The 142,042-nt window shown below is 36.3% G+C and overlaps 15 protein-coding genes and 1 long non-coding RNA gene across 26 annotated transcripts; 7 read left to right on the top strand and 9 right to left on the bottom strand.

Annotated features, from left to right (window-relative positions):
- Nucleotides 1-3,723: 3,723 nt before the first annotated feature.
- On the top strand, nt 3,724-5,715 carry LOC130732485 (putative expansin-B2). The gene is made up of 4 exons (XM_057584522.1): nt 3,724-4,002; nt 4,195-4,307; nt 4,423-4,613; nt 5,069-5,715. The coding sequence occupies exons 1-4, from the start codon at nt 3,807-3,809 to the stop codon at nt 5,400-5,402; spliced, it is 834 nt and encodes a 277-aa protein (XP_057440505.1). The 5' UTR covers nt 3,724-3,806; the 3' UTR covers nt 5,403-5,715.
- Nucleotides 5,716-8,141: 2,426 nt separating this feature from the next.
- LOC130729534 (uncharacterized) lies at nt 8,142-9,735 on the top strand. The gene is made up of 2 exons (XR_009016034.1): nt 8,142-8,553; nt 8,984-9,735. It is a non-coding gene; the product is annotated as an uncharacterized LOC130729534 (long non-coding RNA).
- A 1,216-nt stretch (nt 9,736-10,951) lies between these two features.
- Nucleotides 10,952-12,816, top strand: LOC130720415 (F-box protein CPR1-like). Its single transcript, XM_057571060.1, has 3 exons — nt 10,952-11,546; nt 12,139-12,195; nt 12,299-12,816. The coding sequence occupies exons 1-3, from the start codon at nt 10,952-10,954 to the stop codon at nt 12,814-12,816; spliced, it is 1,170 nt and encodes a 389-aa protein (XP_057427043.1).
- A 244-nt stretch (nt 12,817-13,060) lies between these two features.
- LOC130729532 (uncharacterized) lies at nt 13,061-22,895 on the bottom strand. Of its 2 annotated transcripts, XM_057581314.1 has the most exons (10): nt 22,510-22,895; nt 22,317-22,432; nt 22,171-22,224; nt 20,792-20,816; nt 20,438-20,560; nt 19,658-19,824; nt 18,001-18,070; nt 17,243-17,341; nt 13,529-13,639; nt 13,061-13,443 (listed from the first exon to the last, which is right to left on the bottom strand). In XM_057581314.1, the coding sequence occupies exons 1-9, from the start codon at nt 22,711-22,713 to the stop codon at nt 13,553-13,555; spliced, it is 945 nt and encodes a 314-aa protein (XP_057437297.1). In that variant the 5' UTR covers nt 22,714-22,895; the 3' UTR covers nt 13,061-13,443; nt 13,529-13,552. The 2 variants fall into 2 exon arrangements, with proteins under 2 accessions (XP_057437297.1, XP_057437298.1); XM_057581315.1 differs by lacking the exons at nt 13,061-13,443; nt 13,529-13,639 and adding an exon at nt 14,211-14,795 and having other exon boundaries at nt 22,510-22,851.
- A 21,413-nt stretch (nt 22,896-44,308) lies between these two features.
- Nucleotides 44,309-46,767, bottom strand: LOC130729531 (BURP domain protein RD22-like). Its single transcript, XM_057581313.1, has 3 exons — nt 46,612-46,767; nt 46,351-46,456; nt 44,309-45,465 (listed from the first exon to the last, which is right to left on the bottom strand). Exons 1-3 carry the CDS (start codon nt 46,648-46,650, stop codon nt 44,519-44,521), a joined length of 1,092 nt encoding a protein of 363 aa, XP_057437296.1. The 5' UTR covers nt 46,651-46,767; the 3' UTR covers nt 44,309-44,518.
- Nucleotides 46,768-54,157: 7,390 nt separating this feature from the next.
- LOC130729530 (UDP-glycosyltransferase 90A1-like) lies at nt 54,158-57,406 on the bottom strand. Its single transcript, XM_057581312.1, has 2 exons — nt 56,477-57,406; nt 54,158-54,985 (listed from the first exon to the last, which is right to left on the bottom strand). Exons 1-2 carry the CDS (start codon nt 57,270-57,272, stop codon nt 54,348-54,350), a joined length of 1,434 nt encoding a protein of 477 aa, XP_057437295.1. The 5' UTR covers nt 57,273-57,406; the 3' UTR covers nt 54,158-54,347.
- Nucleotides 57,407-62,953: 5,547 nt separating this feature from the next.
- On the bottom strand, nt 62,954-67,732 carry LOC130729529 (cyclic nucleotide-gated ion channel 18). Its single transcript, XM_057581311.1, has 6 exons — nt 67,052-67,732; nt 66,597-66,806; nt 65,831-66,144; nt 64,843-64,954; nt 64,468-64,704; nt 62,954-63,856 (listed from the first exon to the last, which is right to left on the bottom strand). Exons 1-6 carry the CDS (start codon nt 67,508-67,510, stop codon nt 63,101-63,103), a joined length of 2,088 nt encoding a protein of 695 aa, XP_057437294.1. The 5' UTR covers nt 67,511-67,732; the 3' UTR covers nt 62,954-63,100.
- Nucleotides 67,733-69,093: 1,361 nt separating this feature from the next.
- LOC130729528 (potassium transporter 8-like) lies at nt 69,094-76,677 on the top strand. The gene is made up of 9 exons (XM_057581310.1): nt 69,094-69,536; nt 69,613-69,891; nt 70,048-70,261; nt 70,359-70,412; nt 72,861-73,121; nt 73,368-73,420; nt 73,771-73,894; nt 74,169-74,423; nt 75,122-76,677. The coding sequence occupies exons 1-9, from the start codon at nt 69,498-69,500 to the stop codon at nt 76,177-76,179; spliced, it is 2,337 nt and encodes a 778-aa protein (XP_057437293.1). The 5' UTR covers nt 69,094-69,497; the 3' UTR covers nt 76,180-76,677.
- A 1,089-nt stretch (nt 76,678-77,766) lies between these two features.
- Nucleotides 77,767-84,579, bottom strand: LOC130729525 (RING-H2 finger protein ATL46-like). 7 transcript variants are annotated; one of them, XR_009016032.1, is made up of 3 exons: nt 82,850-84,579; nt 80,867-80,984; nt 77,767-78,201 (listed from the first exon to the last, which is right to left on the bottom strand). XR_009016032.1 is itself a non-coding variant. In XM_057581307.1 (2 exons), the coding sequence occupies exon 1, from the start codon at nt 83,957-83,959 to the stop codon at nt 82,853-82,855; it is 1,107 nt and encodes a 368-aa protein (XP_057437290.1). In that variant the 5' UTR covers nt 83,960-84,579; the 3' UTR covers nt 77,767-78,201; nt 82,850-82,852. The 7 variants fall into 7 exon arrangements, 4 of the variants coding, with proteins under 4 accessions (XP_057437290.1, XP_057437289.1, XP_057437287.1 ...); XR_009016031.1 differs by having other exon boundaries at nt 77,767-78,121; XR_009016033.1 differs by having other exon boundaries at nt 77,767-78,121; nt 80,867-80,977.
- Nucleotides 78,378-79,524, top strand: LOC130729527 (uncharacterized). The gene has a single exon (XM_057581309.1). It carries the CDS (start codon nt 78,761-78,763, stop codon nt 79,214-79,216), a length of 456 nt encoding a protein of 151 aa, XP_057437292.1. The 5' UTR covers nt 78,378-78,760; the 3' UTR covers nt 79,217-79,524.
- Nucleotides 84,580-85,587: 1,008 nt separating the features above from the next.
- LOC130729524 (probable inactive receptor kinase At2g26730) lies at nt 85,588-88,703 on the bottom strand. The gene is made up of 2 exons (XM_057581303.1): nt 87,126-88,703; nt 85,588-86,478 (listed from the first exon to the last, which is right to left on the bottom strand). The coding sequence occupies exons 1-2, from the start codon at nt 88,522-88,524 to the stop codon at nt 85,940-85,942; spliced, it is 1,938 nt and encodes a 645-aa protein (XP_057437286.1). The 5' UTR covers nt 88,525-88,703; the 3' UTR covers nt 85,588-85,939.
- A 2,086-nt stretch (nt 88,704-90,789) lies between these two features.
- Nucleotides 90,790-102,250, top strand: LOC130729523 (DNA repair protein UVH3). 4 transcript variants are annotated; one of them, XM_057581299.1, is made up of 19 exons: nt 90,790-91,008; nt 91,105-91,355; nt 91,868-92,025; nt 92,096-92,194; nt 92,345-92,459; nt 92,712-92,890; nt 92,970-93,093; nt 93,335-93,412; nt 93,486-93,539; nt 93,931-94,115; nt 94,215-95,916; nt 96,856-97,050; nt 97,141-97,226; nt 97,437-97,710; nt 97,816-97,952; nt 98,116-98,172; nt 98,593-98,677; nt 100,290-100,892; nt 101,243-102,250. In XM_057581299.1, exons 1-19 carry the CDS (start codon nt 90,921-90,923, stop codon nt 101,942-101,944), a joined length of 5,172 nt encoding a protein of 1,723 aa, XP_057437282.1. In that variant the 5' UTR covers nt 90,790-90,920; the 3' UTR covers nt 101,945-102,250. The 4 variants fall into 4 exon arrangements, with proteins under 4 accessions (XP_057437282.1, XP_057437285.1, XP_057437283.1 ...); XM_057581300.1 differs by having other exon boundaries at nt 90,873-91,004; XM_057581302.1 differs by lacking the exon at nt 98,116-98,172 and having other exon boundaries at nt 90,791-91,008.
- A 6,602-nt stretch (nt 102,251-108,852) lies between these two features.
- On the top strand, nt 108,853-114,106 carry LOC130729521 (WAT1-related protein At4g15540-like). The gene is made up of 7 exons (XM_057581297.1): nt 108,853-109,095; nt 109,194-109,259; nt 109,357-109,470; nt 111,817-112,060; nt 113,170-113,328; nt 113,411-113,562; nt 113,697-114,106. Exons 1-7 carry the CDS (start codon nt 108,902-108,904, stop codon nt 113,866-113,868), a joined length of 1,101 nt encoding a protein of 366 aa, XP_057437280.1. The 5' UTR covers nt 108,853-108,901; the 3' UTR covers nt 113,869-114,106.
- A 1,957-nt stretch (nt 114,107-116,063) lies between these two features.
- LOC130729522 (methyl jasmonate esterase 1-like) lies at nt 116,064-117,578 on the bottom strand. The gene is made up of 3 exons (XM_057581298.1): nt 117,051-117,578; nt 116,661-116,792; nt 116,064-116,448 (listed from the first exon to the last, which is right to left on the bottom strand). Exons 1-3 carry the CDS (start codon nt 117,474-117,476, stop codon nt 116,158-116,160), a joined length of 849 nt encoding a protein of 282 aa, XP_057437281.1. The 5' UTR covers nt 117,477-117,578; the 3' UTR covers nt 116,064-116,157.
- A 12,908-nt stretch (nt 117,579-130,486) lies between these two features.
- On the bottom strand, nt 130,487-133,470 carry LOC130720351 (methyl jasmonate esterase 1-like). Its single transcript, XM_057570980.1, has 2 exons — nt 133,358-133,470; nt 130,487-130,826 (listed from the first exon to the last, which is right to left on the bottom strand). Exons 1-2 carry the CDS (start codon nt 133,468-133,470, stop codon nt 130,487-130,489), a joined length of 453 nt encoding a protein of 150 aa, XP_057426963.1.
- On the bottom strand, nt 133,315-134,732 carry LOC130732483 (F-box/kelch-repeat protein At3g23880-like). The gene is made up of 2 exons (XM_057584521.1): nt 134,639-134,732; nt 133,315-134,358 (listed from the first exon to the last, which is right to left on the bottom strand). Exon 2 carries the CDS (start codon nt 134,343-134,345, stop codon nt 133,590-133,592), a length of 756 nt encoding a protein of 251 aa, XP_057440504.1. The 5' UTR covers nt 134,346-134,358; nt 134,639-134,732; the 3' UTR covers nt 133,315-133,589.
- Nucleotides 134,733-142,042: the final 7,310 nt, after the last annotated feature.

Raw genomic sequence — 142,042 nt, 5'->3', positions numbered from 1 at the left:
TCATGTTAAATAGTATTATCAGGGTTCAATCTCTTTTTACTAGTAAAGTATTCAAATTAATCTTTTACAGAAAATCTGAATTATTGAAATTTTTTTCTTCATAATTTCATTTGTAAGATAAGATATATTATTGTATAAATTAATTTTTTCTTGAATTTTTTTAATCTTTCTCACATCTCTAAATAGAATTTAATTTAGATACATTGTCAATGTAAAACTCAGTTACACTTAACACTAAAACTCTAGCTATGGTTTTCGATTAAATGTTTAATTTCAATTAAGATGGGTAAATTAAATTTTAATTCCTTAAAAGATACATCATTTGCTGATTTCAACCTAATTGTAAGGGATGAACAAGGTTAGATCATGGCTTCAACGTGCTCCCCATATGACCTTATGTTGGATCCTATGCTAGTTGAGATCGAGCCTATGCGCGCTTGAGATGAGTATTCAAACTGTTATCATCATTTGGGGTAAGGTTGTCTACCGGACGGTTTCGGTCGCTTTCGGGCCGAAATCTCGGTTTCAGTTGGTGAAAATCACCAAATCTTCAAAACCGCCAACGTCTGTTCACTGGCGACGGGTGGTTCGGGTTCGGTCTTATCGTACAACGGTTTAGTCGGTCAGTTTAAGCAGCAACAAAAATTGCAGAGGAAAAGGAGGAGAGAAGGAAAAAGATGCAATTTTTCCACTAAAATTCCATATTGCAATACAAAAAATGTACAATAACTCAAATCAGAACTAGATCCAAGAGGAAAAATGAGAAATTTATACATCTAACAAAACTCAAAAAAATAGGGTTTTCAAATCTGGAGAAGTGGTGGTGGCTTTGCATGGAGAGATCGAGTAGATCCAAGTCGCGGTGGAGCTCATCACTAGCGTTCGATGCTTCATCATCACTAACTTCTCTTGTGCATGCGACGACGCTGTGGAGGTGCAGATGATGAAGTCGATCATGGAAGAAAAGTCAATCTTCTTCGGCAATGGGGCTTGGTTCTGTGACCGGTGGGACTTGGAGGCTGTGCGGCGATGAAGATGAAGGAGAAGAGAGAAGAACAGTTGCGGCTAGTGTAAGATGTTGAGAAGAAGGAGGTTGTGGTGCTGCTAGGGTTAGGTTAAGATGTTAAGTGGGTGGCGACTGAAGGTATTAGGTTAAGATGTTGAAGAGAAAGTGAGAAGGAAAGAAGGTGAAGGTTCTGGAGAAGGGGAGAACGACTGAAGGTATTATAGGGTTAAGGAGTATTTATATGGCATTGGTTTTTTTTTTCTGAACGGTGGCTTTGGGTTAGGCTTGTCTTAGGTCTCTAGGTTTTTTTATTAGAGTGGGTTCGGTCGGCTCAGAGGTCAAATCGAACTCGACCAAACAAAACCACCAGAGACCGATTTTTTCAACCTGCGAACCGAACCGGCCCACCCGAGAGGCCTTTTTTTGGCAGCGGGCCGGACGGGTTCGATCAGCCAAAAAAAGGCTGGACAACCCTAATTTGGGGTATAAACTTTGTTGGTTTTCAAAACAAAATCTTTTGTTGCTGAATGTGTGAAAATTGATCATTGGGGACATCAAATCCCTCAGGTTTTTAGTCGAGATTCTACCTCCAACAGTTTGGTTCATGTGAAGCGAAATGCTAACGTGGTGGCAAACTAATGTCAAAATTAGCTTTATGTAATCCTGCCATATGTGGGTTGAGGAGGATCATCTGAGTTACAAACGATCTGGTATCACTTTTTTTTTTTTGGTATTTCGAAACTGGTATCACTTTCTAATAATGAAATATTACTTAATGATAAAAAATCTAGTTTAATTTCTGCTTTCAATCATTTAATATATAATAGTTAGTTATAAAGGTGAGAGCCAAAAAGGGTGAGAGCCAAAAAGTAGTGTATTTCTTTTTGAATCCAAAATTGTGTATTTTGTTTTTTGAAACTCAAAATTGTGTATTTACTACTTAATAGAAATTGTTTTTAAATAATTAATAGAAGAAATAATGCATTTAGAAGTAATTAATATGAGGTTTTACTAAATAATAACAATTGCCGCCCAAACTGAGCATGCGAATGAAAATCAATTTTGTTGACGTAATACACACTTCATTCCCTACAGTTGCGTTCTAACTTCCGCTAGCCAATGAGTTCAGCTCTCTCTACCGATCGAACACAAAGTCGTAGTAGCGTTCTATTTTTAGTTTTATATGTACATGCTGGGGACTAATATCTCTAGCACATGTTCAGTGTCAACTAGAAAATAAGAATGTAAGTTTCAAAAAAACTAAACAAAACTTGAAAATAAGAATATAGTACAGTGGTGGTTGTTTTGACTCTTTAACCATTAATCCAAAGGACAACATATATACTTAGCATATATTTTGATTAATAAGTAATATGTTTATTCTTGTTGATTATTACTCGTGTAACGTGTACATCATTCATATGTTATATGTTTAATTAATAAATAAAAAATATTTCCCCAAAAGTTTACATTACGAAATAATACAGGAAAATTAATTTATATTCTGATTGGTTTTATTTGTCATTATTTGGAGTGTACGTACGTATTATATTAGAGTACATGTTTACAAGCCGAGAGCTACTTCTTTTGATTTTATCTGCATTATATACCAATCAGAGTACTATCATTTTAAATCCTTTAATAATTTTTTTGTCTTGATAAAATGAATCAGGTGCTTGTTATTAAAAGGCAATCTAGCATAAGATATTGCTTTCATATCAGATGAAAACGTGAACGAAATGTCTCCCATCTCAAACATCTCATTTGTCTTGTTCTTTATAATGAGACTCAAAATTCTCTCTCATGGTTTATGACACTTTCTAATTTCTATAGTACCGTCTTGAATATTTTTACTTAAATTATGATTCAGTTGAGGAATCTGGGTGGCTGTTAGGGTGTAATAGCACCCTAGGTCTTGCATGGTGCAAGACCAAAAAATACCTGCTGTACCAAGTAAATTTGACCGGTTATATTAAAAAATAAGAATTAAATGATTTAGTTAATACCATTTTTACCCTGATGGCTTGACCCAATTGAATAATCTGCCACCATTTAATATACTCTACTGACCCAATATCACCATCTCCACCGAACACACACAGCCAACATTTCCATTGAAATGAGTTGAACCAGATCTTTCTCCTCACCATTCCTCCTTGTTTCCTTTTGCCATTTGAAAGATTGTGGCTAGTTGAAATTGTTATAAGATTGTAAGATAATAAGGTGGGTACAATCTTAGGCAGAAAAATCAAACCCGTATTCAACACGTCCATGAAACCTGAAGAGTGGCGGTGGAAGAAGTACTTCCGTGACAGTGACCTAATCCACCATCGACACCGAATCCACCATCACAAGGGAACAACAACCCCAGTCTATCAAAATCAGGGATTGCACGGTGCCAAGCAATCTCAGGCAGAAAATTCAAACTCGTATTCAACACGTCCATGAAACATGATCCATGATACCCGACCCAGAAAGCAGAATAGGAAGGGGCTTTCCTGTCATATACACACTTAATTTAAAAAAAAAATATTTTTTTCCTTTAACAAGCAGATCCGGTAACCAATTTTAGTCATAGCCAGATGGCATATTCTAATTGAGCCATCCCTCTCTTGCACCGGTGCAAGACCCACACCATATTGCACCTTATCCTCAACCAGGAATCTGTGCACTTCTCTCATGAGTTCACTCTATAAATACCCCCACTAGCCATATCACATATTCTTCACACCAAATACATATCACAACTAACTATCAACTACCTAGGGTACTAAGAAAATCCTTGTAGTTTTCTGATAATATGGCTCTTACACTTCAAAGTGCATTCTCCCACCTACTCATCCTTCTAGGTGTACTCTCAATATTCCTAGTGACCCCTACCGCTTGTTTTAATCCCAAAAAGCTTGTTAATGTTTCATACTCCTCATATTCTGGTTCAGATTGGTCTCCTGCATTGGCCACTTGGTATGGACCTTCCAATGGTGACGGAAGTGAAGGTAATAGAAAAAAAATTCAATACATTTCACACCTCACTTTCGAGGTGGAAGTGAATTCGGGTTGTGATTGAAATTTCTTTCCAAAAAAATAAAAATAGTCACATGAAATGAAGTTAATCCTTTGTACTAATTAATGCTGAAATAATAATTGACATAGTTTTCAATGATCATATGTGCTACTTATATATGTAGGTGGTGCTTGCGGATATGCTGAGGCTGTTGGGCAAGCTCCATTCTCATCATTGGTATCAGCCGGAAGCCCTCTTATATATGACAAGGGCGAAGGTTGCGGTTCTTGTTATGAGGTGCAAAAGATTAACACACATAGCAAATTTTTCAAGAATAGTATTTACACAAATGCAAGGAATTCAAAAATGAATATATACAGTATTTAATTAATATTTTTTTTGCACTTTTCAGGTGAAGTGCACAGATTATTCTGCTTGTTCAGGCAACCCTGTGAGAGTAGTGATCACTGATGAGTGTGCTGGGTGTGGCTCAGATGCTGATTATCATTTTGATTTGAGTGGAATGGCTTTTGGTTCCATGGCAGTTTCAGGTCAAGATGAGGAGCTACGAAATGCTGGAAAAATAAACATTCAACATAGAAGGTAGTTAATTCAACTTTAGGTGTTAAGTAGATCAGTAATTAAATATTCGTAGTGGGACAAAATTCTAAAAACCTTTTACTATTTTCCAATAAATATTTCAACTTACTTGACTTTTAATTTTGGCCTTTTAGTTATCATGTTTTTGTCACTAATTATACATTTTTTCACTAAATTCTATGTTGCACAGTGGACCATGTTAGAAACAAGTTTACATGAATTATGTTTTTACAGCTAACATTCAGTATATATATTACTCTTTAATTTATGCAGTGGAGTATTAATAAAGTGCTCATTATTATGTTCTAAAAGTAATTTGCAGAGAAAACCCTTTAATTTATGAACTATATTTTCTTTGATCCACAATATACAAAGCATTTGTTTTTACATATTTTACACTTTTTTGTTTTCAATTAATTTTGGTACTAACAATTAGCTAGAGATGTTTTTTTTTTCAGAGTTGAATGCAACTATCCTGGTAGGTCCATAGCTTTTCACGTGGACTCAGGTTCCAATCAACAATATTTTGCTATCTTGATTGAGTATGAGGATGGGGATGGTGATCTTGCTAGTGTTGAACTCAAGGAAGCTTTAGACTCAGATTCATGGGATTCCATGCAACAATCATGGGGTGCAGTTTGGAAGTTTGATAAAGGCTCACCACTGGAAGCACCATTCTCTATCAAGCTAACCACACTTGAGTCCGGCAAGACTATCGTGGCAAACAATGTGATCCCAGCAAATTGGACGCCTGGTCAAACATACAGATCAATAGTGAACTTTGCAGTCTAGAAACCGTTTTGGATGCGGATTTATTGGAGTTTATCAGAACTTATCTATTAAAAAAGTCTGGATAAACTCTAAAAGTTCTCTTTAATCCGTATTCTAAACGAGCTCTAATGAAGACATGTATTAAAATGTATCATTAGCTTTTAGCTATGCTACATAATATATTATCTATAGCGATCGAAGATGATAGCCATATGTACTTTCGTCCTATTAGTGGACTTTGGATTAATGTCTTCTTCAATGTATTAATTATTATGAAGAAAGTAATGCTTGTTATGTGTTAATTATTTTTTTGAAAGCAGAATATATATATATGGGATCACTTAATACTTGACAACCATCCAATAAACATGTATTAAGTGTTTTTTTTAAAGAATTTTTAAATTTTGCTCAAATTTATCATAATTTTTTGTTCTCTTGTAACAAAAAAAATCTATCATAAATTCTATTATGACCCCACCACCCCTTTCTTCCTACCCCTCCACTCCACCACCCTTTCCTCTCAATCTCCTCCCCCTCCTTGACAACCATCGCCGCCGCCACCGGGTCTTTGATCCATGTTCTAATCAAAAGCCCCATAAATGCTCACTATTTGTCCCTGGAAGCCAAGAACTCAACCAACATGAATGTAATCATGCGACTTTCCTTTCTCCCTCCAACAACAACAATAGCTTCAATTTAATCATCAAAGATCTCATCTGAGCCACTATCGCTTCGACATAGTGATGGTTGTACATGTTGTCTTGCATTTTGTCAAAACAACCGATTGTCGAAGCAGATGCCATGACATTTGATTCTGCGAAGCTAGAGCATCAGTCCTCAACTTGAGTTTCTGTTGTGGGCCCTCTGAAGATTATTTAAAGATATGTTTTCGTGTTACTTGAGGAACAAGTAGCTATTCCAGAAGGGTTTTACTTATGGGTTGTTATTTGTTGAAACAATCTTTGTTAAAAGATTGGTTTCTATCTTTACTTGTGCAATAAGTAAAAAAATCTATCATGATTGCGTTTTGAATTGCAGTTGCTGCAATCTGTTACTTCAGCCCATGCTAACCCTAGAGCCCATGCTATCGCTGCTGAAGTCTATAAAAGGATGAATACCTAAAATATTAAGACCACCGAAGCTATTGAGAGAGATCAAGTGTTTTAGGATTTGTGATTGTGCTTTGTCCTTTGTTAGTTGTGAATCATCTTTGCTCACTTAGTCTATAAAGCAAAGAAGGGTTCTGTGTGTTTGATTGCGTTCAAACTCTGATTGTTCATTGTGTTTACCAATCACTGTTGCAGTGATTGAGAGAAAGTGAGAGGGGCTCTCATACTTAGGTTGAGATTCTAAGTAGAATTACACTGGGTAGATTAGGAAGTGAACTATGAACTGTTGTGTTCATGAGTGTCTGTAATTCCTGAATCTTGAGATAATGGATTTCCTTTCTTTGGGTGCAAACCCTCCAGACGTAGGTGAAAGTTTTTCACTGAACTGGGTTAACAATTACTGTGTTTTGTTGTTTCTGTTTTTAAGTTCTGTTTTACTGTTAAGCGATTGTCGAACCTATTGTCCCAGCATCGTGCAGAACAATCGTACTACAGGGAACTTGAATTACAAGTGATGTAAACCAGGGAAGGGTCGCATGACCACCGACTCCCTGTTTCTAGACACGAGGCACCTCGCACTGTCACGACACTCCGGCGACAAATCTCATCGACAAATCCCCAACAAATCTCATCAACAACATGTGACTTCACTCTCTCCCTCCAACAACAACAACAGTTTCGATTTAATCATCAAAGATCTCATTTGTGTCGCTATCGCTTCGACATAGTGATGTGAACCGAGGAAGGCCATCTCTGCCAAAGACATCGGTTATCAAGTACCAAATATAGATACAATGTAGGGAGCGATGGGTCGGTGGAAAAATTAGTTCTTGAACGACAATAAGAGTGGTGAGAAAATGAAAACCCTAAGATAAAAATTGTGATTTAACAAGGAATGGGTGCAGGGAGTGAAAACCTTAATTGATGAATGGAATAGGAAGTAAAGAGCTCCGTTTAGGGTATTTCGCATGAGAAGTGGTGAAAGCATCGATGATATGCATTTGGAGATTGAGGAATCTCTGTAAAACAAAAATGAGAGTCAGCGTGCTTCAATCCAATATATGGCAGTGCGACGGTGGCGAGAGAGATTCAAGATTCAGTGATGAAAGACGGAGGGAAAACCCCAACAAACAAAATTAGGGAGGGTTGGTGATAGGTGGTTGTGGTGGGAAGGTGAGGAGGTTGAGGGAAGATGGAGGCGGTGACCATGAATGAATTTCCAACAAGTAAGGGCCATACCCAAATTTTGTAACAGAATGAAAAAGGTAAAGTTTTCCGATTTTGATACTATGAAACATCCTAACCTTAATGGAGTGTTTGTTTGTGATGTTGTTGAAGACTTTTCCATGATTTCTAGCAAGGACCCCTTTGAGTTAATTGAGGTTAATTTTGAACTCAATCAAGTTTTTATCAACCTTGTGAGTCAACACCGATATGGGGGTGCATCTGAGGAGAATTTCCATGCCCACATAGTCCGTCTCACTTAAATCAATAGCACTGTAAGAAAGAAGGGTATGTCAAGTGATGCACTAAGGCTTAAACTTTTTCCATACTCCTTGAGGGATGAAGCTAAAAATTGGTTTTATTCTCAACCTAAAGAGAGTGCGAGATTTTGAAGGATTTTGTGCAGAGATTCAGTGAAAGGTTTATACCTTGGCTTGCAAGAGCTTGAGAAAAGGTGAGTCATGTTCCTCCTAGCTTTCAGGGATGAAAAATCTATCAAAGACTATAACTTTGAACTTCTTGGGAGACAACTCATGTTCAAGTTTGTTAATTTTATTTTAGTTACTTTCTTTTAGTTTATTTTGTTTTTATTTTTAAAAAAATAGCGAAAAAAATTGTGTGCAAGCTATTGTTGCCAACGCACAATAGGCACACACACACACACTAAATTTCAACCTCACTCTCATCTCTTCTACCTTCAACACCCACCACCCATATACCCCTCCCCTCACTCAATTTCCTTCAATTTTTCATCAATTCCACCATCACCCATCACTCCATTCACCATTTTTGGGTCTTTCCACTCCTCCATTCATCACCCATTCAAAATCTCTTCCAAGGTAAGTGGTTTTTTGTGTTCTTCTCTCTATTTCTTCTTCACTTCATCTCTTCTATTGCATGCTAGAATAGTTTATTTGAGTGGAATTAGGTGATTATAATGGGTTGTTGTCCATTTATTATGGGAGGGAAAGTGATTGAGTTGTTGATTTGGGTAGGAATTGTTGAGTTTTAAGTGTTGAAAAACCTTGCCCACCAAGTATTCGTTGAAATGTCTCAATGGAAAAAGCTTAAAGTTTGTTGTGTTGTCTTTGATATATGGTTATGTTATCAACTTAAAAACTTGTTTATTATCAAAAGGACATGGTGTGGCTTGGTTTCATTGAAAAATTGAAGAGTAGGTGAAGTTGTGGAGTTGTAGCGAACAAGTGTGATGTTCTGGTAAACTAACAATTTGAGTTTGTGGTTGTACTTAATTTGTCATTTTTGAAGATACCACCAAAAGGTTCAGGTTCGAGTCTAGGCACTAAGAAAAGGCAGCAACCAATTTTCAAGAACCCCTCAAAGAGGCCTACTGAAGAGGAGGAGGAAAAATAAGTTATACCTAAACCCCACCAAAAGGTTCAGGTTTGAGTTTGCTTCAACATCAAATTATAAATACTACTAGCAAATTGTTGCAAACGCTCAGATGATCAAGGAAAGGCCGATGACATTAGCATCCGATGAGGACCCTTGAGAAATTGGGGAGGCCATAGCCAAGAAAAGGTGGAGTGAAATGCTTTGCAAACAAACTGCTTTAGGATGTGCCAACCTTATTGTTGAGTTTTATGCCAACGCTCAGTATGACTTCTCCTATCGTACTCCCTCAGTGCCTACTTACAAGTCTTGTAGGGGAGTAGAGATTGACTATAGTCCTGATGCTATCAAGAGGTTCCTGAAATTTTCATCACTGCAGTTGATGCAAGGATCTTTGGAGAAAACAAGCCAACATTCCATACCCTTTTGAATCAGTATCTCCAAATGAAGAGATTCTTGATACTCTTGTTGTCACGGGAGCCATTTGGGGACCAACTATACTTGGGGGACTACCTTGTTGTTGTTGTTGTTGTTGTTGTTGTTGTTGATAAACTAGGTTGAGAGCTTTGTTAGAAACGTCATACTTCATTTGGTTTGCACTTTAATTTTATGCAATCCTCTTTAGCTTTGTTAGACTAGTATATGTTGTGGATATTGTTTTATTTCCACACCCGATCTCTTAAATAAGAAAAAAAAGAAGTAAATACAAAAAATAATTCACTTTCCAATTAAATTCAAAGTTTTACAAAATAATGAAAAATGTACAACATTGAAAATCAAAATGTCTTGATTAGTATTTTTAATTTTGGCTAATTTCATTTTCTGTTGTGTGAAATAATATTTGGTGGATTACTCATTATGTAAGTGATGAATGGAAGATGGGCCAAAAGCCCAAAGAAAAGAGAAGCTGAAACAAAAAATAAATAAAAATAATAAAAAGAAAATCATAAAAAGATTAGGGTTTGGGAGGCCTTATAAGTAGCCAAGCAACGATGATAGAGGTAGTGGAAATCAATGAGGAGCCAACCCTAATTCACAAAAGCTCAATTCTCTCTCCCTCTACACCTGAAACCTTCTTCTCCCATCAACACAAAACCTAGCCGCCAACCTCTTCTTTTCTCAGCCTAAATATCGCCACTGTCACCTTCCCTTTGCCGATCTGAAGCCTTCAACCACCAAATCTAAGCTTCATTTCCATCATTCTCCCAACTTTCATTCAGCCACAACAAAAAACTGAAAACCCACGAAGGTGATGCGATGACTGGTGCTCAAAGCCTCGGTGACGTGGCGGTGATTCAAGGCTCTAATGGTTGTGTCCAGGATGGTGAGGATGTCCATTTGCAGAACTGAGACAATCCCAAAATCAGATTTCAATTGTACTTTCATTACCACGGTTCTTTCTCTTTTCCTTCATTTTGTTGTGCTTTGATCTTCAATGCATCTTTCTTTTTCTCACATGTAAATGTCTCTTGCTACTGATGTGCTGTTAAATGTTCATATTGTCTTGTGATTATGGTCTTGGATATATGTAATATGCTATTTAAAACTTCACATGGTAAAGGTTGTGTGGTATATGTGATTTAAGTTCATCTTTGTTTTTTATTGTTTCTAGGACCTCTTTTTTAGTGGTGTTTCATTGTATCTTATTTCGTGTGCTTGTACGAGCACATTTAAAGAAGGAAAATAATGAAGAATCTTGAACACGTTATTTTTTATTGGTTTTGCTTTCATTATTGATATCTTCATTGATTGTAATTATTTAATTGAAATTTGGTACAAATTAATTTAATTTTCTATGAATGTTATTTGGATGAAATTTTTAACAAAAAATACAAAAACACACGTCGATTGTTTGTAGGTTAATTTGGTTTTCTTCCCCCAGCCATGAAAAACCCTCGTGATGATGCAATTTTCCCTTTGGATCTCTTGATGGAAATCTTGTCATGGCTACCCGTGAAGACCCTCATACGATTCGCATGCATTTCCAAGTCATTGAAATCATTGATCTTCAATGATCCATCATTTGCGAAATTGCACCTTAATAGATCCCCAAAAAATACACACATTCTCCTCAACATAGAAGACGAACCCTACGAATTTGAAAATGAGGACAGTTGGGTTGTTCCATGCTCTGTGGATTGCTTGATGGAGGATCCTTCGTCCATGATTGATGTTGAAGAGTGCTACTTTTTGAAGGGAAATCATTTGGTAATTGGCTCCTGTAATGGGTTGGTTTGTTTGGGAAACTTTTATGATGTTGGCCCAATTGAAGAATTTTGGGTTCAACTTTGGAATCCGTCCACACACTTGATGTCTAAGAAGTCACCAACCTTTCATCTGAGCATGCGAACTTCAATGGATGCTCCGCGGGGTAAAGTGAATTTGGGGTTCGGCTATGATAGTTCACATGATACTTACAAGGTGAGTAAATATTTAAAGTGCTACCCTTTTGAAGATAATTATTTGAGAATTCATAATAGTATATGATAGCTTAATTTGAAATTAACTTGTTTCTAGAGATATGTGATTAAGTACAACCAATAATTTAAATTGTTGTGGCTAAATCGAGATCCTTCATATTCTGAAAAATTGATGATATATATGACCATATCTACAGTAATTACACTGATGATGGCCTTTAAATGATCAAGATCTTATGCTCCAAAATAATTTCCATGGTTGAATTTCATCGATGAGACAAAAAATTAGACATCATTTGAAAACTTAAGATTTAGCTAGAAAACCTCCACATTGCAGACAACAATTTAAAACTAGCATACACTTTTGATTAACTTACTCAAGCATATTGTTTACTATCCCTAACATCAAGAAGAATCTTACAAATTAAGTTTGTCTTTATTATGAAAATAATTATTTTTTGGGTCAAGTTAGTCACTACTTTAAATTACCTTAAAGGCTAATTAGATCATGAAAAATGGAAATAAACTTAAGGCCCAAATTAGTCAATTTAATTTGACTAATGTAACAAAATAAAAGACAGCATAATTTTCATAATACATCTCAAAAGTATTATCTTGTTGGTTTAATTTTATTTTTTTACTTTTTGCTAGGTGGTGGTGGTGCATTGGGATTGTACAGAGCAGAAAATTATGACAAGGGTGTATTGTGTGAATAATATTTGCTGCAAAAATATTTTGAGTGGCCCTTGTTCCCCTCTTATGTTATACCAAATTGATGGAAAATTTGTGGGTGGTTGTGTTAACTGGTTAGCTGTTAAAAATATGAAGGGTCCCGAATATCAATGGGACAATGTTACTCTCGAGCAGCTGATTATTGCTTCCTTTGACATGATTGAGGAGGTGTATACATATCGGCCACTTCCCGAGGGTGTTACTGAGGTGCCTCATTTTGAGCCAAGACTCGGGGTTCTTGAAAATCACATGTGTCTTTTTCATGACCATAATAGAACTCATTTAGTTGTGTGGAAAATGAGAGAGTATGGAGTTCGAGAGTCTTGGACTCGATGGGTGAAAATCAGTTATGAGAATCTTCGATGTGAAGGTTTTTTGTATAGGCCCTCGACAATGGTCTTATCTGAAGATGGTGACATCCTTTTGCTCGCAAAAAATGGGGATTTGGAGTTTATCACGTATGACATCAGAGATAATAATATAGAGTATATTTCAAATCCCAACAAAGAATTTTGGTTGTATGCTTTTGGTTATGTTCAGAGTCTGGTTTCTCCTTGTCAAGACAAAGAAGATGGACAAAAACGAGGGAGAAAATAAGCTTTTGGATGCCAATTCCAAAATACCATAGATTTTCAATCAATATTTGATTCGTACCTTATTTGATATTATGAAGTCTCTTAAATTTTGTGGATCTTTTAAGTATCTTGCATGTTGCAATGGTAGTGGATGTTATATTTGTGCTCAAATAGATGCTGCCAGAATACTTAGAAGTTCTAATATTTCAATTCGTAGTTTTAATTTTTTTTGCATGGAATGAAATAGATAATGTAGCAGCTAGGGTAGAACTGAATGATAAATTATTGCTAATAAGCTACCTTTGATTAGTCAAAAAGTTGTTGTAACTAGTATCTTGAATGCATATAATTTTAATTGCATGGATTCGTCCTTGATCCAGCGCCACATTCAGGTGTGACCTGCGACCTGTGCTTTAGCCCGTCACACCTATCTCCTAGGCCTTGTTAGCTTCATTGTGAGAAGAAATTTATACAAACTCGTCTGAAGACTAGTAGGTGAGAAGTCCGACCCAAGCCTCCATCTAAGAAGACATACCGGTGGCCTTCCTAGCCTCTTCGAACATATTTTTAAGGCATCCTAGTCCTACAAATCATTGTGCAAAGTGTTCGAGACATATCTATGATGTTGGAGAGCCCAAGTAATATTTTTCTGCAAAAGAAATTGCTCAAATCAGCTATTCACGACATGCGATATTAGCTATTATGCAAGTATAATTAATGTATGCATAATTTACCTGAAACTCATCCCACCACTTCTATTATTGTTCTTTGGGGGAAGCAGAGTATGCATGGATGGGATCAGTAAAATGTGACCGGAGGACAACTTTGATTGCATCAGTTGTTGGCTTTGAAAGAGCGAGGTGTAATCAGTGTTAACAATTTGTATATACAATCAATCTGGAATTTATAGGTTTTAAAGTTTAATAATATACGAATTTAACTAATTCGACTGATATCTCACTAATTTGACAATTCAATATACCAATACCCTTAGACAGTAAATAAGTTATCCAAATTGTATAACAATCACCCCGTTCAAACAAGGATCCGAACCAATCCATTCATTCGAAAAAATACCAGAAACAAGAACTCAAAGCCAGAATATGGAGTTACTTTAAAGTATTGCACACTCTGGAAGAGCAATTTTGAAGTCTTCATTCTATTGAAAACTACAGTATATTTAAGAATCTATGTCCCTCATACAATTTTTACCAAGAAGAATGAAACATCAATCATCATATAAGTGCATCGGTTAATTGCCAGCTATGCTAACTTCATCTTGAAAATTACACAAAAAATATACTCCTAGGTGGAAAGTTTTCACATCTTAACATAAATCGCATAAAATGAACAGCTACAAGGCGCAACTTCTAGTGAATTGACGTGATTCTAAAGTTGAAAAGGACAAAGCAAAGATACTAATAACGTAGTACTTTCTATTTGAGTAACTTCATTAAGTACATCTGAATAGTAGTTGCTTTACACCTTGTACAAATAAAATAACAAATTTACATTACATTTTCATAGCTCCTCACAAACTACTGTCTAAATGACCTTATTTCTAGTAAAATGGGGCTATCCAATGGGTGTTTGTTGTAGTGATTCAAAGTGGCTATTTAAACTCCTAGGTCGAAAGTTCAATCCTTAAAAGTTGCATTTATAGAGAGACCTTTGACTTTCACAACACCTGAGTCGGAATTGCGATAACAATTTTGTACACTAAAAAAAAATTAAAATGGGACTCAACTTATAAGTTTTTATTTACATAAAATATCTACCTTGTGCATATAATAGAAATCTGTTAAATGTTTCCATAAGTTTTCCTCTTCATTCCCTCTTACATTGGGAGGAATGATACAAAGTAGAAGAGTCATGAACAGGTCTTCAGATGCTAAAGTTCCAATCAAAATGGATGATTAACTTTCAAATGGCAGCAGGGATGAGATCCTCTTCAACATCAGTACCCTCATCTTCCAATACCATCCAATGTAAAATAGGGCCCTGAACATCATATTTGTTTAGATACAAAGGCTGACTAATTGCAACGAGCAGGAAATGTAAATGAATATATGATATTCTATATAAACTAAAGGGTAAGCATGTGATAACTAGCAAATAAAGTGATATCGCTTTATTTTCTTTTGTATTATTACTGTTTTTGTTCACGTCACGCTAGGTTTGGTAGCTAAGGATTGAGCCAACAATATTCAGCTCCAAATACTTGGCTGCCATAGGTCTCCCTCCATTGTGATCCCGCAAGTCCTGAGATGTATCCTAATCTCATAATCCACTAGCTCTGTTTAGGTATTTAACGTGGAATTATGAAACCTCGGCGACATAGCTTGTGGATCAGGATGCAAAAACCAGCTTGATGTCCAACCTTCCGGCTTCAGCCTCATCAGGAAGTGTGTCATCCTGTAAGAAATTGATGTCGGAGAACATCCAATTGTCTCCTTGTTCAAGTACCATTATTTTCCTTATCCTCAAAGCTAGGTCTTTGGACCACTTCCTTTATGAATGCGTTGTGCTGCCTTACATTGGACAATTTTATTAACAAATAACTTGTGTGTTCTAAGATTGAGGACCATGCTTAATGGTGCAATATTGACTTTTTAACTTTTGACAATTACTTGTTCAACAATGCATCTTCAGTCTGATAGGTTCCAGGTTCCACTAGTTTGATTAGTTACTAGTTTGGAGTCACTTTTGACTTGAACCATTTCATCTACCATCTCCTTCGCAAATTTTAGACTCGTTATGAGGGCCTCATACTCAGTTTGATTGTTACTCGTGTAGAATTCAAACCTCTAGTGTTGCTCAACCATGATCCTGTTGTGCCTCCAATATTCTATACATTCCTTTTGTGTTGGAGGATAAATCTACATACAAAACTCATATGTCTTCTGCGCCTTCATAGTGGGGAGTGAGCTCGTAAGAAGTCAGCTAAGAATTGAGATTGTATAGCACCCTTGGTTTACACTGATCTCACACTCGCGTAGCTTGATGTTCCATGCTATCATGCATCCAGTCAAGTCAAGTCAGCCTTCTACAAAACTCTCAACTGGTCAGTCTTATCGGTCATTCGATGGCTAAGGATGCATGGCAGGCACCTCTAAGCTTCTGTGACAAGGGCTATGGCCAACTTCTCAATAACAAACCTCCTATCCATGCAATTTTTAATCACAGAGTTTACAATTTTACCTGACGTGGGCCGAGCATTGGAGAAGAAGCTAAGAATGTCTTCAGCTCCTGGAATGCTTCTTCAAATTTGTCACGTCATTTGAAGTTTGTCGGTTTCTTCAATACATGTTGAAAGGTAAATCTCTATTTGTCCACTTCGATAAGCGAAAATGTTAGTATTTGCACTAACATCGACCCTGGCGAGATTTCTCGCAAAGGAACTGCACAATGTGGCATCTGAACTTCCTGTAATCAACAGGTGACTGTTGTATCGCTTCAGATGAATGTTTATATCAATGTTGCCACTATAAAAGGTGATCTTAAGTGTTTTATGGTTAGGTAATTGCATTGCCATGATGTCATCAGTGAACGAACATAAGTTGTCTGCATTTATGAGAGGCCCGACACTCTCGCTTTTCCTTTTTACATCGTTCGTCCAAACCTCCATGCCTTTTGCCTTAGGGGTTCTGTGTGACGCCTTTTGTCCTCTAGCTATAATCCCTAATCCCTCTGAAGTACTTCTATCCTGTACCTCTCTTTGTTCTTCTCTTGCAGGCATTCCATGTTAGACATGAGTTCTCACACATTGCAGGTTCCTCCATTCTCGTTTCACAAATGGTCATCTTCCGCCCTAACCACATGCAACTCATTTCTAAAGCCACATGCTATTAGTGCCACTGCTGATTTGAACCATGCAGTTCTTCGTGCTCGGCCAGGGAAAGTTTTTCTTGGTCCCATGATAAGCATCAAAATGTTCACGTCACATTAGACCTGATAGCTAAGGACTGCGCTAAGGAAACAATCTAGTGTTGAGTTTTCCTTGATCTCTTCTCCCCTAATGTTCCTCTCTATATACTCTAAAACAGCCCTTGAGCTTGGCATGGTCCTTGTACGCTTGGGGCATGGAGAGAAGTCTTGACTCAAGTTCGTTTGTGACAAGAAATGGTTAACGTGGGCAGTTACTCTTTATGACAATTGAAACAAAAATGGGTAGCACTATGCTTTAATATGGGTGAACCGGGTTGACAACCTAGGGATAGATCTGCTCCTACGAGAGCACTGTGATTCACGGATATTGGCATTTGAGGTCCATAATGTGGAAACCTAATAGATGTTTCAGGCCTTGAACAAACATTTATCATCATTACTACGATTCTTGCATTTCGTCACAATAAAAGAGTGGCAACACATTTATCAAATGCTCATAAAAAGTAACTTAGTAATCTATCTAAAACTTATAGTCTGCAAATCAACAAATTAGTCTGTACCTTTCCTTGTCGTAGGACTTTCGGAGGCATTTTTCTCATGTCAACCACTGTGGAAGGTTCGGCCACTCTTACACCACCATCGACAACAAAATCAAGACCCTGAACAACCAGAATGCTGTTAAGTGCTTTACTTTTTTTTGAGAGCAAAAGAGAGATTATTCATTAATAATAAAGAGAGGGAAACAACCCAACAAGAGGAAATACAAAAAGACCACCAAGCCAACCAAAAAAGACTAAAAAACCAGCCAAAAAAGAAAAGAGACACCTTCCTAACACCTAGAAGGAAAATTCTCCTTAATTACTTCAGCCAACCCTCGAATGGCCTCTTCATCACTACCAGAAAAGTGCTTTACTTATGTACAGGCCTCTAAAAAAGTGTTGCACTCTTCTTTTTCCTTTTACAAGTTTGATATTCTACTCTCAGGGTCAAAGCTTGAAAGAGTAATGCTATAAAACCTAATAGCAGCAAAAATAGTAAATAGATTAAAATCTTATAAATTTTATCGTATATTTAGGTTGGTAGAGCCAAGGATACCACAATATTACTGAAGCATGTATTCAATTCTTAATCTGTAAATGCAAAATTAGATTCCCTTGAGAAAGTATAATTATAGAAAAATATTTCATGAACATGATAGGGCCCATTTCTAACAAACGTTTAAAATTCCAATAATATTTCCCATTTTCTTTGGGGTATTATTTTAATAGTAATTCATACTGAAAAAATAAAATAAAACACATAACCATCAGATTGATACCTCTGGTCCATATGTATCGGCTATTATAACTGGATCAATCATCCACTCATCTTCCTTCAGGAACTTGATGCTAAAAACAAGATAAACAATTCTAGAGTAATTAGGTCCAAGAATCAACTATTATGAAAAAGAGGGGATCTATTTCCTAATGAGTAATGACATTAAGCTATGACCATCCCCTCAGAAGAAATTGTTTAGACAAGAATAAATCCACTTACTAACACTCTGTGGTTACATGCGGTTGCCTAGGCACTGAGGAGGGCTGGAAAACAGCCGCACAACCTCAGATGCCCTGAGGTGAAACATGATGCGGCTGCATCAGGGTGAAGTGACTGATACTGCCGCATTATGCATTTTCAGTAACTAGTTTAGGTGCTCCGTAGCCAATGACTGTCTAATCTAAAGGGGTATTTATATTTCAGTCTACTAATAACACCACCCGAACTTAATATACCCAGCAATTCAAGAAGAAAACAGATAGAATCAGAAATTCACGGTAAATTCCACTAAAAAACAATGGAGCTCCTTGCAGCTGTCTACAAAGGGAACCGGGGGGGGGGGACACCCCAAAAGATACACGACGAAAAATACCATAAAAATAGGTCATGACCCAAAACATAGTGCAGCCCCTTTTCCCAGCCTTCTTCCTCAAATTCTGCAACAAAACACGGTGCCAACCCCTTTCCCTGGCTTTCCTCTCTCAGCGTCCTCTCCCGCTCCCCCCTCCTCAAAAGAATAAGAGAATCCTTCCTCTCACACCGTAACAGGCCTTTTCTACTGTTTAGCCCATGTTTCTATTTACTTCCTCTCTTGCATAAAAAGATCAATGGTCCACTAAAAATTCTGAGTACTACCAGGACTTACCTGCTCTCTGAGACTTACAGTCCAGAAGCTGATTCAAAGCTCTTATCACTGCATCCTCTTTACTCGGGACTGTAGCTACTAAACCTTTATCTCCCTTTATCCTATTGACACTATGCGTCTTGCATGCATTGGTTGGATGTGCATATTATTATGTTTCTAGCACTGTCAATTTTGATTTTTCTATGTTTTAATGCAATCGTAATACTTATGACTCTGCATTAGATCCCTATATTGGTCTAATCTGACATTACATTAATAATTTGTTATTTTTTAATATCCACATCATTTCAATGATGCTACCACATCTTGCCATATCTAAGTGGCGTGTACTACTAGGACTTACCTGCTCTCTGTGACTTACAGTCCAGAAGCTGATTAGAAGCTCTTATCACAGCATCCTCTTTATTTGGGACTGTAGCTACACCTTTATCTCCCTTTATTCTCAGATATTTGACACTATGCGTCTTACATACATTGGTTGGATGTGCATATTATTATGTTTCTAGCACTGTCAATTTTGAATTTTCTATGTTTTAATGCAATGGTAATACTTATGAGTTATGACTCTGCATTAGATCCCTATTTTAGTCCAATCTGACATTACATTAAATAATTTGTTATTTTTTAATATCCACATCATTTCAATGATGCTACCACATCTTGCCATATCTAAGTGGTGGTTTTGGAAGTGGTCGCCTCAACCCACTTTTTGCCGTATGACAACTCAGGTTACTAGAAAACAACCTCTCTTTGCAAAAGGCAGAGAAGAAAAAGGATAAATAATTAAACAAACCTTGTACATATTAATGGTGCATCCATCTGGTTTAGTATCGTTTGACAAATGGCATCATCAGGCATACGGACACCAACATTTTTTCTTGATGCAAATCTGGCAGCAGTAGTCCCAAACCTTATGCACTGCTTAGGTAATTCTTTGCTAGCAATTAGGATGAAAGTGTACTGCGACTCAAGCATAACAACCGTTAAACAATTGTCTACAACTATATAGCATAGCCAATAAATTTGTTAGAGAACAAATCCAAACAATAGGATGTCACCCACATAGAAACATGATATCACAAAATGTACTAAAAAAAAGAGATAAGAACGCAATTAAACATGAAAATCAACTAAAGTGTAAGAATGAATACGTTAATTCTAGGAAGTGACCAGCATAGTCTTCAATTCACATTCAGCAATCAAAGATAAATGAACTGACAGAGACATCCTTAACCCAAAAACTACAATGTAAAGCTCCATATTCCTTTGAAATTGTAAAACATACCCAGAGTCTTTCTTACTAAAACTATTAAATTTTCGGCAAACATGTCTGAAGAATTGTGTTTAATTTTTTTGTTCTCCTTTACGAAAATATAAACAAACAAATCCATCTTATCAAGGTCATTCAACTTGGCAGAAACCACAGGGAAATAACCTACATGATTATCTCAACAATAGTGGTGATTAAGACTCCGTAGGAAATAGCATGTAACACCTATTAACTTTCCCTTCCATAGACTATTAAATTTTTCACAAATACATTAACTGATTTATGTTTAGAAATATTACTTACAGGACCAGGTAAGCATTGCTTAACAGCTCTGAATAAATTTGCATGACCTTGACCATCACCGAGTGGAAATCCAGTTGTGTATTTGTCAATGTCTCGAAATGAGTGACATAAGATGCTAAGAGGCTGAAAGTCAAGAGTTATCATATTCATCCATGATTAGAAGTAATGTTATCAGATAAAATCATACATTTGAGAAAAAACTTCAAGCTTTGTCAAACCCAATCTAACCTAAAAGTGTGTAAAGTAATTACACATGGGTGACAATGGTATGCAACATAATGTGAAAAGTGTAGCCATGTAGCAGGAAAATTGGGGGCACATGAACAACTGACCAAGACAAGCTGTGCTCCTCACCTTTGAACCTTGTATATTCTTGATTCTGCAATGCAACACTTTAACTTCATTCATGGGGACAGAATAAGGAGACATTTAGGCTATGTTTGGGAGGGAATTTTGAGGGGGAGGGAAGGTGAAGAAGATTGTTTGGGAGTTCTGTCAAATCAGGGTAACGGTTTAGAGAGCTTTCAAAACCTCCAATACCCTCCTCCAGCCCAATTATGGTTTAAAGCAAAATAAACCAAATGACATATTTATCCTTCCAGAATTTAAAAAGATTACATTTCATTACCATCCATCCAGCAAACCAAAACCAAGCTGATTGAACCAAACACTAGATCAAACCGAACCCCAGATGTTCAATCTGAGGTATCAACTACATTGGCGTGTGAACAGTTTAGTGGTGTTGTTTCTTCTCTCTTTCAATATCTCTCAATTTGGTTGCAATAAACAATAAAGACCCATTCAGTCTTTCTCTCAATCTCTCAAACTTTCACTGTATACAAGCTTTCTCTGTAGCAGGTCACTGCTGTGTACTTGTCTACGCCTGGGGAGAAATTTGACACTCCTCCAGAAGCTGCTGTTAACGCTTTTCTGAATGCTGCTCCTTACAATTTAATTCTGAAAGTGACATTGAAGACAAGCCCTCTAGTCTCATTCTTAGTGTTTTAGGAATGGTTCATCATAAATTTCTAAAATTCCTTTGTTTCTTGCTAATTTGTATCCTCTGTGTGCACGTGTGTGGATATTAGAATTTGTTGATATGCCAAACTGCTGGATGTGGATATGTACGATATATGGGTTTTGAGGTTTGATTAATGAGAAAAATGAGCAACAAAATAAACCAAATTTGGCTTTGTTGTCGGAATTTTTTTTGCTTGAATTAGTATGTGCTTCTTGATAATATACTTTGATTCGTTGCTCATTGATCCTTGTTGAACATCTTTTAATCAGAGTTTGATAAGAACAGATTCGAGGGATTCAGATTTGTAGAATATAAAAATTGAGCCAGCAGCTAAGGTTTGATTTGATCTAAGGTTTTGTTTGACTTAGCGTTTGGTTCAATCAGTTAGGATTTGCTTTGGTGAATAATTATGAAATCTAACTTTTTAACTTCTGTAGGGCTAGATATGTTATTTGGTTTATTTTCCTTCAAAACACCGCGGTTTAGATGAACTTAAAACCAGGCTTGTTAATAGTGCGCTATAGCGTAGCACCCTGGGGATTCACCGCTACTCCACGACTCACCGCTATTTGCCGCGCTCGAAATAGCATTTTTTGAGCTTGCCGCTACGCTGGGCAGGGTTTTGTAGGTCTTAAAAAACTCCCCAAAACATTCTCCTAATTATGAAAAACTCGAAAGCAAAACACACTTAAGATAGCAAAAAGCTAGTTACCTACGAAGACGCTCAATGGCGGAGTGGCTTCTAAGGTCACATACTATTGCATATCTACATAGACAAAGAAAACAAACACAATCAATTTATTTACATGTAGATAGTGAATGTGAACGGATCATATCATATCATATCATAGCACTTACATTGTATCAGTAGGGATAACTCCAACAGCACCTTCTTTCAAGAGATTGATAACCGGTTCCAATTTCCAAGAATCTGAGCCAGATGAATCAGCTTCAATGTACAGCAAACCATTACCCTGACCAATTATCAGCAATCAAACCCCATAACCAAACACGGTATTGAATTGAACAGCCAAGCGAAGAGAAGAGAAACCTTGTTGAAGCGAGAACCAGCGGTGTATTTGAGACGCTTGGGGCTTCGCTTGGCAGCCATGGATACTGTTAGGGACTTGTGAGTTCGGAGTGTGCTAAACGACACATGGTTACTTTGAAACGACACACTAGAGCCGCTTAGGAATGAGAGAGGGTCAGGACGCGGACGCCATAGCTTATCTCCAGAAACGCAAACCGTTTGCATTTTTGTCAAACCGGTATGTGTAACGCGGTACACGAAAATATGTGATGAATTTAGAGATATACAATTGGAAGATCTCCGGTGAAATGTTCTATTCCTGAGGTAATAACTAAGAACTAAGAACCTAGTTATTAATTGAGGGAGAGTTGATATAGAGTTCTTAATTCTTATAAATAAGAACTACTTAGTTTTTATTTAGTTGTTATTTTTAAGAACTAAGAACTTCACTTCAACCATCTCCAATGCTTAAAAAACCAGTTCTTTTTTGGGTAAATAGTCACTTTGTTTCTTAAAAGTGTTAACCGACTTCACATTCATCCTTGAATGAATTTTATTCACCTCGCGGTCCCTCGAAGTGGCTAACGCTAGTCAATTTAGTCCCTGGCGTTAAAAAATCTGACGGACATTAACGGAGGAGCTGACATGGCACGTTTTTTTGTCACTTAGAGCAACTCCAACGCAGGTTGCTTAACCTGGTTGGAGAAAATAAGGAACGTTGCTTATTTTTTACTTCCATTGGAGCTTGATGACCTGTCGTTGCTAGTTGCCAAAAGCTAAGCAACGTTGCTTAAATAAGCAACGCTCCTTAACTTGCTGCTAGTTAAAAAAAACATTTTCTCTCTCAACCAGCAACCGAATTCTCGTTAAAAGAAGAGGGAAGCAAAAATTATTGAAGAGGCAGAAGCAACAAACACAGAAAACCCAGAAGAGGTCCCAAACAGAATTAAAAATTTCAGAAATTTATTCCAGAATAGAAGGGAGATGAGCACAAATTTAATAAATTTAAAATACAAATGGTTGAAAGTCTCAAACAGAAACAAACAAATGAAAAAAAATTACAGAAATTTTTTATCTGGGTGAAGGAAGACATGGAGGCACTGCACAGAGGCCATTGAAGCTGTGCATGTCACCGATTTGGCCATTGAAGCAGTGCATGACACTGATTTGGACCACTATACCTCTGATTTTGCTACCTCTGGGTTGGGAATCTCCGATCCATGTTCTGATCTGTTCTCCGAACCACAGATCTGGGTGAAACGAAGGTGAAGGCAAGGCATGTGAGTCTGAGAATCGGAAAGGGGCGTGAGTATCAGAAACCCTCTGATCTGAGTGAAGAAGAACGCGGTTTGGGGCGTGAGTCTGAGGAAGGGAGAACCTTCGATTGAGACTGAGAGAGAGAAAGGGAAGAACGTGAGTATGAGAAAGCCTCTGATCTGAGTTAAGAGGGCGAAGGAATGTTGAGGTTGAATGAAGACAGTGAATGGAGTTGAGAGGAACAGAGGAGCGTGTGAATGAGTAGTGATGATGGAGTGAAACGGCTGAGTGATTTGTGGATATTTAGGTTTTAGTTTTAATTGGGGATAAAAGAATGGACATTAACGATAATGGATTTTTTTGTGAAGGGCTGAATGGATCAATGGATTTTGGCCCAAATTAAGAAAAAAAATCAAATAAATCAGTTGATTTGTTATACTTTTATATTTGAAATATATAGTTTTTTTTTTAAACAAATTGAAATATATAGTTAGTTTGTTATTTTGTTTTTGAAACCGTTGTTATATTTGAAAAAAGAAATTGAATTTGTTATGCTGTAAAATTTGATCATAGTTTAGAAATATGTTAATTCAAAAATTAGATAATATAATTTAAATACAATATTGTTATAAATGTTTAAATTTAAATCATGTTTGGTGGAACAAAAAAATATAGATATATGAGGTATAGTAGGACCCAACTAAAAGTAAAATAAACAACCTTGCATTGGAGCAAAATTTGCATGGGTTGCTTATGAGTTGCTTAAATCCTATGTGGCAGTTGGACCCCACCAGAATGGAGTTTAAGCAACCCAAGTAGCAACTTTGCATTGGAGATGCTCTTAGACAATCTTTTAACTGTCAATTTAGTCCTTATGTTGAAAAGTCAATATTATCTATCTAATTTTCTTTCACTTTGGTCCCTTTCTTCTTTCTTCCATCATCTTCATCCCCCTTCTTCCATCATCTTCACCAAAAACTCTTCCCCTTCTTCATCAACTCATTCATCAACTAGATCAACAAAAAAATAAAAATCATCATGCTTCAAACCTAGAAAATCACTACCCAGAACATTATACAGAAAAATAAGAAGCAAATGGCCATGGAGCCTCTCCTTGATTCCATGGCCGCTTCCATCGGATTCCGCATCCACCAAATTCAATTTTTTATTTATTTAATTCACCCCTTTTTTATTTTTATAGCCATGTGTATTACATGAGTGGAGATGCATGGAAGGAAGGTGGCATCGATGCCACTTAGGGGTGTTCATAACCGAACCAATCCAAACAAAACCGACAAACCGATCCAAAAAAACCGAAATCCAATCAAACCGAAAACCGAACGGACTGAAAATTGAAAAAACCGAAATTATTTATTGGATCGGATCGGATTTCGGATTTGATTTCCAAAACCGAACCAATCCAATCCAAACCGAACATTCACAAATATGTATACTTTTAGTTATACATATATCATTCCATTTACACTTACATAGTACATATTTATTGTATATATATTGATTATATCACACATGCATCAAAGTTTACTATATACATGCATCAAAGTAAACAATTATAATCATAATTTTAAAATATGTTGACTATGTTATAATTTATGAATGTTATATTAATGTTATAAATTATGGATCATTGTATTTATCATATATTATATATTTTTAAAATTTATACAACACAATTTCAAAGTATAAAAAAGTGAAACAAAAACCGAACAATCCAATCCAATCCAAACCGCTATAGATTGGATCGGATTGGTTCGGATTTGAATTTAGTAAAAAATCCATTGGATGGCAAAATCATAAAACCGATGAGATCGGATCGGATGATTTTTCTCCTCAAAACCGATCCAATCCAATCCGCGAACACCCCATTGCCACTGGTGAGTGCTGAATTTCATTAATTATTTTCTGGGTTTTCAGCTTTTACATTTTTTGGATTGAAGAATTAATGAAATGTATGAGCTTTATTGCTATTTGTGTTGGTTGGTTGATAATTGATTATGGTTGGTTGAAATGTATGAGCTTTAGGGGAAGGGAGAGATGTCTTCGTCCTCAACAAACATAAAATGGAGTCACGAGAGTGAAAGAAAATAAGAGAAGTGGAAATTGGGGTTGAAGATGCCTTGAATTTCTGGGTTTGAGTATCACAATGAGGAGTGAAGATGGGTGAGGGTGAGAGAAGATGCCTTTAATTGAGTATATCGACTAAACATAAAGGGGTTGTTTATTTTCTGATTTCGATTAATTTTTGGAAAACTAACAAATACCCCTGGTCTTTTTATGTTTCTGTATAATGTTATGGGTTTTGATTTTCTAGATGGTTTTTATTTTTCAGTTGATCTAGTTGATGAAGAAAGGGAAGAGTTTTTGGTGAAGATGATGGAAGAAGGGGGATGAAGATGATGGAAAAAGGGATGAAGATGATGGAAGAAAGAAGAAAGGGACCAAAGTGAAAGAAAATTAGATAGATAATATTGACTTTTCAACAGAAGGACTAAATTGACAGCTAAAAGATTGCTTAAGTGGCAAAATAACGTGCCATGTCAGCTACTCTGTTAACGTCCGTCAGTTTTTTTAACGTCAGGGACTAAATTGACTGGCGTTAGCCACTTCTAGGGACCGCGAGGTGAATAAAATTGATTCAATGACGAATGTGAAGTCGGTTGACACTTTTGAGGACCAAAGTGACTATTTACCCTATATTACCCGTTCTTTTTTATTAACTTAAGAACTTTGATGATGCTCTTAGGGGTGGCAATACAAATTTGGCCTACCCGCCTTGCCAACATTTTTAAGCGAGTTGGGTTGGAGATAATTAATCCATTAGCCCGTATACCCCACACTGTTTTAATCTCTGAATTGGCGGGTTGATTGCGGGGTGGGTTGAGTTGTTCTGTCGGATTACTTAATTTTTTATAATAAAAAACCTACATTGGTTGGGTGCAAAGTTATTATTGAGTTAAGAAACTCATTCAACAATTAAGTAAACATTGCATGAATTTGTTTTCATATCATTAAAATGCATATAGTTTTTTATGTTATATTACTCTTACAATTTTCACCTGGGTGTGGTCAAGGTCAAAGATCTCTCAAGAGTGTGTCTCCTAAGATTCGAACTCGAGACCTAGGATTCAAACGCCACATTTTACAATTGTGATTGAAACTCATTGCGTAAATAATATATACTTTTAAATATAGGGAATATGTTGGATGAAATGTAAGGCTCGTTTGATTGCCAGAATTTGATAAGAGCATGATAGGATAAATGATTTGATAATGACAAGATATGATAAGAGCAAGATAGACTCTTATCCTATCATGCGTTTGAGGTGGACAAGATATTGATAGGATATAATAGAAACAATGAAAAATGTATCGAATTTTCCTTTGAAATAAAAAATTCATAATATTCATAAACTGATATCCTATCCTGTCAGGATAATTTTTATCATAACTCCCCCCTCAGAATAACTTTTACACATGATATACAAAATAAGATAAGGGACAGGATAAATTTATCATATCCAGCTGACGCAACAAACAACATATTACAGCAGGATATGATTACTGTTGTCCTATCTGTCTATTTATCCTGTCACCAAACGAGCCCATAACAATATTGCAATAAACAGTTAACAAATTTTAAGAACTTATGCATCGCATGACTAAGCTAGAAAATAATAAAATCTAAAGGAGATAAAAAACTAAATAAAAAGAAATACAGATCCTTTTTAACACATAGAAACTTAAAAGACGCAAAAAGTTCTCTAGAATGACAAAAAAACTCTACATGAGATTTAAAAAAAGAAAAAGAAAATAAGTAATAGACTCAAGAAAATACAAAAATACTCCAGGTCATAAAAAACCATTCTAGAGGATTATCAATTTTTTAAAATGTTGGATAAAGTTTGATTCGTATAATTTTAAGATGTTAGTCTCATGGATTCAGAATCAATAGGGTTGACCATATAGATCATATGTCAGGGTAAATGACTTATGCTAACCAATTTAATTTATTTTTCTTTCATGAATGGATGAACTAAATGGCTGTGGAAAGTTCATGAATATATGATTTCTTTTGACATTTGTACTGTTTGTCATTTATCAAGTGTAGGGGACTTTTTTGCTCATTTGAGAAACTGACACATGAAATTCAGCACTCTCTCTCATTCTCATTCTCTCTTAGCACAATCCTCTACCTCTAGGTACTATACCTCTCTTCAATGTTCATTCCAAGAACACTCTAGCTCATAATATAATTAAAATATATGTATGAAAAAGCTCATGCAAAGAAAATAAAATACAACCAATGTTTATTATTGCATCATATAATTAAAGATGATTATTATATTAAGAGTAGGGCTTCCTCAAACTCAATTGTCGGTTGGAGGAAGAAGTACAAAGTTTTCAGGCATTGTAGTTTTATATGGACTAGGGCAGGGGCAGCACATATTTATCACAGTGCATTTACAACAAGGAAGTGGTGCATATTTTATCGTCTCATTTGTATTATCCATCCCTTGTACGTTTCCTTTGATGTTTGCATTAGTGCTCACAATAGCAAAAAGCAATACTATCAACTTCAACACAATAGTCATAGAAGCCATTGTTTCCCAACTTGTTTGGCGGATAAAATCAATAAGGCTCACTTCTGATGTATAAAAATAATCTATACCTATTTATATGCACAAGGAGAGTTTTTTATTTTTGTTAATTCATGCATATTGGGAAGGCAACTAATGAGTTTATTAAAATGAGATTTTTAAATATAATATAAATTTCTATTATATGTTAAGCATCAAATTATAACAAAAGAAAATCATATAATAATAATTTAAAATATATTATCATATAATATACTATAATACGTTATCCTATTAAAATTTAACACTAATATATATATATATATATATATATATATCTCAATAAAGTTGACTTAAAGTTTCCATTAAGAAAAATATTAATTAGTTTTTAATGCTTTTTATATTATTGAATTTTAGTATTAATAATAATTTAAAAATATATTATCATATAATATACTATGAAACTTTATCCTATTATAATTTAACACTAATATCTCAATAAAATTGACTAGACATTTACATTAATAAAAAATTAATTAGATTTTAATAATTCTTACATTATTAAAATTTAACTTTTATATTAATAGTATTTGAATTTTAATTATTGATCACAACTTGAGGAAAGATTTAAAAAACTAATATTAATGATAATAATTAAAATTTACTTCACCTTTAGATTTATAATAACAATATGAATTATTTATTAACATTATTTCATAATAATTAATAAAATTTATTTTTTTATATATAAAACTAAATATTAGTATTATTTAATATTTAATTATTAAAATCAAGTTGTTTTTTTATAAATCACAACTTAAGTACTTTTTATGTATAAAGATTATATTAAGTATTTAATTTTATTATATTTATAAGTAAAACTTTTTTGGTGCTTGCTGTGGTACCTTACTTTAGGTCAAGGTATGATACCCCAAATAACTTAGCATAGTAATAACGACCCATGTATCACATGAGTCAACGATTGTATTTTTTCAATAATGTGCCTTAAGATTAATGGCGTCGATTAGATAGGTGTTAAGTCACTCCCTTAATCGAAACAATGTCACTCAAACTCAATGCTAGGGTCGAGATTCACTGCAAGATCGTGGTGAACGTTAACAAAGGTCGTTGGGGGAGTGTTGAGTTGCCTAGTGAACGAGAGTACTATTAAACTAGAATTATAACATTGAGAATTATAATTTTAATTACTATATGTCATTAATTTACTAAACCACCTAGTGTGGGTACCACAACAAAAAAAAAGGTGCGGGTACCACAATATTCACCAACTTTCTTTACCTTTAAATTAATAAAAATATTAATTAATTAATAAAAAGTTCCTTCCACTTTTTTTCTTTTCTTTTTGATAATTAATTTAATTTACCTTTCCGTAATAGCTTTATTGCTTTTCTTTTCATTTACACTTTCTTGATAGTTTTCCTTTACTTTTCACTCATCTTTTATTTTCATTTCTTTATTTCGACGTTGTTAACCCACTCAGCAGAGAACCTTTTTGAAACTAAGGTCTTTCTTCATCAGAACCTTGATCACTAAAAGTTATCACCGGATAACTTGCACGCTTTTAATTTCGAACAACCTTTTCGAAACAAGAGTTTGGGTTGACCAGAACTCCAATTCACCAAGTTCTCATTAACTAATTTGGTCGTTTTCACTCCCTGTGCATTAGAAACCTAATACAAAAATTAAAGTCTTAGGTTCGCCAAAGCCTAAACTTCACGAGTTATCACTAGATAGCTATGTGTTTTTTTTTTTTGAAAAGAGCTATGTGGTTTTTTAATTTTTTTTGGCAAACATCACTACTCCGAACTGCATTTCAAAATCCATCTGTATAGGAAAACCAAAAAGCCACCGAACAAAAAGATACTATACCTCCAGGACCTGATTCAAGACCCAAATTGCTCTTTGGACCAATTTATTGGTGCAGGAAATACATGGTACTCCCTCCGTTCCTTTTTAAATTTCGTTTTGGAGTAGTATAATACTCTCAAACCAAGATAGTTGATAGTTTGAGTTGTTTTTTCCATTCTACCCACTTACATCCCAGTCATAAAGTCATAAAGCTCTCCAATCAAGATAATGGATTGTTAGTTTTTTTTCACTCTCTCATATCATTGAAGTAATGGGAATGAGAGTTATTGAGAAAAGAGAATTTTATGGAAAATGTGAAGTGGGGTTATTGAAAAAGTAAGGGTATAATTGACAAATTGTAACCTTAAAACATCAAAATGACAGTTAAATAAGAATAAAAACATTCTTCTAAAATGACACTTAAAAAGGAACAGAGGGAGTACTATTTTCTCGTGTAATCACCTAATTGGCTAACGTAAAATTAACACTATGTGAGTTAGTGCACATATAGCCAGGGACGTATCCATGTGTAGTGTTATGAGGGCACTTGCCCTCACTTAAATTTTGAAAAAACATTAGAAAAAAAAATTGAGTAGTAAAACTATGAGGTTTTTTATGACCCCTTTGATAAAGACGTCATCACTTATGTCTCACATTGCTAAATGCCCTCACTTATGTCCCACATTGCTAAATGCCCTAACTTGAGTAATAAAAGTATCTGATTTTTTATGGCTCCTTTGGTAAAAAATGTTCTCACTTGTGTCCCTTTAGGTAAAAAGATTCATCACTTCTAATAGTATATGTTAATTTTTTGTTGTTGCGAATTTGTATGAATATTTTGCTCTCACTACATCAATTTTCTGGATCCGTCACTGCATATAGCAAAGTAAAATGACAACTAGGCTAAGCAAAATTAATTCGTTGAGTAAGGAAAGAATTAATCTAATGAAATTGTGTATAGTACTATGGTTGAATTTATTCGGTTAAGGGTTAGCCACTTCACCGACATTGAGCATAAGAGGAATTTAACAAAATAAGGTGAACGTCCATTAGTATGGAAAAAAGGAAATCAATGTGGTTTTCCAAAAATGGAATTACTAAAGAATAACCTTGAGTATATAAAAGACATGTCTTTCATGAATGTCCCGGATTTGAGTGTGATTGAAAATTGTATACGATGGATGTTGAGGTAATTGATGTCGATCCCAAGAATGGTTGACTAGATGGGTCAAGCCATGTGAGTTTAGGCACGATGATATGGGACAAGGATTTATCTCTCATTTGTTGACGAGGGGTTTTTTATAAAGCCACCTTGAAGCTATTGTTTGAGTAATTTGGATGTGATTGTTTTCTATGAAATGCTAATCACATGATTATATGCATGTGCGTTGTGATTGAGTGACTAAGATGAATTGCTTAATTTAGATTATAATTTTGATGTGTTTTAATATATGAATATTATTTGTCGAACTTTGATGTCGTCCTATAAAGAGGGTTGAGTAGTAGAGTGATGGGTTTCATACGGTGAAACACCGACACTCAACTAGCTTTAAGCTTTCTCTTGGGATTGCCCAAAGTAATACAAAATATATTGAACCACAAGGGTAGTTGATTATTAATTTGTTCTTAAAGTGTAACGTTCATAATGAAAATCAAAGAAATAAAAGTTTGAAGTTTGGTAGTGATTGGATCAAAAAAGACAAAATCATGAACAAAGATAGTGTAAAACTTATGGGAAAAACAGTACTTTCGGTCAAGTTTCACCTAGTCCAATTAAAATTCTCAAAACCGAATTCCTATATGAACTTCATAAATTATCCTATGGTGATGTAACATTTACCTTCACTTGTTAATACCTTAATCAAGCAAAACATTACATCTCAGTTGCTAAGCCTAGTACCTTAGTACCTAGTCAATCCAATTGAAAAAATATAGCTTTTGAAATTAGGCCAACACAACTAATTCATATCCTTATACCTAGAGTAAATTAATCCACCCAATTTCAGTTCCCTAATCTTACAAAACTACTGTTTGTTCAAGAAAATCATAACACTTGCATGCATTCAAGATAAATTACAAGTAGAAAAAATATTCATACAATAAAGACTTAATTCATATAGAAAAATTGGAATCAAAGCATAACAAAAACTTGGATCCACAATTCCCAAAGTATTAAAAAGAAATTAGCCGAGCATGACCATGTAAACAACTAAGATAGCAAGGAACTAACCATAGAGTGCTCCAAACTAAGGTAGAAAGTCTTACAATTCTCCAATTAAGTATTAAAGAAAAAAGAGAGTCATATTTATAGCTAAAACTCAGCGCAACGACGGTGGATATTGGGCGCAGTAGCGCAAGAGGGCATATTGCCAGCGCTGCAGCGGTGGAGAGGCTGGCGCTACAACACACTAGAGGGCAGATTGCCAGCGTTGCAGTGGCGGCCGGGGACTAAGCGCAGTAGCATTGAATTCACGAGAACCAGCTCCAGGCTTCAGGTTTGCAGCGCTGCAACGGTGGGGATGGAAACGCAACAACGGTGGTGCTCAAGGGGTCAGTGTTGCAGCATGGAGATCATGAGCGCTACAGCGGTGGAGGTATGCTGATCTTTTTCCTTCAAGCTCCTCATAACCTTCATTCATTTAGTTCCATCCTTTCATCAAAACTCTTCATTACCCTTTATCACCTACTTTAAATCTCTTGAAACCACTAGAAAAATCATCATTAACCATAAGAACCCATCAAATACTCATCAATAGCATGAGTAACCACAAAATCATTCATACTTAGCATTAATGTTTTTCATCATCATAAGAACTTAAAACTGACCAAGACATTAACCACTAAGATAGAAAATAATAAGATCTAAAGGAATTAAAATAAAACTAAATATAAAGAAAGACAAAATCCTATTTAACACTTAGAAACATAAAAGATGCAAAAAGTGCTCTAGAATGACTAAAAACTCTACATGAGGGTTATAAAAAAAATCAGTAAAAGACTTAAAAAAAAACCACAATACCCCAGGTCATAAAAAAACATTCAATTGGATAACTAATTTTTTTAAAAGGTTGGATAAGTTTGCCTCGTAGAATTTTAAAATGTGTCTCATGGATTTAGAATCAATAGGGGTGACCATAATTGATCATCTATTAGAGTAAATGCCTTATACTATCCAGTTAATTGATTTCGTATTCATGAATGGATGGACTGAATAGGTGAGAAAGGTTCGTGAACAAATGATTTCTTTTGGCATTCGTACTATTTGTCATTCTCTAACTCATAATACGATTAATATATATATATATATATATATATATATATATATGAAAAAGCTCATTGCAAAGGAAAATATAATACAACCAATGTTTTTACTGAATCATGTAATTGAAGATGATTATTACATTAATGTTCCTCAAACTCAATCGTAGGTTAGAGCAATAGGTACAAAGTTTTCAGACATCATAATTTTATATGGGGCTGGGGCAAGGGCAGCAAATATCTCTGGGAGTGCATTTGCAACAAGGAAGTGGACCTCCTGATGTTTGAATTCCTATCACTTGTGCATGTCCTATCCTCTGTGCATTATCCATCCCTTGTACGTTTCCATTGATGTCTGAATTATCAATCTTTATTGCTTTTTCTATCTCTTGTGCACTTCCCACGCGACTTATAGTGCTCACAATAGCAAAAACCAATACTATCAACTTCAATACAATCTTCATAGAAGCCATTATTTCCCAACTTGTTTTGTAGATAAAACCAATAAGGCTAACTCTTGATAGATAAAAATTATCTATAACCTATTTATATGCATAAGGAGAGTTTATCACAAATGAGATTTTAAAAAATAATTTAAATTTCTATTATATATTAAGCATCATATTATAACCAAAAAAATTAGTACTAATAATGATTTAAAAATATATTATCATATAATATAATATAATACTTTATCTTATTAAAGGTTATACACTAATATATATATCTATATATGCCAATAAAGTTAACTTGACATTTACATTAATAAAAATATTAATTACTTTTAATAGTTTTTATATTATTTGAATTTAACATTTACATTAATATGATTTAAATTTTCATTATAAATTACAACTTTGGGAAATATTTAAAAATAAAAATATCAATGATAATAATTAAAAATATTAATTGATTAATAAAAAATAATATAGTTTTCATAATAATAATTTATGTTTCATATTATTTATGATTCCTCATTTTTAAATTGAATACTAAATACATTTTGAATAGTTATATTCACAATGACTTAAAATTTTTATGAAATAATAACTATAAAAATAAATTTTACTTTACCTAAACATTAATAAAAATCTTAATTAGTTATTAATACTCGTTTATCTTATTCATAATATTCATTTCTATTGTAAAAAAGTTTGACTTTTGCATTAACAAAATATTAATTAGTTGTTTAAAAAAAACAATATTGATTAGTTGCTATTGTCACAATATTAAGGCTTAATAGAGATTTTGACCCCTCACTTATCATGATTTGACAATGCTGGTCCCTCAAGGAATTTATTAGCCTACAAGGTATCTCACGTTTACTAACTGTTGCGGTTTTAGTTTTTCGTCAACTTTCATCCAATATTTAACGGTTTTTAATTAAAATAAATCTTGAAGAACAATTTTATGGTTTCTAGTTTTTCTTTAATTGATTTTTTTATCAAAAATTGTTAAATATTAGATGAAAGTTGACGGAAAACCAAAAGTGCAACAATTAGTAAACGTGAGGGACGTTGCAGGCTAATAAATTCATGAGGGACCAGAATTGTCAAATCGTAATAAGTGGGGACCAAAAGTGCTACTAAGCATAATATTAATTACTAATTGTAAAAATTGTAATTTTTCATATTGGAAATTAATTTTAATATTTCTTAAATTTTAAGTATTTTTAAATTTAATAAATATTAAAGATGATAATAATACTGATAATAATAGCAATAAAAAGTATAATTGACTTAATATTTATATTAATAAATATATTAATTACTTATTAATAATATTTCATATTAATTATTAAATATTATTTCATAATAATTGCTCATTACTTATTATATTAATAAAATTTAATACTATTTATTAATTTTTATTAATATAATGAGTAATGAGTAGTTATATGTATTATAATTATAATACTATTTTAATTATAATTATTAATCACAAGTTGATGTCTTTCCATATGTAATAAAAAAAAATCAAAAGTTGATGAAATTTTTAAAGAAAATAATTTAAAACTAATTATTCTTTTTTAAATGCAAAATATTAAATTTTGGTATGTATATAAGTAATATCGACTTGGCAGTTACACGAATAATAATATTAATTAGCTAGAAGAGGAATTAAGAAAGATTTGACCAGCTTGCCTTTAGCAGTCTTTGCGTTGTCAATTCTGTTGTGGTGGTTTTTTGGGGTTTTATCGGTATTTTTGTGTTTTTGGTTTAAGTTTTAGTATATGTTTCTCTCTTCTTATTTGTTTTTTTCTTTGGTTTTTGTGGTGTTTCCTATGCCTTCCATTTTGAGGGGGTTGTATTCATCTTTTGATGATTAATATATCTCATAGGTTCTCTAAAGAAATATATAATTCATGATATTAATTAATTTTTTAAATAGGACTTTTATTAGAATGAAAATAAATAATATGTGAGAACAAACTCTCTCATATTGCAACAAGGTTAAAATGCAAGGGGGATAATGTGACCCCTTCCATCAAACCTTTTTCTATAGAATAAAAATTTGTAGCAGCACTACAAAAAACTTGGCAAATTGTGGCGGTTTTAAATGCAATTTATGACGTTTAAACCGCCACTATTGACTGTAACAACGGTTTTGAGTTACGACGTAATATCGTTCGCCATTCATCACATAGTGGTGGTTTCCTGTAACCCGCCGGTGCGTCCGCCATAAATGAATGCAAATAATACGACGGTTTAAACCGCTGCAATGTAGTTTTTATAAAAGGAAGTTCCATGCTAAGTCAAAGATATCATAACCTGTTCATCATAAGAACTCACAAGAGAAACATACAAAATTGATAAAACGGAAGTTTCAACGACAAAGATTATTGAAGAGAGTTGAGTATCAAGTAAAATACCACTTCGCCTAGCCTTCTGTTGCTGATCCATTCAATGTCTACATGACAAACATTAGGCAAGGCATACACTCCAGCATCCTACACATACACGGTTAATATCATATTTCTCATTTTTATTTTATGTTTGATTTAATAAACGATTTAGCAGCAATGAGAAATTAAAAACTGATGCAATTGCATAGCAATTGAATAGAATTTAAGGATTTCGAGCAGAGAAAACACCGAAATTAGGGATTCCATAAAGAGAAATCAAAGAAATTGGGGATTCCAAACCAAAAAGTCATATAAAATAAGGATATCACATGAAGAAATCAGAGATATTAGGGTTTTCGAACCAAGAAACCAGAGATGGTCGATGTGAAATCAAACAAAGGAAAACAGAGAAATGAGACGTACAAAGTAATCAGGGAAATCAATGAGAAACCAAATCGAAGGAAACAGAGAAAAAGAGGACGACGAGCTAAGGCTATTGCGGAACCTATATTACCTTCACCTTGTCGTCCTCGCCTCGATGGTGATCCAGTGTGAGATCCACGAGCTCAATGCGAACGGCGGCAGTACAAACATGAACAAAGAGAGAAGAATCACGAGAAGAAGGGGAGAGATTGAAAACCATAGTCAAAGTTTTGGGAAAAGAGAGGACGAAGGTGAAGTTTATGGAATAAACCCTTGCTACAAAGTAGAGAACTGGAGAGAGGAGTGTGGGGAGAGATCACGAAATTGAGATTTGGAAGAATAAGTTTTGGAAGAGATAAAATGCGTGAAAATGTTCGAGATCGCGAGTATAATCAGATCTTGCGCGTTAATAAAAATGATTTCCATAAATTGTGGCGGTTGAAACCCCATTTTAGAACTAGAAACCGTCACAATCGTTTTATTATTACGGCGGTCAACAGAACCGCCCTATTGTACATTAAAAATGACGGTGTTACGAAGCGCCACAATCTTCCCATTTTTTGTAGTGCAGAGCCATTTACAAAGACTGCCAATGTAGTTGAGGAGATACAAATCTGCATCCAGAAAGCTCCAAACTCTATTTCCTTCAACAATTCCAATAAAAAGCCTCGTTCCACATTACCGTTAATTTGAAAGTAACAATAAAACAATATATAAATATTAAGGCTTACGATAATTAAAATAAGTTCCAAGGCTTACTAAAATAAGTTCCAAAGCTTACGATAATTAATTTATTATAAAGAGTTCCTTCCACTTTTTTTCTTTTCTTTTTGATAATTAACTAAGTTTACCTTTCTGTAATAGATTTATTGCTTCTCTTTTCATTTACGCTTTCTTGTTAGTTTTCTTTTACTTTTCACGCATTTTTTATTTTCATTTATTTATTTTTATGTTGTTAACCCACTCAGCGGAGAACCTCTTCGAAACAAGAGTCTGGGTTCACCAGAACTCAAATTCACCAAGTTCTCACTAACTAATTTGCTCATTTTCACTCCCTGTGCGTTAGAAACCTAATACAAAAATCAAAGTCTTAGGTTTGCCGAAGCCTAAACTTCACGAGTTATCACTAGATAGCTATGTGGTTTTGTAAATTGTTTTTGGCAAACATCACTACTCCGAACCGCATTTCAAAATCCATCCGCATAGGAAAATCAAAAAGCCACCAAACAAAAAGATACTATACCTCCAGGACCTGATTCAAGCCCCAAATTGCTCTTTGATCAATTTATTTGTGCAGGAAATACATGGTACTATTTTGTCGCATAAACACCTAGTTGGCTAACGTAAAAATGACACTATGTGTGAGTTAGTGCACATATAGCAAAGTAAAAATGACAACTAGGCTAAGCAAAATTAATTCGTTGAGTAGGGAAGGAATTAATCTAATGAGATTGTGTATAGTACTATGGTTGAATTTATTCGGTTAAGGGTTAGCCACTTCACCTATATTGAGCATGAGAGGCATTTTTCGGAATAAGGTGAACGTCCCTTAGTATGGAAAGAAGAAAATGAATGTGGTTTTCCAAAAATGGAATTACTAAAGAATAACCTTGAGTAAATAAATGACATTTCTTTCATGAACGTCCCTGATATGAGTGTGATTGAAAATTGTATATGATGGATGTTGAGGTTATTGATGTCGATCCCAAGAATGTTTGACTAGATGGGTCAAGCCATGTGATTTTAGGCACGATGATATGGGAGAAGTTATCTCCCATTTGTTGACGAGGGGTTTATTATAAAACCACTTTGAAGCTATTGTTTGAGTAATTTGGATGTGATTGTTTTCTATGAAATGCTAATCACATGATTATATGTGCGTTGTAATTGAGTGACTAAGATAAATTGTTTCGGTTATAATTTTGATGTGTTTGAATATATGAATATTATTTGTCGAACTTTGATGTCGTCCTATAAAGAGGATTGAGTAGTAGAGTGATGAGTTTCATACGGTGAACTAGCTTTAAGCTTTCTCTTGAGATTGCCCAAAGTAATACAAAGTAATATATCAAATCACAAGGATAATTGATTATTGATTTGTTCTTAAAGTTTAATGTTCATAATGAAAACAAAAGAAATAAGATTTTGAAGTTTGGTAGTGATTGGATCAAAAAGACAATATCATGAACAAAGATAGTGTAAAATTTATGGGAAAAACAGTACTTTGGGTCAAGTTTCACCTATTCCAATTAAAATTCTCAAAACCGAATTCATATATGAACTTTAGAAATTATTCTATGGTGATGCAGCATTTACCTTCACTTGTTAATACCTTAATCAAACAAAACATTCAATCTCAGTTGCTAAGCCTAATACCTTAGTACCTAGTCAACTCAATTGAAAAATCCGCTAATCATAGGGTCCACCCAGAAGGCGATTCGATTCCTAAATTTTGCTATGGGAAGCTAAGGCGATCCCACTCAAAGCTGCTACGACTATGGAGAGCCGGGATCTGTGAAAAGTGAGCTAGATGGAGATATATTATGCATCGGAACAAGCTTGACAAGTAGGCAAACTTCATGGAGGCCAACGGGAAGCCTTCAGGTCCACCAGTGAGGACACTTGATTGAAGTTCTTGTTAGGGCGAAATTAGGCGTAGGAGCGTTGTTAATGCTCTTTGGTCGAGGATTATAAGGCCCAAGATTCCATTCGGTTATCAAATTTAGGGTTAGTAACTACCCACTCTAAAACGGAAAGGGTTACTTTGTAAAAGGGATTGATTATCATTTACACAAAGTGGCTAGCTTATTACAAGACTCTACTTCCACTAGGGTTTTAGATCAATTATTATATCTCACTACGCGTGAACAATTAGTAGTTCTCATTTCTCACAATGAGCACTAGTTTTCACGCTTATAAAAGAAAAAAGCACCAGCTTTCGCTTGATATACTCTCGTCATAACAACTCCCATAGAGGATCAACTCTACCACACTCATTCTTAACTAAGTAATCCGCTACAGAATATACTTCCCTTTAAATATGGAAAGCATCAACACAATTCACCTTTGCCATTATGTGAATCAAATTCAAATCCCATACAGTTTGTCCACATTCATGATATTTAAATATTATAAGGAAAATTTTAATTGAATTAGAGAAAGTGAATTTTAATTTAAATCACAAAATCAATTATTTTCGAAAAAATGAAATAGTAGGAAAATCAAATCATTGATTTAAGTAAACTTTGATTAAATTATTTTATTTGACTTTGATTTTTCCATAAATATATGATACGGGGTGGTAAAAGTTGGACCAGTCACGCCAAAGAAAGTTTGCTTAAAACCATTTGAACCTATTTGGTTCGCTTATTTTCTAATTTCATTTTCATATTCAATCTAAATAGAGAATAGATCTGGAAAGTTGTTGGTTTAAGCTTTTTTAAAGCAAAATTGTTGGTTTAAGTTGTAGAAAATATTTTTGATAAATTTTTTTAATGTTGAAAATAATAAAATACTATTTTAATGGTTTTTTTAGAATGGAAAATTCATAATATATTTTGAAAAAAAAAATGAAAACTTGTTAAGATCAACATATATCCTTATGCTATTTTTATTTATATTTATACTATTTTTGCACATACAAATATATTTTGAAATAATCTCTATATATTATATCAATCAATATATTTAAAAATACTTTTTTAAAGTATATCTACAATATTTGTATTTTAAATAGATATATTTCAAAGCTTATAATTTATATAATTAAATAATTTCAATTTCAATAATAATAGAATAGCTAGGTTAAAAAATTGGATAAGAGTTAAAAATAAATATTGCATATTCAATTAATAATAAATGAATATGCTTATTTTTAGCTTTCGAAAAAATAAATAAATGAATATGCTTGTCCTTACTAAGTTCTAGCAAATATTGCCTATAGGGTTTAGTCAATGAAGGAGAAATGATACGAAAATAACAATAGTCCGGTGGATTGGTAATTTTTAAATATGTTTGATTCAAAACATTTTAGGATGTTGGTCTAATGGATTTACTGATTTAGAATCAATAGCAGTGACCATAATTAACCATCTATTAGGGTAATGACTTATCGAATCCAACTTAATTGAATTTTTATTTATGAATTGATGGGCTAAATGGACATGGATGGACCATGAACAAATGATTTCTTTAAAACATCTATGCAATATTGATTTTCTCTATTTCATATGATTATATAAAATATATATGAAAATGTTCATAACAAAGGAAAATAAACTACAACTAAGAGTAGTGCTTCCTCAAAATCAAATTTATTATTAAAGTCAATTATTGCATTACGAGTCAAGCTTCCTCAAACTCAAATTTATTATTATAAGTTTGAAGAAGAGGTACAAACTTTCAGACATTGTAGTTTTATATGGGCCTTGGGCAGGGGCAGCATGTAAATGTCTCGCTGCATTTGCAACAAGGACCTGAAGGTGGAATTCCTGTTGCTCCATCAACTATCCCTTGTGCATTGTCAACCTGTGTGTTCCCTATTGCTTTTTCGATCCCTTGTGCAGCTTCGACATGATTTTTAGTGCTCACAATAGCAAAGAGCAATACCACCAGCTTCAATACAATCTTCATAGAAGCCATTATTTCCTGACTTGCTTTGCAGATAAAACCAAGAGTACTTTAGATGTGAAAAAAATCTTTACCTATTTATATGCACAAGGAGAGATTTTATATTTGTTAGGAAATTGATATAGGGAAGGTTAGTGATGAGTTTATCAAAATTGATATTTTAAATATATCCTTTTTTACTTTTTTATTATATATTAAACATCATATTTGAAATAGGAAAATGAATATAGTAAGAATTTTAGTATTAATAATAATTTTAAAATATATTATCATATAATATAGTATAATGTTATATTGTATTAAATATAATATTAACATATATATCTATAAATATCAGTAAAGTTGACTTGACATTTATATTAATAACAATATTAATTTGCTATTAATAATTTGTATATTATTCATCATACTAATTATTAATTGTAATTTTTTTTTAATATTTCAAGTTTATAATTAAATATTCATATTATTAGTCGTCACAGATTGAGGAAATATTTGAAATAATAATTATAATCATAATGATAATAAGTAAAATTTACTTGACTTTTACATTAACAATAAAAATATGAATTAGTTATATTTTTTTTGACAGCAAAAAGTAATTTTATTAAATCAGTTAATCAATAGTCTTTTATACAAATTACTAAATATAAACTTTGTTCAGTAGAGGCTTTAATTGTTTCTTTGGTTAATATTTGTAGCTTTCGGGGTGGTTGTTCTCTGGCTTTACCAGTTTTTTATTCTTTTGAGGAGAGTTGTGTATCTTGGCTAATTCCACATATTCAATTAAATATGTTAAGTATCAAATTTTGGTTGTAGCTTGAAATTTAAACTAATAAAAATATTAACTAGTATTTAAAGATGTTCAATTTATCATTTTAACTTAAATATTAAATATATTATAAATATAAATTATTAATAAGATTTTCCAAAAAAACTTATAATAAAAAAGCTAAAAAGAACCTACTTAATAACAATAGTAGTTAGTTTTTTTTTCAAAAATGAAATATATAGATAATATAGAAAGAAACGATAGTAGTTAGTTATTGATAATCCTTTTCATTGTTAATTATATTAATTACTATATGTAAAAAATTATTTTTACATTAATAGTAATATTATTTATTTAATATCAATAAACATTATTTTACTCATCATATTAATTAATAATTGTAGAAAATTTCAAACTCTCATATACAAAATTAAATATTACTAATATTATTTAAATTTACTTATTGTTCTTCTCAGAATCAAGATTACTGCTCTTGTGGTGCTCAGCGATATGATAATGCTCTATCATGGCTCACCTGAAAAGTGTGGCAGTGTAGGCCTCAATCGTAGGAGTACTCGTAGAAGAAACTTAGACGCTCAAGTCAGTAAATGAGCAAAGAGAGAATTCATGAGTCTTAGAAGAACTCAGGAAATGCCAAGAAGGAACAACACGTGATGTAAATAAACAACAAGACATGTAGTTAAAGGCTTGGTGTTTGTGTTTGGAGTCTCTACAAATGTAAGGGAGGTTCTTAAGTGGAGCTTATGGGCGCATGGTTGGCTCAGTGCTATCATAATTCAAGTGTTTCATCTTAGCCCTTTACGATGTCGCTCGAACACTTCGCCAGATACACGGGAGTGTCCGTTTCTGAACCAGGTCGTGCAGATTGCCCATGTTGTGTCTGCTTAAGAAGCAAACCCTCTTAGGTCGACTGCATTTCCGTTGGGCCTTATGGCTTAAGAGTCGACTGGAACAGAAACCCCCTTAGATGTGTAACATGTCAAGCTGCTGATCCTTGCTGAGTTCCCTTCGTAATGTTTGAGACCTTGAGCTCTTGCTTGGTCATTATATGGATAACATTTAGCACAATTGTTTTTGTATTGTCGCGCTTCTCATTAGTTAGTTGAGCATGATTCATAAGTCCCGACCCGGAAGTGATTCTGCAGTTCAAACGTCGCCAGCTTCAGTTCGCCTGCATTGTAGTGGAGACAATGAATGTGTAGTGATTATGGTTCCTCTCATTTTCTTGGTTCCAATTCTATTCATCTTTCTAGGCAATATTTTGTGAAGGCTTCATATGGTCTACCTCGATTGCCGGTTAACGTTAGGATAAAATTGACAATGAAGATTTACACCGGAGACGGTCAAAGTTCACTCGCTATTTCCAACAAGTGTGAGACTCATGGGCCTAGAATTAATGATGGTAATGCCAAAGAAGAAGAAAAAACATTAAGAATTCACCTTTCTCTAAAATTTCTAATTTTTTAAATTTGGAATCACACAGGTGAATAACACGTTACAGTTCACAGCATACAAATGCCATCGAGCAAGAAATATCAAGCACTCACAATTTTCGTTAAGAGCCAGAAACCCTTATCAAAGCCACACCATTGAAAATCAAAATGAGGGAGCTGATTTTGAATACCTTCAGGGGAAGGCCATAAGCAAGTTTGATCTCGACGGTTGTGGCAGTGTGGGCAACACAAAACACGACATAGTGATTGAGGATGCCATTGATTATAGCAGGGAAGAAGAGGAGGAGGCTGCTGTGATGAGTGAGGGCCGCTGGCGCGACACAGAAGAAGGGATTTGAATAAGTGGCGCCTCCATATTTTGCGACGGAGATGGATCCCACCAGAAGATGCGATCACATTTTCACTCAATCAATCAAAGGACTTTCTTCTCTAAAATTGCAGTGGTTTCAGTGAAAGAGGAACAAAATAGGTATATAGTCCTTTTTAAAAAAAAATCACTTGTCAGCTAGTACAGTTGTCTTCTCAAATTGAAATCCCACGCCCAGCACCCACACGTGGTCATTATATCTCGTTAGAGTCTCACATTGGTCAGTGGTTAGAGATGTGGTCAATAAAGTGCTTATAAATGGTAGTGGAAAACTCAAAAAGTTTAATCTTAGACATCTCATTCAACTGGAAACTAATAGTTATCAAATTAGAGGGACAAAGAGAAGTCTCGTTATAGCTAGTATATAGTATCATGTTTGGTACATATATATAATGCATAAACATACAGTACTGTAGTAGCTTGCTCGAACCATGTGGCTACATATATAAATGCAAGTATTTTAAGACTAGCTTTATAAGGCAGGTTCTAGTGTTATTGAAGGACAGGGAATATGGGTGAAACTAAACTCAGGTGTTCTTATTTAGGAACCCAGACAACATGATCCTGAGGGAGGAAGTGGCAGACAGAGACAGTTCCAGGCTTTACTTTGAGGACTTGGAAGGCTAGATGCTTAGGATTCCATTTCGATGTGTCAGTGTGGCACACAGCTACTGCTTTCACTCTGCTTCCATCAACACCCTCCAACGGCACAAAGTAAGCTTTAACAGCATTTGTTTTGTGACAGAAAAACACAGCATAAGGATAATTCTCTTTGTGGCACACAACAGCTTTATCCTCTGTCAATTTCTTAACTCCTGGCGCTATGGTATATTGTTGTAGCTCCTTTTCTTTGTTCACATCAGTTGAAACAGCCTCAACATTTTTCCCGAGCTTGGAAGTGGTGAAATCAACCATGGACTCAAGTGAAGTCACGCAGCGCTTTTCTTCTCCTACTACACCAGGCTCTTCGCACTCGGCGATGGTGTTCTTCACAATTTCCGCCTCCTCTGACCCCGGCTTCAAGGAAAACTTGTTCAGCACGTCATCCACCTTGTTCGACGAAAAGGGGATCGAATCAGCAACTTGGCGAGGCAAGAAGAATGTGGCTGCAGCATCATTTGAGGTCTTGGTGAATTGCAAGTTCAATTTTGTTCCCTGATGCAAGTCCTTTTCTAAGAAGAACAATGCTACGTTTGGATTTTCATGTAACTGGGTCTCACTGGCGGCGTAATTGTAATCAAAGGGAGAATGCCCCACGTTAACATGCACTGGCTTTCTTTTTCCTTTTCCTTTTCCGGCATGGACGTTTACTCCTCCTTTTCCAACGTTCACTGAAGTGCCTCCTGGTTTTCCTTTACCTGCATTTACATGTACTCCTCCTTTTCCTACGTTAACTGCAGTGCCTCCGGGCTTTGTTTTCCCTGCATCAACATTTACACCTCCCTTTCCAACAGCTACAGAGGTGCTTTTGTCTTCTGTCCAATCTGCCAATTCAGATAATTATTGTCAGTTCAACGTGTTGTTGAAAAGATGGGGATGAACAACACGAACAGATAGAGCAGTAATAAGAAGATTGTAGACTGAGTCATGAACTAAATTCAATAAGAAAAGATTGTGGTTTCTAACCAGTAACACCTCTTTTCTAATAACTTCAAATAAGTTATATGTTAAGTATTAGTATTTCTTTTATCAAAATCAATTGTGAAACCAAAATGATTTTACTCAGGAATTGATTTTACCTTTAAAAAGTCAATTCAACTATTGAAAATTTCATGCACTTAGCCCAATACAAGCTCTCTAGGCATTCCTACTCTCACTCTATAATATAATACAGAACAACACATTCTCAACTCATTGTCCCATTTTTTGAATAATGTTCAAAAACTCTTATATATAAGAAGACAACACCTCTTGAGCTAACAATTGAGTAGAGTTAGCCTCACAAATTCTAATAGTATTAAATAGAACTTATCCTACATCCGTTTAGTCGTGACAACCTATATATATGACCAACTGCAAATATTAATTCATGCATATTCCACACTCCAAAAGTTCAATCTTGGGCGTGAGGGGTGCCTTGAGAAGTATCATGTTAACTAGAGATATGACAAAGATAGCTCTTAACATATTAAAAGACAATTCCTATACCTCTTGTGCTAGCTTGATTCTTGGATAGAGTTACGTCTCCCAAAGTCAAAATAAAATTTCAAGTTTCCATGTCATTTTTGTTCCTATCTCTTTTTTATTTTTCTATCACATCATATCATACTTGATAATATCTCTCTCTATATGATATGAAGTGTGAAAGCAACATTTTCGTATATGAAATTCGGCTTAAGCCAGTACAACTATGTATGTAATGTACTCACCAGAGTGCAGAAGATCCGTAATGGCTTTTGGCATTGGAGTAGTAGGAAGCTTGGACTTCCAGTAAAGTTCAGGAGTTAAGGAAGCTTGGGTAGCAACCAGTGCAAGCTGTAGTTTAAATACAGAAACCTTCATTAGCATAACTCTCAAAGACATTACTCAATACTTTCCAAATAAGTAAGAGAAGATCATATATGTTAAAGAAAGGTGAAAAAAATAAATAATAGGCACATGCTTCAATATAGTTTAGAATTAAAGCTCACATTGAGTAACATAAAGATGGATAGCATAGGAAACTCCATATTGGAAACCAAAGCTCCAAGAAAATAGCTTAATGAAACTAGAGGGACTGAATAAGAGGAACTAACTGAGATAGAATGAAGATCCCAAAGTGTCCTTACACAGCATTTTATAGACCCCAGAATAGACTTAAATTAAAAGAACATCAGGTAATTAATGGTTTCTAGAAAAAGGTCGGTTTCTTGCTTTAATTATATAGCAACTGACCACTAAATCTGATTTACATTATTTATAACTTCAACTGCCACTGGCTCACCGATTTTAATTGCCATCAATGTCTTTGAAATTTTGGCAGAATTTTTTTCATACATTTTTATAAAATAAATAAATAAATTATAGACACGTATTACACTAACATGTACGTACAGACACGTAGATATGGAGATGGTACACTCACTTGTGAAAGCATGGAAACTCAAACAGTCAAACTTGTGAAAGCATGGCTTTAATAAGTTGCGATACATCAAATAACAAACAACCACTCAAATTTATTAGGGACATAATAACAGTTGCAACTCATTGTCACCGTAAGTGATGAATTGAATGTTTTTTTAACTTACGCATATAATCAGTGTTATTAAACTCGACTCGATCATCGATTCGGCGATGGTACTAGATTAATAGATCACTGGGTTAGTCGAATCAGTGAGTCATTAATTAAACCGATTAACTCAGTATATATTAATGTTTTTCAATAAAATCATAATAGAAGTTAATAACTTAATATTGAATAACAAATTCAAATTCTAAAATAAAAACAATTAATGGTGGCACAAGTGGGGGATGTGCATTTTCTTAAGGGATTTTGCCTAGGCTTCTAGCTCGGGTTCGATCCCCTCTGAGGTAAAACATAATACATTTGTGGTCACGGACATCACAACTGTAATCCGAGCCAGATTAGTCACGTGAGACCCCTTACCCCCGTGGAGACTGGTGGCCAAAGGACAAAAAAATTAATAAGTTCTTAAAAACTAGCCTTCATATTATGTAAAAAAAAACTAGCCTTAATATTATATTGTTGGGTGTTACTGATGTATATTCATATAAAATATTATTAGTTTATTATAATTATTGTGTTTTTTTTTGTCGAAATTATAATTATTGTGTTAAATAATTGAAATATGTAGAAGTTGTGACAATTATATTTGAGGTCCAGAGTACGTTTTCTTTATGGCCCAATGTTTTCATACAAAAAAAATGTGCGCATAGGAAGCCTGTTGGGCCCATGAACTCCAAAACAAGCTTAAATAAATAAAAAATGAGCATCAGTAAACTTCTCACTAAAAGTTTAAAAAGTAAAATCCCTAGTTTTCTAAAAGATCTACAGCACAACGTACACATTGAGGTAAAAAACACAGCCGTTTTAAGCAACAGAGACACATGAAGTAGCTGCACATCGTATAGAGATGTGCCATTGTCGCCGCTTTGCCCCTCCCCCCCTCCCTCTTTCTCGCTCTCTATCTCTTTACAAGGCCTCATGGAATGGTGGATCTTCCCCCTCTCTCTGCAACGACATATATCTTCTGTCTTCTGTTGTGGTATGTCGTCGCCAGTTCAACCAAGGGTCGATCGAACATAGGTTTTTAGTATAAGCTGGCCGAGTCTGACGGTTCTCACCGGTTCGTTTGCCCGGTCGATTTGAATATCGACTCGAACCATTAAGGTATCTAGGTTATGGTCGAACCGGTTCAACCGGCCGGTCCGAGCTGAGTTTAATAACGTTGCATATAATATTCAAAGATGATAACCCTTAAGTAAAAGTAAAGCTTCTGTAACGCCCCGATTATCAGGCGTTACGGTAACAACCTGATAAAATAAATATGCAATGTTTTCCAAAAGGATTTATAAAGCGAGTAATTTTTTTTGGCTTAATACATCAGAAGACCCTTGAAATTATAAAGGGAATCAGTTCCAGGGCCTGTAAAATTTTCGCATCAAATTGGGTCCCTAAGAATTTTTTTTTAATTCAATTAAGACCAAATCTCAATTTTGTCCTAGTCATCAGTGACACCTGGCTTTTATAATTTTTTTTTAATTAAAAAATATTAAAAAAATAATTTTTAATTCCAAGTCAACAAAATCATCAGAAAAAAAATTTAAAAAACTTAATAAAAACCTAATCTAATAATCCTAAACTAAACAACCTAATAATCTAATAAACCTAATTTAAAAATCTAATCTTCAACACCATCATCTTCATCCTTCTCATCTTCAACACCCAACACCTTCATCTTCTAAACCCAGCAACATCCACCCCACCTGCAACCTCATCATCCACCTCTCTTTTTCCACAAAACTCTTTCTCTTTCGCTGAAACCGCTACCACCTCTCCGATCTGAAGACTTGAAGCGAAGGTGAGGATTCGATTTCCCCTTTCTCCCAGAAACCGCTACCACCTCTGAGATCTGAAGCTTCACGTTATGGTGATGGAGATTACATGAAGGTGATGAAGATCTGAAGCTTCGCAAATGTTCTCTCTGTTTCTCCACTGCAATTTCGTTTCTGGTTCTGGAATTCTCATCCCAACGTCACTTGAATTGTGGAATCTGAAATTTTCAGTTTCGTTTTGTTGAAAAATTCTTCAGAGAATCAGAGATAGAAATTGCAAGAGAGATAATAGGGTTTTTGTGTAGAAGAGAGAAAGGGGCATTTCCATTTCAATGTGATTTTAGCTGCATACTCTTGGTTGGGGTGGTGGTTGGGTTGAAGCTGCAGGTTGGTGTCGGGTTAGGGTTGAAGGTGGTGTCGGGTTGAGTTTCTTGGTGGGGTGGGGGTTGGGTTTTTTTTTGTTAATTTATGATTTGGAATAAAAAATTTAAGTTTTCAAAATTTTCAATTAAAAAAAATTAGAAATGCCACGTGGAAAAGCTGAGTAGGCTAAAGTTCGAGCCACATCATCTGTTGGACCACTTTGTCCTTAATTGAATTAAAAAAAAATTTTTAGGGCCCCAATTTGATGTGAAAATTTTTCAGGCCCTGGAATTGATTCCCTTTACAATTTCAGGGGCCTTCTGATGTATTAAGCCTTTTTTTTTCTTTTGAAATGTTTTCAAAACATGTAATGCCTACACCCAACAGTAAATAAAATCTACATCAAGCCTTGAACAAGGCAAGTTCCCGAATGTATGAACGAAAGAACACAACTACAAATCTAACGAATGAAATCAGATCCAACAAGGAATCTGTTATGCCACGACACCCTAATCCGACCTACTCCCTACGATCTCCACACCGGGGAACCGCAAGAAAGCAATGCATCGGAACCTACCCGAATCTCAAATGCAAATTCCTAAAAATTATTAGGCAAGCTTAAACCAATAATGGTAAGCTCTCTAACCCAAGGCTCTAACCTTAAACCCGACACTACTCTTCATGTCTTCCACTAATCTTCAAGTCTTCAGCTCCAACTCGTACAAAGGTCAAGTTTCATCGACAGTCCTCCATCGCCTAATAGCGTTAAGCGCCCAAACAACAAATAACAAACAGAAAGGGTTAACTCCATGCAATTACCACGTATAAAAAGGGAAAAGCATGCTATCAAAGTTTAAGTGTGTAACATGGCACATAAGTTAGCAACTTAATTCAAGATAGATAACGACATATATCCAACAACCTAAATTTAATTCAGATATCAACAACATAGATTTAAATCAGATATCAGCAAAATCAACAACATAAAATCAAACCAGATATCAACAACCTCAACAATATAAATCAAATCAGATATAAACAATCCTCAACAATACAACATCAATTCAGATATCAACAACCTTAACAATATAAATCAAATAAAATCAAATCCAATATATAAGTGCCCTGTAGTACAACTTTGTGCTACTACCAAGACAGGTCAAATAAAAAAACGTCTCGCAAGACGGGACAGTCACGTGGAACGAAAACCACTGATCTGTCACTTAATATGCCACTCAGGCCCCACAGTACGCCACGAAGGCCACACAGTACAACCCAACAACGCATATGCACAAATATCAACAAGCATACGTCAATTAAATTCCATATCTGCACAACCACATCAATCTCTATTGAGCGATGAATCAATAATTCAGTGCTCTAAAACATAACCCTGTCATATCCACTAGAAAGAAATAATGACAGAAACCAGTAAACGACCGAAGCCTCTCAGAAAACAGAGACACACGTCTCAATAAGTTCACTCGGCCGAAGCCTCCAGAAAACATTTTTCCAGTTCAACATAATAATCATAATCATCTGCCAATCAATATAAACATCTTCATCTCAAACGCATGCAGTGCAATAAAAACATGCAAGACTCAAAGACGCGCTAAAACCGAGTTACCCTTACCTTCGTGAGTAGAAGTTGTGCATGGAAGTTGTGAACCTAGAACAAGGAAACACAATCATCAACACAAACCTCACTTGAAGCAACACGATCTAATAATACTAATCGAAATCGTAAAGAACGCTTTTAAAACTTCAGAGTTCCTATATAGGCACGAATTGACAACAGAGACTTCGTTCGCTAAAACGAGCATAACTCGAGCTACAGAACTCGGAATGACACGAAACCGGAGCCAAAATTTCGACAACGGAAAAAGCTACGCAATGGCTCAGGTCATAGAGACCCAAAAATTATTTTTGGACACGATACCCTAACAAATAGGTTTCGGCCACTCTCAAAAATAGGGTTTCTGAACTTTTTCTTCGATCTAAATCAATTCCTAGGTATTCTTAGGCGATATCTAGGCCAGGGAAACTCTCAGAAAAATTATCGGGTCGAAAACTGTCGCAGGGGTATTTTGGTCAATATTTTTAGCTCGGAAACTCAAAATCAGAATTTCGAAAAACAAATTAGATGGGGTCGACACCAACGACGATTATGACGACTAATACTACTATCGCTAAACTCAGTCGAGAGTTTTTGACTCAAAACCTTTGTCAGAAATGAGTATTTTTAGCAGAATTGAAGTTCGGCGGCGATTCGACGAGATTCGGCGAAATGTAATCCGCTAAACATGCTCAGGGGCACGCAGGGAATAAGTTTAGACAGAGAAATCAAGTTATTTGGACAGTTTTACAAAAAGCTCAAAACTTTGAGCATAGAAAAACATAGAGAAAAGCGACATAATTTACGATCAGAGGTAAGGAAAAACATCAGTACCTCGAGGTATACGCGTAGCAACGAACGGCACGACGATCGGGCAAGAAATGGAATTTTCCTCTCCTCCTCTCCTTCTCCCTCAAAGCCACGGCCAAAATGGGTGCAGAGGATGAAGAAATTGCAATTTAACTATTTATAGATTGGTGAAATCGCAGCAAAACGAATATTTTCCGATTCCGATTTTTCCTGTGCAATCCTCCATGAATTCTAAGCGGGTTTCCGATGTCAAATTTCCAGGACTTGAATCAAGGTTTTGGAATAAATGGAACGATCCAAAAAGCGGTATGAAATAATTCAACCCGAAAAACTACTTTTTGCAACGAATGTCGGATGCAGAAACTTCCTTCTGAAGAAAGATTGGAAACATCGAAAGAAATGAGTGTACGCGTGTGGAATCTTCATTTGAAGCTCCGAATAGAAAAAGTCTTCATCTACAGTTCGTTTTAAGGTTCTTGAGTTACCAGGAACTCGGTTTCGGCAAACTTCCGAGAATCGAAATCGATCGTTCGTACAGTCCAGGGTTTCTTGTCGAAACACTCGTCATGGAAAGGAATAAGAGAAGTTCTTATATTCCTCTGAATATTTTTGAATTCTGCTTTCATAGTGCTTTAAGAGCAGATTAGCCTTTAACTAACGTTTTCACCCTAAGGCGAAAGTGAATAAAACTCGTGCTATAAACTATAGCGACTATAGTACCATTCTTAGTCATTTCCTGAATTTTCTTCTTCATAATACTAATCTAAACATCAAACACAAGTCAAGTTCCCCTTACGCTTACACAGAATCCTATGCGTGAGTTGAAAATTAATTATTTATTTAATTCTAAAATCTTGGGTCTTACAGCTTCTATTTCTTCCGATGCAGAGAAAAAAAAATAGTAAAGCTGCTTAATGGACAGTAACTCATGGCCTTCATTTTTTTCCAGTAGGCAAATTAAACGCGAGAAGTAAACTAAGCAGCGTCTGACGCATAAGTAAACGAAGGCGACTGCCTCCAAACCCGGCGACCCGAATCTTCTCAAGATGCCATCCTAGCTAGTAAGACAGTTTGTTGCATTATTTCTTTCTCGCGGGATATGGACGAAAGAGACAGTCCACTCCTTTCGAAGCCATTGTCGGACCTCCATGATTTCATCTCGGGCCCAAAAGGAATCCACCGCCACCGGAGCCTGCAATACTCAAATTACAATCTGATATGCAGTTAAGCGCCGAACGCCAAGGTTTCATGCAAGCATGATGGGGCCCAACGCTACAGCGGCAAACTGCAGTGGTTTTAACAACGGTTTATGAAACCTCTGCAAGCAGATTTCTTTTTAGGTGATTGCTCTACATTTTGCGACGGTTAATGAGATTTTTCATTTTATTTTATTTATCTTTCCTTATGCGGCGGATGAACCACCCTTAAGGTCGCCTTTTTTTTTTTCTTTTTTTCTTTCTATTATTGCTCTTGCAGTGGCTTCCCAACTACTCCAAGTTACCTTTTTTTTTCATTAAGCGTAAGACCATCTACAATGGTGTTGAAAGGGGTGTGTTTAATGTTGAAATGTGTGTGTAATGGTGTTTAAAATAAGTGTTGAAAGTTGAAAGGGGTAGAGAGGAGTTGAAAAAATTAAACACAGTTGAAACCTGCAGTGGGACACGTGGCGTTGTTTGATTGGTCCGGGCGATTTTCGTGTATCCTAATCTTTCCAACTCAATTATTTTATTCAAAAAAAAAATTAAAAAAAAATTCATGATTTTTTTTCGCTATAAATAGAGACTTGGTTCGTTTGATTTGGACACAGAAAAAAAACCAAGTTTTTCATCATCTTATTCATCTTATTATCTTTATATTATCTCCTTTGCTTTAAAATGGATCCCAACAATTAAATTAAATCGATAATAGTTTATTTAATTTAATTTTTATTGAAAATTTTAATTTTATGAAATCATCAAAAGAAAAATATAAAATTAAATCAAAATATGAAATAAAAAAAGTGGTGGGGTAGGGGGTAGGGTGTTGAATGAAAAACCATTGCAGTGAGTAAAAGTTGAATGGAGTGTTGAACTGGGTTTGAGATGGTGATGTTGAGGGTGTTGAATATTGAAATCATTGGAGATGGTCTAAGGATAAATAGAAAAAACAAAAAGAGAAACTTATAGGATCTAGCAAGTAGCACTTAATCTAAGTTACTAAAAGTTACAATTGCCCAATTCTATTGAATACGAAAAATGACTACTAAAAGTGCCAAGAAACACACCTCCTTTAATCATTTAATTTCAATGCATTGTTGCATTTACGTTTAGATCAATGGTCACTGGAACATTGTTTGTTCAAATTATTATCAGATAATTTATGTTCATTGATCTTTAACTTGGAATTCATTTAAGTTGTTGCAATTGAAAATAGGAGTAGCACTACCATATAAAAATATCAATTTCCTCGTAGAACACAAAAAAACAAAAAAAAGGTTGTTTAAAGCGTGTAATGGACTATGATTTGTAAACAACTAAACTTAAAAATCTTACTAGGATTTTTATCTAAGTCTTAAATTGCACACGTAAATAATTAGTGTAAGAATTATTCTTCTAATGTTTCTTTCTTCTGGCACATCTCATTAAGGAGTGCATTGAGAGTGGACCACGATGAACCACCCTCTTGCATAGCCTTTTTAGCTAGGTCTGCCATTTCGTTCACATTCTTCCTAGCTTCTTTCCCTTTCTCTTCATCCATAAGTTCTTTCACCGTCTTCCTCAAAGCTTCCCATTTCACAAAACCTCTGACTGAACCATTTTGGGTCTCAACCCTAAACCCAACCTTAATCTCCTCATTTATCATTCTTGTGTTCACATGTTGATCTGCCATAAGTGGCCATGCCAAAATAGGAACCCCAGCGCAGATGCTCTCTAACACTGAGTTCCACCCACAGTGGCTCAGGAATCCTTTCACACTCTCATGCATCAATATCTCTCTCTGGTCCACCCACTCTCTCACTATCATTCCTCTCCCTTTCAGCCTTTCTTCATACCCACTTGATATACTTCCATCATCCTTTCTTATCACCCACAAGAAACTCACCTCTGATTCCTCCAATCCGATTGCTATCTCTTTCAATTGCTCTTTTGATATCTCAGCCTGTGACCCAAATGCAACATATAGAACGGAGCACTTCTCTTCCAACTTTTGGTCCAGCCACCGAACCCATTTAGTTTTCATACCTGCAAAACAACTTTTTCATTACTATTTTATAATGAGGTGAATTTTAATTATTTTATAATAAGAGTATATTTTTATTTTTTATTGAAAAATATAAATAGTGAAAATTACATATTTGTTCTTTAAATTGCATGTAACGACTATGAGTACAAGCTTAGATTACTCGTATTCTAGTCATCATCATCCCAAGGGAAGAGAGGAAGAATGCATTTTGTTGCACAAAAGTGCGTAATGGGTCATTTCACCTTTTATCATCAATCTTAGCATGAATGTGAAGCATGGGGGAAAAATAAATAATAATGTTTAGTTTACGAACAAATTTTATTGAGAGAGAAATGAGTGATATATATGATTTGTGATGTGATATGAAATGTAGAGAAATAAGAAGAAAAATATGTAGAAATGAAATGAAAAAAAAAAATGTGTTGTATCATTACTCGAGCACACACGCACATATTCTTTACTTTCCAATTTCTTCCCTATTCAATTTGTTAAATACAATATATTTTAATATATGCAGAACAATTTTTTTAAGTATTTTTTTCTCACTTTTTATTCAATCAATGAGGGGAGATAGTTCCATTCTCCATGTTTCTATTTTACCATACCAAATACTTATATATAAAATTTCTCACTTCTTTTAAAACTCTTCTAAACCAAACACACAGTGCATTTTAGTCAAACTGGACATGGCTGCATAACTTTTCACCATCGGTATTCTTGCTCCTTTTCTTCTCAGTGCTTTGTAACATCAGCAAATTTTTTACTTTAATTTTTTCCAAAAGTACCGATTACATATGTCCCAATAATTAATGATTAAAATTTAAAATAATCTCCGACCAACATTCTTTCTCCATAATCTCTCCATAGATAAAATAAAAATCAAAGTTTGATTTATTAGATCATTATGTGTTAAGAGTAACAAAGTAGACATAATATAGAATTTGATGATAATTCGTGTATCACTATTTTCTATTAGATGCTCAAACATGTCATTTGTGACATAAGCGTTGCTATATATTATATATTATTATATTACGAAAAGTAAAGTAAACAAAATTCATAATTATTGTATAGTATCTATCACTATTTCAAAAGATTCAGAATCAGTTGCCTACTTTTCAGGATTGATAACCAACCAATCATAATGTGTGTTAGAAATCATTCTTACCTTTGATTCTGTACTACTAATTAGTATTTATAACATTGTGACATTTTCTAACCGCCTTAAATTGGTAATAGTTTATTAATAAATTCTGTAAATTATGACGATAAAAAACTGCCACAAATTATAAAAGCATCTTTAATGCAAGAGTTATTTCTGAGTTAAAAATTAAGAACTCATGATTATTTAGTAGTACAAGCTCACATAAATAGTGTTAAGAATTAAGAACTAAGAACCTAACATTGGAGATCCTCTAAAGATGTCCAGACGTGTGTAAGTGTCTTTTATTAAAGGTGAGTCTTTATGTTAATTTTCTTTGATTACATACCTGGTTCAACAGAACTCTTGGTGGTCGGTTCAGCCAAAAAAAAAGGGCCAACGCACCAGGACTTAGGAGAACCCTCCACCTCCATGTTCATGTAATCAATGAAGGTAGGTTCAAGCTCGTAGAAGCTGTTCACCAACACTCCATAGCTGCTAGCCATCGTCGAAAACACTTTCACGTTGAAATCGTGCTGTAAACTCGAGGGATCGATGTTTTTGAACGAGGCTTCAAAATCATCTTTACAAAGTTTGATCCACGGGAACCGAGTTAACGCAACTAACTCACCGTCGGGTTGGGAACCGTTGAAAATCCCGCCACGCATCGCTTCTCCGGTGACGCAGCTGCTGTAGCAGCTCATGCCGAAGAAGTAAAGCCTCGGGATGCTGAATCTGGTGGCTGAGTGTAGTGTCCACCACAGGAACGCGTCGGTGACCATGAAGGTTACATGTGGGAGGGTTTCTAGGGCTTGTTCGTAGTGTGGCTGCATGGCCACGGTGGCGGCGGCGAAGTCGTAGAAGAGGGACATGGATGGGAGCTTATCGGTGCTCTCGGTTCCGGCGGGGATGTGCGGGGAGATGTTGTCCGGGAAGGGGAGGGTGATGATGGAGGTGGCGGTGTCATTGAGGGACTTGGATACGAAAGGGTGGTTGGCGGGGGTGGTGAAGATGGTGACGGTGACGCCGCGGCGGAGGAGGAGGTGGGCGAAGTGGAGAAGAGGGATAGTGTGGCCTTTGGCCATGAATGGGAAGAGAACAACGTGTGGTGGAGAAGAGCCATGAGTAGTACCATTATTTCTCATCTTTGAGTTGAGTGGATGTGGCAGCTTGTATGTTTGGTACTTAATTAGAAGGATTTTATGGAGGGCATGTGATGACTAGCCTCAAGTCATCGACAGCGAGCGTCTTCCATAAAGTTGTCCGGCTTCTACCGTTCTTTTAACACACAAGACGACACACGTTTATTTTTACAGTAATGATATATACACACCTCACTTTCTCTTCCATCTCATTTCTACTCATTTTTCTTTCTATCTCTCTCTGCATTTCCTGTCACATCACAAATCATATCACTCATTTCTTTCTTTTTTCTTCATCTTTACATGAGGTGGAGGTGGAGGTGGAAATGAATGGTTAAGAAAACATAATTATTATTTTTATATTCCAAATTTGTAGCAAAAGTACCTTAAAAGAGAAGAAAAATGTAAGATATCATTAACTTTAGCTGGGCACTAGGGTGCACTAGTTATATTCTGGTCCACCCATGAACCAGAGGGTAATTTTGTCTTTCTCCCTTTTCTTTACACTTTTCCTCTACTCTCTGCATAAGCAACCTCTTCTTTTCTCTCTCTGTTTGGAACTGGAATCCCCTTGGACGAGCTTTAGCCTTTTCTGTTCCGACGAGCTTCATCCACCAGCTCCATGGACGAAGGAGCAGAGAAGAACGACGAGAGAAACCGAGGAAAACAGAGGAGAAAGCAACGAGAAACAGAGACTGAACCACGACGACGACATCAAGTTCTCTCGTATTTTCCGGCGAGATGGCTGAGCCAATGGTGAAACAAGCGTCACGACTAGACTCCCCTTTCAAAACCCCTAAATCAATTTGATGATCGGCTGCCGCCGCCACGATCGTCTTCTCTGGCGAGTTCAAACCTGGTGGTGATGATTTGAGACCAGATTCTTTGGAAATGGGGAAGAATGAGGAGCAGCAACAGTATGTGCGAGAACAAGGGCAACAAACAGAAGAAAACACTCAGATGGTTTCGCTCGATCTGCTCCGTTGGGAAAACGAGAAAGAGAACGATGCTGTGGGTTCTCCGTTGACGGATTTGGGTGCTGGCCTCAGTGTCGATTGTGGCCACAGTGGTTTCTTTGTTGATTCGCGCCACTGTTTTGGTCGCGATGGCTTCAACGGTGGATGCATGAGGCTGTGGGTTCTCCGTTGGGAAAACGAGAAAGAGAACGAGGCTGTGGGTTCTCCGTTGACGGATTTGGGTGCTGGCCTCAGTGTCGATTGTGGCCACAGTGGTTTCTTTGTTGATTCGCGCCACTGTTTTGGTCGCGATGGCTTCAACGGTGGATGCATGAGGAGCAGCCGTCGGAGTGGATGTCGGCGAAAACCCTCTGCCAAGGCTCAATCGCTGACTGCATGGAAGAGTACAGCAGCGAGTTCGAGATGCGCCAGTTGATCTCGCTGTCCATATCGAACTCAGGGGATATGATTTTGAGTTGTTCATCTCCAGATTTAGCCATTTATTTGCTTCAATTTCAGTCTGTTCCATCCCCTTTCTCATTTGATCTAATATGATTTTTTTTGGGTTATTTTGAGTTTCCTGTATGAATTGATTTTTGGAATTGATATCTGGTATGTATTTTGAGATTGCTTCAGATTTGGTTATTTTGATTTGGGGAATTTATTTTGGGACTACTTTAGTTGTTTTTGGAATTGATTTGTGGAAGTTTATTTCTGTTTTCCTCTTGGAATGAATCAGTTTATTTGTGAATGATGATGGAGGGATTGAAGAGGAGACATGGTTTGGCTTTGGCTATGGAGGTCTTGACAATGGAGGTTGGTGGTTGAATGCTGTTTCGCTGGAAAAGGTGAAAAGGGTATAACACTGTACATTTTTACCCTTTTAGTTTTCAGCAAATCCTAACCGTTGATGTAAAGAATATTGTAAGATTCTCTAATCTAATGGTGTTTAGGGGTGGTCCATCGGTGAACCAATTTTAAAGTTGCCCACCCTAGTGGACACCTTAACTTTATATAATTATTACTTTTAAATGGCAGTGAGTTTTTTTTTTACTGTCAATCCAAACTTATATCATTAAATAGAGAAAAAGAGAGATGGAAAAAACTCGCTGGGAGAGTTAACTCCACCATGATGCACATGTTCCCAGCTCAAACATGATTGTCTCCAAAGGAGGACACCCCTCTTAAAAAAAAAATTAGAGAGAAAGAGAGAGAATTTGGATCATCTAACAACATTAAACCTAAATTGGGAGAACCCTTCTCATACCGTACAATATCTAGAAAAAGAAAAGTATGGTTGGACATAAAATCAACCGTCTTACCTGAACAAGAGAATGAGCATCCAATTGCTGCATAACTAAGCAACCTACAGTCACTATGCAATATATAGGACAGAGAACTAGCATTTAAATTCCACAACTGTGTTAAGGTGATCCAGTCCGTTTCAAATATAATATGATTAGCAAAACTCCAATTTATACACAGCTGAATTGCCCGCTTGAAACAAACCGCTTCTGCCATGTGCACCTGCTCTCATTGACTCTTTAATTTTTTAAGTTTTTCCTGTGCATATTTTCCTCCTTTTGCGTTAGCACGGGGTGACAACTTCAGTGTTCTAGGGGGCCCCTCTGAACCATAGTGCGACGGACACTTGTTGAACGTACAAGTTTTATTGCGATTTCTGACCATAAGTACTGAGAAAAAACATTAAACGTGTTTTATGGCGTCTGAGACTGCCACATTTCACGTTTGATTGTATTAGGCTGCCAACCTGCCACAAAAATAATAATGTTTTTTTCACCCGTCAATTTCACCTCCACCTTGGGAGATAGTGAAGAAATGAGAGAGAAATACGTGATATGATATGTGATGTGAGAGAGATAAAAAGAAAAAAATATGTGAAAATTAGATGAAAGAGAAGTGAAGTGTGTATAAATTATTACTCGTCACAAATCACTCTTCATGTTCTTTTTTTTCTCCTTTCATAGTTTTGGTAGTAAAAAAAATATGTCATGCAAATAATGAATAGTAGTTTTCTCCTAAAAAATATGTTTCATATAATATATAAATTAGTCGTGGTCAGCCCCCACCGCTTAGTGTGCTGACCGTTGGGCGAGGGATTAATCTCACGACTGTCGGCTGTGGGGATACCTTGGTTAAGACAAAAAAAAAAATAGTCGTAAAGGAATTGTATTCCGTGATTTCATTGATAAACAACTGAGTATTTATATATACAAATGTCATATGCTAATAGTTAATTAGGGAATACATCTAAGCGAGATTACATGCGTAATTACATCATAATAAAGGGAATAAAACTAATCGAGCTCTATATGCGTAATTACATCATAATAAATAAAGAATAAATATTTTATTCTAGTATTGTATTCTAACATACCCCGCAGTCGAAGCTGGAGGTTCACCGATGCTGAGACTAAAACCAAAATCATCAAAAAAGACCCGGGATAGACCTTTTGTGAAAAAGGAAATACCCTTCAAACTCGAGAGCGGCCGGAGGAAAACCTTGGTGGCCCGAAGAGGAGAAACCAGTCAAACCACTGATGGCATAAGGAACCAACGTTGACGGCGGAGAGCCGGGATCAGGGTGCGATCTGCCATAGGATGGAGCAAGAAAATAAAAATAAAAAACCTTTTTTTTGTTGGCCAGGCTGGGAAAAAAAGGGTTTATTTTAGATTGTTGGCCGGATTAACTGGTTTGGGCGACGCTGGGCAAACCAGGTTGGTCTGGTTCGCCGGTCCGGGTCGCCAGATATGCATGGGTTGTTTGGTAAATACAGCTGGCGGGTTGGGTCCAGATTTGGGGTGGATCTCACCTTGCCAAACAGGGACCGCGAGAAAGAGAGAGAGAGCCTGGAGCGGCGGGCGACGACAGAGGAGCAAGACAGGCGGCTGGCGGCAAGGAAGGAGGCATGGGCGACCGCGGTGGTGGCGTTTGGGCGAGGAAAGGTGAGATCCAGATGCAGATCGCGTTTGAAGAAGAAGAAGGAGCGACCGGTCTAAGAAGTCTAAATTTAGACCGCCTTGTATTTATTAGCTGCAATATGGTTATCTCATTCTAATCATCTTATTCGTAGCAGGTAGTCTAAAATTGTAAAAGTGATAAATAAATATGAACAAAAGACTTATTAAAATAGTGACAATTATATAGAAATGGAGAGTATTGTCAAGTCTAAAGACAATTATAAAGAAATGGAAAGAGTATTGTTACCTAGAATACACGAAGAAGGCTTATATCATACTCCAGTTTGTAGAGTAGAAGACGAGACAAACCAAAGTCAAAACTCTATATGGAAGCAACCTTAAATGATTTTGGCTATGCTGCTCAGAAAGAATTTAAAAGGTAAAGTTACTTTCACACCCCTCTGGTGGAAAGAGGTGGAAGGAGAAAAAAGTTAGGAAGAAAATAAAAAATATGAGAGATAAAATATGAGATATGATAGATGATAAGATTAGAGAAATATAAATAAAAATGAGTGGAAATGAGGTGTATAAAAAAGTATGTGTGAACATATCATTGTTTTAAAAGACCTCTATTTATCTAACCAAATTTTTAGCTATGTTCTCGTAAAATTGTGTTGGTATAGAACGAAGTTGTTTTTTTGTCATGGAAGAATGAAGATCAACGTTCTCAGGCATTAAATGCAGAACCACTGAAAAGAGTATTGAGTCTAACGTATTTATTCTTCAAGAAGATATACAAAGCTACAAGAGAAGAAGAGAATGCTTTAATGTTTTACTCTTAGAAACTAGAAGAGAATGCCACTAAAAATTTTCACATCAACTCTCAAGGAGTATCAGAAGTAAATCTTTTCTTAAGGGGTATCAGAAGCTATTAGCAAATTCAAGTAGTTTTTTTTTAAATAGTTACAAGACATAAACTAATTTACCAAACATATTTACAGAGTTTCTAAAATAGTTATACGCTGTTTTTTTTTTGGTACAAAGTTATACGCTGTTGAGATAAACTAATTTGCAATGGAGAGTTTTTTTATTTATTAAAAAAGAGATTAGATTAAGACATCCACTCAATTCGCCACAATGACTTGCTAGTTGTCTTGAGTTTTGGCTGTTCTATTTGACGATGCTCAATGGTAACATCAAACACTTTGGACCTGATCTTGGAATACTGCCTTTCACGAGAGACCAATTGAGGATTGGCTCCTGCGGTCTAGAAAAGTGGATTACGACGTGCTGGGGAAAAGAAAACCATAGATTCACAGAATTTGACAAATGAACAAGTTAAGCCACTACGAATATTTAACAACTGAAAAGGGGTCATATATTGATAGTTCCTTAAAAATTAAGTGAGAATATATCAGCAGTGGAATATGCGTGTGCAAGATGGGGGTGGTTTGTACTTATTTTGACCCCCATCAATTCTATAGACTTCGAAGTTCTAAGTGATTACAGATCCTAAGCAGATAATCAATCAAGCTGTATGATAATCACTCCTGACAAATTTCAAAACAAATCAAAGTGTGCCTGCTTATAAAAGAAGAGTTCTTATACATAGGCATTATGTCTCTGACAAACTCATAAGTGACAGTTTTTAACCTCCATAAAAATTTGCGACAGTTTAAAACCTACACTAATGCGTTTGTCGGAATGTTGTTGTCCAAGTATGCATGTTCACCAATCATTTCCGATAAAAGAAACACTACCCGCAAGAATGGGTTTTAGTGTCCTATGTATATATGCTATGCCATATGTGAAATGAGAATTCGTTTAAGGCAAAGAATAAAGAACGTGATCACAATTTCTAATCTATCAATAACATTTACATCCATGTCATAAAACTTCCTATTTAAACAAAGTTAAACTCATTTTTCAGCTGTTGATTGATTCTTGTACTCACTAAACATCATCATGGTCCATGGAGAAATCAGGTTCGTCTGGCTTGAACAATTGGGGCACAGGATCACCACCTTGAAGCTTATGGTTCCCTTTCTTTGTATTGGTAGCAAACCTTGAGGCCAAAACAGTTGCACCGAGATTTTGAACCTTTTTCCCATCCGCTGATGATGATTCCCCGACCGTATCCTCGTAATCTTCACTTTCATACCTTCCCATGTAATAATCATTCTGTGTAGCAGGCTCTGCCATGTAAAGCCTCTCTCTTAGTGATAACTCCCTTGATGCCTTCCTCTTCTGATACCTTCTCCAGGCAACTTGTATGAAGCAACAACCCCATGTCCTCCATTGATGGGAATAAAACCTAAAAGCGTGCTGAAGTTTCTTGCTGTGGAGGCGCTTGAACTGACTCGCCACAAATTTCAGATCCTCTGCCTGTAGCGCGAAAGCTTCTACTTCAGTGAGAGCCTTGACTGTACGAGTGGAAGAAGGTAGGTTGAGGGTTGAGTTTGGCATTAAGGCCCATGTCAACAATTCCTCTCCACAGAAGTCACCAGGCCTGAGTGTAATGGAATTGAAGAATCCATACTTTCCTCCATTTGTTGTAGAGCTCTCCAATTGCCCTCTAATGATGAACAGCATTTCATCCACTGGATCGCCCTCTCGAAATATGTAGGTTCCTTGGGTGCTTAATGATGACACAAGGCGTTCACAAATGGCATCAAGGAGCTGATCGTCCATTTGTGAGAAGAAAGGTACCTATACAAATTAAGGAGGGGAGGAACATCAGGTGAAGTTTTACAACCAATAAATACAATGTAATTTGCTTTTTTAACCGCATATTAACTAATTGACGGTGCTCCACTAGTAACCATTGAAATGGGAGACATTGTGACTTTTGCATTAAAGGAACAGTAATGTTATATTGACGTTCCACTTCCACTCACACCTAGAGTGAGAATGAAAGAAAAAAGAGAAAATTAAGAGCTTTGATAGGTGATGTGATAGAAAAGAGAAAGATAAAAGAGGTGAAATTTGGATGGATGAGAAAGTGGTTGCGAATGCATAAAAAAAACATATTAAAAAAGATTATACACTACTTTAAATTTTTAAGAGCACATTATATCCACTTAAATAGAAAAAAAGTTATATGAGATACTAATGACTAGTCAGTGTATCCACTTATATAAACGTTCTCATTTCAATGGGTAGCAGATAACTCTTACCTTCAAAGTTATTGCATTACCATGTAACAATGTTAGATAAAATACACAAGAAAGATATGACAAGGTAGAGAGAGAGAGAGAGACATACAGTAACACTGTTAGATAAACTACGAACGAAAGATGGGCTAAGGTAGAGAGACATACACGCCGCACAAGAGAAAGACACAAGTGATGTTGAATTTCTCGACGAAGATCCAAAGGTAACGAAAGCAGTAAGGCTTCTTCATTTACTCCTCTTGTTGCAAGCCATTTATATTGAACAAAGCGCCGGACACGTGCTTGCAAATCTTGAGGTAACTGGCGATGCCTCATCCACTCCTCAGTGTCTCTTTTCCTGATCCTCCACTCTTCTAGTCTAATAGACATCGATGACAAGTACGTCTTCGACAAGGGAAATAAAAAACAAAAACCAAAAATCAGTATTTCAATCACATTCCAATTCAGTTTGGTCCAAGTAACCCACCAACTATATCACATTTATTTATATGATGAACCAATAGTGTTCTCTTAAAGTTTTACCTGAAAGTTTCCAATCAAAAGTGAAAAAAGAACTAATCCAGCAATACATAAGATGATGCAAAAACAGGTCTCCACAAGGTATGTTGTTGTATCCAAATTCTGTCCATATGAGCTGTGAAAGGAATTCTCAATCAGTATCTAATAATAAAGTGTGGGAGATATGATTACAAGAAACTAATAAGGCAGAATGAAAATTATGGTGAAAGTCAGGAAAAAAAAACTTGTTGTTCATTCTCTTATCATCCCAAAATATAGTTTGTATCTGAAAATTTCTTCAATATTGATGCAACAGATAGTAGATATATCTATGTATTTATTTGTGTATCGTAACTTCAAAACAACGGGCCCCTTAATTAAATATCCACTTACCAGTCACTCCGGAAGAAAGGAGTTAATGAAGCAAAAGTTCAAGATGTTACTTCTAAGTTCCAAACCATATAATAGGTAGCTTGTCCTTATATAAAAAAATGAACAGAGCTGGAAGGGTAAATTGATTATTCTACTTCCTCATTTCAAAACAAATTATGTACCAGTTTTAATATATAATAGTCCACTTACCGTATCCAAAATGTATTTAGAAGTCTAAGTAGAACATAACCAAATAGGAAAAGAGATGAATGGACTTGAAGAGAAACAGAACAAAGAAAAAAACACCTAAATTTACAAGATTTTGAAGTTGACCCAATTTTTTTTTCGTAGAAAACAAACTAAAGCCATCCACATGAATTCACTTTGAAGAATCCTTAGGGGTGACGGTGGGAGAGAGTGAAAATAATTATCTCATGGTATTTCACTTATACTGCAAGTCTGCAATGATGATTTCCTATACTAACTTCCTCATGTAAATCTATTACTGCATGGTTCAAGACATAAAATCCAACACGTCTCTCCAGAAACAGACCTAAAACGTAATTGTAGCATAAAGGTAGGAATAAGAAGAAGAAATGCCATACCTAACCTCAAAAATAAAGAAGAAGAAATGACATACCTTAAATTTCTTAAACCCCACCACAGACAATAGAAGTATCTTTCCTTAAAACTGGAAGAGACAACATCATTAAGGAAAGCATCTGCAAACATCCCAAATTTATATTTGATGTTGATCTTGCTCTTGGCATCGCACTTGCTAACCACACGAGTGATATTCAGCCAGTATTGCCTTTCAGGTAGATCCAAACTATTACAATCAAGATAACTAGGCAAGCAAGACAGGCGATGTGATTTATTTTCATCATGGCACTGCATTTTCCAGCAGTTAAATTGTCTCCCTATTGACGAAAGATACCAGGTTGCTCCTGTAACCTGTTACAGCCATACACCATGATAATTACAATCTTTTTCCTCTTCTTTTTTAGGAAAAGAATAATCCATCATTTAATTCTTCAAAAAACATGACAATCATCATTAAGGATGTCTTTAGTTATCCATTTTATGCAATTGGGGGGAGTTATACCTATTCCAATAATCAAAAAATCATACTTGAATTCTCATGGATTAAGAGCTCAATTGGCTAAAGGAATGAGTCAGAACCATGCCCTTATGAATTGAATTGAAAGTCTACACCTATTAGGCTATTAGTATTCAATCACACACTTCTTCTTTTCTTAACCATATTCAGTCACAAAACTTAAATTGAACATCTTTAACACATTAAACTGACCAACCTCAATGACAATAACAATATGAAGCATTACTGGAAAGTTAGAAATACACACAGCAGAAGATACAACAAAAGGTGCAAAATATGAGCTTACATGGCTAGCAAGCATGTAGAGGACAAGATTGTAGGCGGCTCCAATCCAGGGAGTCTTCGCGATAACACCAGTGGTTTTCTGAATACGCTGGTTCAAAGGAAAGATGAGAAACAATCGAGGAATGTACTGAATAAGAATGAAAAGCGCAAGAGTGTTGTTGGTATGATCAGTTCCCGTTCTACTCGCCGGAATCACTAACCAAATCACAATCTGCAACAAGGAAAATTAAGCAAAAGACAAAAATTCAGCACGTGTTTGGAAATCTTTCTACAATTAATTCACAAGTCAAAATCAATTTCGCCGAGAAGTTTCTCTAAGAGCATGCACTATTTATGTGGGCCCGTACTGCCACATATGCTTAAGCAACATTTGCGGACAAGTTTCTCTAAGTAGCTTCTAGGGCTAGAATTACGAAATCTTTCTACAATTAATTCAAAAAAGACATGCATTCATGCCTGGGGCAAAGGGATGGTGGCGGCGAGGTCAATGACGAAATCGGATCTCAAGTAACGGGAAGCGATTTCCCAGGGATCCATGATGAGGTCACCGCGGCCGAAGATTCTAGAATTGGGGGCGACGAAGGCGGTGCGGAACTTCATGATCATGTGGAGGAGGTAGAAGAGGTCGGCGAAGGAGCGGAGCACGTTGAGGAAACGGCCGAGGCTGCGATTGGCCTGGAGGCAAGCAGGGCCGCCGACGGTGGGGAGGAAGAAGTAGAGAGGGTCGATGAAGAGCGCGAGAAGGCTGGCGATGAGGAAGACCTTGTTCCAGTAAGCAACAATGTCGCTGTCTGGGTCGAGGATCTGGTAATGCCATAGGATGTGCTGCGCGTTTTCTTCGTCTGTTTTGGGTCTGGAGCGCAGTCGCCGGAAGTGGCGGAGCTTTGACGCCGGCGTCGATAGTATTCTATACATCTTCCATGGCGGATTCCGGGGTTAACGGATTCCGCGCCCGAACTAGGTCGACGGCGGAGGAGGAGGTTGGTTTGATTCGGGGAAATAGGGTTGTGTTTGGCGGAGAAGGGGAACGGGAATGTAGAGAGAAGGAAACGGGGAAGAGATTGCAGAGACACAGAGAGAAAGAGAGAGAGAGACGGTGGTGAGGCATTTTTGAACGCTGAGAAATTCGCGGGTTAACTGAAGGGAATGCGCGAACGTAGCTGGTTAGGGATGCTAAGAAATAAGAAATAAATACTTTTGATTTTGGCAAATGGGCCATAAGGCTGTGCCATTGGGCTTTAGAGTTAACTTTAGGGGGAGTAAAGTTTGAAATTAGTTCATAAAGTTTAAGAAACTACCTGATTTTGGTCCATGTTGGAGGTGGTGGTCCAATAAACCATTTTTACCGATTTCCATAACACTTGCATTATTTTCAAGTCGGTCATAGAGGTTTCCACTTAGAACCATTCTTAATCTTTGATACTTTGAGTTGGTCAAAAGAATTTCCCTTAGAATGGAACCTATGAAAAGTTTTCTTCTATTCTAACCCTCCACATGTTAGACTTTTCTCAACACTTACACTGTGTTTGGTAGGAGTGAGTTAGGGGTAGAGAGATGAGAGGAACAAAGATAGAAGGAGGGTGGGAGAAGTTACCTTGTTTTTTTCTTCTTCTAATTTTGGCCTATTAGTGGCGGTTTTAAACCGCCACTTTCTTACTTTAAAAAAAAAATCAAAAGTTAGAGGTCAACTTTGGTTGACACAACTGACCATAAATTCCTGACTCAACTCCCTTTTTCCATTAGTTGAGAGTTTGAACCCCTGCATCCAGTAAAATTTAAGCTGATGGTCAACTCTCCTAAGAGATAACACCTAGTGCTCCTGCATGCACACCCTAACCCAAGAGTGAGTCTTTACTAACATATCTAGCATGACACTAATGTCATACCTATAATTTTGTAGGTGTTTTTCTCTGTTTTACCTTTATTAAAAAAAGAATCGGGGGACGATGAAAGTGCCAATACATTCGAATATTGAGGAGTTGGATCTCAATAAGATTGGATAATTTACATGTGATCTCATATTTAAATGTCATTACCACAATTGATAAATAAAAAAACAAGTAATCAGTGCATGTTCCATTTGAGAATTGAGATGCAGCCTCTCTTTGTTTAATAAATTATGATCTGTCACATAGTGATGTCTGTGTATCTCAAAATATCGAGTATCATAGCTCAAACATATTATGTTCCCTTTAGATGCTGTTGTCTCAGCTAAACCATACTTGAAGACAACAGCAAAAATAGAAATCGAATGAAAAAGGAACTAAAAAAATAAGAAGAACAGTGAACACTAAACAAAAAATATCTACCACCAGCACTATTCACTACGAAACAAAACATTCTCTGCTACCAATTTCGTTGATTAACTTGCACAGAGTTATTCTAACCTAAGCAGAAGTTTTGAATGCGAGTCTATAAAAAATAGTTACATTAAATACTTAGTACATAAAATTTTGTCAAGGTGATTGTTCCCGATTCAAACAAGATTGTTCATTCACGGTGCAACCAAAAACATCAACTTCCTCCTCTGTTTGCTCTCTCTGTCTCTCTCCACCAGCCGGCACCCACTTATATTATTCAAATCTCCTTCTCATGCTCCCCTTCTGACATCACTTCACCGCCCACGCTTCCCACTCCTCACAGTTCATTTTATTTTTCTAAATTCCTTGGTGCTGTTTTGGTATAAAACAATCTTTTTCATAAACAAATTTGAAAACAAATTAAACAATAACAAATACAGAGAAGAATAGTAGTAGACTAGTAGTTAGACTATTATTCCCTTGAACTGGGGACTGGGGAGGGTGTTAATTCATGAGGGTGGTCTTCATTTTCCTTTGACTTGCTTAACAAAGTATAAAAAAAAACGTTTCCTTTCTAGTTCTGACTTCTAGGACATTCTCTCATGGATCTGGAGTCTGTGGTTTACAGAAACCCAATTAAGGTAAGCCACAATATACATAGCACTCTGTTTCAAAATACTTGGTTTGTTTTTGCTCATAACACACATGACTTTGCAGAAGGAATCATGGAGGACAGTGTTAACTTTAGCTTACCAGAGCTTGGGAGTAGTCTATGGAGATTTGAGCACATCCCCACTTTATGTTTACAAGAGCACTTTTGCTGAGGACATTCAGCATTCAGATACCAATGAAGAAATATATGGAGTCTTGTCTTTTGTGTTCTGGACTCTTACATTGATTCCACTCCTAAAGTATGTGTTCATTGTGCTCAGAGCAGACGACAATGGCGAAGGAGGAACTTTTGCTCTGTACTCGTTGCTGTGCCGGCATGCCCAGGTAGGCCGCGACAGAACGACGAGTATTCAAATGTTGTATTTGTCTCCTCAAAATTTTTATACCGTAATTTCAAATTAGTCATTCTTGATTTTGGTTAGTGTGTTAGATTTTTGCGCCTATGGCGCTCACTTAAAATTTCTGGTTCCGTCACTGCAGGTAGGATTGTTGCCTGATGTTCAGCTAGCAGATGAGAAGCTAATAGAATACACTAAGGGTGATGGAACAGTTCCAATTAATAAGAGAAATGTTGGGTCGGTGTTGAAATCTTTGTTGGAGAAGCACAGGGTGCTGCAGAGGGTCCTTCTTGTTCTGGCTTTGATAGGGACTTGCATGGTCATTGGTGATGGTGTTCTAACACCTGCACTTTCTGGTATTGGGATTTTGCAATATTATGTGTGTTTTGGTTCCAACAAGGTGTGAATGTGGATCTTGATGACTGAATTATTTGGTTTTTGGTGATTATGCAGTTTTCTCTGCTGTGTCAGGCTTGGAGCTTTCCATGTCTAAAGAGCACCACCGATGTAAGTTGCTTTCTGAACAATTTGTAACTCCCTTTTTCCTTTCATTTGTTCCATTTTTTGGCACTGTACAGTTTATTTAGTGACTATTTGGAAATCCATTAAGTGCGTAAATCCTTCTATAATTGAGTTTAAAGTCAATATCAATTTTGGAATGACACTTAGTTTATGTTTTGAACTCACTCAAAAATCACACTAAAGTGTGTTCTAGGGAGATTGAGCTTTAATCAACATGAGGGATATTAGCAAGTAGCAACTAAGCCACAGGTCTTGGGATTCAACTGCGGAAATATATGCTAATTTTATAAGCCACAAGATGGTATTGTCCATTAAAATTTGATTGCACATATTGCATGTATCTATATTGCAATCCAAATACTTCTATAATTATACAATTGAATTGTTTGTCAAAAATGGACTTTGTTGATTAGATTCTAAAATACTTGGCATCTGGAACTATTCTCTGGGATATTTTCTCCATATTTTGGAGATCAGAAATTTAGAATAGTTCCCATGGTTGTAAATTGTAACATGTGATAATTGAGATTTTGTATGCCACAATAAAAAAACTGAGTCAAAATAGGATGAAAGTGAAATTGAATGTGAATGCTTTTTTTTTTTTTACATTTAAATTGTTATCACAATTCTGACTTGAGCATGATAATTATCAAATGTTTTCACAATAATCCAGTTCCTGAGAATTTAATTATTAACAGTGGGGGTTCAGATAACCACTTTAACCTCTGGGGACCAACCTACCCCCAAGATGTGACTGTATAAAACCCCTTGATTTAATTCTTGAATTAGATATGTTTGAACTTTCAAATGTTTTTGCTTTTTAGACAGGTCTTTTAAGTTAGTGGACAAAAGAGGAGAACCAAATGCCTCCAAGTGCATGCATTATTGTGGGTCCATGTTAATATAATCAGGACCAACTTCCTTGCTTTGATGAAAGTCATATCACTGTCATGCCAAAACTTATATTTGAATACATAATCCCTAGCAAGCAACTTGATCACAATAATAAACTGATAAAAACGTGTGGTTGTGGGTACCTAACTTGTAAAGCATAACTTATTTAATTAGAATATCAAGCACAGAAACCTGAGAATAGTCGTTTCTTTATAAGTTTAAGCTTTCAGTAATTTATGATGTGAGCATATGAAGTTAATAAACTAAGAGCAATGAGGTTTGGATAAGATTTTGACATAAATCTTTATGGACCAGCCAAGAATAGTAGTTATTTAATGAGAATTAGGTATGAGAACTATTAAACTTGACAAAAAAAATGTATGTCATCCCACTTTCCGGGTAATCCTGAATTTTATATAGACCCAATTGAATTGTAAGCATAGCAGCAGCTGAAATACTAAACTATGGCCATTCCACTATTAAAATTAGTTAAGCTTTTTATCAGCCTCCAGCTACTGGATTTTTATTGTCTTACCAATGAAATATTCTAAATTTCTCTTACAAGTTGTGCTTCTTCTCTAGGGTAATAACAAGTGTCTTTTTCAATAATACAACCTATATTACCCTTGCCTGCTAAACTGAAAACATGGATCCAAAAGGCTTTTAGGTGAGTGGCTTTTATGTGCAAACATTGCTAATTGTCTAAATCTGAATAGGAAGTAATCCTGTCGACTTTCTAATAAGTTCTTTCCATCCTTCACGTAACTTACAATTTTAATCAGATTTCATTTCTACTCCTGCTGAGTTTTATGTGTCTGAATTCCAAACATTTCAACTATCATCTATATATTTGCCTTTGCCTCTGGAAATATGATGAGCCAAACAAAATGGATAGAATGAAAATTTAAAGATAATCTAAAAATGCTTAATATTACTCGCTTATTATTAAATTAGTCACTTGAATGGTTTCAAAAATATGAATCCTTGTAGCAGAATTTGGCTCATCTAAAGTGGGGGAGTCACTTTAGAATGTCAAGTAAATCGTCACAACCGTTTATTAAGAAATCAATGATTTTGATTCTGATCACACTTGCACATGTATAACTAACTATGGTGTTCTTTAAATCTCAACTATTGATTTTTCAATGAACGTGTGCGATGAGATGACTTACTTTACCTTACAAAAGTGATTCCTGCCTTTAAAGTAGCCTTATCCCGACCTTGTGAAGTTGACCTTCATAGGTATCCTAGCAAAGCAAGAGGTCCACCATCTATTAATGGCATGTTGTACTCTACTGGTATAAATCTGATATTTTACCCCCTTATAATCATGTATGGGGCCTTCTTCATTTGGACATTTTCATTAAATAAATAATGTTAGTTTTTTAAGACATATCTCTGCACTAGCTAAAGATTTCAAATGATGTTTTTTATTTAATTCAAAATTGTTGATTCTAATTATTGCTTCTACTAGCACAATTTTGTTTCTATAAATATTAATGCAGTATTTCCTGATATGTAATTGGTGGTACACTACAGATGTTGAAGTCCCAGTTGCTTGCATAATTCTGGTATTTTTGTTTTCACTTCAACATTATGGGACCCATCGTGTGGGAATCTTGTTTGCACCTGTTGTGATGACATGGCTGCTATGCATAAGTGGTATTGGTTTGTATAACATCTTGCACTGGAACCCCCATGTTTATCGAGCATTCTCTCCAGTATACATGTTCAAATTCCTCAAGAAGACTCAAAGGGGAGGTTGGATGTCATTGGGTGGGATTCTACTGTGCATAACTGGTATGGAGTGAGTACATATATTGGTACTAGCAATGTGTGATCAAACCGTTAGAAAGTATGAAGACGAAAAAAATCATATTTTGAGACACTTTTTTGTTGAAGTAACAACTTGCTACTTCAACAAAAAAGTGTTTCAGAATGTGTTATTTTCCTGTATTCGTATATTTAAACCGTAAACTAAATGGGCTCTAAATGCTTGACATATGTTTTCTCTTTCTCTGAAGTTTGTCTCTTTTTATGTTTCAGGTTCTGAAGCTATGTTTGCTGATCTAGGACACTTCTCACAGTTATCAATTCAGGTGCACAATTGAAGCCTTTTTTTTGTTTAGAGATTTAACAAATCTACATTGAAAGATATAAAGTAAATCATATTGTAAAGTTACATGGAATAGGTTTCTCTTACAATTCTCAAACTTACTAGGCTTCCATTTGGAATATATTGGTAATCTTGTCCAACATTTTATATGCTTGACCTTATCATGTAATTTCTACTAGTTTTAAAATGTTTTATTTTATAGAGAAGGGGAATCCTCTCAATTATGCAGTTTTTCAATCATTCATGGATATGAAGACATAGGGGATGGTTTCTTGAATAGAAGCTGAAGGGGAAATAATCAAATTCCATTAACAGAAAACCACTTATATGCAGATTGCTTTCACATTTTTGGTGTACCCTGCTTTGATCCTGGCATATATGGGACAAGCTGCATACCTATCCAAGCATCATGCTATTGAAAGTGATTACCGAATTGGGTTCTATGTATCTGTACCTGGTAGGGTCTCTGTGTTCTTCTTTAAGGATACATATTTCAAGAATAATAATGATTCATAGACACACCCAGGAGACCCAAAAAGAATACATTCCTTGCATTCTAGAAACTATTGTCCGGAATGTATCTTACACTTAAATATTCCGGACAATAGTTTCCGTAATGCAATTCTTTTGGGTGTTTTTCAGTTTGCGGTGTTCAGTGAATCATTTTGTTTTAAGAATGACTAAGCATTGGCTTCTTGGCTAACTTTGCCTTTTCTTTTTCTTTTTTGAAGAGAAACTTAGATGGCCTGTTCTTATAATAGCCATACTTCAATCTGTGGTTGGAAGTCAAGCTATCATCACAGGGACTTTCTCAATAATCAAACAATGTTCTGCCATGGGATGCTTCCCCAAAGTCAAGATCATTCATACATCATCAAAAGTACATGGCCAGATTTATATTCCAGAGATCAACTGGTGCTTGATGCTTCTTTGCCTCGCCATTACTATTGGATTTAGAGATACAAAACGAATGGGAAATGCATCAGGTACTCTATCTCCATGAAACAATTTCATTAATCAATTATCAAATACCAATTCAGAAATACTGAATCTCCAAATCATATACTCATTTTTTTGTTATCTTTGTTTCTCTGACCTGAACTAACCAGTGTGAATGTGTGATGTACTTTGCATTTGAAGCTGATTGTTCACTGTCATTGAAAACATTATGTGTGTTTTGATACTAGTTGAGTGAAAACAGATTTTTATTCCAATACATAAGAACAGTTAAGTCACTTTTTGCCTCGAAGTGAGGGCTAACATCCGTGTTTGCGCTAGTACCCAACGCGTATCCAAATATAACCTTAAGATCAATAGGATGAGTACAGTTCATTTTCATATTGTCAGTCAAGGTTTTAAATTACGGTTCGCAGCTGCAACTGTGGCCACATTGGCATTGCGACCACAACTGCTACTGCTTCCACCTACATTTGTCCACAATTCTGCAACCCAGCTGCAGCTGTAAGCATGACCGAACCGTGACTGCAACTGCAATTTAAAACCTTGATGACAGTTTCTACATTAATATGATGAGGTATTATCCTGCTGTTTAAAGACCAAGTATGTTACAAATACTCAGGAATAAAATAACAGAAATCCTGATCATGACTATTAATGACTCATTTCTAATTTGGAATTTGGAATATCTTTCTAATGGTTTTTTTTCTTTTCTTTCCATAAACAGGTTTGGCTGTCATAACTGTCATGCTGGTGACTACATGTCTAATGTCTCTAGTTATGGTCTTATGCTGGCATAAAAGTGTTTTACTAGCCCTTGGCTTCATCTTCTTCTTCGGCTCCATCGAGACACTCTACTTCTCCGCATCCCTCATCAAGTTCCTTGAAGGTGCTTGGGTCCCCATCGCCCTATCCCTCATCTTTCTCATTATCATGTGTGTGTGGCACTATGGCACACTCAAGAAGTATGAGTTTGATGTTCAAAACAAGGTTTCCATCAACTGGCTCCTTGGTTTGGTTCCCACTCTAGGAATTGTGAGAGTCAAGGGAATTGGCCTAATACACACCGAACTTGTGTCCGGGATCCCAGCAATTTTCTCTCACTTTGTAACCAATCTTCCAGCTTTTCATCAAGTTGTGATATTTCTTTCCATCAAATCTGTCCCGGTTCCGCATGTCAGAGCTGAAGAAAGGTTCTTAGTAGGTAGAGTTGGCCCAAAGGAGTACCGGCTTTACAGGTGCATAGCACGGTATGGCTATCGCGACATTCACAAGGACAATATGGAGTTTGAGAAAGATCTTATTTGCAGCATAGCAGAATTTATCCGCTCCGGTACTTCAGAATGTGATGTAGGATTTGAGAGTTTTGAAGATGATACAAAGATGACAGTTGTGGGGACTTCAGCATCGAACACGGAATGTGTAAGAATGTGTGAAGATAATGATGATAAGGATATTTCTCAGATGGAAGATGCCTCAGAATTGAGGGGGGTTAAGGCTCCTGAAAAAGTGAAGAAGCGAGTGAGGTTTGTTGTGCCGGATAGTCCACAAATTGATTTGGGAACAAGGAAGGAGTTGCAGGAGCTGATGGAAGCAAGGGAAGCTGGAATGGCATTCATAATGGGACACTCATATGTGAGAGCAAAAAGAGGATCAAGTTGGATAAAGAAAGCTGTGATCAATTATGGGTATGATTTCTTAAGAAGAAACTCTAGAGCACCAACTTATGCTGTAAGTATCCCTCAAGGATCTACCTTAGAGGTGGGAATGGTCTATCATGTCTGATTTTTTGCTTTAAAACTAGTGATCATCTTGTTAGGTATTATACATGATAAATGGTGGTGTTTTGTATAGTGCCTCTTCAAGCTGCCAATGTTTCCCTTTTACCTTTTTCTTATTCTTCTTTGTACATAATAATTAAATAAGCTGGCAGAAGAAGGGAGTATTCCTCCCATTATCAGAGCTGTGATCCAGTTATCCTATCCTGAATCTGCAATGGAGATCAAGGGATCAAGGGTTATTTTTGTGGAAGTCTTTTTTTTTAATGAGAAATTTTGTAATATAAAGTTTAGTTTACTTGTGGGTGGTCGAAGTGTCCTGCCCTAGAAAATTAAGTAAAGGATGTGCTTAATCACTTAGTGTGTGTTTTGGTACTACTTGATTGTAATGTGAACGGACTTTCATCCTAGTCCATAAAAAAAGTTTTATGGACTTTGAATCTTAAAGTGTATGCTAACGTTCATTTGAACTTGTGCCAATAGATATCCAAATATATTCTTAGTATATATGTTTATAATGCAGTAACTTAGTAGGAGAATAAAGAATGGTATTAACATATTCAGTTACTCACATTTTTAATACATATTTTTTATTTATTAGTTGAAGTATATGTGAATCTCATCAGTAGAACTCATATGATTTAGTGAGTTTGTGTTGCAATCTATTGAAATTCATGGGCTTCATGCTCACTCATAAAGGCATCAAAACTAACCCAAATAAGTGCCAATCTATGGTGAATATGACGAGCTGCAGAGCTTCAAGGAGGTCCAAGAACATACTTGGCAGATCATGACACTCTTCTGCAGTCAAGGAGGTCCTACAACTTACTTGGTGGATCATGACACTCTCGATTCATTGCGAGATTGACCCACAAGATAGCCCCTTGTACTAGCTCTTGAAGAAAAAAATAAGAAGTTTGAATGGACGAATGGATGTGAGCAAACGATTTTGCATTAAAAAGAAAAATGTGAAATAGCGTTGACAAAAATTAATGCTGACAAGCAAAAGAAAAAATGACGCTATGACCAACTTAGTGTTGGCCTAGCATCGGGATCGAGGCGTACGTTAGGTCGAAGCAAATGCGTAGAGTCGGTCAAATAGCCGACACAAACACTTTGCATTGGTGAAGCTGACTCTAGGTCGACGCAAGCCCGCTGAAGGCGACAGACAATGCAAACTAATAATTTTTAGAGTCGTTCGTATTGACAGACGCTATTTAGAGTTGGCCTATACCACCGACTCTATTAGCGTCGGATGGCGGACGCTAATGTGCAACGTCAATGCACAAATGATGATGTCGTACATCACTTGATCACAATTTACAAACCCCAAATTAGTCTCTCTCGACCAGGCCAAACACTACCATTAACTTGAAGTTACTATATCAGTATCTTCAAATTATTGGACAATGTGTGACATGCTCGAAAGCACTATTTTAGGGTCTTAAAAATTGTTATCAAATGATGTACGTGATTACTAAATTTGCATTGGCATTCACAACCAAAAAGATAAAGTTAATGTACATAGCACATGAAAATCATAACATAATGCACCAACATTAATAAACATAAAAATATAATCAATGAGCCAACATAAAATTTCAATATCAATCATATTGATCAAAAGTGTAAAATATATCACAAATAATTGTAACTTGACATAAGAAAAAAAAATATAATGATAAAAGTAATTAAAAAATTCCCCAGCAATTGTTGTGTTTCTTTCACATTTCGCATGTCTACTATTTTTATTGCCATTAGGCATCACCACTTCTAATATTCTTGACATATGTGTGGAGCTCTCATTATTCGACATCAAGTATGAGCCAAGAAGTGAAATCAAATCTCAAGTTCTGGCTAACTTTGTTGTTGAGCTCGTGGATGTCCAACCCCAAGTCTCAAAAGACACAACAGATGCATGGACAATCCATGTTGATGAACCCTCAAATCTGAAAGGTAGCAGAGCAAGAGTTGTTTCGGAGAATTTTAGTGGGACCTCACTTGAACTCTCATTGAAAATGAAGCATGCCTAGTTGGGATGAAAATCGCAATAATTAAATAGGAAAATGAAAATAATTGTAGTTACTTTTATAAGTTAATATTTAATTAAGTTGGAATTTAGTATGATATGATAATTGATGTAATAGGAAAATTAGAAAGACATAAAAATTAAAAATCGATGAAATTAATATGGATGAAAAATATGGCGTAAATGTATCAAACTCATTTTTTATGAATCAACAATGAGAGGACGGAAATGTTACCTTGTGAAATATAAAATCATGTTTAAAAGGAAAAGAAGATGGAAAATGAACTTTGTATTAGAAGATTTCATTGCACAGTAGATGTTAGAAATAATCTGGCTATACACATCTGGCTAAGGACATTTTCCCCCTAATTAAGCGAAGCCGGTAACAAATTAACTACCTCATCATTTTCCAGCTGTGTTTCCTTACGCTGGAAATCAAACAACTCCTATATTTATTCACCCATTCTCGCCTAACATAGGAAGAAAAGAGAGAGAAAACAGGACTCATATCGCCACATAACGTGAACATCTCTCTCCATTATTTTCTTCCTCCACTAACATGTCACCGTCGTCATCGGCAATAACCGACGGCGGCGACGACATGCAAGACATGGTGTTCGCCAAGAGAGGCTGCTGCTTCTGGATCCCTTGCTTGACATCCAGCTCTTCAACAGCAGCCTCAACGACGGTGACAACGGGGTGGTGGGAGCGGATGGGCTCCCCAGAGAATAAGGAGAGGTGGTGGTTGAGAGGGTGGAAAAGGATCCGGGAATGGTCTGAGGTCGTGGCGGGGCCTAAATGGAAGACGTTCATCCGACGGTTCAACCGGAACAACCCCCGTGTCGCCGCCTTTAGCAAGCCAGGGTCGTTCCGGTATGATCCGTTAAGCTACGCGCTCAACTTTGATAATGATAACGACAACAATTACACCGGTTTCTCGTCGCGGTTCGGTTCGCTTCCGCCATCGGCGAAGTCCTCCATGGACCTCGGCAAGGACGGGCCCTCCTTCACGTGAGTCAATGTGTATGCTAGATGTTATGTATGATTTGAGCTAGTTATCTGTTGCACGTGTGTAAGTTAAATCTCTGTATTCTCCTCTCAGTTTTTGTGATCAGAAGTATATACCCGGTTTCTTTCTTCTTCTATTTGTTATATTCTGATTCTGAAGGGGAACAAAGCTCTATGAATGTTCAAAAACACTATCGCATGTATCTTATGAACAGAACTCGTGGGCTCCCACATATTTGTTAGTGCTTTCATTGTTGATTCATACAATGTTTACGAAGTGTCATCTAAAATCATGAATACATGTTAAAAACTGAATTTTTATTCTTAGTAGATTTTTGTTTTATTAATTAGCTAAATGAAAATGATGGTATAATTGGAGAAATAATCATTGATGTTGATTAGACTAATTAAGTCCAACAAGCTCTCTCAAGATCGAGAGCTATGTCGGGGAAGGTAAGGCTGAGGACGGTGGGATGAGGTGACGCAGCTCTGGGATCTAGAGATGAACATCGAGGGTTCTTGTTTGTGGTATTTGCGAGGACACTTTGATGCCTAAGTCGGTAAGGGAAATGAAAATGTTAGGAATGTATTAGAGCTGAAAACTTACCTCATAGGATTGGCTAACTACTATTTATATGGAGTGGTAGTTGGGTCGTTGTCTCCTTCTTCACCACCAGTTGTTCTGGATCGTTAGATCTCTGCGATTCCCTAGACATCGTGTGGTTTGGGATGCCTAGGTCTGGGGGGTTTAGCATGCTTTTAAGAAGTTAGGTCAACGCAACATCCTTATGTGTCTACATTGTCCAATGTTGTTATTAAGAGGTCGTCATCACCTTGTGTTTGGGGGCGCAGCTCGCACCTCCTTTAATCATATCTCAGCTCCCTAAGCCGCAGAAGATGAACGGTGGGGACTCTTTCTTACGCCAAGTGGTATTTTTCTTGGATCTATGTTCGAGGTTACACTAGTCCTCCTAAGTTGTACCACCTTGGCAAGATGAGAAGTGAGATTCCTCCGTTTTCAGGATTTTTACAAGTAACATAGCTTGCAACCTCGTATGATGTCTCGGTCTAAGTCTCGACACTCCTTCCCTGTATCCTAGCCAATGGTCCTGCTCAACATATGTCGGCAACATCGGTCAGTATCTCGGCTCTTGACTTTGTTCCTATATGACTCAGTTACGTAGCTTTGTATCTCAGAACATGACCCTCCTTTGGTATGTCTATGCGACAGTGACCTTTGTCTGGGCCTTGTTCATCGGCTCGTCGAGCTGTTCTTGTGTCGAGGTATCTTGATTCACATAGTGATCTCTGGAACAATAGTCATCTAGCTTCAGCTACACCTAGAGATAGTCATCAGGCTAAATGAAAGTAAAGACTATATGATAACAGTTTTCGCTCCCTTTAAAGCCTTTATACTTTCCATGCTAGTATGCTACTAGCATAAATAATAGTTATATACTTTTTTTTTGTGAAAATGTCTTTCTTTTAAAAGACTACAAATTTACACGTCTTTCAAATTTTACATTTTATTATCGTGTGGGGTTGTTTAATTTACTATGGCGAATTTAACTATAGATCCTAAAAATTATTTATATTTTTAAATAAATAATAATAAACTTCTTATTTCACGTATCTGAGGAGGTCAGCAGAGACTTACTCTTAAGTAGGACCGTTAGGAATCTCCTCGAGAAGGGTTGCCCACAAACTAGGATATTACTGACCCCTAAGAGATTCAAACCCTTAATTTATAGGGAAGTGAGAATTGAACCTGAAACCTGAAATTAGTCGTGTCAACTCAACTCATGTTGACAATCATACGATAATTTAATTTAGACAACTCCTATTACTGTGGCCCAATTATTCTACAATGTAATAACATGAGTATTAGTTGAAAGTAAAGACATGCAACATTTTTGTGCATTACACTAATAGTATATTTAAATTACTTTCTATTTGCTCATAATTAATTACAACACTCAAAGCTGTCCACATAAATTTATTCTAAAATTTAATTTTGGTTAATTTGATTTTGGTTTCATAATTAAATTGTCGATAGATTTCCAAATAAATGACAAAATTCAAATGGATACATTGTGGTTAGTAGAGCTCCAAAATTTCAAAATGGCAAAATTTCAGGTCGACAGTCTATCAAATCATTGGCCAAGCACACCAATTGCTTTTATTTGTAGGTTAGTAATCTTGCAAGTTGAGTAAAAAACAAAGGTAATCTAACAAATGTTAATCCAATACTATAATCCTCGCACATCATGCTAATTTTTGAAGCAAGTTGATCATCCATTCATCATTGTTGACACTTGATAAACCTGTCCTTAGTTTCAACATCATATGGTAGGTGTAAACTAGTGACCCCACACGGTTGCAATAGCTTTTTTTTTTGAATCATAACTCAAAACAAGACAGATTCTCTCACATAGGTACACGACTCTCATGGATCCCCACAACCACCGCCCAAATGCCTAACCCATATAGTATGAATTTGGTTGACTAGGACCTTGGAATCAATTCTGATAGACTAAAATCAATTTTGGATGACAGTATGAATGTTTGGGAGTCATTTTGCAGAATTGACTTTAGTCACAAAATCAACTCTGCTACTAGAAGCTAGAAGGTAACTTATGCGTTGAATATAATCAATTCTAACTACTTACAACTACACTTCACAATATTACCCTACAAAAACCATTTGTTGCGTATAGGTATCCATATATAAAGCATTTCACTTTCAGCTCAGGTTTACTACAATCAATTTTGTCAAACAATTTTATCCAACATGCGAATGCTGATAATAACATGCACAAAATAGAATGTGGAATTCACTGGCCCAAAATTTGACAAAAAAAATAAAGTAAAAACTCTCAAAAAGCAAATGCTAAAGAGGAGGATAAACAAAATCTGCACCTCAAAAGCCAAGAAAGCAAAAGGGCATTTGCATCCGCCATGGATGGTGTAGACATAGTGATGTCAAGAATCAAGATAACCTTGAGACTGAAAATGACAAAACTGGTTTTGAAATAGGCAAGGCTCCAAAACCAAATTCAATTAACTATAGTAACTGTAAGTTTGGAAACTTATTTGAAAATCACGGTGAAGCTAAAACCATGATAGACAAAAGCAAAAGCTATGCAAAGCTGCTTTTGTCCATCACAATTTTGCTTCACTGTGATTCTTGAATGAGTTTCCAAACATGCACTAAATATGTAGTTGTAATGGTTTTTACGAATGTGTTGAACAAATTTGTTGGGCTAGGATATCAAAATGGAATGAAATTTAAGACTAGCTGGTAGCTACCCTTTGCCTCTCCTAGCAATGATATGTAATGTTTGATTTTGTGGAGCCAATTAGTATTAAGGTAGTATCAACATTTGCTATCATCAAACAACTATGGGTTAATAAAATTTGCTGTTTTATCACTCCCAAGTATATCTGTATGAAGCAAGAAACATTTGTATTTGTTATATGTTCTTAGCATAGAGTTGTAATACATCAATAGGCCACAATCAATCAGAACAACCTTAAGATTAGCATACCAAAAAATTGAAGGAAACTTAAGGACAGATAAAAACTTCAATCAATGGCTTCCAATGAACTCAATTAAAAGGGGGAGAAAGACTGTGGATACCTTTCATGACCCTTCTGTTTCCCTCATCCATGGCAATTCTGCATTAAGAGAAGATGGCATGCCCATTCCAGCATCAGAAGAAACTGAAAATTTGCCCTTCTCTGACCACAACCAGATTTTGGAAACAGAATAGCTCTCACCTTTACCAACTCTTCTAATCTTCTTTGCTTCAATATCACCCTCAACAGAAAGTTTCTCCAAGTTTTCGCTTTCTTTCTTGAGCTTAGCATCGCAACTTTTTCGGTCATTGTTCAAGGTTATCCGCAAGTCTGATTTGCCAAGGACATATTGGTAAGATCCCATTGAGTAACATCTTCTTGCATCCAAATTACTGCTACTAGTCTCTCCTCCTATAGTCTCCACTGCCTCCACATCCAGCCTTCTAAATTTCCCAAGCCTTACAGGGAAAATCCCCTTTTCTACAATGTCTTGAATTTCAACTGATTTTTTTCTATTACGGAATTCATTTTCCCCATAGCAGCCCTCATCATCCCTCAAATCATCATAATCAAATATTGGATTTTCGACCGAAAAGCCAGCAGCGAGGCCAAGGAGTGTTCCCCTACAAAGTGGGCATGTTGAGTTTGACAAAAGCCATGTATCTATACAATTGATATGAAAAGCATGGCTGCACACAGGGAGCAACCTGAGATTATCCTTTTCGGAAAACTCGCAAAGACAAACAGCACAATCTAAGGGCTCCTTCAGCCCCGTTATCTCTTTATACTGGAAAACAGGAAGTGCATCAATGAAAGCTTGGTCCAAACCAAAGTCATGGAGATGGAAAAGCTGTTGCAGCTGTCTTTCAAGAGCATCAGAGTTAGAAATTTCGCGGTGCCTATCAGATTGTGAAGATGGGTTCTTCTTTGTGAGAAACCTAACAAGCAGGTGGAGCAAACCCGAAATGAAAAACAGAACAGCCAGAATCACTATGACGAAAAGAACTGCAGGACTAATTCGAGCACCCGATGATGAAGCTGAGGGTGCTGACGATTGTTTATCGAAATGACCCGGATTTGGCGATGAAGATGAAGCATCTTTTTGTTGGATTTGATGCTGAATCCATGCCATTTTCAAATGGGTATGATAAAGAGACATGCTTTCTGGCATCCCAAATTTCACAATAGCATACCCTTAAAGCACACTCTTCCTAAACTCTTCCTCATACCACACAATCCAAGTAACATTTTGCACACTATACAGAGCCAAAAAGACTAACAACTGCAACTTCCATTACTCAAATCACACAACATAGATGCACTGCATACTACAAGTTGATGGTTCTGGAAAAATGAAGCTGCTTAGCATTTGAGAACTACAAACTTTTTTTCCTATACAGGGCAAATAATTTCAAATGAAAGGTAAAACAAGTGATGGAACAATAATAGGAGAGAAACAAACCTAAGCAGCACCATATAATGTGTTTGTTTTTATTCTAGCATAATAAAAAATATATATATGTGGATGTTAACTCACAAGTCACAAGACTCTATTATGAAGTGGTCCAATATTTTAAAAAAGCTCCTGAAATGGTGAAACTGATGGATAAGGGTTTCACCTTTCTTTGTCTTGATTGAGGCTTCAAGGTTGCAGAAGAATAAAACCCTAAGAAAGGTGAACAAGAAAGTTGAGTGAGTGTGTGAATGGCTTTTCACTCAGGTCTGTCTCTCGCCCCAAAGCTATCTATGAATATATATCTCTGGTCTTTGTCATGGTGGGTAAGTAAGTGCAAATGAAGACAAAGAGAGAAATTGACACCATTCCACGAAGTGCGAGGTAAAGGATCACAATTTTTTTTATATTACGCCAGTAATGGAGCGTGAATATCAATTAGTCAATATTGACTGATTCAATCCAAAAATAAAAAAAGAATAATGTAGAGGTGGAAGGAAGAGAGAGATAGGGAGAAAAGAAAAAGTAGGAGGGAGAAAGTATGAGGAGAGAGATATAAATAAAAATAGGTGGAAATTAAGTGTTTAAAAAGGGAGGTGTGTATATATCATTACTCATAAAAAAAAAATACTGTATTGCTTAGTGTTCATGTTGTGAAACCCGAGCCAGAATCAGGGCAAATCCTAACTTTCCTAGAATACAATAGTGAGTTATAGTGTTATACAATCTAATACAATCTCAGTTAAAAGCAAAATGAGGATTTTTTAAACGGGTGTTACATGTATAAGAGTACTATCTCCCTTATCAAATGTCAACTTTGAAGGAAAAAAAATTAACAGTCATGTCATCTCCGTTAGTTGACTAGAATTGACGGAGGGACTAACTTGACTGACATTTGCTACATTCAAGGATCGCGGGATGAATTTTTAGAGCTTAAGGACCAACTTAACAACACTTAACAGATTCAGGGACCAACTTGACTATTTATTCCCGATAATATGTTCTATCCTTGAGCATATCTTTTTTGTTTTCAACTTTCACAATTTTCGAAATTCACATCAAGACACGATAAACTAATTCTTTTTCATGAATATTTGACAAATCCACAATCATAAAAAAAAATCAAAACCTGAATGATAAGGTAAAACATTACCATAAACAAAATATTTAACCATATCAAAGTATTCAAGATCCTAAATACTCAAATTTACAAGAAAAATAAACAATTTTAGTTAACTTTCATTGTCAAAATACTCATGTTTATAAAATCTAAATTGTTCTCATGGGAAAAAAATGGGGTGTTTCTATTTACATGTGTGTGTAAGGCATAGACATCACAAAACTCATTGTTCAAGTTGGAAAATGCTATTAAGTTACTAGCTAAACTAAACAGCCCAAAGAATACAAGTAGGAATAGTGATTCAGTCTGCAGTCTCAGGCTATTATTTCACATCCCTTCCTTGTTATTAATAGAAACATACAAAGATTATACAATAATTGATTTCGGTGTTGCGCTGGTTTCGAACTGAGTGGGTGAGATTTTCCAAACTAACAAACCACTCAGGAAACCAGTATACAGTAACTGAATTGAAGGAAGGCCAAATATTCTACAAATATTCCTGGAACACATCAGAAAATTTCACTTGAGAAAAGCTTTCCAATCAGTCACTCTTTTCATTATCACTTTGTACGATTAAATCATACTTCATAAATCAAGGATTTTTCTTCATCCTCTTTTATAGTGTTAATCATAAGAACAACTTGGTTCATGCTTGGCCTAGCCTCAGGGGAACGATTGACACATCTTAAAGCTACCTGAAGCAAATTAACCATCCTCTCTTCACTTGCATATTCTGATAGGAGAGACCTATCAAACACTTCACCTGTCCATTCTTCCCTTACAACTGACTGAACCCAATCAGCCAAATCCATCCCATTACTTTTTACTAACTTTCCAGTGAGCAGTTCAAGAAGAATAACACCATAGCTATGAACATCTCCCTTGAACACATCTGATGAACTAGTAGCAGTAGGTGTGTTTTGTGCATCATCCATGCCCATTACACCATACTCACTTATGCAAGGTTCCATATTAATGTTTAGCAAAATGTTTGAGGATTTCAGATTTCCATGAGCAATTCCATGCTGGCCAAGCTCCTGGTGCATGAAAGCTAATGTTTCAGCAATTGTAGCTGCAGTTCCTAGTCTGCTGGTCCAGTCAAAGGCTTTGGAAGTTCCTGAAAAAAAACATATCTATTACTTTAGTACATGTTGCTTAATATGGACAAGTTTACAAAAAAATTTGCAAGCATGATATTTACAATTTACCTCCTCTAAAGTGAAATATTCACTTTATCTTTCACTTTAGAAGGCTAAGAAAGTCATTACAACTGTCTATTGAAATATCAATGGTTCAGATTTATAAATATCATTGTTTGTTACACAAGTGCAAGTATGTTATCATAATCTCTTGCTTTAAAGAATCAACTCCTATATGTATATAAAGAAAAGGAAATTTTTCACATGCCTTTCTTGATTGCTACTCTATCTCTCTCATAATTGACTAATAAATGATTGTTCGGTGTAATAAATGTATTCCTTGCACTCATGAAAAATCCTACATTCACGCAGTCAATGAATTTGAGCCGTTCGATCAAAACCAGACATCACAAATTTTGAGTTTACCTTTGCCGGTCAATCTTGGTGAAAATGAGTCATTCAATCTTAATTGAACGACTAAGTGTCCTTGAGTGTATGAATTTAGGATTGTCTTGACTATAAGAGACCTAAATCCATGGGAGTGCTACCCTCAAAAAATGATATGATATTTCCTGTTCAATGAAGTATAACAGATATATAAGAAAAAGGATGATGTGGTATATACCATGTAGAAGCTTGAACAAACTTCCATTGTGCTGATACTCATAGACCAAAAGCTTCTCTTGGTGGGAACAATAGAAAGCAAGAGGTGACACTACATGAGGATGCTTTGCTTGACTCAGCAATTGCATTCTTTGCTTGAAGTCATGGGTGGAAATAGTCCAATCCTTGATCCTTTTCACAACCACAGTTATGCCATTGAGAAGCATCACTTTATAAAGACTTCCATTCTTTCCTCTGCCAATCAATTCAGCAGGGGCCCTCAGCAAATCCTCCAATTTCAATTCACTTACCACTGGCCTTGAAAGAACTATAAGTGATTGTGATTGTGATTGTGAAACCATCCCACTTTCAGAAGTGACTGAAAACTCAGATCTGCTTACCTCTGCTTTGGATTCACTTGTAACAACATTGCTGGACTTTTCAGCACCACCAACATTAGTTGACACTACCCTTTTCAATGCTTCAAATTTCTTTTCTTTCTTCTTTCTTCTACACAGCTTCAAAACAACAAAAAGGATAAGGACAACACCCAATGCAGCATAGCCTGCATACATAAGAATCTGCTCTTTAGAAGGACCCTTTGATCCTTTTGATTTTTCTGATGCTTCTGCTTCACTAACAGCCAGAGGAATATCAGAACACTTTTTTGGCAGTGGATCTCCGCAGAGTTCAGGATTCCCAAGGAAACTGTCTGCAAAGAAATAACCATGCACATCTGGAATAAGGCCACTGAAGTTGTTATATGAGACATTGAATTGGTCGAAATTGCTGAAATCGAACGCAGGTACATCTCCATTGAGGTGGTTGTTTTGTGCAAGGAGCATGTTCAGCCCTGAGATTCTGGACAATTCAGGCAAGCGTCCTGAGAAATTGTTGTTTGAAATGTCTAGCCTTTTCAAATTATTCAACATGGCAAGTGAACCAGGAAGGTTTCCAGCAAGGTGGTTTCCACTCAGGTGAAGCTGAGTGAGTTGTGTACAGTTTCCAATCTCAGCTGCTATCCCTCCTCCAATGTTGTTTCCATCTAGACTAAGAATGGTGAGAGACTCAGCTAGGGGCTGCAATTTACAAAGCATGGCAACATCAAGAGTTCCAGATAAATTGAACCTGTCAAGATACAACTTCTTTATAGAAATGTTTTGAGCATCACAGTATACACCTTGCCATTGATCCTTACAAGGATCAGAGTCTTGTTTCCAAACCAAAGTGGAATTCTGTTGGCCATTAGTACTAGAGAGTTGTGCCAGGAAATTTACCAGTGTTGTCTTGACCTCATCCTCCACACAATTGGTCATGTTTAGGAGGAAAAGGGATGTGATGAAGACTACCCAGATAGAAGAAATTCCTTTCATTTGGGGAGAATATGAGGTTTGATGCAAAAGTTTAGGTGGATCAATCATCTTTAATGCTAGAAGTGAGTGTAGTCAATTTGAGATTGTTTATGAATAGAATAGATTTTGAACTGTAAAGAAAGTTGATATGTTGAGGGATTTCTGCCGGAAATTGAACCGGTCCAATTGGCTGATACTACAATGACTATTTGTCTCCTAGTTGGTGTCATTGACATTCATAAAAAGAAAGAGTAAAAAGAATGATGCTGGTGCAGTCATGATCAAACTAATATTTGACAAATATTGGCCGGCAGGTAGAAATGCCGGAACTATAGTGTACTGTCTTCACCTTCTTAATTTGATTCATGTGGCATTGACGTTATGAGCTTCTTATTAAAAACACTCAAGGATTGGACAACAGTGAGAGGAACAGCAAGATTTTTGCTTGAAAGTATTATGATTTTTTTTGGTTGATAATTACTAAATGAAGTAGGCGAGCCCAGGGATAAGGTTGTTGCTGCCTTGTGACTTTGCGATTATAGATTCGAGTCGTGAAATCAGTCTCTTGAAAAAAATGTAAAGTAAAACTGTCTACATTAGATTCACAAAGTGGGTCCGGCCTGGAAACGTATGAGGGAGTTCAGACTATTCTTTACATCCAAATGCTATGGAAATATTATATTAATTTGGCTTAATAGCTCCACAGGCCCCTGAAATTGTACCCCGTATGAAAATAAGTCCCTGAATTTTTTTTTCCGATTCCCGGTCCTTAGAAAAATTTGTTTGATCAAAATAAGTCCCTGAGCGTGTATACTCCGGAGAAGACGATGGTTGACGACGGCGGTCATGGCGGCGCTGCGACCGGGGTGTTGGGCCGGCTTCGTCTCGTCCTCAGGAACTCAGTGGTGGTGGTCTCGTGGGCTGGGTCGTCACTGTTGAAGAGAAAATGTCAGTTGCAAGTTGATTTCTTCTCGCCGGAATTTATGGAGCTTCTCGGTTTCTTTGTTTTAGCTTTGTTTCTTGCGATTTCTTCTCCCAGATCAGATATATGAAGGTCCAGGAGTGTTTTAAACATGTTATTTCATGGTTTGTGGAAACAATGAGGAGGCAACCACCGTCTTCTCTAGCGTATACACGCTCAGGGACTTATTTTGATCAAACAAATTTTTCTAGGGACCGGGAATCAGAAAAAAAAAATTTAGGGACTTATTTTCATGTCGGGTACAATTTCAGGGGCCTTTAGAGCTATTAAGCCTATTAATTTTTACTTCATTTAGGCCAAAGTAATGTGGATGGTTTCCATATGTTGAAGTGAAAACGAAATAAAAATCCACCAGAATATGTGAAGGAAAAAACTAGGTGTCATTTCTCCTTGTTCTTCTATCCTTTGATGAAATTGTCTAAGCAAAGAGAAGAGCTTTCTACAGATCACTTGGAATGAACTTGTTTAACACAAGTTCTCATACATAGATTGTGTGACCTTGGCGGTTGTGTGAACTTGGCAGAATAAGTGCCAGCCTGCCAAAGGCCTGTTATTGCAGGTGACTTGATTTGTGGAAATTTTAAACAGATAATGATATTTATGCACACACTTGGAGGATGTGTGTCAAGATTTCCCACAAACATAACAAGCAATAGAAGATTTAGAATGAAGTTTATGTTGATCTTATTATCCTGGGTAAGTGGTAACCATGTCCACATTATCAAAAAAATAAACATTCTCTTTATTCCAAGAACTTCGTTTAGATTTTCATGCCCATAGTAAATGTAACGAGGTCATTAGTGAGTTCAACAACCTTCAATTATAGTTCTTTCACATCTTGTGAAGTATTTAACTCATCAATTTCTTGGAGGTGATCAATGTCAATCTTAAGCTTAAGATTTTCAATAGTCAACGGATGCACCTTATGCAAGATGGGGCAATTACCCTACAATATTATATTGCCCTCATTAATCACCATGCCTTCACAATTATACATCAACACATCAATTAACTTTTTATTAGAGCAGTTTTAGACATTCAATCACCTCACTGGTTTAAGGAAAATTATTATAAAAAGTTGAAAAAGAAGTGTGAAATAAAGCTAGACCAAGTATCCAAATCAAACGGGTAAGAGGAGAATACTCTCATTCTGGTTGTGAGACGTGTTAGCACGAGTGTAATATTAGATGATTCCCCTCGAAATTGTAGAATAAGAGTTTTATTCATGATAGTTATCTTAGTTTACAACTTTAATTTGTTTCCGAGCATTTACCCTCCTTTTAATAAAAATAATTATTTGCTTTGACAAAATAAAATTCACACGTGTATCGTACGGTTTATGATCGCTCATTGGAGAGGAAAGTCGTTTTGGCAAAACGACCGACTCATCCATGGTCGTATTAGTCCTACACTTGCCTTGGCGGTAGATTTCAACCGGCAAAGCAAAGGCAATTGAAGCAAAACTAGCAGCAGTAAAGCGACAATGGGAGTTCACGGTCTCTGGGAACTACTCGCCCCCGTCGGCCGCCGCGTCTCCGTCGAAACCCTCGCCGGAAAAACCCTCGCCGTCGGTACTCTCTCAAACCCTTCCTTTTCTCATTTCCATTAATCTCATCAAATAAATAAATAAACAATCCCGTGAATTTCATTTTTCTGTTTGTTCTCAGACGCGAGCATATGGATGGTGCAGTTCATCAAGGCGATGCGTGACGAGAAAGGTGAAATGGTTCGCAACGCTCATTTGCTAGGTTTCTTCCGTCGGATTTGCAAGCTTCTGTTCCTCCGGACGAAGCCTGTTTTCGTCTTCGACGGCGGAACCCCCGCCTTGAAGCGACGCACCGTCATCGCGCGTCGCAGGCAGCGGGAGAACGCCCAAGCCAAAGTCCGCAAGACTGCCGAGAAATTGCTGCTCAATCATGTCAGTGTTTTGGTTTGATAGAAAGCATAATTTACTTCACATTTGCTTGGTAGTGTCAAATTCAGAATGCAATTTGTTGAATGTTGATACATTGATTGGCCTACAATTTTCATGTTGTGCAAAAGTGAGTGAAAATAAGAAACTGAAAAGTGGTTTTTAGGTCATTTACTATACAGCAATGAGTGTGACAATCTTGTGTTGATAGTTTTGTTCATAGTGTTTTTTGGAAATACGTGTTGATTCTGTAATTTTAGTTGGACACTTATGCCCAATCCTGTGCGATTTGCGATGTGAGTAACATTCGATAACATTAAACATTAGTGTTTGATTGTAAAATATTCGTTACTCTGTGGGTCCTGAATATGAGGAACGTGAATTTAGTACCACTTTTTACTCTTATGGATGAGCAGATGTAGCACATTAAGTATATTAAGATGCTGCGTTCAATCTTATTTTGTAGGTGTGTGTATTCCGCTATCTCAGCTTGTTTCTTTTTTGTTTTCTTTTGACAGTTAAAGGCGATGAGGTTGAAGGAACTGGCTAATGATATTAAGCACCAGAGGCAGAAGCAGGAGAGTGATGCTAAGGGTCAGAAAAAATCTAGAGACATGGACTTTGTTGGTAGCGATTCAGGAAGAAGTCATGTGAAAGAGAAAGAACTAGATGAAATGTAATCTGCGTGTGCTGTTGTATATCTTCGAATTTTTCTTCTATCCAATATTTGTTCATTATTTGGATAGTTTATTTAGGTCTGTAGCTAAATCTGCGGCCAAGGAAGACAGGAATTTATCACAGGCAGTAGCATCGGCAAGTTGCAACTTGGAGGAGCTTGATGAAATGTAATCCACCTATACCTTTATCTCAAATAAAAGGGCCAGAAAGCCATGGAGTATTTATATATGTTGCTTAAAAGATGTTTTTTTTTTCAATACAATTGATCTTGAATATGGTTGATAACTTGTATATGATGTTTGAATGAGTTAATTTAGGCTGGCTGCATCTATAGCTGCAGAGGAAAATGGAATGCTTGCCAGAAAAGGAGTGGCATCTACCGTGAGTTATCCCTCAGAGGGGGAATGCGATGCAGATGAAGAGATGATTATGGTAAATTTGCATATGCTGATAAATGGAATGATTTCAAATAGGCATTGCAATAATATGATTCTTTTATTATTTTGCGTATATGCTAGTTTCTTTTCCCCCTTGACTGTAGTTTATACCTTTCTAATAATGTATATGCTAGAGTTATTGCAGAAAGTAAGGAAATATTTGGTCTTTCTTTGTAGTTGTTACATTCTAATCCTCTCTGTTGATGCTCCTGAATGTAAAATGTTTTTGTTCATTGTTCAATTACAGCTTAAAGGAAAGAAAATAGAAGGACAAGTGGATGAAGTTGACAAACAGAAACCACATGAGGTCAATGACCGGGTCAAGGGTAAGGAGATTCTGTTCAATGAAACTGACATGGTAGGATGTAGCTCAAGATGCGATCATGTGACATCAAGGAGTCATAATCAAGAGAAAATTGATGAAATGTGAGCTGCATGAAAAGTCACAATTTTGAAGTTGTAGTGATTTTGCTTTGTTATCAGCTCTGTCTTGATGCATTATTAGGTTAGCTGCAACTATTGCTATGGAGGAAAATTCAAATTTAGTAAATAATGTATCAACTTCTCTTGGGGCTTCCACAATTGAGGACGAGGATGGTGACTATGGTGATGATGAAGAGATGATACTGGTCAGTTTATAGCACTAGTCATCTGTGCCTTTGAGTTATTTAATCTGGCTTGTGCTAAGAGTTTAGACAACGGCTTGGCCATTTTCTAATTTGGTAAATTTAACTCCAAAAACCACAACTATTCCAAACTTCAAATTAATATTAAGTCAGGCTTCCCTGACTCCAAACTCAGAAATTGTCATATATGGAATCTGTACATCAAGAATAAGTATAGTGAATTTATTTCACTTTGTTTTGACAGCCAGCAATGTACGGTGAAGTTGATCCAGCTGTTTTGGCCTCTTTGCCTCCATCAATGCAACTGGACCTCCTTGTTCAGGTAATTGAGTTCACAGAGTATTTTCTAGCTTAAGTACTTTTAGTTTGTTCTGATGTTAGTTATTGTTTTACAGATGAGAGAGCGATTGATTGCAGAGAACAGACAAAAGTATCAGAAAGTCAAGAAGGTTGGTGAGAAAATTTTATATTTAACTTGGATACGTTGAAAAGTTAAAGATATACTGAACTATAAATTGCAGTTATGATGAATAGTGTATCCTGTTAGACCATGGTCCTCTGTGACATTTTAGTACATTTTGGAGGCAAAGTCTATTCTGGTAATTATGTATTTCATTGTTGGAATTGAGTGCTGGTCATTGTTAGTTTAGATTATAGTGATGCTTGATGGCATTGATATTTCACTTTCTCCATTTACTATGTCATATTACCATTGTTATCTCTTTTTCATTGGTCCTTTTGGTGTGAAAATTACTTTTCCACATTACTTATGGGGGATTAGATGCTTTAATTTTATGTTACTAATGTATGTCTGTATGTCATCTGGATCGCTCCTTTCAGGATCCTGCAAAATTCTCTGAGCTACAAATACAAGCTTACCTTAAAACTGTTGCTTTCCGACGTGAGATAGATGTAGTGCAGAAAGCTGCTACTGGAGGAGGAGTAGGGGGTGTACAGACTTCGCGAATTGCATCTGAAGCCAACCGAGAATATATATTCTCGTCATCTTTTACTGGTGACAAACAGTAAGTATGTTATATCTTCTATGTGTTTGGGCTTTTGATGACAAAATGTCCATCCTAGTAATCATAACTTTCTTTTTCTTTCCTCTCCTAAATATGCAGAGAACTCACCTCCACTAGAATAGAGAAAAATAATGAAGATAAACAACAGAAGGCACAAGGAACAAGTTCTTCACGGAATTTTGCAAATATCATCACAGTAGGCAATAATTCTGGTACTTCAGTTGGATTGGTTTCTGCTGAACCTGGAGAGCCTGTTGATGAAAATATTGAGACATATCTAGATGAGAGGGGTCGATTTCGAGTAAGTAGAGTAAGAGCTATGGGGATGCGCATGACTCGTGATATACAAAGAAATTTGGATTTAATGAAGGAGATTGAGCAGGAAAGGACATATGTCAATAATGCTGCGAACATTGAAACTGTGCTAAATATAGAGAATAGTGGTCCATCAGAAATTTCTGGGATCCACAATATTGGTAAATCACGAGAGGTAAATGTTGACTTTGTTGGAGAGAATGTGCAAAATGAACAATTAATACTTGACAGGGATACTTCGTTGGAGGTATCCTTTGAATACGATTGCAAGAATAAGTTTGTAAATGGCGAGGATGATATATTTGCCAGTTTAGTAGGAGGAAATCCAGTGGCACTCTTCTGTGCTGATGCTACTACAGCAGAAGTGCAGTGTTCTGGTTCTGATTCAGATTGTGATTGGGAAGGAGTTGTTGGAGGTAAGAATACCACATTTCCAAGTCATAATAAAGTGGAACTGAAATCCTCTTCTGCAGACGAGGATAATAATAATGACAGTGAAGTAGAATGGGAGGAAGGATATTGTGGTGGTGCTAAAAGCACCTCACTGTGTCCAGCTGAGTCAGGAAAATTGGCATCCCGAGGATGCTTGCAGGAGGAGTCTGATTTGCAGGAAGCAATAAGGAGAAGCCTTGAGAATACATGGGACGGGAATCTTAATTGCAAATCAACTGTAGATGAGCATTCAAATGCTTATGAGAGAAAATTGGATTCTGAATTAGAACATGATGATAATTTTCGTTGCTCTGGCTCAACGGATTTAAATGATAATAGTATGGGTGGTTCCCCTTTGCCTATGAAGGGTAGTATTGAATCAATTGAATTTCAACAAACTGTAGATGCAGATAAAAAACATGATTGTGTGACTAGAAGTAACCCACAAACTTTCAATTTTCATGGAAGTCAGTCAAAGTCATCTGGGACATTTAATTTGAATAAGACAGAGATATTGATTGACAAACCTCGCGGACTGGATGGACACATTTGTTCTGAAGATTCAATTTCAGATGCAAATGTAATGATGAAGGATGAGGATCCTGTGGTTGCAGAGCAATCATTGGATATACATAATGATGATGGTCAAGTGTCTTTCTACTGTAACAAGGTGTCCAAGGTTTGTCCACTTGGTGTGACTGAAGAGGAGAAAAGGAACCATATTAATGAATCTGAACTATTGAGTAATTCTACCAAGAGTCCAAAGCCTACTATTCTTTTGATGGGGTCATCCTTGAATAGATCTACAGAAGACCTTGATATTGAGCCAAAATTGCCTTCAGAAGACAATGATGGAAATTTATCTGAGGAAAGGAATAAACTTGTCATAGATGCAATGAACACGCCTGGAGTTTTTCCTGCACAATTACCTGAGGTCCAATTGGAGGATGAAATGGAAATTCTTGGTCAAGAGTATATCAACCTTGAAAGTGAGCAGAGGAAGCTTGAGCGTAATGCAGAATCTGTTAATAGTGAATTATTCACAGAATGTCAGGTGCAAAACTAAAGCTGGTCTATATATCATATCGTTACTGACTGTTATTTTTTCAGTAAACTGCTCCTGGCTGCTCCATGCTTGTTCTACCACTTTAATTTTGTCATATATGCTTAACTCTTGGATATGTAATTTTGATTGAAGACTTGTACAGTGTACAGCATATCAGTCTATAAAAAAGACATACTTTGTATTTTGCATTATTGAGGTGCAGATTTAATATAAAACACTATCTTGTATTTATATTTTGATGTTTTTCATGAACGGGAAACAGCACTGGTTGAAAACAAGGGCGGAACGGAACAATGTTTCAAAGAAGAACATGTATAGAAATGTTATTGGAACACATTAAACTAGACTTTTGAGAAAGTTTTGCTCAATATTAGTTCTAACAAACAAGGTAGACTCAAAGCCAGCAAACATACCTAATTTTCCTTTACAGATGTGCCATACTAGTGAGACCAAAGATAATTAAGAGTACATATATATCAGCCATATAGTGTGCAGTTAGGAAGTCATAAAGCTAAATCATGTGTAAATAGGGACCACAAGCAACCATATCTAGTTTAATTGAATAGTGTTGCATGGTTTGTTGTATACATGTCATCCAATTGTGTAAGAGCTTAAGCTTTATTTTGTGGTTTTCCTTCTTGTTCAGACACTGGTTAACTGAGTAGTCTTTAGACTTCGATGTTGCTGAAAAACATGATTAGTTGGCCTACATTTTGTTAAGGTTTTGAAACATTAAAGCTCAGTTTGATGTGATAATTTGATGAAGTCATGGTCCTCAATGCTGAGTTTAATATTTACATTGTGAACTCTTTTCCAAGCCTTTTGGATTAAGATTTGGTTGTAAATAGACAGTCATATATGTACCTCTTGATCAGTTATTTTCCTTACATGTACTTAATATGTTTGTGATGCATCTGTATTCTGTAGGAACTACTGCAAATGTTTGGCTTGCCTTATATTATTGCTCCAATGGAAGCTGAAGCGCAGTGTGCTTACTTGGAACTCGCAAATCTGGTTGATGGTGTTGTAACTGATGACTCTGATGTCTTTTTATTCGGGGCTCGTAGTGTTTATAAGAATATTTTTGATGACCGCAAATATGTAGAGACATACTTCATGGAGGTCAATATCTTCTAAAGGCTGTGACCATGTGAATAAGTTTGTGTTGTAAAAACTTTCTAATTGTGATGCTTTTCTTTATTACCGGTTCAGGACATTGAAAAGGAGCTTGGATTAACAAGAGAGAAGGTGATTCACATGGCACTACTTCTTGGGAGTGATTATACTGAAGGTGTAAGGTGTGACAACTATTGAGTTACTTGCTTCAGTACTTGGTTATGGCTAGTGATGCATTGCCTTTCTGCATGGAGATGGTGCTAAATATCTATATCTGGCTTTTCTATGTCCAACTTGTAGTATAATATTTGCATATATCTTATGCTGATATGCTTATACTGACTCCACATTTATGAACTTGACTGTATCTTTTTGTTTGTATGCTTGTGTAGTGGGATTGGCATTGTTAATGCTATTGAGGTTTTAAATGCGTTTCCTGAAGAAGATGGCCTCCTCAAATTCCGGCAGTGGGTTGAGTCACCAGATCCCACAATTCTTGGAAAGTTGGGAACAAAAAGTGGATCCAATACCAGAAAGAAAGGGTCCAAAGTTGAAGAAAAGATAAATATCGAGTCTGCTTCAGACCAGAACATCTCACAGGTTCAGGAGCAAAAGGAGCCGCCTGATCACATGCCAGAAATAATGCAAACTTTCATGGATAAGCATGTAATTGATTTGATGCATTCTCTGCTATCCAGTAATTTGAAGATTATTTTGCATTTATTTCATCCCGTTTGTGCATGACCTTTCCGGTTTCTGTTTTCTGAATAGAGAAATATTAGCAAGAATTGGCATATACCTCCTTCTTTTCCAAGTGAAACGGTTATATCTGCTTACTGTTCTCCACAAGTTGACAAGTCAACTGAGCCGTTCACGTGGGGAAAACCAGATCATCTTGTTCTTCGCAAGTGAGTTCATATGTTTCTTTCCTTGTTTCCATATCCCTTGTTTCTGCCAAATGGCCATTCAGTTCATTGATTATTATATATGACACTTTGGATAGACCTTGAAAAGAGTTTGTTTGAGTATGTTAGGGTAGTCTCTCATTTCTTTCGTTCACTAAGCCAACAGGAGTTCTCTTCCTCAACTGCTTATTGTTTTAGCTAGGGGTGTGGTTACATTCAGAAGGTTTGATTCCTCTCATCCCCATTTTCTGTGGTCCAATAGCATCTCTCTTATACCATAAAACAAAAGGGTTTTCATTCTTGCTTACACAAATCAATATGTAGTAGTCAATCCATTGGTATGTATGTTTTGAAAGTTCAGTATGCTTGATGTATGTATGTAGTAGCTTTCATTCTTTTGGAGGAGTTTCAAAGAAACTATGCTATGCTTGATCAATAGAGGTTTATTAAGTAACAGTTTCCCTAGAAATTGGTCCTTAATTTTCTATCCATGTTATCAATCTGAGCATAATTATCCTATATCTTAACTTTTGAGACTATATATTGATCCCACCTCTAGAATGTTCTTAAAGAATACCTTCTTTACTGTTTTGCATATGTATTTCTGCATTGTATGATATTCTGAATTGCGTCCTGCAAACAGATTGTGCTGGGAGAAATTTGGGTGGACCAGCCAGAAAGCTGATGAATTGCTATTACCTGTTTTAAAAGAATATAACAAACATGAGGTCAGAGACTTTGTTTTATTGATCTCCCTTGTCCCTGCTTCTACTGGATGCTGTTTGTTACTTCTTTTTTTGTATTAAAGGATGGATTTAACTTGATCACTATATAGGCAAGCTTTCTAATTGTTGGTTATCTATTGTCTTCTTAATACTCTTAGGATATGAGAGTTGAGAATTAAGTATGGGCTGTTATAGCTGGCAGTTAGTTAGGAGGGGATTGGTTAGATAAATGAATGGGGAATGTGAGGTTGGAGAGAGCATTAATTCAGTTTGTTACTGGGAAAAACAGTGGCTCAGTTGTAAGGGGGAACCCTCAGAAGAGAATCTTCCCTCCTTTTCTGTTCATTTTTTTCATTCAATAATAATAGGCTCTTTCAGTTCTGCATTGCGGGTTCCTAGTAAATTTTCAACTTCTGCTACAATCTCCTCTATCAGCAGGTCAGGATTAAATTTTGCCACCTGTCCCTTTCTTCACATACCTTCTCCAACAGCTCGGTTTAGGATCCATTGAAGAGTGTTTTTAGTGACACCTCCCAATTGGTTGGTCCTATTGTAGGTGGCTAGCTCCACCGTTCTTGTCCTGAAAAGGTCATTACTACCTCCAATTTCTGGTGAATCATGATCAAGATTCGTTTCTGGTTGTCTCTTTGGCTGAGAGGATGCACTATGGTGCTAGTGTTGGTCCTCCTCTTCTACAGTAATTTCTTGCTACCTTACCCAACCACCCAAGAGAAGCTTGACCTCATCGATTCCCTCAAAACTCTTCTTGATTTCAGAGGCTTGCACCTCTACCCTCTCTTTGCCACCACCATGGTTTTGTTTCTTGACCATTGGCCTTCTTCATCTTGGTTTTCATTCTCTGTATCCAATGACTGTGGTATGTCACTGCCACACTTAAGACCACTACCCTTGGAATTCTTTTCCTCCCTCTCTATTCCCTCAGAAAATTTCCTTCTTCCTCCTCCATTATATCTAGTTAGCATCTTGAGTGGGTCAAATCAAATCCCTCAAGTTTCGACTTAATCACCGATAGCTGCGATCCCTGCTCCCAAATAACCTTTATCAACATCTCCACTGTCAATGGAATTAGCTCGAAATATTGGTTATTATTACTAGCATATTTGGTCATTTAAATCAGCATCCTGCATTTAAGTTCATTATTGCAGAGCTGTAATTATGCAATTATAATATAGCCAGCTATAGGATAGCATTTCAGGCAGTTTAGCTACATTTTAGGGATTGTATCATACTATTAATATGAGAATTCTCCAGCAAGGGAGAACACAGTTCAAACGTATATTTCTCAGAGGAGGGAAATTTATCTAGGACTTATGACTGTTATAGCTGGCAGTTCGTTAGTAGGAGGGGATTAGTTAGAGAAATAAGTAGTGGATATGAATTGGAGAGGGCATTGATTCAGCTTGTTACTTGGCTTGAGAAATTAGAGCAGTAGCTCAGTTATAAGGGGAAACCCTAGAGGAGAGTCTTATCTCCTTTTCTGTTCATTCTTTTCATGTAATAATAATAATCTTTCATTTTGATTTGTGGATTCCTAACACACTCCTAGTCTCCTAGTTATATGAATATCCTGACATTATTGAACCTTTTCATGTAGACTCAATTGCGATTGGAAGCATTTTACAGTTTCAATGAAAGATTTGCAAAAATTCGTAGCAAGAGAATTAAGAAAGCAGTGAAAGGAATTACTGGTAAGCAGCCTTCAGATTTGATAGATGGTTCTGCAGAAAACTTGTCGAAGAGTAGAAAGAGTGGGACAGGAAATCCTGTTGAAGCTGAGGATAACAAATTTGAGACTTCAAAGGTAACAGAAGAAAGTCTTGCGGGTCGGAAGAAATCAAAAGTGAAAGAGTCAATGAAAAGGAAGAATGATGGGAATACAGCAGCTAAGGCACAGTCAAAGAAAAAGAAAATCTATGATGATCCTTTATCAGCACCTGGTACATCTGAGGTGTCAAATTTACAGTCATGTGTACAAACCAAAGAAGGTCGATGTCATAAGGAATTGGTTCCTAATAGAAGTGGCAGAGGAAGAGGAAGAGGCAGAGGTGGAAGTGTAGGAGTAAAAGGAGGAAAGCGAAAGGGAAGTCTCATTTTTGAAACATGTGAAACTGAAACATCATCTAGTAGCACTGACATTGATGATCATGGGCCAAGAGCGCAAGTTGATGTATCACAAGTTCCAGAAGTTGTGCGAAGGGTAGGTTTCATTCTGATTCTTCTAATTTATGAATTGAAAATATGAATGATGCTCCTTCAAATTATTTCTTTGTTGAAAACTTTCCTTTATTCACCATTAATAATAAACAAATAGTGATGCTTTGGTGCTTCTCAATCCTGTCAACTTCATGAAATGTAACTGTTATCTCTATATAGTTATAAATGAAAAGGTCACCATTTCTTCATAGACTTTCTTAAATCAGAGAGTGAGTTCTCTATTTTTTTTCCTAATCTAATTTAGTCTCCTCTATGGAACTGACTTCCTAACCAAGCTAACGACTTCAACTCAGCTTTATGTATCTTAACATTTAAATTTTGTGTGCTTACTAGTCAACACGATCACGGAAACCTGTCAACTATTTAAAGGACCTTGAAGTTGAAGATGGTGTTGATTCATTTGATCAGAGCAATCAGACATGCTCGTTTGACGAGCCAGCAGAAAAATTATTTCACAATCATGGTGAATGTGGAGATGGTGCAACTGATTTCAGCAATGGGAAAGAAAGCAGTCTAGTAGATCTTCCTCTAAAGGAGAACACACCTAGAGATTATCTGGAGTCAGAAGGTCGGTTTTGCATGGATGCTGGTGAAAGTAGTCCCCCAGGGACTAGCAACCGTGATAGTTCGTTTGATCCTGGCCCTTCTGATGACTACCTTAAAGTGGGAGGTGGATTCTGTTTAGATGATAGTGAGACAGGTAACAATGATGATGCAATTGATAATACAAACACTGCTACAGACGATTATACTGCAGAGTTCCGACACAGTTCTGAATTTGTGGATGAAACTGACTCTGATAAAAATAGTTCTGATAAATTGTTTTCTGGTGCTGAAAAAGCTGAAAATGAGGTAGAAGATGGAACGACTCATCGTAAATCCAATGAAAAGCCAAGTGACCACCTTGAAAATGCTAGTAGTTATAATCATTCTAACATAGGGGCCTTGATACCAGAGAATGCTCAACACATCAGTGAGACCTCTACGGGAGCTTTCAGTGCTATGCCTTTTTTGAGGAAAAGAAAGAAGAACTGAAGCATTCCTGACTTTAGATGGATGTCACAGGTTTGTGTGTATTTGTCAATTCATCCAGCTACGGGAGCTTTCAGTGCTATGCCTTTCAATTTCGGATGCTGCTTATATCATTTGTACTATAAAGATGTTATATGAGCTATAATGTCGATCAAGTTGTTGAGACATTATGTCTTTATTGATACTTGATTTTTTCCTGGTTTCCTTAGCAGACCTTAATTCCTAAATTTAAAGGATTTGATTCTATTAACTTTGTATATAAGTAGTGTACAAACTACTCTTGGAAATTTATACAGAAAACGTTTTAAAGTTCGTATTAGAACCTCTATAATCAAGTGTTCTTGAGATTGATTCTTGTTGCCCGATCTTCTAATGATTTCTTTTGTCGAAAATGTGGTGCACTAACGGGGCAGGGTATAAGGCCTAAAGGAATGCTATTATTTGGCGCTACACATGGGCCTAATTATGCATACCAGTAGTACTAAAAAATCGAACCATGCATTCATGGAATGCATGCTTAATGTCTAAATAATCTACCTGTAGACCCCATGATAACTGAAATATTATGGGGGGAAAGGTTATCTCATTCAAACTAAAATATGACAAGTACAATAGGAATATATGGGTTGACATATACATCGAGTAGGGACCTAAAAAGGAAAGAAAATAAATCACAATCAATCTAATCTCTATAGCCAAGCAGCTTATTGGGATTGAAATTGAAAAAAATACTTCCTTGAACGGAAATAATGTTATCTAAACAATACGATTTCAAATATCTACAGCTGGCCCAATAATATTGTTAGTATATGACTTTATTGCTGGTAATCGTAGTTATAGATTTATATTTTTTATTGAATGAAATTAATTCATATATTGAGGATGATAGCTTTATACTCCGAAGTTGTTAACAATACATGCATGGCAATAGGTGTCTCTCTGAATGTTGTCAAAAATACATTTGTGGGTAGCACAAATCTTAGCAATAAATTTTATCAAAAAAGTCTTATGCTCCACATGACTTTCATTCATTCATGAAATGCTTTATCCATTTCATGTGTGTAAAAGTCAAGTGCAACATGAAGCTTTTTTTGGTAGATAGAGTTGTTAAGGTTTGTATTCCCTGCACATGTATATATGATCACACATTTTAATTTTTAAGAACTATTTTGCTTTTATCATATATGTAGACTATTACGGTAAACTAATATATTATTCTAACAAAAGTAGTCACTCTTGTGTAATTAAAAATATATAATTTCTGCTATATTACTGACAGTCTGAATTGTCAATACATTACCGACGGTTTTCATATATTACAATATATATATATATATATATATATATTAGAAAGTGTCGTCCTTGAGGGTTTTGGTATCTTTCTGCTTGATATGATGCATGAGTTGGGTCATCTAGTCCTCCCAAAACCCAATGGTCCTAGGCGGTAGAGGCTGAACCACCTTCGGGGTGACTTGTTGAGAGTCAAGGATTTCACCCAGTACTAAAAAAACCCCAATCCTTGTCTGCTAGGGTTTCATATTCTCTGAGCCGCCACCCCCTTGGGGGCTTCTCCCCCTTGGGGGTTCCCCTTTTCCTCCATTAGGGAGGCCTTTTTCCCCACAATATGTGGGTTTCTCCCACAATAGGTGGGTTATCTTTCACTCTAGGTGAATATGCTACCCAATAAATGGGTTTCTTTGCTGTTTTTCCCTCCCCTTGTGTATGGTTTCCTTCCATCTCTGTTGGCTACAGATCTGCTCTCCCCATGGGTCTCTGAACGCCCTCGCCGTGCAACCACTGTTGTGTCGTCGCCGCCACGCTCTTCTCACAACCACCACTGTGCCACCTGCAACCACTCACCACTGCGGCCTTCACCGGCCTTCACTTGCTTCCACCAACCACCAACCGAAGCCACTGTCGTCTACAAAGACAACCTCCAAGTTGGTTTCTCCCAGATCTGGTCTCTGCTTCTTTGGTCCCCTGATCTAGAGTGTTGAGCACTGATGTCCTTGTAGCAGAGATGTTTTCTGCTGACGGCAGAGCCGACAAGGCTAAGAAGCGACATTGTTAGGTTCATAATCAATTTTTCGCTTTATTTGAAGCAGATCGGACTTTGGGTTGAGCTTTGGAGCCATTGCTGTTTCCGTCTCCGCCGTCGTTCCACCGCCATCTCCTCTGTGGTCGGGCGAGGGTTCATCTGACATATGGTTCATGGGCTGGGCCAGTGTTACAGGCTTGGTCCTCTTGGGCTTGTTGCAAGTAGTTTTATTTTTAATCTCCTAGTTTCTAACTTTGGGTTAGGTGTAGAAAGGAGTCATGGGCTCAAGTGTAAGGAACTGACTTGTATTTCTCTGGCTTTACCAACCAGTTGTACTACCCTTTCGGGTTATGGGCCTGACCCGTGTTATTAATGAAATGCTTACCTTTCACAAAAAAAAAGGATAAAGTACTGAAAATGAATGTGTCAACTACTCCGGCAAACAACATAAAGCAATATAAGCTATCTAAATGCTCCTAGTGATCAATGTCCTTGTAGTATGAGTCAATATACGTTGGTCTATCAAAATTATTGTGGAGGCACTATGTTATTATGTTGCTGGTGAAAGGGTGTCAGAAGGTGTGAAATTTGAGACTTCTAGGGTGGTGGCGCCTCCTGTCTCATCTTCAGCGACGCTTCACTCCTCCTGATCATTTGAGTGTTGTGTCATTCATGATGTATTGATTGCTCGAGGTGCCGCAACCTCACCTTCAAGCGTCATACAACGTCAAAATTTGGTGGAGTTGGATGTCTTTTGACCCATGGATCACATACGACCCAAGTCAGAACAATGTCACAAAAGAGTTGAGGTGTTGGATTTTAGGGTGTGAAAAACAAGGATTCTAATATTTGACTCAACCACACCTAACATTCAATTGTCTCCATATATATCAAATACTGAATCATTTGTAAATTTTAATGTTAGATGCAAACAAAATCTCTAGTTTACAATTAATATATATATATATATATATAATATTAAAACTCTAGTAGTGCTGGCTATTAAAATAAACTTAAACATACCATTATAAAAAAGACAACTTGTATTTGTACAATTCTTTGTGCATTGTTTGTACAATAAGGGCCCGTTTGGTGGTCAGGAAAGGATAGGGTAGGACAGAATAATAATCATATCCAGTTGTTATCTGTTGTTTGTTGCACCAGCAAGATAGGATATTGCTATCATGTCCATCATGTGTAAAAGTTATCCTGAGGGGGAGCTAGGATAGAACATGATAGGATATCAGTTATATATTTTCTTTCAGTATGCTAATTCCAAATTAAATTATTTTAATATTATATAATTTAAAATAATATTCATTAATAAATATAAAAACATTAATTTAAATAAAATAAAATAAATAAAATTATTATTCATAAATAATAAAATAGACTACAAATATTGATGTATTAATAGTAATAGACTAATTTAATATTTTTCATCTCCTATTATTTAAAAATTAATAATATAGATATAAAGTATTTTTTAAATAATAATATTTTTTATTTATCACGTGTCACAACTAAGTGAAAACCAATTGATTATAAATATTATTTTTTTTATAGTAATGAACTAATTTTCTATTTTCATCTCTTATTATTTAAAACTATTTATCTACTTATATAATAATTTATAATTTAAATATATAGTACTTTTTAAATAATAATATTCTTAATTTAGTTAACTTTTATTGTTAATTATCACATGTCACAACTAAGTGAAAACCAATTGGTTAGTAGCATAATTTTATTTAAAATATATGCTATCTTCAAAACAATAAAATAAGCTAATTAATAAAATTTAAATTAATTTTAGTTATTTTAAAATATAGACTCATTCATGAAAATGTAAAAAAATAAAATTTAGTAAAATAATTAATTTTTAAATGTATTTTTGTATTTAAATATAACATTTTTCCTTATCATATCCTGTCATTATCATGTGCACCTCAAACACAGGATAAGATAAGAGTACATTCTGCTCTTATCCTATCATGTTGTTATCCTGCTCACATATCATATCCTATCCTGACCACCAAACGGACCCTAAGAGTGGTTGAAAAAGAGAAGAACGTGGAATAAGATGATTCATATGGGTTGAGAAGGCTTTGAAGGGGTGGTTGGTATTAAAGATTCAGCAACCTTGATAGGGGTTACTACTATTGCTTTTGATCCTGATGGTGATGATGATGCTGACGAACCCAGTGGGGGTCCATATTGATCCTTTGATTTGGGTTTTGTATCACTCATGTTTTCCCTGTAAAAATTCTCTGGTTAGAAAATCTGGAAGGGAGTTACTATCTCCTTTAATATGAGTTATTTCAAAATCAAAGCAAGAAAGTAAAGATTGCCATCTGGCAAAAATGTGTTTTGAAACTAGGTTTTGAACATCCTTTTGTAAAACTGAAGGTGCTGCTTTGCAATCAGTTTTTATCAAAAATTTTTTATTAAAAACATCATCTTGAAATTTTTGAACACATAGAACTATTGAAAGAACTTCTTTTTTGACTGTGGAATATTTCTGTTGAGCTGGGTGCCAAATACCTGAATGGTACCTAACTATTTGTTCTTTTGAAGACTGAGGTTTTACCTGCTTAAGTATCCCACCATATCCTAATTCTGATGCATCGGTTTCTATAATTAATGAAGCATCCGGATCTGGTATTCCTAAACAAGGTAGGCTTTGAACTAATCTTTTGACTTCTCTAACACTATGGCTCATTTCTTCAGACCATGGCAGAGAGTTTTTTCTAAGTCTTTTGAACAAAGGGGCACAAATTATCCTTATGTTGGGGATAAAATCTGCTACATAATTAACACAACCTAGAAATCTTTGTAATTGAGTTTTCTCTTTTAATTCATTTGGAAAGTTTTTGGCGAATTCTAACGATCTTTGTATTGGGGTAATTTGTCCCTGATGAATTTCATATCCTAAAAATCTGGTTTTGGTTTCAAAGATTTTCATCTTTTTTGCTGAAACTACTAATCCATTTTTCTTAATGATTTCTATAAATTTTTCTAAATGTTGAACATGCTGATCTATGCCTTTTGAGAATACTAAGACATCATCTAGATATACAATGGTAAAGTCCATGTATGGATAGAATATATCATTCATGATGTTTTGATATTCACTAGGTGCATTTTTCAAACCTTGTGGCATTACATTCCATTCATAATGACCAAAAGGGACAACGAAGGCGGTTTTATATCGATCCTCCTCCTTGACCGAAATTTGATAATATCCTGACTTCATATCAAATTTTGAGAATATTGTTGCCTTATGTAATCTTTTAATGAGATCTGTTTTATTAGGCAATGGATATCTTATCCATTTTAATACTTTGTTTAAGGGTTTGTAGTTAATGACTAATCTAGGGGCTCCTCTTTCTAACTCAGAAGCATTCATGACATAAAACCCTGTGCAACTCCAAGGAGATTTGGAGTGGCGAATCAGGCCCTTGTTGAGATATTCTCCTATTTCTTCTCTACAATATTTTAAATATTGTTCATTCATTTGAATGGGCCGGGCTTTGGTAGGGATGTCTTTCTCATTAAACCCGTCTATGTATGGTAATGTTATGGTATGTATTTTTCTATGATGAAAGGCCATGGGATTTAGATCACATAGATCCTTTTCTATCCGATCTTGAAAATCCTTAATAATCTTTTGAATATTGGATCTCTTGAGTTGTTCTTCTAATTTATAATATTTTATTTCTTTTTGTAAAGAATTGATATGATTCTTTTTTCTAGAGATTATATTTATTTTGGAGGTGGAGATTTCCTTTAATAAATTTAATTCTTTTACCTGAGGAGGTTTTATAAATGGAAAAGTAATAGTCTTTCCTAAGACTGTTGTGACTATTCCTTTTTCATCTATTTTATCAATAGGGTATAGAAGACAAATGAATGGAGTTCCTAAAATGATTTTTTCTGTCATGTTTTTGACTAGGACAAATGAAGATCTAAAACAAACTTGGCTTTTGCAAATCTTTGCATTTGATAGTTTGTATTGAATATTCATTTTGGATCCATTTGCACTATTGACTCCTTCTTTGGTTTTCTCATAAAATTGAGTGGGGACTAAGCCTTCCTGAATACAATTGATATCTGCGCCACTATCAATGAGGGCTATTATATTGATTCGAAAATCATTATTAATGACTAAAGTTATTTCAGAGTGCCATTTGTGGGTTATAACCAAGTTGAGGAGATTAAGATAACTTTCACTGGGTTCTTCTTCTTCTTCATTATGTATTTTCTTTAATCCTGAGGTACTGGCTAGGGTTTCTTGAGATTCTATAATTTTTATCCCAGCTATTTCCATTAATCTGAACTCTAAGCTAAGATCATTTTGCTTTAATTGGTTAACTTCTTCCTTTAATATTTTCACTTCTTCTTGAAGATCTGATAAGGTTATGGTTGGTTTAGGACGAAATCTATTAAAAATTTCATTCATGCTATTTATTGGAGGACTAATTTCCTTTTTCAAGGTTTCTTCCTTCTTGACCAAAAGATTTAGTTGTTGTAGAAATTCGTCCCTTAAGGGAGATTCCTCCATTTTGTCTATTATAGAGATTAAACTCATAGTTTGATCTTGGGTTAGCATATTGACGTTTTGTCCTAAGCATCCTGCACAATCACAAAGTATAATGTTGTCTGAATAATATATATAACTCTCGAGAAAACCTTTAATGATTAACAATGACGCGATCCTAATTGTGAATCAAACAATTCATTATAGAAATGCCAAAGGTACAAGACAGAGATTGATATTTTACAAAATAAATCCCCATCAAGATTCCCAAATCAAATACTCTGAACTAACAGACAAGACAATAACATAATTTAAATGAAATAACACATTGAAATTAAGACAAACTGAACCTGAGAAAGTGAGAGAGAGACAGAGAGCAAAGATGGAAAGGAGAAATTGTTGGAAGGATGTGGTTCCATTCACTGCAATGGTTACAGTTGAATGCACCAACGTTGGTGTTCAGGTTCTATTCAAAGCAGCTACTGAGAAAGGATTGAGTTACTATGTCTTCATTGCTTATTCATTTGCAGTCTCCACTCTTGTTCTCCTATTGCCTCTACCCTTCTTCATCCAAAGGTGTTTTTTCACACATTCATCGATTCACCTCGATCGCGTAATTCAAATAATATCATGTCTAATTCATAGTTTAATTGGTGCAATATTGATTTGTGAAGGTCAAGAGGGCTTCCACCATTGAAGGTGAATCTTATCTTCAAAATTTTCCTCCTTGGGGTGATGGGGTAAGTAAGACAATTAAAACTGTGAAGAATATTTCTTAAGATTTTGAATCTTTGATCATTTATTCACTTTGGTTTTTGAATTGGATGAGTGAGGCAGACTTGTAGCTCAGCTCTGTGGATATAAAGGACTTCAATATAGTTCACCGACACTTTCGTCTTCACTCAGCAACCTTATTCCGGCATTTACCTTCATCCTAGCCATCTTTTTCAGGTGTCTATTCTCTTCCTTCAATCTTGAAAACTATGAAAATCATCTTGTTTCAACAAATAAGGATCTTTATAATTTTATTTTTTTCACAAAAGGAATAACTTGATAGATTATAAGGTTAATTTCCCATGTCTTTGTTGTAGTTGTTTGTAAAATTCTCACGGCTTTTTGGTTGGTTCTTCTTAAAAAATTTATTTCTTTTGGATCCATTGTCATGATGCTTGGCTGGAAAAGCACATTTAACAACACGATCTTTTCTCACCAACCTTGTTGTTTTTGGGCTTGCAAGGCATGCATCACTTTTGCCAAAGTGATTTTAGACAAATCCTTTGTATTCTCTATTGAGGTTATACACGTTTCATACCTCTCATGAACAATTACCATAATTTTTTCAACAATTATCAACAGACGCACTTCCAAGCAGCCTTATTTTATTGGTTATATCGAACAATTTGTCTGAGTAAGAAGGTTGCCCTAGATAACACTTGTTGATTTTTATTTAACGTGAAGAAGAAAAGTAGCAGTAGAACAAATGGTGAGAGAAAATAAACAATAATTGCTGCAAATTAAAGGATAAATATTTTATTGATACTACTATAATTTAAATACACTTAATAATCCATGAGTTTAGAAACCGACTCACACTAATGTTAATAAACAAAAAAACATCTTATCCACTATTATCCTAACAAACTTCAAATATCCTAACTTAAACTTAAATTTAAAAACTCAAAAAACTACTAAGACATAATCTCAGCAAGTAGTTATGGGATACTATTCACATGTTGATTACCCACGTTCTGTTTCTTACAAGTTACAAGTGCTGATAAATCGTGGGGCATTAGTGCTCTATTTCTCCTAGCTAGTAAGCCTGCAAGGTTTTGTTAACTTGTTATTCCTCATTTCGGCTTGTTCAATAGCGGGAAACCACCTTCCCTATTATCAAGGAACTGAACCCGCTAATTTGCACGTAAAAATATTCTAGAAGTTTCAAAATATATTTTTTCTTTCTTTCTACCCGAACCTTTGAATTTGTTCAAAAACCTTGTCCAGCTTGCATCCATTTATCCACTTCAACATGTTGTGCCAACGACAAAATTACTGCCCTCGACTATTCCTGCAACGACTAATTTATATGCTAACGTTACCCTATCTTTTCGGCTTTTCAAAGTAGCCATTACAATTTTTTAGGTGCTAACAAAATCAAAGAAACACTCTCCATTCGTGATTACTTGTTTAACATTTTCCCTCTTTTCTAAAACTTTTCTTCTTCTAAAATTTGATAATGTAAATCATGTTTCCTTCTGTATCCAACTAATTACTATAACATATCTCTCACAAATTTGTCCTCTCAAATGAGGGAGTTGCTTAAGAGGTTAGCATAAGCCCTCATGACATTTTATTCAAAAATTAATAATTGTGATTGTAATTATATACTTTCACATGTGCAACAAATTATAATGTTCGTTTAATTTTAACTATTAATTTTTCAATCACACTTCGTGAGTCAAATTCATATTTTATCTATCATAAATAAACTATTTAACCAATTAGTGATATATATTTTCATCTTTAACATAACTCATTTTAATGTATTACCATTAAGTGAAAGTTGTATACAAGTTACCGTAAAAAAATTATCTACAAGTTAAATAGCTCTTAAAGTCCATGCAAAATTAATGAAAGATTAAGAAGAATTATCGAAATATGTACGTATAGGAAAGAAAAAGAAATTGAAGGTGTGATATAATAGTTGTTCATCTCATTCTTTAACCAAAAATTTTGATCCTTACTCATAGAAAATGAAGTAAATTTTGTAGTCAGCCAACCGTCTAAGTAAACATTGGGGACAACAAATAAATAAACATGTGTGAGTGCGCCACTAAATTAAGGGTCGCTAGTTACAGAGTTATGCAAGTAGTTAATCTAATTGTCATCTTGCACTAACCTAACACATTCAAGGCTTTAATAAATTGTATGAATTATTATAAAATGTGTCAATTTCATGACCTCCCTCTCATACATAAGTTTGGTAAACAATTTATATAAGTTTTATTGATTGCAATCAGTTTAGGCCCCACCAACAAATATGGTGTTAAAAGATTAAAGATGCATCTCTTAAAAAAACAACAGCATAAAGGAATTTCTTTTACTATTCCTTTTTCATTCGTTCTTCGGAAGAACTTCCTTTTACTATTCCTTTTAAAAGGGACTACGAACAATTTAAGAAAATTTTAAAAGCTTAGACGAAAACTATATAATTAAACTTACATTTACATTCAGAGACCTTTTTCTTACTGTTTAATTACAATTATAATTAACCCCATTTTCCTGATCCTAAAATTGAAGGATGGAGAAGGTAGCTTTAAGAAGCTCAAGCAGTCAGGCCAAAATCTTGGGTTCAACGATATCGATATTGGGTGCACTCACAGTTGTTCTTTATAAAGGCCCAACAATCTTCTCAACTTCATCATCTGCCAAAACCACGCCAACAATTGATTCTCCATTGGGCTCAACACCACAAAATTGGGTTCTTGGCGGATCTCTACTTGTTATTGAATTTTTTCTAGTTCCAGTGTGGTACATTGTTCAGGTATTAAACCCATCAAACATGTTTGCAAGACTCACTTTAACAATTCTGCTTTTGGGCTGGTCCCTTTTGAATATAACAACCACTCTTTGACCAAAAAAAAAAAGACTCTTCTTTTAACAATTTTTTATGATTGGTTGAAATTTATATAAAATACACTAAAATATGGGTCTCACATCCAATTTAGTGAGATCTACATAAATTTTAATGAATCAATGAGAGTGTTTAAAAGAGATGTTAAAGAGAAGGTTGATGACATTCCTCTAAACTCATTACAATTAAAATTCCAACAAGTATTACAAATTTGAGACGGATCTGAATTCGCCCTGGTAAGGAAATTCTAAATTGGAGAGTGCTAGCAAAACTCAATTTAACATTCTCATTTTAAGGAATAAATCTGCTCTCATGTGAAAATTGTCATGTGTCATCATGTGTTTTTGTGTTTATATCTCATTCCAACACTCTCTTATTCATTGATTGAAATTTATATAAGGTTCAACACTCTCCTTTCAATATTCTGTGATTGATTGGTTGAAATTTATGTATGATCCACTAAAAATATGAACTCCACATCTAATTTAGTGGGACCCATATAAGTTTAAATTAAATCAACCAATGAGCATGTTGAAAAAAAGGTGTTAAGTAAAATGTTGATTAAACTTCTCTAAACTCATAAAAAAATCTCAACAAGTGCTTCAAATTTGAGACCAATTGAATTTCCTATAGTAAAATATTTTTTTAGGAGTCCGAGCAACATTTATTATTTAAACATTCTCTTTTAATTTTGAGAGTTCTTTCACTTATTTATTTCTCAACCCTTGTTTTTCCACTACGATGGTTACGCAATAAGGGTTAAGCAATATATAAGTGAACAAAATTCATGTAGATGATGTCTAAATCTTTTCTTGTGCTTTTATTGTCTATGTTTTTTTTTATGAAATGCCAATCATATTAAATATTCATATCTATTAAATAGATGAGAACTTTTGGTAAATAAATAGATGAGAACGCTGAATGTATATGAAGAGCTACAAGCAGCACAAAATTTTACGTTACACTGCCAAATGAGATGATCAATATCAAATAATGTTATTCTGCTGTTTTCAAAACAGACCACTGTCATGAAACAATATCCAGCAGAGATCATTGTGGTCTTCCTATACAACCTGTGCGGGACACTCATATCTGCACCGGTATGCTTACTATTGGAACAAAACTTAAGTGCTTGGAGGATAAATCCAGATGTGACATTGATCTCCATTTTGTACTCGGTGAGAAGGAAACAAATTATTTGGACAAAAAAGTCATGGAAAGAAAAACAAGTAAGATATTGAATATTTTCTTTATATGCAGGGATTTTTCAGCACAGGTCTAAGTTGTCTTGTCCACACTTGGGGCCTCCGTCTTAAAGGCCCTGTGTATATATCACTTTTCAAGCCTCTATCAATAGTCATTGCTACTTCAATGAGTGTTATATTCCTCGGTGATGCACTACATTTTGGAACGTATGGAATTCATTCCCTTTCTATTTTGTTATGTTTCCATTCTATAAAATTTGAATTGGAAGATTCAAAAGAACACAAATATTTTCTACAACATGCAGTTTTGACATTTATATTTCTTGTTTTGAATGTTGCAGTGTTGTTGGAGCAGTAATATTGTCAATTGGGTTTTATGCTGTTATATGGGGGAAAGCAAAAGAAGAAGAGCTGAGTGTGGATGACATAGTTAGAGCTCAACCTCCTCCTGATAATAAGACTCCTTTGTTGCAAAACTCCAATGGAGGAATCATTACGCATAACAATTGTTGATAAATAATCAACTTAGGGTGTTATGATTCTCACTTTATCTTCCATCACATTTTCACTCACCTTCTCTTCCTAATATCTCTCTACTATTCTTAACACATCACACATCATATCTTTCCCTACTATCACATTTCCTCTTATATTTGTATTGGTGGAGATTGAAATGGAGTGAACTTTCACAAGGGAAGAACAATTAGCATTTTTTAATAAATCTGGAAACAAATGCCTAAGATATTGAAAATTTTGGTGTCCTAGTCTATTATGCAAGAGCATTATTTGGTCCCTAATAGAGGTGGAACTTATATACCACTAAGACCCTGAGCTTCTTTATTTTCAGAAGTATCTTGAAAGTAGTAAAGTCCATCCATCATCTTAGCACTACCAATCATCTTCTCCGAAGTCCGGTCCTGAAAAAAAACAATGAGTGTCAAGGAATTTCACACTGCAATGGGATGCATTGCAGATTTTGGTACCAGAAAGAAATGCCTAAGATTTTAGAAACTCAGTTTGGAGCTTATGTGAAGGCCATCAGATATGATAATGACCCGGAATTTATTCTGCCAGTTTTCTATGCTCAAAGAAGGATTAGTCATCACACTAGTTGTGTATCCACACCCCAGAAAAATGGTAAGGTGGAGAGAAAACATCAAAGTATCTTAAATATAGCAGGAGTTCTTCTTATCCAAGCATCTTTACTACACACATGATGGAATTATGAAGTGGCCTTTGTAATATTTCTACATAATAGGGTAGCATCTCAGGTTTAACAAAACAAGTCTCCTTATCAAGTCTTGTATGATAAGCTACCTCAACCAGATGAAATTCAAGTCTTTGGATGTCTAAACTATGTGTCTAGAATGGATAGCAACGAATCCAAATTTTCCACCAGAGCTAGGAAGTGTCCTTTCCTAGGATACAAGTCTGGAGTTAAAGGATATATAGCTTATGATTTTCATTGTCACCATATTGTTGTTTCTAGACTTGTTGATTTTGAGGAACTAATTTTTCTCTATAGCTCAAATTCTTATCCAGCTTCATCTACTACCTGGAAGTACATGGAGCATTCTGATTTACATTGTTCTCCCTTTATCCCAACCACATTTGTTGATCATGCTCCATCACAAAATCATCCATTTGGTTTATCACCATCACTATAACTTGAGCAAGTCTCTTCAGTACCAACACATCCTGACTAAGACAGTATTTCCTTGAACTGTCCCTAATCAAATGCCTGCCCTTACTAGGACTTCCTCTATTTCACCACCTAGAAGACCAAGTAGTGCAGTCCAGAAAACCAGCTCACCTTTTAGACTACATTTGCAACTCCATCACCCCTCATTATACTCCTTATCCAATCTCATCTTACATTTATTATGCTAACCTATCACCATCACATAAAGCCTTTACAGTTTAACTCTCTACTATCATTGAACCTACTTCTTGTGTAGAGGCTAGAAAATTCCCTTGTTGGATCACTGCTATGGATGTAGAATTGTCAGCTTTGAATGCCAGTCATACTTGGGACATAGTGGATCTACCAGCAGGTGTGGTGCCCATAGGAAGCAAATGGGTATACAGAATCAAAAGGAAGCAAGATGGTTCAATATAAAGATACAAAGCTAAGCTTGTTGCCAAAGGATACAATCAAACTGAAGGTGCTGACTATTTTGAAACCTTCTCACTTGTAGCAAAAGTGACTTCTATAAGATTGATCCTTACTCTAGCTTCCATACACAAATGACAAGTTCAAGAACTAAATGTTGATAATGCCTTCCTTCATGGTGACTTAAAGCGGGATGTGTACATGAAGATATCTTAAGGTGTTTCTGGAAACACAAAAACTCAGGCTTGCTTGTAAATTGGAAAAATCATTATATGGTTTAAAGCAAGCAAGTAGAAAGTGGTAAGAAAAACTTTCTTCTTTACTCTGTGCTTCTTGATTATTCAGTTTTTATCAAGAAACAAGGAATTCCTTTTACTGTTTTAATGGTGTATGACATGTCGATGCCATAGTTCTTGTTGGTAATGACAAGCACAGTTTGGAATTGAAGACCTGGGAGTTCTAAAAAAAGTCTTGGCTTAGAGGCTGCTCACTCATCCAGAGGGGTTTCTCTTTAGGGTTTAGGGTTGTAAACCTGTAAGTACACCTATAGATCCAAGCATAAAGTTGTGTGACATTCCACAGTACAAAAGATTGATTGGAAAGTTACTTTACCTAACAACTACTAAGAAAGTATTGAAATCATAGATGTGACATTAACATTTTATTATGATACATGGTATGTTTAGCATTCAAATATCGTAAGTAATCTTTAGAAGCTCCGAGCAAAGCTTTTTTGGTTTTGAGAGCATGGCCATGTGATCAGAATTCTTTATCAGTTTCACTTGAGCATAAGGGCCAGTTCTTTCAATTATCCATTCTTGAAAGTTCTGTGATATAAGGTTGTCTTTCTCAGTGATGAAGAAGACTTTAGGTACCCTTCCATTCTTGTATTTGGTAACTGCTGTTTGATTTACCAATAATGCAACATTGCTCATAAAAGGAGGTAAAGGTCTCAGCAGTGATAAAGCAAGCGTCAAATCCTGCATATAGAAATTAGGTTCGGCTTCAGAAAAAAAATTCATTTTAGTTTAGTTGAAATACTTTATTTTTTCTATAACATTGTCACAAAAGTTCAGGAATTGGAAGGTGGAAAAAGATAATGAGATAAAATCTATATAGTTATCAGTGATTTGGATTTGATATATAGATTCTGCTGAACTGAAAGATTAGTGTATCAATTAAAAAACTGTACCTCAGGTGGTGATAATTGGTACATTCTGGATGCTATGAATTTGTGTCCAAGTGATGAAAGCATAGGAGGTTTGTCCTCTCCATCAAAGATGAAATATTGTGTTACCAAAGTAGAGCCCAGTCTTCTCTTTGCCTGTTGATTTGCAACAAAAAATCCTCATATGGTCTATGGATTTAATTGAATCCCAAACATCATTTCACTAGGTATATGGTCTTCTCTTTTCTTTTCTTTTTTCCCGTTCTTTTTGTATCTGTTCCTTTTTAGCACTACTTGTGCTTTAATAAAGTGATTGCTTATCAAAAAAAAAAAACTAGGTGAAAATTGGCTTTAATCAAGTGTAGAGTTAGTTCTGCTTTCCAAACATGTTCTTAGCGTGGTATAGTGATTTACCTCTTGAAGAAAAGCCAGGTGAGTGAGGTTTGCAGTGACAACATTTGCAGTGAGGAAAACGGCAACAAAGATTTGTTGAGGGTACTTTTCCATAGCAATTGATACAGATATCCCCCCAAGACTGTGACCAACCAGAATCACTTTCTCTTCTGGAGGAAGAGACCCCATGAATTCCATCAAAGGTTCATGGTACTCTGAAGTTGAAAGAACCTCTTGTGTTTTCCTTGGATTGATTCCAGAAGCAGCCATGTCTAGAGCTGTTACATTATGACCAGCTGATTTCAGCAGAGTTGCAACCTTATACCAGCACCATGCACCATGAAAGGCTCCATGAACCAGAACAAAGTGCTCACAGTTAACACAATTGAAGAAACAGAGAAAGAACAGGACAAAGGTCAAAGAAAATTGCCTCTCTCGTTTGAACATCTTCAAGACTTTGGTCTTGTATATCCTTAATTGGTTTCTCAGGGTCTTTGGTCTTCAGTGTGTAGACGCACGCACTGCAAGTCTGCAACCATATACTACCTCCGGTCCTATTTATAAGTATGAAAGAGAAGAATTTTTTTTTATCATTTTTATAAGAACCAAATGAAAGTTTGAGCTATATTAATTATTTTTTTCCCATGATGCCCTTATTAATTCTAACTTGTTAAATGTGTCTCATTAATTATTCTCTCTCTTTCCCACTTTCCAACACTAATAACAAAGGGTAATTTTGGAAGTTTATTTTGATTCAAGACATATTTAATGCATTTTATCTAGTTTAACTACATTTCTTAAACTATGTGAATTTTTTTTAAGGCTTGTAAATAGGATCAGAGGTAGTACTAAGTTGATATACGACTGCAAATTCCTTCTCCACACAAAAAAGTGAGCTTATTAGGCTTTTTCCCAACAAATGATTCTCCATACACGCCACTCAAAGATCGAACCTTGAACTAAATGCTTAAGGAGCCTAAATATCTACCATTTGTGTTACACCTTGTCGGCCACATTCAATTTTCTCTTTTGCCTCATCTCATGTGTACCAATTTTATCCTCTTATCTTTATCTTATTTTCTTATCGAATCATCTATCATATGTCACCCTTCTATTTTTCTAATAATATCTCTTTCTAAAACTAGAGGTGAAATCGGGTGGACAAAACATTCTTCTCTCTTTATTTGGGTCCATTAATTATAGAATTGCGATAATTGTTTATCCTACTTATCTTACAATTTATTTCTACCTATTTTTTCTTTTTATCTCTCTCTACAATTTCTATCACATCACCAATCAAATCACTCATTTTCTCATTTTTTTTCTTTTCCCTATGGAGTATACACAACTTAGTTCTTTTATTTATGCCTAATTATGCCGGTCCCGATGAAAAATCTCATCAACAAAATTAGAAAAATGTTAGAAACTCATTAGTTTTGTGACACTTTTTCATGTTACTAAAAACATTTTAAAAATACTACCAAATGCTATAAAAATATACAACCTATAACTTATTTAAATTTGTCTCAAAAATTTGTGACCATTATCGACATACATGAATTATGGCGCATGGTTTTTTCCCGCCAAAATTGGTGGCCTAAGAACTGATACGAGGAGCCTCCACAACTAACTTTGGACACTTCATGTCGGCAAAACCGACTCAAAGGAAGGACAAATAAAAAAAAATCCCCCTTTTAGTTTGCGTCATCTCACAGCCGTTAGAAATTGGTTTCGGCAAAGGTTACATTCTCCGACCACCGTAGCTATAACAACAAACAACTAGTGGCGGCTTGAGGCTAACGCTACTTTCACCGCACACCTTACGTCGACTGGAGCCGACGCTAATTCTGACGTGCGTACACCTTGTCTCGCGGGTGGAAAACCCAGTGTTGGCCTAGCCGACGCTATCATCATATATTTCTCCACCATGCTTCATTATAAGCCTTTCTCTCTTCATTATTATAAAAAAAAGTAATTATCAACCTTTACCTCCGTAGGTGTCCCCTCGCCGCTCACCTTTGTTGGTCTCCCTCCGCTCATCACCATCATAATCGATGCCCCTCCTCCTCAACTACATCCTCAGTCCCCCGTCCCTCACTATCCTCCCATGGCCCTCATCCTGGCCTTCACCCCCCTCGCCGACCGACCCCTCACCCTCATCTATCACCCCTTCCCCTTCACCTTCCTTCGCTGCCCTTCTTCCCTCCCCCTTATCGTCGCCCTTCCCTCTACCTTGATCTGACGTCCGTCGGTCCTGACCGTCCTCCCTTGCCCCTCATCCTGACCCGTACCCTTGTCCGTCGCCCATCGCTCTCCTCCAGCTTTATGTGTCGCCGCCCTCCTTCCTCCTTTTCAAAATAATTATGTTAGTATTATTCTCCTTGTGCATTGCAGGAGCATGTAGAAATAGATCAAGGATAGCAAAACAATAGAACACTCCAATTATACGTAGTAAATGGAAATTACAATCATAATTCAAAATTCAAACATATCCCTTAAACCATCCTCTTATTTTTAGGGACATGATGACAGGTACGAAGATTATTTAACAACATGAATAAAATTGAATGATTAATATTTGTGTGCAATCTGTAGAAGGCGAGAACTGAGCTTCTTTGGTTTGGAGAACATGACCATGTGATCAGAATCATGTATCACTTTCACATCAGCAAACGGACCAGTTCTCTCAATCATCCACATTTGTAGATCCTCTTTCAACAAATTGTCACTTTTGCTGATGATGAAAATTTTAGGTACCCTTCCATTGTTGTCTTGGGTAACTCTTGTTTCATCCAACAATAGTTCCACATCATTGAAAATACGTATAGGTCTCACCAGAGATAATGCAAGGGTCAAATCCTACATGTTTATATTTGAGTTAGTTTCATAAATTTGTAATAATCTCAGTAAATGTTTAGGGCTATAGATTAATTAGATTTAGTCTTGAACAAGGTATTCTCACATCCGACAGTCATGAGATTAATCCATCATCCCACAATCAGCACCACTAGACGGTAGGATCTAATAATAAAGGAATTTTCATAGATTGGTTTGATTTGAAAATGTTAATTTACCTGAGGTGGCGATAATTGATACATATTTGATGCCATGAATTTGGGTCCAATCAATCTAGCTGTTGCATTTTTGTTGGGTCCATCAAAGAAGAAAAATTGTGTGTCCATTGAGGGAACCCCCACACCCCTTCTAGCCTTAGACAGAAAATACTTATTAAGATTAATGTAATTTAATAGATCATCTTATTTTGATCTGTGAATAAAATATAGGTCAGTGTGTGTTTGGATTAAAGTTTACGAAATCGAGCTTAATTATGTCAACTTCAAAATAAGGAATATTAAACCGTGAGTGAGAAAATGTGTAGGATCTCATCGAAAAAAGAAATGAGTAGGAGTAACATGCTATATATTTTTAACATTTTTTTATTGATCAATTATAAGACAAGGCAATTGACTTTATTTTTAGAGAAAACAAATATGAGGCAAAATAATCATTTCACACCCAAAACCCACCCTCTCTCCATGTTTAGGGACACAAATAAAAAAAATAGAAATAAGAAATATGATAAATGATTTATAAAAGAAAAAATATGGAAATGGAAATGAAATGAACTAGAAAATAAATGTTCGTGTGATGCGATAAAAAAAAGAATAAAGAGATAAGAGGATACTATGTGGACTGGGCGGGACATAAAGAAGATTATGTCCCGCCCAAAATGAACAATAAACCATTGAAGATAGTCATGGCGGGAAGTGCAACACAACGAGCTTCATTGCCCTCCCTTAGATGATGGACCCACAAGCCAGCTGGAAGATTCCTTTGGATTTGTCTTATATGTACAGGGATTTGGGCCCTGATTGTCAGGCCCAAATATAGGAAAAGTCCATATCATGACCACCCCCTCTATAAAAGGGGAGGTCATCCACTTGTACGAAACCAACTTTTTCAGCATTAATGAGAATATTCCTTTTATGGTAGTTTTGCTATTTTAGTGCTCTGCTAGGGTTTACTTTCTGTCACTCTTTTACGTAAGCTTGCCCTAGTACAGAACATTGGCGCCGTCTGTGGCTCTGACTTAGCTCTTCCGGTGACAAAACGAGGAATTGCGAGCCATGGAAACTCGTTCATGCGGCGGGGGACGACGCGATCACCGTCGGCGCGGTGGTGGTCGACACGGCGGTCGCGGCGGCGGACGAAACAACAACCGTCCCGTACTGGACGAGCAAGAGCAGGAAGCTTCCTCGGAGGGGGTCCACTCAGTGGCGCCGTCGCCAGCGTCATTGGTGCATGCAGCTCCGGGAAGACCTTCAGATCTGATCGCTAAATCAGATCCAGGTGTTCGGCGGCGTTCAACCCCGCCTGAATATGTAAACTTGGAAGATCTTAAAACCACTGCTCCACGGAGAGCGCAAGAGGCAGTGACAGGTATCACGCCTGCGGCTTTGCAACAAATGTTAGATACCTTGCAGAAGGTGCAGTCCCAAAACGAGCAGTTGCAAGCCCAAGTTGAGTATCTTACTCAGCGGCAGGATTTTAAGCAAGAACAACGTCTGGAGGCGGAGGATGTAGTTGAATTTCAACCTTTTGTTCCAGCCATAACTAGAGTGGACATTCCAAAGCACCTGCAAACCATGACATTAGACGCCTTCTCGGGCGAATCTGATCCTATGGAACACCTCAGATATTTCAATACTAAAATGGTGATCGGCGGGGCGACGGATGCGGTAAAATGTAGATTATTGCCCTCCACGTTCAAAGGCATGGCGATGCAGTGGTTCATTCGACAACCGCCCTTCTCCATTGATAATTTCACTGATCTGTCCACGAAATTTCTGGCTCAATTCTCCGCCAATAAAACCACAAAGGCAACAATGTTTGATCTTATCAGCATACATCAGCAACCAGGTGAGAAATTAAAAACCTACATGGCACGCTTCAGTAAGATGGCGGTGCAGTTGGAGGATGAAAATCCAGACGTCTGTTTGGCGTCATTCAAAAATGGCCTTCGGGCGGGAGATTTGAATAGAGACTTAACAAGGCGACCGGCAAAGGATATGATGGATCTTCGCGCTCGTGTTCAAGAGTTCATATTAATCGAGCAAGATGATCAGAAGAAACAAGAAAGAGAGGAAGGATGCAAACAGTCTCAGACCGGCGGTGTTTCACAGGAAAAATCCAAGGCGGGGAAGGAAACCAGGGTAGCGCAAACCCCCCGTTTACCAAGACCGGGACCATACCAAAACTCTAAACCTGGTTTTCAAAATACATGGCACAGAAATTCACAAGGTCCCACTGCTGCCACAGCTGGTCAGCCTGGTGCTTCGCCAACGCTAGTCCCACTTACTAAGTTGAATGCACCCTTAAGTACCATTTTAAGGGCAGTTGGGCAGACCAACGTTGTGCAGTATCCTCCACCACCACGGCGGCCGCCAGCTAACGTGGACACCAATAGGTGGTGCGAGTACCACAAGGCGTTGGGGCATACGACAGATAATTGTTGGAATTTAAGGCGGGAAATTGATCGTCTGATTAAAGCTGGTCATTTGGCAAACTTTGTTAAAGACATGGCAGCGCCAGAGGTAGCTAAGATCACTCAGGGGGACAAAGGCAAAGGTAAAGAGATAGTCGAAGAGTTGGGCGATCCTGTTGGGGAATGCTCATCTATTGCTGGAGGATTTGGCGGGGGTGCAATTTCAAGTAAGGCTAGAAAACGCTATGTGGCGGCAGTACACTCAGTACAGGAGTCGTACGAAGGCGAGTGTTGGGTGAATCATTCCCCTATTATATTTACCCCTCAGGATTTCGCGCATGTAATTCCTCATGACAACGATCCAATTGTGGTGACAATCAGGGTTAACAATTATGTGACAAAGAAAGTATTCTTAGACCAGGGATCTTCGGCGGATATCATCTATGGAGACGCCTTTGATCGCTTGGGACTAAAGGAATCAGATTTGAAACCATACAAGGGAACTTTGGTGGGATTCACGGGGGACCGTGTCAGTGTACGGGGATACGTCGAACTTCCGACTGCCTTTGGAGAAGGAGAGTTTGTCAAGAAATTTCTAGTAAAGTACTTAGTATTGGCGTGTAGAGCCAATTACAATGTACTCTTGGGGCGAGACACCCTCAACAAGGTCTGCGCGGTCATCTCAACTGCTCATTTAACTGTTAAATATCCCGCCTGCAACGGGAAGGTCGGGATATTGCGTGTAGACCAGAATGCAGCAAGGGAGTGCTATTTGAGAAGCGTGGCGCTCTATGGGCGAAAGGCGGCTAAGGAGAGCCATCGAATTACAGAAATCTTCCCACAAGAAGGATTTAGCTTGGACCCAAGAGACGATGCTGATGATTTTCGCCCACAACCTCTGGAAGAAACCAAGCAGGTGCAAGTCAAAGACAAGCTTCTAAAGATTGGCAGTAGTTTGACAGCAGAACAAGAGGAAAGACTAGTCACCCTTCTGGGTGATAATCTAGATCTCTTCGCATGGACCATCAATGATGTACCAGGGATCGATCCCAAGGTGATCACTCACAAACTAGCCATACGACCAGGGGCGACCCCAGTCATCCAACCAAGGCGAAGAATGAGTGAAGAAAAGAACAAGGCTGTACAATTAGAGACTGAAAAATTGATCAAGGCCCGCTTCATCCGTGAGGTACAGTACCCAACGTGGCTCGCCAATGTTGTAATGGTCAAGAAGGCCAATGGGAAATGGCGAATGTGCACGGATTACACAAGCCTGAACAAAGTGTGTCCCAAAGATTCGTACCCACTTCCCAGTGTTGACAAACTTGTGGATGGAGCTTCAGGGAATGAACTTTTAAGTCTCATGGACGCTTATTCGGGCTATAATCAGATTATGATGCACCCCTCGGATGAAGAAAGTACAGCATTTATGACCAATCAGGCGAACTATTGTTACAAGACAATGCCTTTTGGTTTGAAGAATGCAGGAGCTACGTACCAACGGCTTATGGATAAAATTTTTTCAAAACAAGTAGGCAGGAATATGGAGGTGTATGTGGACGACATGATCGTAAAGTCCGCCAGGGCTAGTGATCATGGGGGTGATCTCAAAGAAGCGTTTACCCAGTTGAGAACATATCAAATGAAGTTGAATCCTGAGAAGTGTTCTTTTGGGATCCAGGGAGGAAAGTTCTTGGGATTTATGTTAACATCAAGAGGAATAGAAGTGAACCCTGATAAGGGAAGGGCGATCTTGGAGATGAAAAGCCCAACAAGTGTAAAGGAGGTTTAGCGTTTGACAGGGCGAATGGCCGCTTTGTCACGTTTCTTGCCAATGGCGGGTGACAAAGCGGCCCCGTTCTTCACATGTTTAAAAAAGAATTCAAAGTTTCAGTGGACAGAAGAATGCGAACAAGCTTTTACCAAATTGAAAGAAACATTGGCCACACTATCAGTACTCTCCAAGCCAACACCAGGCGTCCCCTTAGTGCTCTATTTAGCGGTTACTGACAAGGCGGTAAGTACGGTGTTGCTCCAGGAAGAAGGAAAAAAGCAGAAAGTTATATATTTTGTGAGCCATACTTTACAGGGGGCAGAATTGCGATACCAAAAAATTGAAAAGGCGGCTTTGGCGATTCTGAAAACTGCAAGGCGCCTCAGACCTTACTTCCAAAGTTTCCAAGTCAAAGTTAAAACTGATGTTCCCTTAAGGCAAGTACTTCAGAAGCCTGATTTATCAGGGCGATTGGTTAGCTGGTCAGTGGAGTTATCAGAATATGACATACAATATGAGCCAAGGGGCCAAGTCACAGTCCAGAGTTTAATTGACTTCGTGGCGGAATTAACACCCACTGAAGGAGAGAAGACTCAAGGAGAATGGGTCCTGTCTGTGGATGGATCCTCTAATAACGCTGGAAGTGGGGCGGGAATAACAATTGAAAGTCCAGATAAAATGATCATTGAACAGTCTCTCAAGTTCGAGTTCAAGGCGAGCAATAATCAATCTGAGTACGAGGCTCTGATTGCCGGCTTAAGGTTGGCCATCGAGTTGGGAGTCTAGAAGTTATTTATTAAAGGAGATTCGCAGTTAGTGGTCAAACAAGTGAAAGGCGAGTACCAGGTGAAGGATCCGCAACTGTCCAAATATTTGGAAGTGGTGCGCAGATTGATGATGGAGGTCAAAGAAATCAAAATAGAACATGTCCCGAGGGGACAAAATGAGAGGGCTGATGTGTTGGCGAAGTTGGCAAGCACAGGGAGATTGGGCAACTACCAAACAGTCATTCAAGAAACCCTACCTCGCCCGAGCATTGATTTGGTAGAAATAAAGTTGAAAGCTGTAAAGTCGGTCAGTGAGGGCGAGTTACCTTGGATGGAAGCGATTAAGACCTTCTTAGAGAATCCACCAAAGGAGGATGATTTGCACACGAGAACAAAACGCAGGGAAGCCAGTTTCTACACACTGGTGGATGGTGAGTTGTATCGGCGAGGAATCATGTCTCCTATGCTCAAATGTGTTGATACCAAGGACGCCCTCGGAATAATGGCGGAAGTCCACGAAGGTGTATGTTCTAGTCATATCGGCGGGCGATCATTGGCAACAAAAGTGATAAGAGCAGGATTCTATTGGCCAACCATGAAGAAGGATTGTTTGGAGTATGTTAAGAAATGTGAAAAATGTCAAGTCTTTTCTGACTTGCACAAGGCTCCACCGGAAGAATTAACAACTATGATGGCGCCTTGGCCGTTCGCCATGTGGGGGACTGATATCTTAGGACCATTCCCTGTAGCGAAGGCACAAATGAAGTACATCATCGTGGCGGTTGATTACTTCACTAAGTGGATAGAAGCCGAGGCGGTGGCGACTATCACAGCTGCCAAGGTTAGGAACTTCCTGTGGCGAAGGATCGTTTGTAGATTTGGGGTCCCCATGGCGTTAGTAATGGATAATGGAACCCAATTCACAAGTAGTGTTACCCGGGAATTCTGTGCAGAAATGGGAATCGAGATGCGATTTGCCTCTGTAGAACATCCACAAACCAATGGGCAGGCTGAATCGGCTAACAAGGTTATCCTGAAAGGGTTAAAGAAGAAACTGGATGAAGCAAAAGGGCTTTGGGCGGAGGAACTGCCAGGCGTTCTTTGGGCATACAACACCACGGAACAGTCAAGCACAAAGGAAACCCCGTATCGTTTAACTTATGGAACTGACGCCATGCTCCCAGTGGAAATTGAAAACCAAAGTTGGCGAGTGGCTCGGTTTAATGAGAATGACAACGGAGAAAACTTAATAGCAAATCTAATCATGCTGCCCGAGGAACAACGAGAGGCTCACATAAGAAATGAGGCGGGAAAAGTGAAGGTGGCAAGAAAATTCTCAACGAAAGTAGTGCCAAGAAAAATGAGGGTAGGAGACTTAGTACTCCGAAAAAATACAATACCCGATAAACACAACAAACTTTCACCAAACTGGGGCGGGCCTTACAGGATTGTTGGCGATGTTGGAGGAGGAGCTTATAAGTTGGAACAACTAAATGGTCAAAAGGTTCCACGAACATGGAACGCCTCCCATCTAAAGCAGTATTTTAGTTAATAGAAACAACAAATGTAAATGAAGTCGCACTCTTTTTCCCTTTCTTTGGAAAGGTTTTTAATGAGGCGACATTTGTAATGAAGGGACAATTGTTCCCATACGAAAGAAAATTAATGAAAAAGTTCATTTCAACAGAATCACATATATTTTTTAATTTATATTACGAGTTCATGCAATGCAAATCGTATCAAGGTATGCAATACCGCGAGTAAACCTTTCGGAATAAGAGAGTATCGCCTTCAAAAGTTAAAAGCCTTGGCAATTCTAGTGGCCACTAGAAACCAAGCCTCGTCGAAAAATCGGCTAAGGTACGTAAACCAAAGTAACAACGAAAGTGGGAAACAACTAAAACAACGAATGAACTTAAAATGATTCATTTAAAGTAGAGAAAAGGGGGCGACGCCCATACATGATTCGGAATGAAAATAAAAGACAGGGCAATGCCCAAAGAAAAATTTCAACATAAAATAAAAACAAATTCAAGCCAGGTTCTCGTTGTTGGCGTTGTTGCCCTGGCTTGTCCCAGCTTGAGGATCTTCCTTCTCTTGATCCTCATTCCTGTGCTGCTCATTCCCATCCTCGCCATCTTCTTCGGGCTCACTCTCATCATCGAATTGGGGAAGGAGGTCGAGGCTAATGTCATCATCACCAACCACTTGACCATCCTTGATCTCCTTCAGCCACCCAATGCGGGTAAGATCAAAGCCCGGTTCAACTACACTGATCTGCTCTTTAGCCGCCAGAAAGCCTTGAGCATATTGGAGAGAAGCACGCCCTATGATGGAAGCATTCAGGCGATCATATTTCTTTTCCAACTTTTGGTATTTGGCTTGAATGGCAGTGTGCTTGTCATTTATGGCTTCTTTAAGAGACTTGGTCTTTTGAAGAAGCTGGTCCGAAGCAGCCAAGTCTTCAGTTAACTTAGCACACTTCTCCTCAGCAGATTTCAGCTTTTTGTTGGCAGTCTCAGCATCAGTTTTAGCCCGCTCATAGGCTGTCTTGTAATCAGCTGCCTTCTTCTCAAAACAGTTCTTGGCTGAGATCAACTCCTTCACGCACTGAGCCATTCCCGCCACAGTACTGGCGGCGGAAAGCGCGTGATGGATCGCCAAGGAAGCAATGTTGGGGGGGCCTTGACCGGAAATGTCCTTGTGAATCCGGTTGTCAAAAGTACGGGTCATGAATTCCAGCCCGTTGAAGTGAGGATCATTCAAACTTAGCAAAGGGGGAGGAGCCTCGCCACCAATGGCTGAACTAGGGCCAGCCTGGCCAAATGGAGTTGGTGGGCGGTTGATCAGCGCGCTTGAATCTTTTTGAGGGGGCGGGACATTATCATGTCCCTTCTTTTTCTCAGCTGGATGACTTTTTGGATCAAGAGTCGATTGGTGGAGAGGCTTACCACCAGCAGCACTTGAAGTTTTTTGACGTTTAGGGTCCCTGACGTTGTCAGAACCCGAAGTACCTTCATTCTTCTTCTTCTGCTCAGTCTCGGCGGCTCTCTTCTTCGCCGCCGCGGCAGATTGGGCGAGGTATTCCTTCATCTTGATAGGGTTCGCGTCAACCTTGCTTTTTCCCATCGTAGCTGTATGGAAAACACCAATTAGACAAGATACATGAACAAAAAGAGAAACATGTGCAAAGATTATAAACTTACTAAAAAATTGATTTAAAGTGCCGGATTTCGACGCCTCAATCAAGTCGTGACCGGAAATTACCAGTAGTGTGCGGAGGTAATCAGCGACGCCTTGTTCAGATTCATCCAAGGCGTCGTATGAAACGGATATTTTTCGGCGAGGGTTCTTGGTCCAGTAAAAAGGGAAGAGAGGGTTATTGTCGGAATCTCGGAACAAGTTCTTTATTTCGGGCGACTCCACAACTTTAAAGTATTTTTTCTGCCATACTTTGTAATGGCTTTTAAGGGCGGTGAACCGACTCATGTTCTTACGGGCTAAAAGTGGAACCCATTTCACAGAAGTAGGTTTAGTGGTGACTGATTTATAGAAAAGGAAGAACAAAGGATAGGTTGGAGTGAAACTCAGGTGTTCACAAAGAATTTCAAAGCAGCGGAGAAAACCCCAGGCGTTGGGCTGGAGTTGGCAAGGCGCCACATTCAGAAAAGAAAGAACGTGGCATATAAATGGCGAGAAAGGAAGTTTGATGTTCAAGTCTAAGAAGAAATAGCCATAAACAAAGAAGAAATCGGGCGATTCATCGGCTGGTTCTTTGCGCAACAGAACACAGTCATCGTCGCCACATGGGAGGACATTCAACAGATGATCTTCATTATTCGAGGTGGCGGGATTTATTTTCGTGAAACCTTGAGCAGATATTCGAAGCGAATTAATGCTCCCAACACTGCTCCAGACAGAATGCAATAGACATTTATCTTCAACTAAATGCACGTCAGAGCGCCATTCAGATGAAGACAAATCTCCATTAGAGGAGAGAATTGAGTCTACAGAACCGGCGGGACCAGAATCATCATGGGTAGAAGGCGAGGAGTGAATTTCAATTATAGAGGGGGCGACAACTTCCTCCTCCGTGGAGGGTGAAGAAAGTTCTAGGGAAGAAAGGCTAGCGTTTGGTAAAGACATGCGAGGCAGTTTCATAAAAAGAAGAAAGAAGATGAACGAACTAAAAGTAAAAAGAAGATGAACAGAGTCAAAAGAAGAAAGAAGATGAACAGAGTCAGAGAAAAAAGAAGTAAACGAAGAATCTCAAGAAAGAGAAAAACTAACCAGAGGGAGAACTGTGAATTTGAGAAAGGAGAACGTCGGCGATAGGGGAGCACCGCGCAATGACGACGGCCGGAGGAAGAAAAGGTTCACCGGAGTTCAAAGAAGAGAATGAAAGCTGCGGTGAAAAGGGTTTTCAGAACAAAAGTTTTAAGAAAGTGAAAAATGAAAGGTGAAAAGGGGATTTTATAGAGAGAAAGGAAGAGAGAGAATGAGTGGGGGAAGATCGTGGGATCGTGGGATTTGAAATTTGAAAAGGTAGGAAGCGAAAAGACATTACTCCTCGAGACGCACAACTGACGATTGCATTTATAACAAATGATGACGAAATCCCGGAAAATAAGGATACGTGCGTCAGTTGAAAAGACGTGGTTGACGGTTATGATTAATGGCGACATATCTTTGAAACGGCAACAAAGGTGGCGAAGCGTGAAAATGGCGATGTAACAACGAAAGTAAAATGGCGAGGAACGAATAAACAATAGAGGCGAACTACTAGGTAACATGATGAAGACATTTCGACTCTTTACTCGAGTCTCATGTCTTGGGGGCATGTGGACTGGGCGGGACATAAAGAAGATTATGTCCCGCCCAAAATGAACAATAAACCATTGAAGATAGCCATGGCGGGAAGTGCAACACAACGAGCTTCATTGCCCTCCCTTAGATGATGGACCCACAAGCCAGCTGGAAGATTCCTTTGGATTTGTCTTATATGTACAGGGATTTGGGCCCTGATTGTCAGGCCCAAATATAGGAAAAGTCCATATCATGACCACCCCCTCTATAAAAGGGGAGGTCATCCACTTGTACGAAACCAACTTTTTCAGCATTAATGAGAATATTCCTTTTATGGTAGTTTTGCTATTTTAGTGCTCTGCTAGGGTTTACTTTCTGTCACTCTTTTACGTAAGCTTGCCCTAGTACAGAACACTATGTATGAATTGAACTGACATATAAGAAAAAATAAAGTGTGAATGAAAAAACTAACACTCTTTTATTTTTTGAAGATATTTCCACAACCAGCAGTCACAAGACTAGTTCTCCGAGACTCTAAGATCACATTAAACAGGTAAATGTTTAAATAGTGTAAGATAGAAAGCAAATTACCTCTGAAAGAAGAGCTGGGTATGTGAGGTTTTCACTAAGCATCCCGCACATAAGCAGTAACAAAAACTGCAACTGAGATTTTCTCAGGGAACTTTTCCATAGCAACAGACGTGGATAACCCACCAACACTGTGACCCACAAGAATCACTTTTTCCTTCGGAGGAAGAGAAGCCAAAAATGTCATCAAAGGTTCATAGTACTCTGATATTGACATAATCTCCTGCACCTGCTTTGGGTTGATGCCAGAAGCAGCCAATTCAATTGTTGTAACATTGTGACCCTCAGATTTCAACCTAGTTGCCACCTTGTACCAGCACCATGCACCATGGCTGCCTCCATGAATTAGCACGAAGTGCACACTGTGAACACCATTGCTTAAGAAAGAAAGAAAAAATAAGATAAGAATCTGCACAATATTGTGCACCTTCCCTTTGAACATCTTATGAATTTGGGGGCTTTTTATGTTTGATTGTTTTCTGATTCTTAATGGCTACAGGGACCTTATACTTTGCTCCTTTATATAGATAGTTCAAGGCTAATAATTGCATTGTTGATAGACAGTGGCGGAACCAGAAATTTTGGGAAGTCTGGGCAAATTTTTTGACGTTGTCGCAAAATTTTTTTAGGTTCTTCTTGAGCAAATAATTAATTAGAGAAAAAATCAAATGATAATTACAACCCTAAGTATTCACTAGTTACTACTTACTAGTAATTATATTTATATCTATACAATGATACCAAAAAAGGACTAATTAATTAAAAAAAAATGAAAGGCCCATCAGATACAATTTTTAGTAGTGCCATGAAGGGCCCAACGAAAAAAACAAGAAGAAAAAGGTAGCAGACCAGCCAATAAGTAAAAAAAACACAATAAAAGAAAGAGTATAAAAAAAACGAAAAGATGGGCCAAAGGCCCGTGACATGATAGATGGGCCATTTTAGGGTTATCAGAACACCCATTTTTCTTAATAAGTTTTTTTATTTTCTATTTTCCATACACTTTCTCTCTCTCTACTGTTACCATTCACGTTCCATCTTCTTCTTCTTTTCTTTACCTCTCTGAAACCCTAGTTTCTACCTCTCCGTGCCGCCAGCCTCCTCTCCGCGCCGCCGGCCTCCTCTCCTCGCGTGTGCACTAGAATGACGATGCCACAACACCCAGGCCCCTTAGGTTTTCCCTTAGCTTTTAATTTTGCCCTTTTTTTCTTTTTTTTTTTGGCCCCAAAAGATAAACTCATCCAAAGAAAAAGAATTTTTTTTTCTCCAGAGCTCGGGCATAGACCCTAGCTAGCCAGGTGGTGAATCCGCCCCTGTTGATAGATAGTTGAACTCCTTAAGCATTTAGTTCAAGTTTCGATTTCAAGACAACTTATATCAAAAGATTATAATATTGTAATGATGAAAAAGTTAAACGCTAATTATAATATTGTATGTAATATTAATAATTTCTTACCATTTCATAGTCAGATTTTATTTTCAAAAAAGAGGCTAGTTTATTCCAAGTGCGCGACAAATCCGATCAAAGTCAATAGTATATATTTAAAAATTAATATCATTTCATAGATGTATGTTTTTTTTTATAAACCAAGAGAATTATATTGATGTGAAGCACAAGGGGTATTTCATAGATGTATGTGAGTATGTCTATTTAATTAGTCGTGCAAAATTAATGTCTACATATTATAGTAACATATACCGTTTCAATAAAAAAACTTATGGTAGGGGAGGTTCATGATTGATTATTAGCGGGTGTAATTTATCTTTCCAATGTAAAAAAAAATGTAACATATACTATTTCAATAAAAAAACATATATATTTCCTTTCAAAAGAAAAAAAACTAAATATATATATATATATATATATATATGTGTGTGTGTGTGTGTGACAGTTCATATACTCTCAGATGGTCTAATAAATGAAGTGTCAAAACACGTCTACTTAGTTAGCCAAAGTCCAAACTCTCAATGAGCGGGAATAGCTGAACTGAGGTACTTAAATAGGTCTGATCTATTTAAAAATCTTAGGACTTAAATCTGACCTCTTTGAATTTTAGGTCTGATCTATTTAAAAATCTTAGGACTTCAATCTAAATCTGACATCTTAAGTAGGGATGAAAGTAAACTAGTTTATGTTGGATTTTTAAGAGTTGGTTTAAAATCATACTTCATATTAAAGTGTTTAAATATGTCAAAAATTAATTTCTAAATAGACTTTCTTTTTTAAAAGTTAATTTCTAAATAGACTTATATATTTGAATATCTGAATCAACTCTTTTTTCTCAATCATTTTATCTATGCAACAACTAATGAGGTTGAGATTTATTGTCTAAACTAAAATATATTATAGAAGTTGAGATTTATGCTAGAAACAAACAATAAAGGGTTTGCTTGATGTGATTAAAATAGGGGGGTTATGTTCTCTAATGTCAGAGAATGAGTATTGGGTGTCCATGGTTAGCGAATGAGTAGAGTGTTCAGTGCTACATGAATACCCGTCTCTCTTCAAGCTAAAATAATGGAAAGAACAATGAACTCACCAACATTAACATAGTAAGAAGTAAGAGCATCATGGAGAATTACTCGTAATAACAAGGAAAAAATATTACAGATAGAGTACATAAAAAGTTAAAAAGATAACGATGAAGTAAGGAAAATATGCTAAGCTCACGTGCGTTTAATTCCTACAAGCATATCATAACCAGAGCCCTCAAACATAATTTCATACGGACTCTTGTTATCTTCACTGGTAGTTTCATTATTCTACCTATCACTTCTGATAGTTCAATACTTGATAATGCCACAAGATTTCACAAGGTGGTTAAGCACCATTCTCATTTGTAATTGTCATCATCTTACTTAGCTTTGCTCACTGACATCAGGGAGTGAGAAGATTGATTCTGTATACATGGGCACCGAGTGTTCTGGAGAATGTTGAAGACTGCGTTCCTCTAGCTGCTCTCCTTTATCAGTATATTTCACAAGTCCTCCTGCACTATCCATAACAATATATATCACCATTTTTTGTAGAATATAATGGGGAAAAGTAGAATATGTCACACATAGATAGAACAAGAGTCTTGGTCCAAGATGACTGCACTTTGTATTTTTCCATAATCCATATTTCAAGTGTATTAGGATCACACTCCATATCTGATAGACTCAAAAAAACTTCCATACACCCACAAATCACAGGATGAAAGATTTTGGGCAACATCATCTGGGACGGGTATCTCTAAAAGTCTCTTTTCCATTAAATCAAAGACAATAATAGCATCTGAGCTATCAGGATCCAACCAGTGAATGGCTTCGTTGAAGAGCAACCCGGGTATTGGCTGACTAGCGTAGTTCCAGAGAGGCAAATAAGTACCCTCACTAAATATCCACTTATTAGCTCTCAATGAGAAAAATTGCACATGTGAGGATCTTGGATGAAAGGACACTATAACCACCAAGTAGTCATCCTCTAATGAATCATAACCAAAACCACATAAATAAGTATCCGTGTAAAGAGGACATGAAGGTATTGGTTTGTGGACACGTGTGGATGGATTCCACAGGTAAAGTGTTTTCTTAGATTCCAATAACAGAAAGCCTCTACACGAACCTACAATTTGAGTACGAGAGCGGGTAGGCAAAAAGTCAACATTTATTGCTTGAGAGATAGGATTAGAGTGAAGCGATCCATCTAAGTCCATGGTTTGAATACCAAAACCAGTATCGAACACGAGTCTAGGTGTAGCAAGTTGAAAATGTGATATTGCAAAGTTGGGAGCGGATATGAGAGAGCGCCAAAACTTGCACACAGCCTTGAAGCGTACAAGAGACTTGACCGGCAATCTCAGCAGGATTCCAGTTATCAAATCTTGAGGCAGATGCTGGGTTTGAGTGTCCATGCTTGAGAAAATACTATAGACATAATATGGAAATATAGAAACAGAAAGTCAACAATTTGTAGGCTTATCAGGAAGTGAGATACATAACTAACTAAGATAGAATTATCCCAAGGTTTTTGTTATGATCAAGATAAATTGTGATGTTCGTATGTATATCATCACTATGTATGAATTCAATCAGAAATTCTAATAAATATTGAATGACAAGTTTGTTTCAGTTTCTGATTGATGTGTTGTGTGTATTCAAAATGTGTACCAGTTAATGGAGATTGGAGAGAGTGAAACTGATTTACCTCGACTCGAACAGAGGCGTCGAACGCGGCGATATCTGGAGGAAAGGCACCGTGAAAGGACGGCGGCAGAGCAGTAGCGAAACCAAATCTAAACGCAGCCTCCAGTTTTCAAATTAAAAGAATTTCATTTTCTAATTCGGAAAACGACGTGGTTTCCTAATTTTCATTTTTTTTTTTGGAAATGACCTAATTTCAAATTAAAACTTCTGCATTTTCTATTTTCTTCCATCTCTGTCAAAAATCTACACCCCACCTCATTTTATATAGAGACAAATTTAGTGACGAAAAATATTCTTCACTAATAATTAGTTATTATTTAAATTGGTAATCAATAATTTCAAAAAATGTTTTCAATATAATCCAATAAATTTAAAGATGAAAATACCGCAGTCCTGCTCATTCTCTCAATCGTGTTCTTCCTCCGTAAATTCACAATGCGAATTCTGCAATAGCACACCTGATCGGTTTACAAACCATGTCTCGAACATAATGAAACATCACAGTCCCAGGGCCGGCCCAAGGGTAAAGCCACCCAAGCAAGGGCTTTAGACCTCCAATTTTTTTTTGTTTTTTCTTAAGTAAAAAAGGCCTCCGATTTTACTTTTATTAAGTAAAAAAGGCCCTCAAAATTAAAATTAACAAAATTTTATATTAGATCAAACATGTTTCAAGGCCCCCAAAATTAAAATTCGCTTTAAGCCTCATTTGGTGTTGGGCCGGCCCTGCACAGTCCTACTCATTCTCTCAATCGCGTTCTTCCTCCGTAAATTCACAATGCAAATTCTGCAATATCACACCTGATCGGTTTACAAACCATATCTCGAACATAGTGAGACATGCTTGTGTTTTCATATTTGGTAATAATTCAATTTCAATCAAACTAATCTCTTTATACCTCCAATTTTTAAAATTGGATTGTAGATCCAAAAACCAACACAAATGGGTGAAGAAAATAGAGAAACAAAATTTAGAAATATAAAGTGGATAGGAGGTTATTAGAAAATCAGGGTAAATGACTTACGCTATTCAATTTAATTAATTTTACATTCATGAATGGATGGACTGAATGGGTGTGGAAGGTTCCTGAAGAAATGATTTCTTCTAACATTTGTACTATCTGTCATTCTCTAGCTCATAACACGATTAAAATATATTAAAAAAAACTTATGGCAAAGGAAAATAAAATAAAACCAATGTATATTACTAAATCATATAATTAAAGATGATTATTTCATTAAGAGTAGGGCTTCCTCAAACTCAATTGTAGGTTAGAGGATGAAGTACAAAGTTTTCAGACAATGTAGTTTTGTATGGACTAGGGCAGGGGCAACACAACATTATAATAGTGCATTTGCAACAAGGAAAATGTGAACGATCCACCCCTTGTTCGTTTCCTTTGATGTCTGCATTATCAGTCTTTATTGCTTTTTCTATCCCTTGTGCGCTTCCCACACAATTTACAGTGCTTACAATAGCAAGAAGCAATACTATCAACTTCAATATAATATTCATAGAAGCCATTATTTTCCAATGTGTTTGGAAGATAAAACCAAGAAGCCTCACTTCTGATGTGTAATACAAATCTAGGCATATTTATATGCACAAAATGAGTTTTTTTTTTAATTCATACATATTGGGAAGATAACTAATGAGTTTATTGAAAATGAAATTTTTAAATATCATTTAAATTTCAATTATATATTAAACATCATATTATTTTTTTTTTAAAATGGAATAAGTATTATTATAAATAGCCTGAGCAGAAACTCAAAACAGTAACCAAGTACAATCTGAGCTGTAAAAAGTAAAAGCACAAGATGAAACCTAACCTGTGCTAAAAACCCACCACCAACCCACAGAATGACTCTGGCGATCCCAGGAAGGAGCCTCATTAAAACCTTACTTGGAAAAACCCAATGGGATAAAAACCAAGCAAGGAAAAAGAGTACTCCAAACCTGGGTAGTCACTCTGCACAAGTACAAAACAATACCACAAACATTAGATGACCAAAGATACACTAGTGGAGTTCAAAGACCCTGAACAACACAATTGTACATAAGGTTCACATAAATCAGCAGCATAACCAGGCCCTTGACTGTTCGGAACGTAGCAGCAACAAAAATGTCCCCAGCAGCAACAACAACCAGCAAGGTACCAGCAACAGCAATCATTTTCGTAACAATGACAGAAGCACGAGTAACATCAACCAAATTCGCAGGAAACAGCACACCAGCAGCAGCACAAAAAACAGCAACAGCAGCAAACAGCAAAGGAAACAACAGCGCAACAGCAACAGGAAAACAGCAAACGGCTACAACGGCACCAGCAAACCAGCAACAGCAACAAGAATAACAGCAACGGCGGAGAACCAGACAAGGCATGGAGATAATTTGGAACCATCATCAAACCAAAGTATGCAAAGCTTTATACCTGCTGAGATCAAAGACCATTAACAAACAATTTCATATAAGTTTCACAAAAATCAGCATCATATCCCGGCCCTTGACTGTTTTGAATATAGCAGCAACAAAAATGGCACCAGCAGCAACAACAAACAGCCAGATACAACATCAGCAAGGACTTGCGTAACAATGTCAGACACACCAACACCAGCACCAGCACCAGCACCAGCAACCAATTTCGCAGGAAAACAGCACACCAGCAAACAGCACAAAAATCAGCAACAGCAGCAAAAAGCAACAGTAAACAACAGCGCAACAGCAACAGGAAAAGATCAAACAGCTACAACAGCACCAGCAAACCAGCAAACAGCAACAGGAATAACAGTGGATAATAATTTAAAAATATATTATCATATAATAAAATATAATACTATATCGTATTAAAATTTAACACTAATAAAATAAATTTTTTATAATTTTAAAATTAAATATTAAATATATTTTTAATATTAATACTTAATAATGACTTAGTTTTTTAATATAATGTTAATCATTAAAAAATTTACTTTATCTTGACATTAATAAAAATATTAATTAGTTATTAATAATATTTTATATTATTCATAATATTTATTTATATTGTAATAAAGTTTGGATTATGCATTAACAACAATATTAATTAGTTACTATCATCATAATATTAATTAGTAATTGTAAAACATTTTAATTTATTATACAGAAAATTAATTTTTAATATTTCTTAAATTTGAGTTATTTTTGAAAATTTAAGAACATTCTTATTTAACTGTCCGGGAGGAGAAGAAACACACATATTAAGGAGTGCAATTAATTTTGTTGGTTTTAATAAAAGTATTATTTGTTTTTCATTTTTACCCTTTAGATTGCATTTTATCTTTCTTCATTTATTGTTTCTACAAGGGTATTACTTGGAAAAACTTTCATTAATGCTCTCTTGAAATTATAAGTGGACAGATATATAGGAACACAATATTTTCTTCAAAGTGGACAGTTAAATAGGAACGGAGAGAGTATGAAATATGATAATAATAATAGAAATAAAACATAAAAGTGACCTGATATTTACTTTAATAAAAATATAAATTAGTTTTTAATGATATTTCATAATAATTACTCTTATAGAAAATTTTATTTTCTCATATAAAAAGTAAAATTAATACTATTTTAATTATAAATATTAAACACAAGTTAATGAAATTCTTAACAATAATAAATTAAAACTATTTATTATTTTATAAATGCAAAATATGCTAACTATTCAAGTTTGGCACACCCTCCGGTCACTATTATAAGTAAAAGTTGACTTTTTAGATTCATTCAATAAATGATGTATGTGACCATTTTAATGACCACATACATCATTTATTGAATGAATCTAAAAAATTAAATTTTGCTTATAATAGTGACCAGAGGGTGTATGTATCTAAAAAAAATATTGACTTGATTTTACACTGATAAAAATATTAATTGCTTAGAGGAGGAATTAGGAAGAATTGACCTGGTTGCCATTATAAGTCTTAATATTAATACTTTTTGTTGTGCATGTATTTTGGGGTTTTTATCCGTGTTTTGGGTTTTTTGGTTTAAGTTTTAGTATATGTTTCTCTCTTCTTGGGGATTTGGAGTTTAAGGAATTTCTCGGTCAAGGATGAAATGTAATAAAGTGACAAACGAAAAAGGGATTTGAATTGTGATCTAGAAAAACTTCTTAGTTTTCGAACGATTATATTTTCTAAAACGTTTTCGCAATCGTTTAGTGCAACAGATGTAAGACTAATGAAGGAATTGTATTCTGTGATTATTATTGATACTAGACAACGTATTTATACAAGAGAGTTGACTAAACAATTAAATATAAACAAATCTAAATCTGATTACATACCTAATTAAATCGGTAAATAAATAAAGAATATAGTAACCTAATATTCTATTCTATTCTAAAACACCCCCGCAGTCGAAGCTGGAGGTTCACCGATGCTGAGACTAGAGCAAAAATTATCAAAAAGAACTCGAGGTAGGTCGTTTGTGAAAATAAAATACCCTTCAAACACGTGGACGGCCGAAGAAAATTATGTTTGACCTGTAGAGGAGGAACCACTGTTAGCGTAAGGAACAACCGTTGGCGTCGGAGAGCCGAGATCGGAGTGTGATCTGCCATAGGATGGATCAGGGAAATTTTTTTTTTCTTAGGTTGCTGGCAAGAGCGGTTAAACCGGAGGAGAACCTGTCCGGGTCGAATCGGGTTGGTGGTTCGGTTTGGTCAAACCGCTAATGGGCTGGGTGGCTCAAAAGGACACGCGGGTCAAAGCTGTTGAAAGATGGTCGCGGGTCAAATCATGTGGATCTGAAGATTCACGGGTCGATTAGCTACCAAACAAGGGCAACAGTTGAGAGAGGGACCTTGCAGTGGCAGCGCGAGGGTCGGAGGAGGGAAACCTATGGCTGGCGGTGCCGATGGAGGTGCATGGAGACGAGCGCGACCGTGAGGTAAGCGTCTGGTGGTTGTGTCGTCGTGACCGGAGCGTGAGGTACGCGGTTGGAGGTGCTGCGGCGCTTCAAGGAGTGCAGCGGCCGAAAGGGGAGCGGCGGCGGCTGCTCTAGTTTTGGGCAGCGACAGCTTGTGGGAAGGAAAAGGGACTCAAATTGCACAGGATTCACTAACCATTACACTTATACTCTTGAAAATTGTTATCACTCAATATATGATAAAGGATGTATCTAGCGTTTGAACTTAACAAAGATTTTTTTTGAACAAGATGATCAGGGGAAGATGATAGAAAAGTGATTTTAGGGATAATTTCATTTTTTGAATTAGTTTTTTTTTATATTCTGATGTGTCATATGTGGTGGTGTAATTAGTAAAAAGGAATCCAAATAAGAATATTCTATTTAGATTCAAACAGAGACTAGTATGGGAACTCAATTGTCACAAATTGATCTTACTTGTACCAAAACTGCTCGTTTCAAACAAAGGGGGCTCAAATTGCACAAATGCCTAATATTAAGGACGAAAAGTGCAATAAAGTCTAAAATATTTTACCATTTGACTAAAAATACAAAATATAATTTGGGAAAATTAAATAAAAAGTGTTGTTTTAACCAACTACCTTCTAAGTTGTCTTTAAAATGTCCTATGATTTAAACTCAACTTTTATTAATGTATTTGAAGAAATCCATTCAATAAACAATTAAGTGAACACTATTGCATACATTTTGTTTTCATATCATTAAAATACATAGACTTTTTTGTCTTATATTCTTCTTGCAATTTCGATTTGGCAGTAGTAAAGGCCAAAGATCTGCCAAGAGTGCAACTCCTAAAATTCAAACTCCTGACACAGGGTTCAAATGACCACCTTTTACTACTGCGACTGAAACTAATTGGATAAATAATAGAGTAAAGTACACTCACCCCCTAAAGGTTTGTTAGAATTACACTCCAACTCATTCTTATCTAAAATCTACACCCCACCTCATTATATATAGTGGCAAATTAAGTGACGAAAAATATTCTAAACTAATAATTAGTTATTATTTAAATTGGTAATCAATAGTTTCAAAAATTATTTTCAATATAATCCAATAAATTTAAAAATGAAAACATCACAGTCCTCCTCATTCTCTCAATCGTGTTCTTCCTCCGAAAATTCACAATGCAAATTCTGCAATAGCGCACCTGACCGGTTTATAAACCATATCTCGAACATAGCGAAACATGCTTGTTATTTCATATTTTGTAATAATTCAATTTCAATCAAAATAATCTCTTTATACCTCCAATTTTCAAAATTGGATTGTAGACCCAAAAAGCAACACAAATGGGTGAAGAAAATAGAGAAACAAAATTTAGAAATATGAAGTGGATCAGAGGTTATTAGAAATATCAGGGTAAATGAATTACGCTATACAATTAAATTTATTTTACATTCATGAATGGATGGACTGAATGGGTGTGGAAGGTTCATGAAGAAATGATTTCTTTTGAAATTCGTACTATCTGTCATTCTCTAGCTCATAACACGATTCAAATGTATTAAAAAAACTTATGGCAAAGGAAAATAAAATACAACCAATGTATATTACTGAATCATATAATTAAAGATGATTATTTCATTAAGAGTAGGGCTTCCTCAAACTCAATTGTAGGTTAGAGGATGAAGTAAAAGGTTTTCAGACAATGTAGTTTTATAAGGACTAGGGCAGGGGCAACACAACATTATAATAGTGCATTTGCAACAAGGAAAATGTGAACGATCCACCCCTTGTACGTTTCCTTTGATGTCTGCATTATTAGTCTTTATTGCTTTTTCTATCCCTTGTGTGCTTCCCTCACAATTTACAGTGCTCACAATAGCAAGAAGCAATACTATCAACTTCAATACAACATTCATAGAAGCCATTATTTTCCAATGTGTTTGGTAGATAAAACTAAGAAGCCTCACTTCTGATGTGTAATACAAATCTAGGCATATTTATATGCACAAAATGAGTTTTTTAATATAATGTTAATCATCAAAAAAATTACTTTATCTTGACATTAATAAAAATCTTAATTAGTTATTAATCATATTTTATATTATTCATAATATTTATTTATATTGTAATAAAGTTTGGATTATGCATTAACAACAATATTAATTAGTTACTATCATCATAATATTAATTAGTAATTGTAAAACATTTTAATTTACTATACAGAAAATTAATTTTTAATATTTCTTAAATTTGAGTTATTTTTGAAAATTTAAGAAATATGAAAGATGATAATAATAATAGAAATAAAAAATAAAAGTGTCTTGAAATTTACATTAATAAAAATATTAATTAGTTTTTAATGATATTTCATAATAATTACTCTTATAGAAAATTTTAATTTCTCATATAAAAAGTAAAATTAATACTATTTTAATTATAAATATTAAACACAAGTTAATGAAATTCCTAAAAATAATAAATTAAAAC

Source organism: Lotus japonicus, chromosome 1 (genome assembly GCF_012489685.1).
Source record: "Lotus japonicus ecotype B-129 chromosome 1, LjGifu_v1.2".
In the NCBI taxonomy this organism is placed as follows: domain Eukaryota; kingdom Viridiplantae; phylum Streptophyta; class Magnoliopsida; order Fabales; family Fabaceae; genus Lotus; species Lotus japonicus.
Note: the sequence above shows the minus strand (reverse complement) of the source record. Positions and strands in the feature narration are given on the sequence as shown.

Bases quoted from the DNA above. Each gene is read 5' to 3' on its own strand.
- LOC130732485 (XM_057584522.1), top strand. From the start codon at position 3,807: ATGGCTCTTACACTTCAAAGTGCATTCTCCCACCTACTCATCCTTCTA. The intron at 4,003-4,194 runs GTAATAGAAAAA...TTATATATGTAG, and splicing joins CAATGGTGACGGAAGTGAAG to GTGGTGCTTGCGGATATGCT. The intron at 4,308-4,422 runs GTGCAAAAGATT...TGCACTTTTCAG, and splicing joins GTTGCGGTTCTTGTTATGAG to GTGAAGTGCACAGATTATTC.
- LOC130720415 (XM_057571060.1), top strand. From the start codon at position 10,952: ATGAAAAACCCTCGTGATGATGCAATTTTCCCTTTGGATCTCTTGATG. The intron at 11,547-12,138 runs GTATATGATAGC...ACTTTTTGCTAG, and splicing joins TTATTTGAGAATTCATAATA to GTGGTGGTGGTGCATTGGGA. The intron at 12,196-12,298 runs GTGAATAATATT...TTAACTGGTTAG, and splicing joins TTATGACAAGGGTGTATTGT to CTGTTAAAAATATGAAGGGT.
- LOC130729532 (XM_057581314.1), bottom strand. From the start codon at position 22,713: ATGCAAACGGTTTGCGTTTCTGGAGATAAGCTATGGCGTCCGCGTCCT. The intron at 20,817-22,170 runs GTAACTAGCTTT...GTTGCATTGCAG, and splicing joins GCCATTGAGCGTCTTCGTAG to AATCAAGAATATACAAGGTT. The intron at 18,071-19,657 runs GTTTGTTTAATT...TCTTGTTTTTAG, and splicing joins GCACCATTAATATGTACAAG to CATCAAGTTCCTGAAGGAAG.
- LOC130729531 (XM_057581313.1), bottom strand. From the start codon at position 46,650: ATGGAGTTTCCTATGCTATCCATCTTTATGTTACTCAAT. The intron at 46,457-46,611 runs GTGAGCTTTAAT...TTTAAACTACAG, and splicing joins CCATCTTTATGTTACTCAAT to CTTGCACTGGTTGCTACCCA. The intron at 45,466-46,350 runs GTGAGTACATTA...CTGAATTGGCAG, and splicing joins TACGGATCTTCTGCACTCTG to ATTGGACAGAAGACAAAAGC.
- LOC130729530 (XM_057581312.1), bottom strand. From the start codon at position 57,272: ATGAGAAATAATGGTACTACTCATGGCTCTTCTCCACCACACGTTGTT. The intron at 54,986-56,476 runs GTATGTAATCAA...GTTGTTTTGCAG, and splicing joins CAAGAGTTCTGTTGAACCAG to GTATGAAAACTAAATGGGTT.
- LOC130729529 (XM_057581311.1), bottom strand. From the start codon at position 67,510: ATGTATAGAATACTATCGACGCCGGCGTCAAAGCTCCGCCACTTCCGG. The intron at 64,955-65,830 runs GTATGTCATTTC...TTCCTTTCACAG, and splicing joins TGGGGTTTAAGAAATTTAAG to CTCATATGGACAGAATTTGG. The intron at 64,705-64,842 runs GTAAAACTTTAA...CCCTTGTCGAAG, and splicing joins TTTTGATTGGAAACTTTCAG to ACGTACTTGTCATCGATGTC.
- LOC130729528 (XM_057581310.1), top strand. From the start codon at position 69,498: ATGGATCTGGAGTCTGTGGTTTACAGAAACCCAATTAAG. The intron at 69,892-70,047 runs GTAGGCCGCGAC...CCGTCACTGCAG, and splicing joins TGCTGTGCCGGCATGCCCAG to GTAGGATTGTTGCCTGATGT. The intron at 74,424-75,121 runs GTACTCTATCTC...TTCCATAAACAG, and splicing joins ACGAATGGGAAATGCATCAG to GTTTGGCTGTCATAACTGTC.
- LOC130729527 (XM_057581309.1), top strand. From the start codon at position 78,761: ATGTCACCGTCGTCATCGGCAATAACCGACGGCGGCGACGACATGCAA.
- LOC130729525 (XM_057581307.1), bottom strand. From the start codon at position 83,959: ATGCCAGAAAGCATGTCTCTTTATCATACCCATTTGAAAATGGCATGG.
- LOC130729524 (XM_057581303.1), bottom strand. From the start codon at position 88,524: ATGATTGATCCACCTAAACTTTTGCATCAAACCTCATATTCTCCCCAA. The intron at 86,479-87,125 runs GTATATACCACA...GTTTTTTTTCAG, and splicing joins TTTGTTCAAGCTTCTACATG to GAACTTCCAAAGCCTTTGAC.
- LOC130729523 (XM_057581299.1), top strand. From the start codon at position 90,921: ATGGGAGTTCACGGTCTCTGGGAACTACTCGCCCCCGTCGGCCGCCGC. The intron at 92,460-92,711 runs GTAAATTTGCAT...GTTCAATTACAG, and splicing joins CAGATGAAGAGATGATTATG to CTTAAAGGAAAGAAAATAGA. The intron at 95,917-96,855 runs GTGCAAAACTAA...TGTATTCTGTAG, and splicing joins AATTATTCACAGAATGTCAG to GAACTACTGCAAATGTTTGG.
- LOC130729521 (XM_057581297.1), top strand. From the start codon at position 108,902: ATGGAAAGGAGAAATTGTTGGAAGGATGTGGTTCCATTCACTGCAATG. The intron at 109,471-111,816 runs GTGTCTATTCTC...CTAAAATTGAAG, and splicing joins ATCCTAGCCATCTTTTTCAG to GATGGAGAAGGTAGCTTTAA. The intron at 112,061-113,169 runs GTATTAAACCCA...TTTTCAAAACAG, and splicing joins CAGTGTGGTACATTGTTCAG to ACCACTGTCATGAAACAATA.
- LOC130729522 (XM_057581298.1), bottom strand. From the start codon at position 117,476: ATGTTCAAACGAGAGAGGCAATTTTCTTTGACCTTTGTCCTGTTCTTT. The intron at 116,793-117,050 runs GTAAATCACTAT...GCAAATCAACAG, and splicing joins ACCTGGCTTTTCTTCAAGAG to GCAAAGAGAAGACTGGGCTC. The intron at 116,449-116,660 runs GTACAGTTTTTT...TTCTATATGCAG, and splicing joins ACCAATTATCACCACCTGAG to GATTTGACGCTTGCTTTATC.
- LOC130720351 (XM_057570980.1), bottom strand. From the start codon at position 133,470: ATGGTGATATATATTGTTATGGATAGTGCAGGAGGACTTGTGAAATAT. The intron at 130,827-133,357 runs GTATACAGAATC...TTCTTTCTTAAG, and splicing joins CCAGAACACTCGGTGCCCAT to CAATGGTGTTCACAGTGTGC.
- LOC130732483 (XM_057584521.1), bottom strand. From the start codon at position 134,345: ATGGACACTCAAACCCAGCATCTGCCTCAAGATTTGATAACTGGAATC.